Source organism: Gouania willdenowi, chromosome 7 (genome assembly GCF_900634775.1).
Source record: "Gouania willdenowi chromosome 7, fGouWil2.1, whole genome shotgun sequence".
Taxonomy (NCBI): domain Eukaryota; kingdom Metazoa; phylum Chordata; class Actinopteri; order Blenniiformes; family Gobiesocidae; genus Gouania; species Gouania willdenowi.
The window spans coordinates 21,771,855-21,916,033 of NC_041050.1; the positions used below are offsets into that span (position 1 = coordinate 21,771,855).

General features: G+C 39.0%; 3 protein-coding genes across 8 annotated transcripts; all 3 read left to right on the plus strand.

Annotated features, from left to right (window-relative positions):
- Positions 1–23,267: 23,267 nt before the first annotated feature.
- Positions 23,268–114,678, plus strand: ubr4 (ubiquitin protein ligase E3 component n-recognin 4). Of its 6 annotated transcripts, none has more exons than XM_028451926.1 (106): positions 23,268–23,435; positions 24,848–24,945; positions 25,066–25,169; positions 27,349–27,478; positions 28,832–28,977; positions 38,217–38,316; positions 38,565–38,706; positions 38,824–38,948; positions 39,045–39,169; positions 44,470–44,529; positions 44,744–44,934; positions 45,154–45,253; positions 45,481–45,618; positions 46,358–46,475; positions 47,056–47,097; positions 49,076–49,263; positions 49,365–49,521; positions 49,655–49,740; positions 49,863–50,032; positions 50,241–50,520; positions 50,635–50,767; positions 51,043–51,122; positions 51,251–51,379; positions 54,311–54,493; positions 54,984–55,106; positions 55,199–55,428; positions 56,012–56,130; positions 56,220–56,317; positions 56,610–56,767; positions 56,874–57,080; positions 57,162–57,263; positions 57,345–57,445; positions 57,803–58,190; positions 58,409–58,472; positions 58,551–58,742; positions 58,822–58,892; positions 59,295–59,487; positions 60,071–60,304; positions 60,407–60,577; positions 61,833–62,015; positions 62,192–62,350; positions 62,561–62,713; positions 63,375–63,602; positions 65,469–65,626; positions 65,725–65,899; positions 65,994–66,195; positions 67,513–67,676; positions 69,762–69,978; positions 70,176–70,392; positions 70,829–70,861; positions 71,115–71,178; positions 71,253–71,387; positions 72,081–72,255; positions 72,370–72,498; positions 72,640–72,761; positions 74,342–74,453; positions 74,572–74,702; positions 75,073–75,250; positions 75,662–75,766; positions 77,489–77,626; positions 77,851–78,019; positions 78,181–78,385; positions 78,458–78,571; positions 78,692–78,901; positions 78,982–79,131; positions 79,406–79,633; positions 79,891–79,969; positions 80,060–80,293; positions 80,400–80,568; positions 80,682–80,826; positions 82,948–83,033; positions 83,118–83,205; positions 83,458–83,651; positions 83,728–83,967; positions 84,058–84,196; positions 84,378–84,503; positions 89,224–89,352; positions 89,435–89,784; positions 89,877–89,967; positions 90,593–90,677; positions 90,783–90,910; positions 100,171–100,300; positions 100,396–100,556; positions 100,702–100,811; positions 101,052–101,193; positions 101,314–101,395; positions 101,487–101,660; positions 101,776–101,897; positions 102,695–102,892; positions 103,021–103,101; positions 103,251–103,338; positions 103,419–103,546; positions 103,676–103,783; positions 103,912–104,028; positions 105,806–105,996; positions 107,063–107,236; positions 107,305–107,404; positions 109,431–109,649; positions 109,734–109,847; positions 110,103–110,245; positions 110,352–110,477; positions 112,337–112,531; positions 112,668–112,892; positions 113,028–113,118; positions 113,247–113,409; positions 113,492–114,678. In XM_028451926.1, exons 1-106 carry the CDS (start codon positions 23,311–23,313, stop codon positions 113,554–113,556), a joined length of 15,585 nt encoding a protein of 5,194 aa, XP_028307727.1. In that variant the 5' UTR covers positions 23,268–23,310; the 3' UTR covers positions 113,557–114,678. The 6 variants fall into 6 exon arrangements, with proteins under 6 accessions (XP_028307727.1, XP_028307731.1, XP_028307728.1 ...); XM_028451930.1 differs by having other exon boundaries at positions 59,295–59,442; XM_028451927.1 differs by lacking the exon at positions 70,829–70,861.
- An 18,736-nt stretch (positions 114,679–133,414) lies between these two features.
- Positions 133,415–134,353, plus strand: LOC114466480 (transcription factor HES-5-like). The gene is made up of 2 exons (XM_028451947.1): positions 133,415–133,521; positions 133,636–134,353. The coding sequence occupies exons 1-2, from the start codon at positions 133,459–133,461 to the stop codon at positions 134,050–134,052; spliced, it is 480 nt and encodes a 159-aa protein (XP_028307748.1). The 5' UTR covers positions 133,415–133,458; the 3' UTR covers positions 134,053–134,353.
- A 4,938-nt stretch (positions 134,354–139,291) lies between these two features.
- her12 (hairy-related 12) lies at positions 139,292–139,811 on the plus strand. The gene is made up of 2 exons (XM_028452350.1): positions 139,292–139,402; positions 139,488–139,811. Exons 1-2 carry the CDS (start codon positions 139,334–139,336, stop codon positions 139,809–139,811), a joined length of 393 nt encoding a protein of 130 aa, XP_028308151.1. The 5' UTR covers positions 139,292–139,333.
- Positions 139,812–144,179: the final 4,368 nt, after the last annotated feature.

The following is a 144,179-nucleotide window of genomic DNA, read 5'->3' on the forward strand; positions in this document are numbered from 1 at the left end:
AGAAATAAATGAACTGACAAATTCAGCTCTATAAAATAATTAGGTAATGTTATTAGGTGTGGAGTGTGAACATTATTCAGAATAAATAAAGGATAGAATAAGATTTCTCGCTCATAAATAAGAGATAGCAAAGAAAAACAAAACAAACAATTTAAATAAATAATTAACATTATTTATTTATTTGGTTAAACTTATTTGGCTTTCTCACATCTCCTTGTCTCCCAATTGTATGCATTCATCTTGGGAAGACATGTAGTCACGCTCCACACTTTTCCGTCTGACTTGCATGTCCTTCTCTGTCCGACTTGCATGTCCTTGTTAACAGTGGTTCTCAAATTGTTGCTTCTCACCAGGTATCAGCGTACCACTGGTAGTAGACGTACCACAGTTTGAGAATCACTGCAACTCCAGCTATGCTTCTCCTTGCTCCAGGAAAGGAGAATCAAATGAATACTTCCTGCTTTTCTTTCAGCCTCATATTTTCCCACTTACGTGTGAATGGGCTACAGATAACTTTGAGCTAGGCATGGCTAAAAGCTCACTAACCCACTCCTAACCATTGTGTGATTGTGCAGCAGCACCTTTTAGGATCTAGCTAATGCTAGCATTAGCATTGTACTAGCATTAGCATTGTACTAGCATTGTGCTAAAATTACGCTAGCATTGTGCTAGCATTAGCATTGTGTTAGCAATAGTATTGTGTTAGCAATAGTATTGTGTTAGCAATAGTATTGTGTTAGCAATAGTATTGTGCTAGCAAAAGCATTGTGCTAGCATTGCGCTAACATTTGCATTGCGCTAGCATTAGCATTGCGCTAGCATTAGCATTGCGCTAGCATTAGCATTGCGCTAGCATTAGCATTGCGCTAGCAATGAAAAGTTTGAAAAAATTTGAAAAAGGTTGAAAAGTTTGAAAAAGGTTGAAAAGACTAAAAAAAAGTTAAAATGGGTTGAAAAGGTTGAAATGGTTTGAAAAGGTTGAAATGGTTTGAAAAGGTTGAAAAAGTTAAAATGGGTTGAAAAAAGTTAAAATGGGTTGAAAAGGTTGAAAAAATTTAAAATGGGTTGAAAAGGTTGAAATGGGTTGAAAAGGTTGAAAGAAGTGTAAATGGGTTGGAGGTCGTAGCTGAACATGTGAACGGTTGAATGGTTTGGATCAGTTAAAGAATGGCTGGTGAGGAAGGGTTTAAAAGTTTCCAAGGTTGACATTTCCAATGTAAGTGGATGGGAGCAAAAAGTTGCCAGGGCAATAACTCAAAAAGTTGACAAGTTACAAATTATAAAAGCGATAGCATACGAGTCCGGAATTTTCTGAACAGTTTGACATCTTACATGTCAAAATCGGAAAAACTGTACACAATCCACAATATATATGTATATTAGGCTATATGAATGTGTGCTAACCGCACTATTAAAGCATTGCAGTTGTATAAATTAATGTTATTGGTTTAAAGTAGGGATAGACTGATATTGATTTTTTTTTAGGGCCGATGTGGATACAGATTTTTTTTTTTCCATCAACTTTAGCTGATGACCGATACGGACTGCCAATTTTCTGGAGCCGATACTACTTTTGGTCCCTCATTTAACATCACAAATGTTACACAATGATGATAACAAATTGTACACGTCTCAATATAGAAAAAAAAAAGAACATTTATTGAAATTAACAAAGGTGAGGTAGAATGACGGCAAGTAAAAAATATAGAGTAAATATTAAAAACAGGTGATATAGAACAAGTGAAAAATATAGCATAATTAATAAAAACAGGTGATATAGAACAAGTGAAAAATATAGCATAATTAATAAAAACAGGTGATATAGAACAAGTGAAAAATATAGAATAATTAATAAAAACAGGTGATATAGAAAAAGTGAAAAATATAGAATAATTAATAAAAGCAGGTGATATAGAACAAGTGAAAAATATAGAATAATTAATAAAAACAGGTGATATAGAACAAGAACAAGTAAAAAATATAGAATAAATAATAAAAACAGGTGATGTAGAACAAGTGAAAATATAGAATAATTAATAAAAATAGGTGATATAGAACAAGAACAAGTAAAAAATATAGAATAAATAAAAAAACAGGTGATAGAGAACAAGTAAAAAATATAGAATAAATAATAAAAACAGGTGATATAGAACAAGAACAAGTAAAAAATATAGAATAAATAATAAAAACAGGTGATGTAGAACAAGTAAAAAATATAGAATAAATAATAAAAACAGGTGATATAGAACAAGTAAAAAATATAGAATAAATATTAAAAACAGGTGATATAGAAATAGTAAAAAATATAGAATAAATGTTAAAAATTGGTGATATAGAACAAGAACAAGTAAAAAATATAGAATAAATAATAAAAACAGGTGATATAGAACAAGTGAAAAATATAGAATAAATAATAAAAACAGGTGATGTAGAACAAGTAAAAAATATAGAATAATTAATAAAAGCAGGTGATATAGAACAAGAACAAGTAAAAAAATAGAATAAATATTAAAAACAGGTGATGTAGAACAATTAAAAAAAATATAGAATAAATAATAAAAACAGGTGATATAGAACAAGTGAAAAATATAGAATAAATGTTAAAAATAGGTGATGTAGAACAAGAACAAGTAAAAAATATAGAATAAATAATAAAAACAGGTGATATAGAACATGTGAAAAATATAGAATAAATGTTAAAAATAGGTGATATAGAACAAGAACAAGTAAAAAAATATAGAATAAATATTAAAATTAGGTGATGTAGAACAAGTAAAAATATAGAATAAATATTAAAAACAGATGAGTGTGAGGTTGATCAGTGTAACTTGAATACAGATTTAGCATTCAGAAGTTATTGAAGCCCCAGTGGTGGAGTTACCAACAGAAGAGTCCACTTCACATGATGTAAAGTTCATTCCTTTTTTAAGTGTCCTTTAACATGAACAAACTCTGTGATATGTTGGAAATGCTCAGTTATTTTCAATTGTATATTTTTTTCTGCTATCAAAACTTCTAAAATAATGTTTTATTTTATGACTGTGTTGGCCTTGACAGTGTTGAGGAGTATGGAGCAGTGGAGGACTTGGCAGAGGTTTTGGTTGGCCTTAAAGCACATGGTCCTGCTTTGACTGGAGAAGAGAGCGTCCAGATCATCACCCTGTGGCAGGTGTTGGGAGAGTGTGACAGTTTGCTCACCATGTCACCAAACCACCTTAAAGCAGGGATGATACAGGGCCACTAAAAAGATTGTGGCTCAAAATGTGCACTAAGCGCTGCCATGCCGTACGTAAAACTTATTTAACTCTGTTGTTTTTTTATGTTAGTATACAACCATCTTACCTCAAGATGATCTTTGGCTGTTCCTGATTGGATGTTACAGTAGTAAAAACAAACGAAGAAGAACCTGGAGCAGTTGAATGGTCAAGAGACTCACCAAAAGGTGTTGACCTTTAACATCACAGATCACAATGAAGGTCAGGTAGCATTAGCATTTAAGCTAACCCCTTTTTTTAAAGGAGACATGTAATGAAAATTCCACTTTTGCAGTTTTTTTTAACACAAATGAGGTAACATGAGTGTCCACACGGCATACAAAATATGAAATAAATCCATGAAGTCCTTTGTTTGTGGTCTGTGTAAGTCTTACAACTCAGAGAAAAGTTCTCCGTTTCAAATTTTCTATATTTGTGATGTCACAGGTGAAATCAGGAAAGAAAATCGATTCCACTCCCAACCTGATGAATTATTTTACAAAAGTCCACCATTGTTTTTCTCACTAGCAAAGGAGTGATGGCTACAGGTAAAACTAAATCCAAAACTTGCTCGGTTGTAGGTTGTAAAATCCAGCATTTGTCTTTATATCAAACTCCAGCTGCTGTAGAAACAAGAAGGAAGTGGCTGGAATTTATTTTTAATGGTAATGTCTCCTCTGTAGTTAGGAAATACTTGTTTATGTGTGCTAACCACTTCACCCCCGACTGTTTCCATAACCTCAAGCAGTACAGTACAGGACTGGCCACCAAACTCCTCCTGAATGAGGCTCAGTCCCAACTACCCTTATCAAATCAACAGATGAAGGAAATGGAAGTGTTTTAAAATACCTTTGTGTGTGTTTTTATGTGAAGGACATCAACCGTTAGCTTTGGGGCTCAATACAAGTTTTTTTTTATTCAGGTGGCCGTGTTAGCAACAAATAGTTGTAAATACAGTGGTTTCATTCAGGGGATTGGTGATTTGAGAGCCCACTCACCAGGTACAAAGATGTTCCATTTTAACTTGTTTATATTTAATCATTATGTCCATAAATTGTTTCTAGAAAGTTTGGGAGTGACTCCATGATGGACCTGAGGACAAATAAAATAATTGTCCTTCAGCAAGTTCAGGTGAGTGAAAAGATGCAATCAGTAATAGGCTAAACCTAGCTATGTTTAATAACTGATCAAATAAAAACCTTTTCTTGTGTAATCAGAGCAATGAAGTGTGAGGAAGCTATCACATGCAGGAAAAAGAGGGTCTGAAGAGAAGTGTTGCACTCTTGGAGGCCTGTCATGTGACTCTGGACAGCATTGTGAAAGACCATCAGCTGAAGATCCAAACATTTCTCAGGGAGGCTATGATCACACAATACTATGACGTATGGCACATGGAAAAAGGGATTTGTTTTGTTTGTTTGCAGGTGTAAAGCGAATTTTTGGATAATAAAGAAAGACAAAGAAACAGTTGTTGTTGCTGCAATAGAACAAAGACTATGAGGAACTGCAGAAGTGGCTACACCAGGGGTCACCAACATGGTGCCCGCGGGCACCAGGTAGCCCGCATGGACAGTGTGAGGGGCCCTCAGGAGCTCTAGTCACCAATGAGCTCCATCTAAAATCTGATTAACTTTCAAGGATTCAAACTCACAAAGATAAATACATAGAGAGATGTAGTAAGTACTTAACTAGTAAAGTCAAATACAGCTGATAGTTTTCTTATTGAATGAACCATGTTTAAATGTTTATTTTCACAGAAGAATTGTGACGAATATTTTTGTTGCAGATCTGGTGCTGCTCAGTGGTATGTTATATGTTAGTATAATATGATATATACATAAAAAAAAATTTATATATATATATATAAGGTTTTTTTTTTTTAAACGCAAGTTGGATTTTCAATATAATTTAATGAAAATGAAACAAAGCATAAATTAGGAGAAACAGTAAAGTTATTCTTTGCCTGTTTTATTATCTTAACCAAGTAAAACTGTGAACATTTAGTATTTAAGACATTCATTTCTAACACGTTGCCCTTTGGACTATTCAGTAGCTATGACGTAGCTCACAGTTTCAGAAAGGTTGGTGACCCCTGGGCTACACAGTACAAAAAAACATATTTACTAGACAGCAGCTTCATCAGCATCAGTGCTAGAGAGGGTGGCAAAGTGGACCTCCATCTTCAACCACATACAGGACATCCACACCCATGAAGATCCCATTTCCACATCTGTTTACATCCACAAAGAAAGGAACACCAGCCTTCAGCAGACTAGAGAAAGTACTCACCAACAAGAGGGTCCTAAAAGATATGACAAAACTCAGCCCACATGATCAGACCTCTTCACTGGAGTCCTTTCACAGCATCATTCTGCCGTTTGCACCAAACAATGTTGTCTTCCCTTTTATTGGGATGTTGTGCTGGTACTGATGAACTTTTTTTATTATTGCATTTACATGTACAGTTCATATTTGTCTCCTAAACATGTTATTTTTCTCTATCTGTCAGTCCTTCACTTCAATGAGAATTCTGGCCGCCTACAGGCGACTCCATCAGCTGGAGACCTTCAATCAACCAATCAATCAATCAATCTTTTATTTGTATAGCGCCAAATCATAACCAATGGTATCTCAAGACACTTTACAGTAGAGCAGTCTTAAGGACGGACTCTTCATTTTATGGATACACACATATGCATATATACGTATATACACATACATATGTATCCCACACCCAACATGAATTCATCATGGCGGCAAGGAAAACCTTCTGTTAAGCAGCAGGAACCTTGTGTGGATCTCATTCCTATGATGAACAGCCATCCACGTTATGCTGTGTTGGGTGTGTGCAGAGGAAAGGGTGGAGACAGAGTTGTTGAGACTCTGTAACTCCACACTAAGGATCCCACGGACCTGCAAGACAAAAGCCAGAAGGAGTACAGGAGCAAACACACAAGGGAAGAAGCAGACATAGAGGGAGTGTTTGAGAGAGGAATGGGACCCTCTTCGGTCCCTCTCTAAACTAAATGACCTCTCTCTTAACGCCCTCTCCAACCTCTCTCCAACCGAGCATGCCAGACCCCCCCACCGGCAGTCTATGCCTATTGCATCTTAACTATGAGCTATGAGCTGGTTCCTAACTAAAAGCTTTACCAAAGAGGAATGTTTTGAGCCTAACCTTAAAGGTAGAGAGGGGGTCTGCCCCCCGAACCGTGGTTGGTAGATGGTTCCAGAGAAGTGGGGCCTGATAACTGAAAGCTCTTCCTCCTATACTACTTTTAGAGACAAATGGAACAACAAGTAGTCCAGCATTTTGAGAGCGTAGTGTTCTGGGGGGATTGTATGGCACTACAAGCTCCTTGAGATAGACTGGTGCCTGTCCATTTAGGGCTTTATAAGTGAGAAGAAGAATCTTGAATTCTATTCTATATTTTATGGGAAGCCAATGCAGAGAGGCTAATACAGGAGTAATGTGATCTCTTCTCCTAGTTTTGGTCAGTACACGTGCTGCAGCATTTTGAACCAGCTGAAGTGTCTTAAGCGACTTGCTCGGGCAGCCTACTAAAAGAGAATTATAATAATCCAGTCGAGAGGTAACAAAAGCATGGACTAGTTTTTCGGCGTCGCCCTGAGACAGGATACATCTGATTTTAGCAATGTTACAGAGATGAAAAAAGGCAGTTCTTGAAGTTTGTTTTATGTGAGAGTTGAAGGATAAATCCTGATCAAATAGAACCCCAAGGTTTCTAACAGTTGTGCTTCGTACCAGAGTAATGCCATCTAGGGCAGTTAGGCTAGCATAGGTTTCTCGAAGGTGTCGTGGGCCCAGTACAATGACCTCAGTCTTGTCTGAGTTAAGAAGAAGAAAATTTTGGTCCATCCAGGCCCTAATGTCATTTAGACAGGCCTCAAGTTTAGATAGCTGATTTGTCTCACCTGGCTTCATTGATACATACAGTTGGGTATCATCAGCATAGCAATGAAAGTTAACAGAGTATTTTCTCATAACATTACCAAGGGGGAACATATAGATACAGAAGAGGATTGGACCTAGCACAGAGCCCTGAGGAACCCCGTAGCTTACTTTAGTGTACACAGAAGACTTATTATTCACGTGTACAAACTGGTACCTATCAGATAGGTAGGACTTAAACCAGTTTAGGGCAGTCCCTGTGATTCCAAGTAATTTCTTTAATCTCTCTAGTAGAATATAGTGATCTATAGTGTCAAAAGCTGCACTAAGATCTAATAAAACCAGCACTGAGAGTCGTCCTTCATCTGAAGCCCAGAGTAGATCATTAGTTACTTTAACTAAAGCAGTCTCTGTGCTGTGTTGAGCTCTAAAACCTGACTGGAAGTCCTCGAACAGGCTGTTGTTTTGAAGGAAGTCACAGAGCTGAGCCGCCACAACTTTCTCAAGAATCTTTGAAATAAAAGGAAGATTAGATATAGGCCTGTAGTTTGCTAAAGTGCTGGAATCAAGAGTAGGTTTTTTGAGAAGGAGTTTGATTACAGCTACTTTAAAGGACTGTGGCACGTAGCCTATTGATAGGGATATATTTATTGTCTCCAACAAAGATGGGCAGACTAGGGGAACAACTTCTTTAAACAGCTTAGTTGGGATCGGATCTGAAGGGCAGGTCGATGGTTTGGAGGATGAAATAATAGAGTTAAGTTCCTGAAGTCCTATATGTGTGAAACAGTTTAGGTTAGGCCTATTTACATTTAATGGTACAGCAGGCCCAGGTGAAGACAGGGAGTGGCTAATTTTATCTCTAATCTTATGAATTTTATCGTTAAAAAATGTCATAAAGTCCTCACAGCTGAGGGCTAGAGGAATCATGGTCTCAATAGAGCTCTGACTTTGTTTTAGCCTGGCGACAGGCCACAAACCACAAACCACAATGATTCAATTAAATTACAGAAATGTGGTTTATTATATTGTCATTGTCCAGCTCCATTTGTCAGTTTAATCCAGGATAAGTATGTACTTTGCTGTTAAATGTCATCTCTGTGTCTTGTCACTACAGTTTTTTTTTAATATGGGGTAGTGACCTACTATTTTATAGTAAAAGATGGCATATAAACAACAGTCCCCACTACAACATAATCATTTGATTTCCTTTAATATTTATTTAGGTTTCAGTCACAGTTAAGAAGTGGACGTCCTGCGTCTCAACATTTCACCAAAGAGGTGATTCTTCTGCCGGACCATGAAGTTGCACAGGTGCCAAGGCGTGCAAGCAAAGCTTGGCTTTTTGAAAATGGGCACGTGAAGTCAGCCTTGGAATTTTCCTGTGACTGGGACTCAAACAAAGTGATGCATGAAATAAGGACAGCCTTCCAACCAATAGTGGAGGGATGCAGGTATCTTTTATGTCCAAATAGTGTCATAACACATAACGCACAATTATAAAATGGTTAACTCTGTTTTTTATGAATTCACACATTTAGTTACTATTTTGTTACTGCTTGTTTCTAACAGCCTGATTTGGATATTGTTCAGACTTTGGGATACAATTTTATTGTGAATATTTTCACAAATATTCTATGAAGATAAATCAGTGTACTGCAGCTTCAACAGAAGTCTTATAGCATGTGCTTTTCTTTTTTGTTAGGCTACAAATCTTGCTTCCCTGCCACAACAGACTTGTTGAGCCATCTCTTAGCCCAACTCAAACTTTGTGTGGAGCGCTAGTGAAAAAACTGTTTCATCAAAAGTCAATTTTTGTCAGACCTGACAAAGCCATTTTAAAAGAGGACAACGAGGATGAAGATTATGTAAGTATTAAGAAAGAACCGGTGTTTATTTATTTATTACTATGGCAATACTAGATGTTAATCTGTTTTTTATAGAATGCTCTCACAGAATACAAATGTATGTTACAATGATTTCATAGTGATTATCTTATTTATCTGATTCATTTTACAGGTATTTTCCGATGATGTGAGAAGCCATACAAATAGCTCAGATTTTGCAGGTGTATCAGACAATGAGAAATGTGGTAAATATTTATATTTACATGCATCTTTAAAAAAACTCAAAATGATGTTTGTCTTGTGCTTTTGTGTTTACACAAAAGTAGTTATAGCTGAGTCTCCAGAAATTTCAATTTGCTTTCTTATTTTGTACAAGAAACATCAATTTAATTTAAAAACCTTTGCAAGTCCAATATTTATGATATTCACTGTCATATGTTGTCAGTACTTCTAGTTGAATGTAAATGTATTGTTTTTCTTATTCTGACAGGAGTTGGTAGTGCTCCTGACTTTCCTAAAGAAACGGTCTCTACCATGTCCACCGTGGAGGTCCAGTCCCTCTCCACTAATATGTCTTCCTTTCCTGGTGGTGATGAGGTCATCTGGTGTATTGGACCTTCCATTCATGCTGAAAATATTGCAGTGTCCACTAATCCTGCTGTTATCGCTGTTGAAGAGGGTGTGATATTGTCCAGTGAAATATCAGCCATCTCCAGTGACAGCAACCGTATTTCATTGAGTGGTCCAATCGTTGGTGTCAAGGGCGACACACAAGATGTTTCTGCTAATAAGTCCTCAACTCTTTCCCATGGTCCCATCCTCCCTAGTGCATCTGGTACATCCTACAGGTTGGCTGTAAATGCCTTTATGAGTCTTTCTTACTATATTTGTTCTTACTACATGATATTGTATGTTGGCACATTGACTCTGTGCATCATAAGATGTTTCTGTAACTTTTTTTTATAGTACATACCTTGGCCTGTTTGAGGAAGAATACCTCTCTGATGATCCTGATGTCCAGGAAGCCATTTCAAGGTCTTTACAGTCTAGTGCAAGTGACAGGTTTGTAATTACAACAAAACATAAAGTAATAGGTTACTGTGAAGCTGCACACATCTACACATCTTGGACCACACACATCTTCCCAATCTGTTTAAAAGATCATTTTTAACCTTTTCAATGATGTAATATTATGCTGCCTTCCTTTACCGCTCAGCTTATCAAAGTCTTTCTCACTTTAGCTTCAACCTGCAGGGGCTAGTGACTCAACTCTACAATGGATTGTGTCTAAATGGTGAACCTAGGTTTTGAGACTGAATAGTGAAACTTATATGAAAGTCACCTGCATTCAAAGGCCGCTTAATTCAACTTTCAATGCAATTCACATTTATTTATATCGTGCAAATTAAAACAAAAGTCATCTCATCGCGCTATCAAAATATAATTAATTTAATTTCTCATGGTTAGTGTATTTTAAAACAATAACTTTGTAGAATGATGGTCTTGTTTACAGTCAGGAAAGAGATTGTCAGATTGCCACTGTTTGAAAATGCCGTGACTGACCCTCTGTTGTTTTTTTTTTTTATTGTTTTTTTATTTCAGTGACCTGACGATAACTTTGGAAAGTATAATGGAGCAGATTGCTTCTCAATTCAATAATGACAGCACGGTACGCTTCAATATCATGAGAATAAATGTGTGGGATGGAGCAACCAGAGCTCTGGGTAGATCCAATTTTTCACCAGAGAAGAAGGTTGATGTCAAGTTCACTGATGACTATGGAGCATCTGAGGGTGCAGTAGACAATGGAGGACCTACACGGGAGTTTTTCCGCCTCTGTCTTCATGAAATCAAGGTCAAAATTGGCATCTTTGAGGGTCCACCCAATGCCAAAGTTCTCACATGCAAGCCCAAAGGTATTCATAGTCCAAATATTCTTATCATTACACTGATTGACTCTTCAGCAGTGATTTAAGCATTTCATTTTTAAAACAAATAAAAAACAGTTTAGTGGTTTGTAACATAAACATTCATTTGGATTCTTCATGTGATGTCATGTCATTTGATAACAGCAATGAAAGACAATGGATATGTCTATGCTGGCCAGATCATGGCAATGTCAATCGCACATGGAGGACAGAGCCCATGTTTCCTATCTGAACTCTAATTCGAGTGTCTGCAAAAGGGCCCAGACAATGTAAAGGTTAACTGTGATCACATTACTGATAAAGAAATAAGATCTTGGCCCACTCTATTTGGCCCACGATTCTCAATCATAAACCTTGCAACATCAATATTCTCCATACCAGCATCACTCCTAACATGTTGTGGGAGTCCAAAAATAGCAACAGCACCCTGGAAGAGCTGAAAGGTAGTTGATGCTCTGTTGTTGGTGCAGCATCTCAGGTAGGTAATACAGCGACTATAGCCATCAATTCCTCCATGAAATACAAATCCCCATGGATTCAGTTTGTGGTTAGTGTCAATATGCCTGCGAAAAAAAAAAAGAAATATATATATATAAGCAAAGGATGTGAGTAAAAGGTATTTATAGTATTATTGTTATCCTATTCATTCATGTGAAGCTGCCCATTTGGTGATAACAGCTATAGGTTAGTATTAACATAAGAAGTAAACGTGAATTGCAATTCATAATATTGAATCAGACCCACATATTTTATTATTCAACTTAATGTCAAATTTTCATGTTTAAAAAAATAAAATAATAATATATATAAACAGCAATATACAAAATCTTTACATCGGTTCTTATGTCACATTTAACTTGTAATCTATGGAGAAACGATTGTAACAACTTTTTCAACATACCAGACTTGATTTGGGACAGTGACATCATAGATCCTCCGTTGAATGGACCTTTGTCCTCTTAAGGCTCTTCCCACCGGATCAACTATTCTCAAACGTGCTCGCACTCTCCATCACTGAACTCTAATCCCCCTTGCTCTCAGACTACCAGTAACATATGTCTCTCGTCTGTGATTGTACAGTGTTCAAATGTTTACGGATAAAATTTGACTTATAGCTATCCAGCCAAATCCTAAATCCCACATGTGAGTCAACTGAAGGGCCGATATGTACCTGAAGGATCAAAAAAGACAAAAAAAACAAATACAATCATTCATACGTGTGATGAATTTCCTTAACTTGTATGATCTAGAAATAATATATAAAAATTAAATTAAGATTATGCAGTAGTGGTCAGTCCCTCTAGGATTTCACAAGACATTTCTGTGATAATTGAGGATGTCTAAAACGCCTGATTTTGGAGCAGCTTTTTCAAGAAATACTGTAGCTGAAAAAGTAGCAGCATTTTAAAAATAAACTTTCCCTAAACTGGTCATTTGCAAAAAAAAAAACAAAAACAAAAAAAATTCTGACTTCCTTTGAATTATTTCCTGACAATACAGAAAAGAGCTCAATTCACAACCATTTAACAAGATATAGACAATTACATCACATTTTAAATGTTTACAGTGCAAAGAATATTACTTAAAGAATCAGTGGTTGTAATTGTAAAATCAATCAATCAATCAATCTTTATTTGTATAGCACCAAATCATAACCAATGGTATCTCAAGGCACTTTACAGTAGAGCAGTCTTAAGGACGGACTCTTCATTTTATGGATACACACATATGCATATATACGTATATACACATACATATGTATCCCACACCCAACATGAATTCATCATGGCGGCAAGGAAAACCTTCTGTTAAGCAGCAGGAACCTTGTGTGGATCCCATTCCTATGATGAACAGCCATCCACGTTATGCTGTGTTGGGTGTGTGCAGAGGAGAGGGTGGAGACAGAGCCGCTGAGACTCTGTAACTCCACACTCCACACTAGGAATAAAATGTACTATTCCTGTAGGATCTCCTCAATGCAGGATTGCCCCCAACCTCTTGATCAGAAGACGACCCTCTACCACCTGAGCCACGGTGGCCCTCAGGGGCGAGGGTTGGGGTGGGAGGGGTCGGCCACAATCTTTCCTGCACAGAGTCCTGGAGGCGTACAGATCCTGACCACCAGTGTTTTTGCCAAAGGTTTATGATGCTAAAAACAGAAAACGGTTTTAATAAAACGTACCTACAAGCAAATGAAACCATCCAAATAGCTTGGTCATTGCAATTATATAATACAGGGAATAAAGGCTAATGTGAATTCAAGACATGAAGAATCATTCACAGCCAGAGGAAGCCACCGGCAGACCCTGAAAAACAGGAACAAGCAGTGATATGGAATGGATGGGATCATTCACAGATGCTTCAATAAAATCTGAAAAGAAGAAAAATAAAATCCATGAGAAAACTTGACCTAAAATCACGTTCTCAATTAAAAATTAAAGGTGTATTGGTATGTGCAAACATTTTAAAAGGTTTCAAAGTGTGTTTATCTCATATTTTTCATGCATTAAAAGTCCCTGTAGCCTATCATCTATCCTTTTTTCTTTTACTGTTTATCTTTCTCATTTATCTCAGTAGCGCTTATAGATTTAATGATGAACAGTACTTTACTTTTTTACTTTAGTTATTTTTTTTGTTCAGGCTGGACACCAGATGCTGTCTCATCTGTTTCACTGTGCTCAAAAAGGACAAACAAGTAACTATCGTACGGTTGCCGTATCATTATCCTGACATTCTATCCGCACGCAGCGCCCCTATTTGGCCAGTTTAGGTCGCGTGACTAAGACTAAACCTTACCCTAAAAATTCTTGCGATATTGGGTTATAACCTAACCCTAAATCAAAGAGCTATACTTCGGTAATCGTACCAATAACACCACAGGGGTTGTCCGTACGGTAACCGCACAAATAGACACTTTCTATAAAATTAATCAACCTAAATCAATGGAGACACAGAACTACGGAAGCGTAGAGCTGCCACAGTTGAAAATATATTTTTGATCACTATATTGTACGAACAATATACTTATATTGTACGAACAATATAATGATATTATTCGAAAGTGGATTTTGATAAGGAAGATACGGAAGCGTAGACGAAGACGATGAATGTGCAGGATTTGATCACAAATAGACACTTTCTATAAAATTAATCAACCTAAATCAGTGGAGAGACAGAACTACGGAAGCGTAGAGCTGCCACAGTTGAAAATATATTTTTGATCACTATATTGTACGAACAATATACTATATTGTACGAACAATATAGTTATATTGTACGAACAATGTAGTTATATTGTACGAACAATATAATGATATTATTCGAAAGTGGATTTTGATAAGGAAGATACGGAAGCGTAGACGAAGACGATGAATGTGCAGGATTTGATCAAATTCTACTTCATGCTTGGGCTGAGGCATGGAGAAATCCTCATGATGCTTCGCTCAGTGGACGATATTAGTATGCGCACACTGAGGAGAAAGCTTCAAAGTATGAGGCTGTACAGGAGTAAAAACCAGTCGGATCCTCTGGAGGTAGCAGCGTTCCTCATTGATCAACCCGAGAACCACGGTAGGCTTTATGGATACAAGTTTCACCACCTAAAGTGTCTTCAAGCTGGATACGTGGTGACCCAAAATACAGTGAGACATCTGCTTAAATTTATTGACCCCAGTGGTGTGGAACTGAGGCAAGGAAGACGGCTGATGCGACGCATGTATGTGAACCCTGGACCCAATTTTCGTACGATAAACTGAAGCCATTTGGAATATGTATAAATGGAGCAATTGATGGCTTTTCCAGACAAATTATATGGCTTCATGCATTTTCAACAAACAGTGATCCGAAAATCATCGCTGGCTATTTCTTAACTGAAGTTGAAGAGAGAATGGGGACTCCTGCCAGAATCCGAGCAGATTTGGGGACTGAAAATGTCATCATGGCAGAGATGCAGCGATTCCTTCGGTGGAGTGTTGATCGCTCCACCAGTAACTGCTACATCTCTGGATCCAGCAATCACAACCAGCGGATCGAAAGCTGGTGGGCTTTTCTGAGGACGCACCACGCTCAACACTGGATGAATCGTTTTCAGAAACTGAAAGACAATGACTGCTTCTCTGGTGACTTTTTGGATAAGCAGCTTGTTCTCTTTACTTGTTTAAGGATTGTTGAGGTATGTATGTTAACAGTCATACTTAGAACATCAAAACAATCATGCTCATTATCTGTATAAGAATGATTATGCTGCATTGTGTGTGAGAGGCAGAGGGAAAGTGTTAGTAAATGTAAGAAGTAGTGCTGGGCGATATGGACCAAAATATCTCAATATTTTATCCTCAAAATTGTGATATACAATATAAAACTCGATATTTTTACCTCAACAGTCTTACTAGAAATACAATTCTGGGTCAAATTTGCTGATAGAAAATGCCAGTTGCACAAGCCACTTTTGGCTTTTTCTTCCAGGGACAGCATGTGTGAGTGATTCCTGTAGTGTCTCTTTTTTTACGAGTAAGTCTGGGATGCATTAAGCAATCCATCTAACTGTTCTTTTCATGCTTTTCTTTCTTTTTTTTTTTCCAACACTACAACAAGTGCAATCTTTTAACAGCAATGCATGTTTTGTTATTGCAATTAAATAAATGAATTTATTTTATTGCATAATTGTGACCATCACTAGCCCTCCCTAAGGAAGGGTAAGAAATACTTTATTAATGGGAGGATGCAAAAAGACAGGGCAGTGTTACACCAAGGTGAGGGGGTGGGGGTAGTGGGAAAGGAACAGGGAGGAGGGAAGAGTTGATTGTTTTCAAGTGAGAATGAGATGTGGTTATGTATATTGTGCTTATTATGTTGTGTTATCAAGCCAGTCTGGTGACCAGTGTGAGGCTTAGGAATAATGATGGTGGCTGTGGACAGAGGAAGAAGTGAGTGGAAATTCCATAAAACAGGTATTTGGGAACAACGTGTCTATGGTTGAGCCCAGTATGAGTGTTATCCCACAGCCCAAGGCCAGTGCATCCATGACCAATGTATGTGTAAAAACCGCCCCCCACATATACACCCGAGAAAGCCCCAAGGAGCCAAGGACCCAGGGCACCACGCCACCGACCCCAACCCCCAGGCCGCCCCGCCAACATAATTTGACATAAACCTGCTGGAAATAGCTTATTAACAAAACGTTGAACCTCAAAAATTATTTTCTAAAGGAGAGAGATGTTACATTTTTTGCTTATTTGTGAATGTAATTTTTATTGACACTTTCAGACTACAGGGTATGTCCTCTCCCCTAGGTATTTATCCCCTAAGTATCTCTTTTATTTGAGAAATTGTACAAGCCACAAAAAGATTGTAAATAACAAGTAAAAACTATTTCTTCTACAGGAGGAGCTGCAAGAAGTTTCACATCTGTGGAACAGCCACATCATCCGTCACAGCAGAAATGCAGTGGCACCAAGTGGACGTCCACTTCTTCTGTACACCATTCCTCATCTGTTTGGTGGACAAGATCACCTGAAAGCAGTCTCTCCAGGAGCTGTGGAGGCTTGTAAAGAGGAGTGCCAACAGAGACGACATTATACTTGTGATGAAACCGTTTTCAATTTGTGCTGCCATATTATGTCAGAGAACTTCTTGCTCCCACCAACCAATACAGAGGAAGCCATAGAGTTATATCTTTTCCTTAGAACATACATTCTGAAAACCTTACAAGCAGTCTCATGTTCCAAGGTTGTAGGTAAAAATTCCTGCATGTCAATTAATAACGTAATAATAAATGTCAACTTAGAGGCGGACACAGTTAAGCTTTTGGGAACGTAATCTCTATATTAATTAAATTGATATTTAATCACAATTATGACGTAATTCTAATTCTAATCGTAAATTATAAATTTATGGGAACATAAATGTGTGATATATCGTTTCAAAGGTAATTCAACGTAGATTACGATTATGCCTTTCACAATTTGATTGGGGGCCCACTCCCCTTTTTTCGGCAATTTCCATTAAAGTCATTTTCTCATTTATTTGTGAGTCAAATATTGCGACAGTTGGTGGTACCGAATCGTTGACACATTCCAATATATGAATGGGGCCCATTACCCCGTATGTCCCATGGGGGCGCCAGGGGCCCCATTTTTTTTACTCGGTGGAACCGAGTCATTTGACTGAATTCTTGGGAACGTGGTACATGCCATTTGGCACGGAGACGTTCCGCGGGCCCGGTCGTAGTTTATCCGAACATGTTGAATTTGTTTTCCTTTCATAAGCCTAAATCTCATATTGTTAACAACCATTGTATTTACAACTTTTAATGTTTTTCTTTTTGGAATAATGAAGCCAAGTGAAATGATGAAAACCCCAAATAAAAAAATACAGCACCATCAAAACAACAATAATAAATAAACCACATTGTTCAAAAAACAAATATGTTTATCTTTTTTCAGCTGTCAAGAATACAACAACAATTTTGTTCAATTCAAAACTACACGACACTTTTTTCATGGTAACTGGCACAAACATATCCAACAGCCAATGCAATGTTTCTGAATCCAGTTCTAAATTCAGGAGTGAATTTTTAAAGTTTAGAATAGAATAATTATAAACCCCCTTTTAAATACCATCCTACAGAAAACTCAATGGTGTTTGAATGATCAAGAACATGCCTGTTTAGGCAAACCACATACAGTATATCATTAACTCTACATTAACATTTTTCGGCTTTAAGTGAAAATGCTAGTCTTTGCTTTAACATGCTTGTTGCTTGAAAATATAAAACAGTGAAATATCAAGCATTGTGGAAAACATGAAATAAAAAAAAACAAACACTACAGTCAACAGTTTTTGACCTGCATATTTAGCCACACATTCAGTGCAAAAGATCAACACAAGATTTTTTTTCCCCTGGAATTATTTTCCCTTACATTACCACTCCTTTCCCATTTTTTTTTAATTTTTTTTTTTTTTTTGAGATAAAGTTTGAACTTTATTTCCAGGCACAGAAAAACTGAGAGCAGCAGCTGTACAGGGTTCAAAACAGCAAACCCAGCAATGTCATTCATGGCATATTCCATACAAAGACAAATGTCACACATTTATCTATATATAAATGCAGCCAGCAGCAAATGAAATGTGAAAATAAAAACTAAAAACAAACACCCTCATTAACAGTGTACTGTGCTACAAAAGAAAGCTGGTTCTCAGTGAACGGCTCCCATTGGAATAAACTTCCTCCTTTCCAATAGGATAGGAAAAACTGATATTATCATGTTCACAGTTATCATGCATTAATCAGTAAACAAAAAATGCTAATAAAAATAAATAACACAGATTTGAACACATCGGTAAATGCACTAGATTTAACTAGATTTAACTTTCTTTTACAAAATGTAACATCTTGAGAAGTTGTAAACCCCAGCAGGAGTTCCTGATCATTACAACATTAAGGGACATGTGTTAAGGCTTTACTTTCACTCCAAAAGGACAGAAAGTGTTTGTTATTGGAGGATCTTTTAAGCCTTAAGCGACTGTCAGTCATGCTGAAATGAAACAATGAAAATGTCAGTGTCATGAGTACATTTCACTCATCTTCTCTTCCTTGTAGATCATCTACAGCCTATCACCGGGCTCTACGCATCACTGTGAACACAATGCAAACTAACAGGTGTGCTTCTAATATACTGTATATATTCTTAGTTTGAGATCCTGTCCCATTCAAGTCCATTGATCATTGGAAGCAAGAGGGAATGTGGTTAATTAAAGAAGCCTTCTAAAGTCACTTAAGCTATGGCTGAAAACCTGACGAAGCAAATCTGGGGGAAATTAATTAAATAAATAGAAGCGAGTCACTTACATCTATCTAGCAAGTTCGAAAGATAAAGATCATTCTGGAAACAACTGCATTATCCCTAGAACTTGAATAGTGTTGTGTGTGAATATTTTCTGTGCAAATATGAGGCATTATTAATAGCTTTAAACAAACGCAGTGACTAGGAAATGGAGAAAAAGTTACAAACACAGGGACAAAGAACACAGGACAGATTTTAGAAGAAATCTGCAATCTCCTTTCCCATTTTAAATGACACATTCAGTCCTTAGTGGTATACATTTTACTACCTTGTATATCAAAATAAATTATGTCCTGTATTTGACCAAAACACTTTTTTGTTTAGTTCTCTTTTTCTATTTCAAAGTTTGTTGGGTAGTAGGCAGAGTAACCTGATTTAAACGATGCTGAATTCTAAGGAGTTTTGGTTAAGTAGTATACTATCCATATCAGCACGCAGTTCTGGGTAGGAAGCATATGTCATTGGCAGCTCCAGAGTTGGCCCCACAAGTATGAGCAACAGGTCTCCTTGCTAGTCCTTCTACTGGTGTAAACAACACCTCATTTTTTTCAACACAGATAACATCTGATCCTGTGACAAATCTTAACATTCTTCTGAGACCTGCATCGTCCAGTCCTCTGATGTACTGCTGTAAAAAACGAAAGCTCTGATTCTCTGCTTGAGTTGTAGGAGATGCATCCAGTAACTTCAAAAACTTTCTTGTGGTTGGCTTTTTTTCCTCATACATCAGTAGCACATTTTGTGGGCTCAAAAAGGATTCCTTTAAAATGTAGCTGGCAGTGAAGGACATATGTTCTGCAGCATATCTTGGTTTTTGGATCAGGTGTTTGTGGGCTGCACTTACAAGAATTGTTTTTAAATTTTCTCATGTGGGAATAATTGTTACATTCAAGCGATCCAGAAGATCAATTAGTTCATCTCCATCCTCATCTAGAAGGTTCTCTTTTAAGGCAGTGGTCAGAAGATCCCTGTCTGACTGACTAATGTACAGAAGAAGGCTTTCCAACAGCATGTCATCTGAGACGTCATTCTCCCCAAAAATGAGAGCAACTGAGAAAGCAGGGGCAAAGCGACAAGGAAAATATCCGTGGTCCTTAAATCCTTTAAGTACCACGGATATTTTCCACTCCTCTTTCTTCCATTTATTAGTCAATGATGGGACCCTCACTTCTTCTCCTTCAGCTGTGCGGTCCATAAACTCAGTCCAAAATGCAGCATACACATCTCTTGAGACACCATCTGCATCAGCTCCCCTTTCATCTATGAAACTGTATTTCAGAGTTTGTTTTAGAAGTGATGGGTCGTTGAACTGCTTTATCATCTTCTCAAGAAGATTAATCCTGTGTAGTTTTATAGTTACACAAACTATTTCATATGAAGCTGTATTGATGCTTGCTTCATCACCTGCTGCTGAAGTGATGTGTGTTGTGCTTGTAGAAGGAAGATCAAAGGATGTGAAACCTAACCCATTTCCTTCAAATAGCACGTGAGGCTGATATACCAACGTGTCATTGAGTTGACCAGCCATGGCCTCTCCAAGGACTGGACCAAAAGTCACCTCAGATGTAGAAACGAGGTTGGATGTAAAATTATCTGTGTTCAAATTAGGGGACGGATCTGGATAAGCATAATGCTTTTTTCCGTCGCCCTTTCCGGCATGAAAAAGGACAAAAAAAAGGACAAAAGAAAGGACAAAAAAAAAAAAAACAATGATGTGATTTTGCTCTGAATGTCAAATGAATTTCTGTGAATGCAACCATGTCGGAAATGAACTGAATAAATAAAAATAAAATAAATAAATAAAAAATGTACTGGAGAGTGTGTCTGCATCAATCTCATAATCTGATGATAGAATGACAATGGTGTCAGTGACTTGGTCATATATATATATATGTATCTCTCATTTCCATATTATTCTCATCAGATTTCCCCTCATCGCTTTCCTCATTATCTGTTTGGATCTGGCTTTTAGTGCACAAGTAAAATCTTAGCATCCCCAATCTTAGTGCAGTGTACAGTTGCCCAACTGTGATATTATCATCCAACACAGCTTCTTCCTGGAAATCTAATATGTCATGAGTAAATGACTCAAATTTTCCAAATTTACATTTTCCATTTGGGAAGAAAAGGTCTTTGGAAAAATTAATAAGATCCAATTTTTTGGATTCTTTTGGCACATCAAGCATCCTTGTTCCTCCTCCCCTGCGTTTCCTCACTTGTTTGCCTTCATGAATCCACCCCAACTCAATTCTTCTGGTCTTTTTTTCAGCCCATTTGTTGCATTTTGCATATTGTCTTTTTCGCTTTGGTGCCGATGTCTCGTCTCCTTTCAAACATTTATCATCATTATCGATGCCCATCTTCTTCTTTAGTTTTTCAAGCAGTGAATTTTTTTTGGATTCTTTTGTATTTGTATCTTTGCTTTCCAAACAGAAGCGTCTTGCTGCTATTCTATCTCCATAGGTTGGGATGTAACCAGAGAGTGTGCCATCATCCATACAGTCAATAACTGTAGCCTCAATCTGTAGAGAGACAGAAAATTATATGCAAACTAACAAACAAGCTTGATACCTAATGCAACATCCTGCAACAAACAACACAGCACTCTGCTACACAATAAGCTTTTTCACACTCTCGGAACATTCAGTTCTCGTGAATGCGTTCAAAGGTCGAGAGGTATAAACTCACCTTTGCTGACAGCGAGTCTGACAGAGATTTAGATCATTTTAACTGTTGGAGCGTTGATTCATTGAAAGATGTTTTGCGTTTAAAACGTGTATTGGTCTCCAAGGCAGAAAGACAGAGTTAGCTGCCAAAGCTAATGCTGCACACGAGCGAGCTGAAAATTTAGTTTTTCCTGACTTTTCAAACTGTGGACCTGTTCATCTTGTGCACTTCGTCCAAAATTGTAAATTGGATTGAAATAACAGCCTATTAAAAATAATCATGGACCTGGTGTATGTCGTTAAGTTCCATCAATGGGAGAGGAGTGTGGAAACAGAAGATGTCTGTCGCTTTGATAATGAGACCAAGAAGTAGATGGTAATTATAATGGTTTTGTTACATAAATTAATCAAAGTTATTAAAAACAAAGTTAAAATACACAAAAATATAATAAAATTAACAGTGCATAATAAGTAAGTGTTGCCGTTAAATATCAAAAGCACAAGGCTTACATGGCTTGTGGGAACAAAAAGACTTTCATTGATTCTGACCAATTATAGGCACTTAGGTCCTTGCTGTATAGAGTTTGCATGTTCTCCCTGTGCTTACGTTGGTTACCCCAAGAATGTGGTTCCGTCTGACAATACAAAAACATACTGTCAGGATAACTAGAGTCCCTATGTTGCCTGTAATGAATGGGAGTGTGAGTGTTGTCCGTTTCTCTGTGTCTGGTTGGTAGCCATGTGAAGGACTGGCGCTTTGTAAGGTGTACCTACGCCCAGCATAGAGCCCGATGACAGCTGGAGAAACGAGCAAGCTGTTCAGAAAATGGATGGATGATGACCTGAGAAGTATAATACGGGCCGGCGCACACTCGCACTCTACGAGGTCCGAATGCGTGCGCGCGCACCCACCTCCTTCCCTCGTTGCCTTAAAACACTTGACCCGTGGAAAAAGAAGAAAATGAACTTTAAACTTACATGTTCCTCCTCCATGCAGGAAAGGCACTCCTCAGGCACACCTCGTTTGCGCAGGAACCGCAACAGTGGAGAATCCATGTTTTCTTCCTTCGTTTGCTCTTACTTCAGGTTAAATGTCCACCATCTGGACATTATTATATCACGTTCGTACAATATAGTATATTGTTTGTACAATATAGTATATTGTTCATACAATATAAGTATATTGTTCGTACAATATAGTATATTGTTCATACAATATAAGTATGTTGTTCGTACAATATAATATCATGTTCGTACAATATAGTATATTGTTCGTACAATATAGTATATTGTTTGTACAATATAAGTATATTGTTCGTACAATATAATATCATGTTTGTACAATATACGTATATTGTTCGTACAATATAGTATATTGTTTGTACAATATAAGTATATTGTTTGTACAATATAGTATATTGTTCGTACAATATAAGTATATTGTCCGGACAATATAAGTATATTGTTCGTACAATGTAGTGATCAAAAATATATTTTCAACTGTGGCAGCTCTACGCTTCCGTACTACGGAAGTACAGAACAGGATATATTGATAAGTTTAAAGTACAAGATTTAATACAGGAAATTACAAAAGGGTCCATTTTAATACTTTAAAGCAGTCAACAACTCAGGAAGGAGTGCACTCAAGTAATTTCCCATTATGGTGCAAATTTTCTGACTGAGCAGATTTTCTCTATTTACACCGTGTTGTTTTTGGAAATCAAAACATTAATTGAACATGTCTTTACACAAAGTCTTGCCATGTGAAAATGTAGTTTCCTGTCGCTCTTCTATCTGATAGTGTCCCCTGTAAACTCCTCCTGTCAGTACCGCCTGCTTTTCTCTATGGGATGTCAAGATGGCGTCGAGCGGAGGAGATGAGGAACACGAATGGACAGCGGCAGTACGGCCGCTGCTATCAGCTTCCTACACTACTTTTGAAACGAAAGAGCTACCCCAGCTAATCGGGTCTATAATCAACAGGTAACCGACTGCTTGCCAGTCAAATGTTTTTGTTCCCTTTAGCCCGCTGTCGGACCGCGTCCACAGATGGTGCAGCTACAGAGCTAACCCGCTAACCTAGCTTCTGTGCTTGAATTCATTAGGAAACCTTAGCTTCATGGCTAACTTTAGCTCTAGCTGCACTGACAGCTAACGTTAGTGTAGCTAGTATACTCGCCAACTCACTCGATTTGCTACTAGTCAAAGTCGTATGTTTATATTCACGTTAGATTAATATTCACGCCCCGTTTTGTACCATATTGTTTAAAATACAGCTGATGGAAGGTAAATGCTAATACATCGGCAACGTAACAATGATGAAATGTGCTTTATCATTAGCTAGCTAGCTAGCCTGAACATGAGCCAGAGAGCCAACTTAGGGGCCTTTCAGCAAGACTGGTTAACCTGGCCATGAGAATGCCCGGTCAGACAGTATTTGGCAGGTGACATAAGTTGTACCTGGTTTCCGAGTAAAATTCTTTATTATAGGCATTTTGGACATGTTTAAGGAAAGCTGTCACGTTATGGAGATCTAATTGTATTTAAGGAAAAAAAAAATGGTGTTGTTGGGCTAAAAGGAGGCGGGGACCCTGTATCGGCTCATTTCGGATTAGGTTTTCAAGTGGAATTTCAATCTTGACATTGACAGCGTAACTTTGTAAACAAAATTGCTCCCAAACAGTCAATGCAAGAAATGATCATTTGGAGAGAATCTGTTTCAAATTGCTGAGGTTTGAGTAAAGTGATTGGAATGTTGGACACATATGCACACGTCATCTGCCATTTGTTTGCTCGAATTGTATGTTTAAATGTTTGTTTTTACCTCTGCTGCCATTTGTTGTGTATGAAGATGGAAGTATGGAAACTCAAGCCAAAGTGTCACCTGACACCCCCCTGTAGGGAGGTGACAAACTACCTCCTCAGAACATTCAGTCTAGTGTTTCCTACCTGCCGCCTTTATTTTCATACATCTGACTAAAAATTTTCTTTTTTGTTTTTTTTTATCATAAAGAAATTCATTTGATGGGTTCTCCAAACTTTGGGAGGCTTTTTCTTTCAATTAAATGCCATTGCACCCGTTTTGTCAATTATACACACTTTTGATAAAACTGGAATTAAATTTTTTCAAAATGGAACATTAGTATATTGTTAATGATAATTTGCGATATACATTTGCTTTATAACTGAGTTAAAGTTGACAGTACAATTACAGTGTCTTCATGCATGTGTGGAAAATTAGCAACAGGTTGGGGTGTTTTTTGCTGTCTTTATTTAGTTACGCTAATCACTTTGCTTATCCTACTGTTTTAGGTTCATGTGTAACTCTAGAAAGTAGTATGTTTCAGTGAATGTTGATTTTTTTTTTCTTCTACAAATATACTTTCCATTTACAGTGAATCAGATATTCTTCACCATGACAAACAGTATGAGCCTTTCTACTCATCATTCGTGGCACTTTCTGCACATTACATCACCACAGTATGTGGACAGAGTAAGTGTATTTAGTTTTTATCCAGGTACTTGTGCAAGTATTTGCAACTCCGCAGCAAAAACATTTATCTAGACGTGTATTGTTTTCATCCTAAAACCTGTGTTTTGCTCCGTTTCTCAGTACCGAGGAATCAGTTGCTGTCAGTAGCTGCAGCATGCAAAGTACTGATTGAATTTTCATTGCTGCGTTTGGAGAACCCAGATGAGGCATGTGCTGTATCACAGGTGAGAGATAAAAAACTGCATAGAGGGGATTGTTTGACTAAGAATGATTACAGTAATGACAGTATGACAATATTTTTCAGTGCTAATAAATAGGGGTGTGCCATCTAAGGAACCTCACAATTTAATTTGATTACAATTTGATTAATCAATGCCAGGGACTCGTCATCAATGCTACCATCATGCTTAGGATTTTAAGTTGTGTAAGAAAGTAAGCTGGTAAACATATTCTGAATTAAGTATGCTCCGCTATGTCCGTGTTTCAAGACGGATCGGGTAGGTGGCCGACATCGCCTTAGAGCACCGTGTCCAGTGTTCTCACAGCATAGAGGGGTCACGTGGCGCGTCAGTGAGCGCCTTTGGAGTGAAACGTTTTGGCCAAATTTAGTGAAGTAAAGCTAAAGTTATTTTTTTTTTTTTAAATCTTTATTCCTGCCTTACTTTAAAGCTGAAAGTTATTTGTTCAATTGGTGAAGGTGATGACTGTAGTTAGAGAGTCACTCATGTTTGATATAGGTCCTCCACTAATAAATACTCACACACACTGTATAGACAAGAAATAACATTTTATTAAAAGACTGATTCCAAGACGCTCTTTTCAAATTTGAATTAAGTTTTATGTGGGACTTGCAGTAAAATTCGAACACACACACGCTGTTGGGAGCGGGGCAGTGCTGTAAAGTTTGCGGCCCACGAGCCACCACCACCACCGCTGGGCCCTTCCTGGCCAACCCAGAGTTGGTTGCGGCACATTGCTGCAGAGGAAACGCGACTGGCGAGGATATACTTGCACTTGCATACAGACCTCTTGGCCTACTTTGAAATCATAGGATGCAGCGCTTGATTCTTTCAAACGTTAGTTATTAATCCGGATGAGTGAATCTCCCGCTCAGTAATTGTTGGTAAAGTTAGTTGCTGCTCCCGCCTCCTTCACCTGAGGCCTTATGTACAAAGACTTGCGTGAAAATGGTGTGAAAAAAGCGTACGTCTTAATCCAGAGACACATTCGTACGCTCGTAAAAATTCAGATGTTTAAATCTGTACGTAGGACTAGGTCCCTAGTCTTTCAACATTTAAATCAACATGGATGTGAGCGTACTTTTGTCTACGCCCACATTTACATATGCAAATTATATTGAAATGAGATCGGCACTGGGATTCCGCTAAGCCTGATCAGAAAAAGCTGCGTTCTTACCACCAGCAACACAGAAAGAAATCTTTTTTTTTTTTTAACATTATTAGACTGACATGTACATTATAATGGAGATGATTCAACAGTGAAGTTACTTGAATTGATATAAACACACTGTGCTCTGCTGTGTAGTTACACAGCGGTCCGTGTTTCTCGACGGGGCGGGTTGACATCGCAACCGACCCCTTGCGCCAACTGTCGTGATCCGGTCCCCATGTTGGGGCGCACTTAGGACAGTCCATGCCGGGGGTGAGGGGGGTCCGTCCCCGCCCGAGAGGGCTTGGCGAGGTAATTATGTCCACGACCTCGGTAAGCGGTGAGTTTGGGAGCGCGGCGCTGCCTTTGTCGCCAGACCCTTCCAAGCCACGATATATTTGAGCCTTCGCGCACAGCGGAGTCCGGACTGTCCGCACTCATCACAGCTTAGATATGTGGACGGTGAAAACGGTTACATAAGCAAAGGATGCACACAGGCAGCTAAAGGGCTGCAGGGGTCCTTAGGTAAAGACAGGAGCGTCCGAGCCAATCGCCTGTATTGAATAGATGGTGCGGCTGATGAATGTGTTTCTCGGTTATGCAGATTAAAAAGAGAGTTAAAACAACCCGTGCATGCCTGGTAGTCCCTCGTGTCCATGTGTGCAACAATTATTACGATGGGACCGATTAAAAAAGAAAAAAATAACAGAAATCCCCCTACGTTGCTGAAAACTGAACGTAGGGGGCGCCATCGCTTCGTAGGGGAACAAAATTACTACATCGGGGGCCCCTACGCTCAACAGCACTGGTGAGAACCCTGCTTACGAAAAAGAGATAGCTTAAATCAGCCTTTTTGGCTGTATTACATTTTTCATCTTTTAGACATAATTTTGATTAGGTGTTAGGCTTTCTGTTTTTTTTTTTTTTTTGTTTCTTTGTTCATTTCAAGTTGAAAAGTTGTTTTTTTTTTAAAATGCCTCTCCTTCAGTGAGTAACTGTCTACTTTTCTTCCAGAAACACCTAATCCTTCTGATCAAAGGACTTTGCACTGGTTGCAGCAGATTGGACCGCACAGAAATAATTACATTTACTGCTATGATGAAGTCTGCCAAGTTGCCTCAAACAGTCAAGACCCTTTCAGATGGTGAGGTGACCCTGAGTTTTTGACAAAATTCTTATTGGAACATACAGTGTATATAAAAGTCTACACACCTCTGTTCAAATGCCAGGTTTTTGTGATGTAAAAAAACGACACCATGATAAATAATTTCACAACTTTTTCCACCTTTAATGTGACCTATAACCTGTACAATGCAATTGAAAAACAAACTGAAACCTTTCAGGGAGGTTGCAAAAGTATACACACCCTCCTATGCCTTGGGACGAGGCTGTGTTCGGATTTGACCAATTACATTCAAACTCATGTTAAATTGGAGTCAGTACACACCTGTTACCATTTAAAGTCCCTCTGATTAACCCAAAATAAAGTTCAGCTGTTCTAGTGGGCTTTTCCTGACATTTTTGTAGCCACATTTTCCAACACAAGCCATGGTCTGCAGAGAGCTTCCAAAGCATCAGAGGGATCTCATCGTTCAATGATATCAGTCAGATGAAGGGTACAAAAGAATTTCCAAGGAATTAAGTATAACATGGAACACAGTCAAGACAGTCATCAAGTGGATAAAATATGGCACAGCAGTGACTTTATCAAGAACAGGATGTCTGTCCAAAATTGGTGACAAGATAAGAAGAAAACTGGTCAGGGAGGCTGCAGCAACATTGGGCTTAGTCAGGGTGGAGGGAATTATGAACAGTTCCAAATACCAGGCAGTGTTGGCACAAAATCTTCGGGCTTCTATTAGAAAGCTGAAGATGAAGAGGAACTTTATCTTTCAACACGACAATGACCCTAAGTACACAGCCAAATCAACAGAAGAATGTCTTCACCAGATTAAGACTGAGGTTTTTGAATGGCCCAGCCAGAGTCCAGACCTGAATCCGATTGAACAACTGTGGTGTGATCTGAAAAGGGCTGTGTACAGGAGATGCCCTCGCAATCTGTCAGATTTGGTGCAGTTTTGTAAAGGAGAGAGGGCAAATATTGCCTCAAGATATACCACACTGATAGACTCTCACCCAAAAAGTGTTGTAATAAAAGCCAAAGGTGCTGCAACAAAGTATTAGTTTAAGGGTGTGCATATTTATGCAACCAGATTATTTTAAGTTTTTTAATTTTCCCCTTTAAAGGTTTCAGTTTGTTTTTCAATTGCATTGTACAGGTTATAGGTCACATTAAAGGTGGAAAAAGTTGTGGAATTATTTCACATGGTGTCATTTTTTTACATCACAAAAACCTGGTATTTGAATGGGGTGTGTGGACTTTTTATATCCACTGTAAATTCATACCTGAACTTTCCTAAACTCAGTTTTTTTACTCGCCATGATTTCCTTTCATTTTTTTTGCTAATTTTCTCCTGTTTATTTTTTCTCGTATTAGTGGAAGATCAGAAAGAGTTGCCCACTGCAGTAAATCCGGAGCTTCGACAAAAAGAAGTTCAGATGAACTTCTTTAACCAACTAACTTCAGTTTTTAACCCTGACCTTACAACCATCTTGGCCTCACCGTCAGCAGCACACATGCAGGCAAGTGAAATAGGTCCAATAATCTGTGCATAAGAAACTAAAGAAGTTGAGCTGGAATTGTTAAAAACAATTTTTATTTTGTTTTAAAAATGTTACTTCCTACTTTGACTGCTGCAGGCCCGTCCTGTGCCCTATACTATGAAGCTGGATAAACATATATGGACTATCTCCTCATTAGTGGGCTTGACCTAAACATGCATTTGCATTCATTGATCAGCTGTACTACGACGCTATGGCACAGATTTTCAGATTTGCAACATGTTAAAGGTGCCGTCACTTTGTGCAGCTTCTCGTTTGGCTTATACACACACAATTCTTTAGCCATTCCCTCAACGTGCTTCTAAAAACTACTGAATTTCTATCTCTGACACACACTTATTATGATAATCACTGACTATTTTCATCAATCCATTTTTGGACCCACTTGCTCCTTTTCAGAGTTGCGAGGGTCTGTCATCTGTAGGGATGTAACAGTATGAAAATTTCACACCGCGGTTATAGTGACCAAAATTATCACGGTTATAGGTATACCGCGGTATTTTTAAAATGTCTTCAAAATATTGAAAAATCACTGATAAACTGAAATAATTTCACCAAGATTTATATTTAAATAGATTTGTTATATATTAAAGTCTTAACAATAACAAACACTGCAAATTTAACATTAACTAAATATAAAAAACTTTGCAAGATGAACATTAAATACAGTAAATAAAAAAGACATCGAAACTGCAACATTAACAATAACCACAGTTAAATTTTTTTTTTTATAAAAACCGTTCAAAATAAACATAGTAAAAAAACAAACAAACAAAACTCAAAACTGCAACAATGCAACAATGACCACAGTAAAAAAAAAAAAAAACATATCAAAAAAGTACAGGTGTAATTTCACACTAAGTAAACTTGTATAAGTTTACGCCACTAGTACCTTTATTTAAAAAAAGAAAAATACAGCAAGAAAGTGTTAGATACTCAGTGAAGTTGCTGACGGTTAAAAAAAAAAGAAAAAAACATTTCCAACAGGCAGAGACATAACTCTCTACCGAGCATCACTTCTGAACAAACCCACGTATACCAGAACTCTGGTCAATAAGTAAGTACAAAGTAAACCAAATTAAAAACGATGCTGAAGAAACCCTAAACGTTAACAGAAAAGACCTGCACACCTCAGAGACAGAGAGAGAAATAGAGAGCTGTTCTGTGTATGTGTGTGTAGGGGAGAGACGCTGTGAGGATTTTCATTCAATCTTCTTTGAAAGCGGAAAAATGCCTTGAGGGCAGCTAGTATCACGTCCTCCCTCCCCCATGTCTTCTTCACAACATAAGAAGCGCACGCTGCGCATGCGTAGGGAGACTGATAAAGTACTCACGAGTTTTCCACACTGTGGTTATCAGCCGCGGCAGTTACCATGGTAATTAAAATATAAATGGTAACCTTCACCGTTGGAAATTTTACCGTGGTTTATTGTGATACCGTTAACTGTTACATCCATAGTCATTTGATGCTCGATCGGCCATACCCATTGGTGCCAGTCCATCAAAGGGCAACACACACACAAGCACTCATAAATTCATTCACTACTGCGGTCAATTCAAAGACTCCAATCAGCCAAACAGACATGTTTTTGGTTGTTGGAGGAAGCTGGAGTACACAGAAAAAACATGCAAACTCCACACAGAAAGGAACCAAGTGTCTACCTCAGGACTTGAACCCAGGACCTTTCTGCTGTGAGGTGAATGTGCTAACAACTACACCACCGTGCGCCGTCAATGACTATTTCCCTATCAGGTGATTGAACACACCCCACACAGAGCGGAATGGGACTGAATTCGTCCCATACAAAAAATCTGTTCCAGTCTGTGTGCGATGTCAGCAGATAGAATTTATTGGTCGGGGCGCTGTTGAAAGATGGAGGAGTGAGACGTGTTTTTTGTATCCCCGGTAACTTAACCTTTTAATAACACTGAACAATTGTATATACACCTAAGAGTTATACAACGCAATATAGGGAAACAAGAGTAAGTAGAAAGCGACGTTTTAAGGGGAATAAATGGTGTCATTTCCCTTTAATGTAAACAGGTTCCTTACAAACACAAATACATTTTAATACTAACACTAGACTCATTAAAAAAGGATACAATATCCTCATGAGCTGATATTTTATGGAATATATTAGTGCTTGTGGATCATTCTGTAATTAATTTATTTCCTCACTTAAAATAAAATTATTTTCTAAAAAAAAAGCACATGAAAAGCAAACTCCGTCAGTGTTTTTACTGTTGCTGAATCTTGTTTCATTCATCTTATGAGTTACATAAAGTTATGGTTAATAAATAACTCTCTGATTTCCTATAATTAAACCAGATCAAGCTGATGATTTAATCATTCAGTATATTTAGGTGTAATAATCTCAATAGTTACATTAGTCTAATGGGACCAGCTTTGTCTTGTGACCACGTGAAATCTAATTAAAAAATATTGCTTTTCACAAGTTTAGATGGATGCATAGTGACATTTATATTATGCTAACATTTATTTCACACAACATGTGACATGTAAGCTTTTATTCTTCCATACAAGTGTTAAATCTGACCATAAACAAATCGGTGGCTCTCTGTGGTTTTATGACAGTAAGTCGTGTTCTTTTATTCTTTTTACTTGATTAAGGAGTGATTAGCATTAGCTCTTAGTCCAGTCTGTGTGTCAGTGGGTTAGCTTGGCATAGTTAGTTTTAGTTGAGTTTCCAGTTGATAATCGTTGCTACGGGTTCATCTGTCCCCGTGTTTGTGGAACTTTGGGTGGATCTGATGGAGGAACTTGGATTGGTTGACTTTGTTGGATGGTTATCTGATCTTAACCAAGTAGCGATCCATGATGTATCGCAGGTCAGCAGCTTCAGGTAGCTGTGACGAGCACCGCCGTGTGTGGGTGTGGGGGCTGGGGGCGGGAGGGGTGGTGCACACCGCGGCCGCAGAGGCTTTGCTGCGGAGCCCCCGTAAACAGCGTTCCGCTCCAGAGAATGATAAGTTGACAACAAACGGGCAGTTTTGTCCCGTGGAACAAGGTTTTTATGGGCATTCCTGGCTAAATTGAGGGACAAATGGCCCGTGGCCCTCACTAATTTCCGACGGGAATTCATCGTTTATATCGTGGGATGACATATTCTTACCGGTGAGAATGTTTTTGACGATAAATCATTAAAGATAAAATATCGCACATTCCTATTTCCCATTTAACATTTCTTTGGAAAAATTCACCTCTTTGGGAATTGCCGTAACAAAGGAACACTCCTCTCTCTTCCAAGCAAACTTTAATAGACTAATAGAGAAACTACGATCCAGATTGTCATTTTGGGACACCCTACCTATTTCCTTAATAGGAAGAATTAATACAGTGAATACAGTGAAGATGATTTTCCTCCCACAGTTGTTGTATTTATTTTAAAACATTCCAGTTTTCCTCAAAAAATCTTTCTTTAAGATCTTGGACTCATTGATAGTTCCCTTTCTGTGGGGACACAAAGTCCACAGAATAGATAAGAAACATCTCTGTAAGCCAAAGCTTAATAGAGGGTAACACTCCCAAATTTCTTGCTTTACCTCTTGGACATTTACCTTTTGGTTAGATACATCAGTACCATTGTCTGACGGGCTGAAGTTGGAGCGAGAAAACTGTCATCTATATTCCATAGGTGCAATCCTACTAGCTCCAACTAAGACCAATAAAGCACTTTATAGTAACAACCCTGTTATACACAATATGATTCGCACCTGGAAACAAATCAAATCTTGATCTTAGTGTTGTATCCCTTGCTCTTCTTATTGCTAGGAACCCCTCCTTTGCTCCCTCTAGTCTTGATGGAACCTTTCATATGTGGATGGCTGTTCATCATAGGAATGGGATCCACACAAGGTTCCTGCTGCTTAACAGAAGGTTTTCCTTGCCGCCATGATGAATTCATGTTGGGTGTGGGATACATATGTATGTGTATATACGTATATATGCATATGTGTGTATCCATAAAATGAAGAGTCCGTCCTTAAGACTGCTCTACTGTAAAGTGCCTTGAGATACCATTGGTTATGATTTGGCGCTATACAAATAAAGATTGATTGATTGATTGATTGATATGTGGAGCGTAAAGGGCATCCACTGTGCGGGAGACCTTTATATAGGAGGCGTGTTCGCTTCATTTACACAATTATCAGAATCAGAATCAGAATCAACTTTATTGGCCAGGGGTGAATGAATACACACGAGGAATTTCTTTTGGTGACCTGTGCTCTCTCAGGTAGTATAACATTAAATAATAACAATCAACTAGAATAAAGAAAAATAAATAAAATAAAGAAAAATAAAAAGAAAAAAGAAGTATAAACATAAATATAAGTATATATATATATATATAAGTAGTTAGACTAATATGTGCAAACTAAATAAAAATAACAAGATAATAATAATAGTAATAATAATAATAATAATAATAATAATAATAATAATGAATAAAATAAGAATACAATAATAATAATAAGATAATGGTGCAGTAGTGCATTGATGAGTAGTGCAAATAGGTGAACATTTAAATGAAAAAATTATGTCCATGAACATTCACAGTGACAAGGTTGTTCCAGGGTTGATATGCTTAGTTCCAGGTTATATCACAGTAACAGAAACAGGTCCGACACTCTTTGACTGTTTAGTGTTGATCAGAGTGACAGCCTGAGGGAAGAAACTGTTTTTATGGCGGGAAGTTTTGGCGTACAGTGATCTGTAGCGTCTGCCTGAGGGGAGGAGTTTAAACAGATTGTGTGCAGGGTGTGAGGGGTCTGCAGTGATGCTACCTGCCCGTTTCCTGACCCTGGACAGGTATAAGTCTTGGATGGAGGGCAGATCAACACCAATGATCTTTTCTGCAGTCCTGACTATCCTTTGTAGTCTGTGTCTGTCTAGTTTGGTTGTAGATCCAAACCAGACAGTGATGGAGGTGCACAGAACAGACTGAATGATGGAGGTGTAGAACATTATCAGCAGCTCCTGGGGAAGGTTGAACTTCCTCAGCTGACGCAGGAAGTACATCCTCTGCTGTGCCTTTTTCCTGGTTGTGTCTATGTGGGAGGACCACTTCAGGTCCTGTGAGATTGTGGATCCCAGGAACCTGAAGGAGTCCACGGTAGCCACTTTGCTATTCAGAATGGTAAGGGGGGTGAGTGGGGGGGGATTTCTCCTGAAGTCCACTGTCATCTCCACAGTCTTGAGTGGGTTCAGTTCCAGGTGGTTCTGACTGCACCAGAGAGCCAGCTGTTCCACCTCCCGTCTGAAGGCAGACTCGTCCCCATCCCTGATGAGACCGATGATGGTGGTGTCGTCTGCAAACTTCAGGAGTTTCACAGAGGGGTCCCCTGAGGTGCAGTCATTGGTGTAGAGGGAGAATAGCAGTGGGGAGAGAACACACCCCTGAGGGGCGCCAGTGCTGAGTGACCGGGTGCTGGATGTGATGCTTCCCAGCCTTACTTGCTGCTTCCTGTCAGTCAGGAAGTTGGTGATCCACTGACAGGTGGAGGCCGGCACTGTGAGCTGGGTGAGTTTCTGGTGAAGGATGTCCAGGATGATGGTGTTGAACGCAGAGCTGAAATCCACAAACAGGATCCTAGCGTAGGTCCCTGGGGAGTCGAGGTGATGCAGGATGTAGTTCAGTCCCATGTTGACTGCATCCTCGACAGACCTGTTTGCCCGATAGGCAAACTGCAGGGGGTCCAGCAGGGGTCCTGTGATGTCCTTCAGATGGCTCAGTACCAGCCTCTCAAAGGACTTCATGACTACGGACGTCAGGGCAATGGGTCGATAGTCATTAAGTCCTGTGATGGCAGGTTTCTTTGGGACTGGGATGATGCTGGAGCTTTTGAAGCAGGATGGTACTTCACACAGCTCCAGTGATGTATTGAAGATCCGTGTGAAGATGGGGGCCAGCTGCACAGCACAGGCTTTCAGGCAGGAGGGAGATACTCCGTCTGGTCCTGGAGCCTTTTTGATCTTTTGTCTCTTGAATAGCTGGCACACATCTCTTTCATTGATCTTCAGGGTAGGTGGGGGGTCAGAGGGTGAGGTAGGGGGGGAGTGGGGGGAGCAGGAAGGGCAGAGTCCAGGTGATGGGCTGATGCTAATGAGCTGGGGGGTGGGTGAGAAAACCTGCAGTAAAAGCTATTCAGGTCTTCAGCCAGTCTTTTGTTACCTGCAGGGTGGGGGGAGGGTTTCCCGTAGTTGGTGACTTCACGCAGGCCTTTCCACACTTCAGAAGGGACTTTGTTTGAGAAGCTTTGTTTTAGCTTCTCAGTGTAGCACCTCTTGGCTACTTTGATCTCCCTAGATAGAGTGTACTTGGCCTGCTTAAACAGGACCCAGTCCCCACTCCTGTAGGCTTCCTCCTTAGCCTGACGCAGCATCCTGAGTTGAGGTGTGAACCAGGGTTTGTTGTTGTTGTATGTGCAGAAAGTCTTGGTCTGCACACACATGTCCTCACAGAAGCTGATGTAAGATGTCACAGTGTCAGTCAGTTCATCCAGGTTGTCTGATGCAGCTTCAAAAACACTCCAATCAGTGCAGTCAAAGCAGTCCTGTAACTCCTGCTTTGACTCCTCTGTCCATTTCTTTACAGTCCTCACTACAGGTTTAGCAGATTTAAACTTATGCCTGTAGGTGGGGATGAGATGAATCAGACAGTGATCAGAGAGCCCCAAAGCTGCACGGGGAACAGAGTGATATGAATCCTTTATTACAGTGTAGCAGTGGTCCAGTGTGTTAGCCCCCCTAGTGGGGCACTTTATATGCTGTCTGTATTTTGGGAGTTCGTGGGTTAGATTTGCTCTGTTAATATCCCCGAGAATGATTAGCAAAGAGTCTGGGTGTTGTTTCTCCACGTCTGCTATCTGGTCAGCCAGGTGCTGTGACGCCTCTGTTACACAAGCCTGAGGTGGGATGTAAACACCGACCATAACAAACGAGGAGAACTCCCGCGGAGAATAAAACGGTTTACAGTTTATAAAAAAACTCTCCAGATTAGGGCTACACGTCTGCTTCAACACTGTGACATCTGTACACCAACCTTGGTTAATGTAAAAGCATATTCCGCCGCCCCTCGTCTTCCCACAGAGCTCTTTTACGCGGTCCGCTCTGAGGAGCTGAAAGTCCGGTAGATGTAGAGAGCTGTCCGGGATTAGTTTACACAGGGCGGCGGATCTGCAAAAGTCCGAGTTTCTAGTGTTTAGGAGCAGCAGTTCATCCATTTTATTTGCCAGAGAGCGGACATTCGCCAGGTGAATGGATGGGAGCGCAGTGCGTAATCCCCGCTGCCTCAGTTTTACGAGCGCGCCTGCTCGTTTACCCCGTCTGCGTCTGCGGCGTCTCCTGCAAATTCCATAGAGAGCTGCTGCTCCTCCGGTGAGAATCTCCGCATAACTTTCTGGTTCAATGAGAACCGGTGAAAAAAGATCAGCAGAGGACTGTCCAACTTGTAATAGTTCTTCTCTGGTGAAAGAGACCAGAGAAGGGGAGCAATAAACTACAAAAATAAAGAAAAACACAACAACTACGAGAGAGCGCAGTACCGAGGCAACCATCCGCGGCGCCATCTTGGAAGTATGGACTTGAGAATAACAATTTTTTTTCGTTATCTACAAGTTAGAGATTATATATGGAAACACTCAAAAATGTTCGAGACAGTAACATTATCAAAAATAGATGACTGTCTAAAACTGTCTCCATATGAAGCTAAGTTGATACCTCATATCTATAATACTATCAATGAGCTCCCCCTCATCTGAAAGCTGTAGTGTAAGTGTAAGTGGGAAGAAGAGTTTGGTGAATCTATTTCACAAGATTTATGGAAGGAAAGCCTTGAGAGTATACATACTTGTTCAAATAACGCAAGACATTGTCTCATCCAATAATCATACACAAGCTCCACTACTCGAACGAAAAACTACACAAAATATACCCAAAAGCTGTGTAAGTATTTTGTAAAAGTCATTTTTTTTTAACAACTATTATTTGCCGAGCACCAGAAGCACCGTTGATAGCCACCAGTTTATTTGTATAGGTTACCGTGGTGATTAAGAAGTACGCATTCCGCCGATCTGATCAACTATATCAGATCGACAGATATTTTGCGCTTTATGAAATATATGTGATCGGCTGTAATGTCTAATTTTGCTGATCTGATCAATGATGTAATTCTTGTGTTTCAACAGCTAGTTTTTTTTCAGCCCTGTAACTATGTGACATCGTAGCAGAGTTTCTGTTTCCAGTAATGACCAGACTTTGGGAAAACCTGTAGGGTAAATTTTAACACCTCTGCGGGTTTTAGCAACCGAACAGTTCAAATATCACAAACACACCTCGACATCCTCATTATTTATGCAAAACAGTTGTGACTGACAAAACGCAGCTGCAACTTCTCTCTTACCGCTCTGTGGCCGCGCTGAAACCTCCCCGTCTTGGCTTATTTGCATACTAACAGTGATTGGATGTTTACTGTGAGCTGGGGGGAGGTGTGTCTGTGTGCTCACAGCAGAGGGACAGAGAGATGAGAGGAAGCCGATACTAGATAGTCTTTGTGTCCCCTTTCTGGCTGATTTTTCAGCTACCTCTAAAATATTGATTTGAGGGGGCAAGACATTTATTTGAGGGGCCACTGCCCCCTCTTGCCCCTGCATACAGCTGGCCTCGCCCTATAATGTGACCTGTCATTTGCGAAGTGCGTCTAAAAAATGCTAACTACACGTCCGAAGCATAAATTAGGCTTTGAGATTCTGTCAACACGCGTTTCACCAATATCTCTGATCCTCTGCGCTCCATCTGTTATTAAGATCATTACTTGAATGTGGGGATAAAGCAGCGCACACAAGGAATTATGCACAACGTGCAAAGAAGCCTGGAGACACGCACAGAGCAGGAAAAGAACCAGATCTTAACAGGACAGAAAAGCTGCCTGTGGGATAGTTAGGGAGAGACTCATGTGATCAGATCGGTGATTGGTTTCTTTAAACAACCTAATCAGTGATAGGCTCTAAAAATCCTGATCATGTAAAGCCTAGTAAGAAGTTAACTAGCATCGTAGAGGATACACTCAATTATTCTCAAAAGTTTGTGCGATAAGAGGAAAGCCAGCTTCTTAGTATAGGGTTCTAGTGTTAGGTGAAGTGAGGAATTAATAAATATCTCTGTAATTTTTATACAACAGGCTGAGAGTGATGGCGATGACCAAAACTCTGATCAAGCTATTCAGACGAAGATGAAAAATGCATTTGTTTCACAGAATGTGTCAAACTTGCAAGAACTTGGTGAGTTGGTATTTTTGACATATTCCTTTAAGGGCTACTTAATCAATTATTTTGCAAGTGTATGTTTACTAATATTGTCTCCAAAAATAAAAATTTTATAATAATTAAAAAGAGACACCTGTGAGTTGAAAATTCTTTATTCAACCAGAATGTCATTGACCAAAAGAATTTGCTGTTCATATGCATTGTTTCCTCCCAATCTTTAAGAGTTTTGTGTCCGTTAACACTAGTTTCTTACTGCAATTCAGGTGGTTCTGAGAAGTTGCTTCGTGTGTGCCTCAACCTGCCCTACTTCTTACGTTACATCAACCGATTTCAAGATGCCGTATCGGCCAACTCTTTCTTCATCATGCCCGCTACAGTGGCTGATGCCACTGCTGTCCGCAATGGGTATCTATAATTGATGTATTACAATACATTAAAGAAGTTTAACTTGCTAGTTTTTCAGGTGTTAACGGTACAATCAATAAAGGTTTTTTTCTTTCTTTTTTTTTTTTTTTTGCACAGCTTTCATTCACTGGTGATTGATGTGACCATGGCATTGGACACACTTTCCTTGCCTGTACTTGAGCCCTTGACCCCAGGGAGGCTCCTGGACATGACTGTGTTGGCTTTGAGCTGTCTGTATGCTGGTAAGCAAAAACACAACAAATACTAAAACAATCGCATGAATTGCATTTCAATAAAAGGAAATACAGGTAATATTAACACCAACTCTTTTATTAAAGGTGTGAGTGTGGCCACTTGCATGGCCATTCTGCAAGTAGGAAGTGGCCTGCAGCTTCGTTCTGCTTCCACTGGAACTAAAGAGGAAGACTATGAAAATGACGCAGCCACAATCGTCCAGAAATGTGTGAGTACTAGACATGTGAATCTCCATCACTGACAACGATTTGATATGCATGTCCATACACTACCAGCGATACAATACATTAGCGATACACTGACTGCCGTGGTGATACAATGGGTTATGATTCACCCAATTGATTTTTACCAATTTTATATTGATTTAATCCTACACAATGCGATACAATGCGATTTTGTGCGATACGATGCAATTCAGCATGATGCAAAGAAATTATAACAAAAATGTATAGTACTAGAGGCAGATGATTTATTGATTTCCTTATAAGCAGCAAATTTAACAAAAAAAGTGTACATTTTGCTCCACTACTACTATGCATCACTTTACGCAACTTTATTTTGGCTTCTTAAAAAACACAACAAGAAAACAGGCCTTTTAACAAGCAGCGTTGGGATTTGGAACCAGATTCAACATTAAGGAACAGAAATGGGTTCCTCACTAGAACCTGTTCATCATACTGTCTCAACTTAAACAGTAAACAGAGAGATAACATCACTCTCAATGAGTGACTTAAAGTGACACTTTCAATAGTACAATGTTCATATTCCTGTTTGCCACAGATACTAATATGAACTGTTCAGCAGGTATTAGGCTAATACAGTAGTGAGGAGCAGAAAGAAATTAGCATTTAAAACAATAACAAATAATAATAACCTTTCACAATTAGGTCTTTCACAACTGCTTGTGCAAAGAAATATAAAAACTATTATTTAACCGTCACAGCTGCTGTAAACAGACCATTGCTGAGTCATATTTAATGTCCATAAGACAAACAAAAAATTAAATAAAATGCACTTTTCTAAACAGATCTGGTGTCAGTTATGAATTTATCACAGGTAGAGGGTGCTGCCAGAGTACCACCTTGGACAAAGTTATTAGAGGTACATTTTTCACCAGTTTAGCTGGAACTCTGATTCCCAATCTGCTTGGGTGTTGGGGGGTAGATCAGCGGTTCAGCATCGATACGAGTGAGCCCCTCAGTTTGTGTAAGGATTAGCAGCACAGCATTCCTTACCACATGATTCTTGCCAAGTTTACCATTTCTCTATACCTGATTTAGTTATTGTTGTAACTTTGTAGCAGTACCAACGTGCTTCCTGGCTTCAGTCCGTGTTCAAAACAAAACACAAAGCATGTGGTGCATTCAATGTGCCTCGGAAACACAGTCTAGAATGAAATACAACATGAAAAAACTGCCCTGCAACCCTGAAAACAGGAACAAGCGGGTCAGAAAATGGATGGATGAAAAAAATCGATGCAACCATGGATTTATCGATGAAGGCATGCAGTGACTGATTCACACTGAATGAATCGATATTCTCGCATCGCTCACGTTTGTATCTAGACACCGATTTGTGTTGATTAATCTTGACATGCTTAGTGAGTACACTAGAACATCATTGTATCACAAAATAATGTTATCCTTTACTCGTCACTTTAACGGTCACTGCATTCTAACCCATTTTCCCCTGGGGTAGCAGTTGACAGCACTTTGTGCTCGGGGGACAGTTTTTTGGGGTTAAGGCTCTTGCCTTGGTGTCCATAATGGTGGCTATCAGTTTACTATCCCCTGAATTTGAACACAGACCCTCCAGCCCTTTTTTCTGACACACTAGTCCACCTCTAGACCATTTCGTTAGTACGCGCTGGGACTGGTGACGTCAGTGGTCACGGGGTCATTTGTGATAAACACGAACTTGGAGGGCTTTCTGCTAAACTTAGTACACCTATATGTAAGAAGACTATTAGTAGGCTACCAAGACCTCCTGAAAACACCCGTCTGGTGATCTTTGTGTACTCGTGACATGGCAGTGTTACTTTACAAGTGTAGTTTAATGAGGACAGATGGCATTAGCATTAATGAACACTTATTTAAAACTGAAATTGTGTAGGAATTTGTAAATATGAAATCAAAAGTTTTAGTGAATGGTACAGTTGAATGAAATGCTATAGATTTCACACACATACACTGCAAAAAAGATTTGACTGAATAAGACGTTGAACAAGATGAAAAACAGTAATTTCCTGAAATATTGCTCGTGTTTTTATTTCTCAACTCACTCATTGTAAAAAAAAACAGAAGATGCTACATGTCACTCAAACAATGCATGCTCAAACATCTGTTTCAAATTAAACAGATACTATATAGTCTCAAATTTTAGTGATACATTCAACAATGCTGGTCCCAAAATTACTGAAGCAATGCAGACAGTAACAAAAGCATTTATTAAAGGAGGCAAGGATTTTAGAAAACTTGAAAAACTTCGAGTGGTGCGGTGCGCTGGGTCCTCGGATTTCTGGAGCTTTCTTGGGTGTGTATATATGAGGGCGGTTGCTGCCTCTTGGTCTTTTAGGGGGGCTGCTTGGTCGTTGGGTGGTGGCCTAGAGCTCCTGGGTTTCCGTTGTAGCTGCAGCCCTGGCTGCACTTTTGGGCCTGGGGCGGCACTTGGGCTGACAGTGTTGGGTTGGCGACCGATGTGCACACACATCGGTCATGGATGCACTGCAGGGTTCTCATCATAACCCTGCAGTGCATTTTTTTTTTTACTTTGTTACTGCCTTACTTTAAAGCCAAAAGTAATTTGTTCAATTGATGAAGGGTCATGATGAATGGAGTTAGAGTTACTCATGCTTGGTAGGTACTCCACTAATAAATACTCTGTTAACACTGTATAAACAAGAACTGCAATTTTAGTCAAAAGACTGATTCCAAAATGCACTTTCTTAATTTAAATGAGGTATTATGTGGGACCTGCAGTAATATTGGGACTGTTATGGACACGCCACCCAACCCAATTTTGAGATTATGAAGCACACTGTTTATATTGGACGGTAATTATGGTTCACAAAGCAGAGAATGCACACAGTAGAGCTTTAATCGGGCTGAAAAAAAGAGACCTGGCCCTGCCTGAGCCCAACAGAACAAGCCCAAACCTGTCCAACCATAATAAAGCTGATGTCTCTTTAAGCCCGAACCCATTTCAACCCGACAGTTTTCACATTCGTCTACGCGTGTGGAGTGATCTATTGCGAGTTTACGTGACGTGACAAACAGCTTTGTGCGCTACACGTTACTTCTGGCTAAAGCACTCTTTTTTTTATATTGGACTGTCATTACGGTTACTAAGCAGAGGATGCACACAGGCAACATCGGGGGCAGCTAAGTGGCAACAGGGGTCCTTGGGTAAAGATGGGAGCATCCAAACTAATCACCTGTATTAAATAGAGAGTGCAGCTGATGTTTGTTTCTCAGTTATGCAGATAACTTTTTTTTTTTTTGCCTTGTCTGCAAATGCTGTCGAATGTCAACACTACATGAAGTGCAATTTTTACGATAGCAATGCATTTTTTGTTCTTGCAATTAAATAAGAAAATGTATTTTATTATATAATTGTGACCATCACCAGTCCTCCCAAGAAAGGATAAGAAACACTTTATTAAAGGGAGAATATAAAAATAAAAAAGCACAGTGTTACACCTAAGTGAGGGGGAAGGGAAAAAGGAAGAGGGAGTTCGAGTGGGGAAGAGTTGACTGTTTTAAGGTAAGAGTGCAATGTGATGTTATTGTTGTGCCTATTGAGTTGTGTAATCAGTTGAGCCAGTCTGGTGACAAGTGTGGAGAAATTGAAGCAGTGGTGATGGGATCCTAAATCCGGTGGTTCTTGTTTAGAACCGTTTCCCAGTTTTTGAATTGCTTGGTATCGTTTGCCAATTTAGCAAACAATTCCCTTATTGATTCCAGTGTACAAATAATGCCACCCCGCACGTGAGTGGCAGTCCAGCCAGCAGGAAACATGGCGCCTAATCGGCACAAATGCTTAAAAGTTTGGTTACAATTCGCAACAGAGCAGCTAGCAAAGTGTTAATTATTTAATTAAATATGTAATTGTATCTAACAGTTGGTCTTCTAAACTTTAATTCTGAAAAATAAACATCTTTCTGATATGTTGAATGTAACAAGTAAAATGGCACGGACAATGGTTGTGCGCAGAAAGATTTTGTGCCTTGAATACTGTAACTGTTGACAAGGATTATTGTTTTAATCAGTGAAAGTTTGTCAAACATTTGAAACCAGCACATTGTTGATTTATAACAATCTTGGTTTGCATATTTTCTGGATGCAGAAGTAGCTAAAAGAAAAATTTGTTTCATCTAATGATTGTAATTACAAAAAACGTATTTAAATTGTACATGCTAAATAGGGTTAATAGTGAACTACTGTTATTACACCAACAGCTAAACCTGTTTTTGTACGAGTGCCTTTTCAGATTTGAATGTAGTCATAAAATCCAAACCGCTTGTTCATCCCAACACATTCAAAAAACACTTCAGATGAAGCTCTTCATTTATTTTAGTCAGAGGATAACATGGTCACTATTCGATCCATTACCGTTAGACGTAGCGAGAGATTACAAATGGGAATATCAATGAAATAGTAAACGTTTGTTTCTCACACTTTCCAGACATTCAAGCACCCATTTTCCTGTGATATTGTCTCAAAACATGCATGTGACGCATTTCTGTGTCCTGTATTTGAGCCCAATTTTAAGAGACGAAGAGAGAGGAAAAAAAACCAACAGGCAGATTGCTTTTTCCATGTCAGATACCTTTTTCAATTTCAGAATGTGAAATCTGTTTCTTCTGATTGTTTTCTGCAAACAGGAAAATCAGAGGCCCCACTAAACAAAGCTGACTGCTTTTGAACTGGAAAGAAAATGTATCCATTCCAAAGTATGGATTTTAACTGAAATTGAATAATTACATCCCTTGTGAGTGTGAAAGGAAAAATGGCTTTATTGCTTACATTACTTTACTGCCACACAGCACAGGACCGAATACGAAAATACGCAAAAATTCAATGTCCCACCCTGTGTTGGAAACCTGCCTAGTTATGATTGCTATTGAGTTTATAGCAGTAAAATCTGTAATCCTCTTCTTTTCCTTTTATCTCTGACTGCATCCATTCAAAGTCAATGAGAGAAACACTTTGTTTAATACAAATGACCCCGTGACTCATGACGAAGCAAATCGGTGCATGAGCAGATAGCAATCACAAGAGGGTTTGTTGTCAGTCTTTTAGGCTTTCAAAGTAAACTGACAACTTTCCCCATTATGGTCACAGTTAATTTCCAACATATAGAAATCTTTTCTACGTTTCAATACTATTTCATTTTGATATTTTTTAATCTATAACTTTTTTGGCTACAATGTGCAATGTAACACATTGTAAGTACATTTGTGTGAGTAACAAGTGCTGAATTTTTTTTACATTTTTTTTTTTATCAAAGCTGGACATCTATGAAATGATTGGACAAGCAATCAGCAACTCTCGCAGAGCTGGAGGAGAGGTTAGTCCCTAATTTTTAAATTAGTCCTTGACAGGGTTTTCACAGGCCAAAAAACAATCCTGTATTAGATTAATAGTTTAGTTGTAATATCATAAAAAACAATGATTTTGTCTCTTTTAGAAACTCTTGTATGTTAAGTAAAGCTTAATTGCAAAGAAATAAGAGTGGAGAACAAGTTTTAAAATCACTCCTGCTAATCTTTCATGCATTCCAGCATTTTCAGAATTTCCAGCTGCTGGGAGCCTGGTGCCTCTTAAACAGTCTGTACCTGATTCTCAACCTGAGCCCAACTGCTTTGGCAGATAAAGGCAAAGAGAAGGACCCTCTTGCTGCACTGCGTGTGAGAGATATTGCTGCACGCAGCAAGGATGGGGCGGGATCACCCAAACTGAGTCCTGGCAAAGGGTAAGAAATGATTAGGACCCTAACCAATGTGTTTTTTGTTGAGATATTAAAACAAAAAGTAAAACAAGCTAAGTTTGGCGTACTCTGATGAAAAAGTAAACCTATTACTACTAAGATTGCCTGCTTACATTTTGTAATGTTTATTAGTCAATTGAAAATAAAGAGCATGCTTAACTGGCACATTGTGTTTTAATCTTCAATTATGTTTCTACACTAAAGACACCAAGGTTTTGGCGTTCTGTCAGTGATTCTGGCTAACCATGCCATCAAACTTCTGACGTCATTATTCCAGGATTTGCAAGTAGAGGCTTTACATCGAGTAAGTCAAAGTAACAAACAAGGTTTATTCTGCTTTGTTGCTTTTTTGAAACACAACTCACTGTCAAATTATGGCAGTGGGCTATTTGATCATTACATTTCTGAATTTGTTTGCAATAATTTATGACGTTTTCTTTTTATAGGACACATGGTTTTCTGTTCAAGTTTTGTTCTGGCCAACAAAAATACGACCATGGGTTTCAAAATATTTTTTCCTATTGTCTGCAGGGTTGGGCAAGTGATGGACCACCAGCTGAGCTCAACATCATGGCACAGAGCACTTCCATCCAACGGGTCCAAAGACTTATTGATTCTGTGCCCTTGACCAATCTGCTTTTCACTCTTCTCTCCACCTCTTACAGAAAGGTGCCACTACTCTTTAGGAATGGGAATTGATAAGAATTTAGCGATTCCGATTCCACTATCGATACTGCTTATTAATTCCATTCCTTATCGATTCTCATTGGGTGTATCTTTGTCTCTTTAATTTCCTGCAGGGATATCAGCTCTCTTTTAATCCACCAGGTATAGATTGTTTTCACTGGATAATAATATATACAAAAGCACTATATAAAATTGATGAATTATTATCATTATTATTACAACATATTACACATTTGGCTACAAACAGTTGAGAATATTTACAGTGCTCCTTTTGAACTTCAACAACTTGATCCAAAACTAATTCAGACATAAAAAATATAATTATTCTGTAAAAAAGAACATATTAACCAAAAGTACAGCTGCACTTGTTATGTATTTAAACGGTAAAGCTTTAGCTTAACCTTTGTTTACATTTCACTTGGTGCAAGCATAAACACACAATATACAGGACCTGGGGGAGTTTATCGTTACGTATTTGCGACGTAAGAGGAACCGATACGCAGAATTGAAATACAATTAAAACAAATGATTCCTGGGAATTGGATTGCTGGGAACCGGTTCTTTCTTAGAACAGGTTTTTGATTCCCATCCCTACCACTCTTATACAAAAAATTGCATATTTCTAAGCCATGTTTCTTTCTTGTTTTGTTTTCTTTTGTTGACCAAAGAACGAGCAAAAAGTTAATCAGGTAATTGCTGTTTGTGTTTTCACTTTCTTTAGGCTGGTGTTCTACAACGTCAGAGAAAAGGTTCAGTCAGCAGCGATGCCAGTGCTTCTACGGATTCCAATACCTACTATGAGGATGATTTTAGCAGCACAGAAGAGGACAGTAGCCAAGGTACCTAATCTTGCTTTATTATTGACTCACATTTCATCTTATTTTTCATGGTTTATGCATCGACACTTCAGCTCAGATACGCAAAACGAGAAGAAATCTGAATACTACCTGTTGTGTAAAAGAACCTTTTACTTGACATTTGGTGCCAGGTACAAGCAATGTCTTCTTTGGAACTACTAACACAAAAAGTGTCCTCATAAAGAAAGCTTTAGAAAACAATGCAACATAGTTTACAAGATGAAGTAAATGAAGTTCACTGTAGGATACACTGAACTCATTTAAACTTTTGGAGTTCAAGGACCATTTTGAAAAGTACATTTGTCTTTTTATTTTTTTTAAATTTATTTAGACACGATTACGGCAGGTACTGAGATAATGTGGGATGATAATCGAGACCGCAAATTAACAGTAGAAGTGCCTCAGGTGGTCAAATCAAAGTCATATTTCATCAGTGTGTTTTAGTCATAAAACGACAGCAGTCAGAGGGGTAAATGCATACATGGACTCAGTGATGTCATTTAAAATTTTTGACCCATCATCAGCCCCATGACAGTGTAGTTGACAGTGTCTACTATTTCAGCAGAGAGAAGACAGGAGAAGACAAGTGCAGCTTGTGTCTCAGGTCAGCAGTTTTCTGTCCTCGGGTCAGAGATTTGGTGTTCACTGTCCAAAATCCATTTCTGTTATTGTATGTCTCTCACAATTTAGGCTCTGAGCTGTGACCCAAATTGCTAAGAATGTGATAGAGCCAGAGATGAAGGGGCTTTGACAAAATAGCCTATAGTCTTTGTGTCTTTTTATCTTTTGATTGATACAAACCAAATGTGGTTTGTCAAAGTGGTTCATCTGTGGCTCCTGATGATTCAAAGGATGATACCAGTGTTACTGGCATGTTGCTGCACATTGTCTGAAAACATTTGAGAACAAGGTTATTCTAATGTTACATTTAATTTGCTTAACTAAGCGCATGAAGCAGGAAAAGTAGAAAAAGAAAAAAAAAATTCAGTAAAAATTGCCAATTTTTAACAATTTGACAATTTATATTGAAGTTCTTTTTACAAATTATTTAATGATAAGGGGTTACCCAATAGCAGAAATGGGTCATTTTTGTGATGGAAATTTCACAAGAACATTAACGATTCATGGCTTCTGAATTCTAACTAAATTGCTAGTCAACAACTACGAAAGGATTAACTTTTCACCTGTCGCCATTCCTACATGACCCGTCTATTCTATTTGGCCCCTATAAACAATGAGCTACAGTTTAAAAGAAAAATTCTTAGAATCTAAAATGTTATGACCTTCAACTTTCTTTTTTTTTTAAGCTAAGGCTGCACAACTCCCTTTAGTATGATTGTTATAAACCTTGTCTAAACACTGGTATCATTCTTACTTACAATCAATAAAAACTGTGCTAAATGGGCTTAAACATGCTGCTTTGTCTTGCTGTCACCTGAAAAGTTTTGATTTTTGTTTTGTTTGATGCATGTTCATGTGAATCAACTTATTGTATTGTTCTTGTAGAATGAGTGTGTTTTTGTAATTTGAAAAAACAATCTCACTGTAGATGGCGGATGTCGCCCAGAGTGTGTGAAGTTTTTGTGTGTTTACAAAATTTAAGATGAAGTACATTGTTGAAAGGTTTCAATGAAAAAGATGAGAAAAAAGCTAGGGCTCATATTGTTTCATCATTCGAAGAGATTTTCATGGCTTGACACAAAGTGCTTATTCATTAAATACACTCTAATTTGCAGAGGTAAGCAACATCTGTCGCCGACAGATTACCTAATGTTCCGTATTTGCCCAAGTTTGGATCACAGTATAAAAGAGTACACATAGAAAAAAGTCTTCAATCCAAATTTGAAAAAATTGCAACATTCTACTGGCTAACAGCCTTGGGTTCTTGCAATAAAATCAGTGTTTTTTTTGTTTCAGCCTTCACCTTTTTCTGGCTGAGGGACTAAAGAGTGTTCTCATCGGCCTCTTTTAGGTCTTTCTGCCATGTGTCATGTGTTTGACTACTATGCCTGAAGTTGAGTTTTAGATTCCTATAGGTGGCTAGATTTTGGAGATTTCTATACACTGAAAATATAATATGCTCATTATCATTATATTTTCCCAAACCTAAGACTTAAATGACTAAATGCGAGTGGAGGAATTATTAATTCTGCATTTTCAACTTTAGCATACAACCAAGGTTTAACATATACTCGTAAGTTTACAACTATGCATGAAGATATCAAAGCTTCCACTGACACTCTACTTATTCAGTGCTCAAAAGTCTGAACTATAAAAATAAAATAAAATAAGAAATGTAGCATTAAAAATGGGAAATGAAAACAAAAACTATTATTGAATCCTTAAAAACAGCAATTACATTTTTTTTGGATAATTCAAGTTGTGTTCAGGCTGATAACAAAGAGCAAAGTGTATTTATTCTCTATAACCTGCAGATGTTTGGCTTTTAACTTATTGCACTGTGTGGTACTTGTCATACATTTTTTCAAGTTATCTGCTCAGAAGACTTCACTGCCACTAAGTTTAACCTTTTCATCTCAACTGTAAGGACTTCATGTGAACTTGGTGTACTTTATTTTCAGATGACGACAGTGAGCCCATCTTGGGACTTTGGTTCGAAGAGACAATTTCACCAACCAAAGACAAAGTTGCTCCCCCACCCCCTCCTCCACCTCCACCCCTAGATACATCTCCCAGGTTGAAGAGTCCCAGCAAGCAGAACCCAAGCGAGAACGGCAACATTTTAGCTGGCCGAAAAGATCCAGAGCTGGTGAAGATACATTTTTGTTGATCACACATTACCTTAAAAAATATTTCTCCATGCATTTTTTTTTTGACAGCCCTCCAACCTAAAGCTCTCTGTTCATTTAGTTCCTTGGTTTGGCCTCAAGCATCCTGAACCTTATTACCACTTCGATGTTGAAGTCCAGGAACAACTTCATTCGCAACTACCTGAGTGTTTCTCTCACTGAGCAACACATGGCTACACTGGCCAGTATCATCAAAGATGTCGACAAAGATGTTAAAGGTACAGAGGAATGGCTGTTTTGTGTATTATGAAAAGATTTATCCTAGCCTCTCACACAAAACGTATTTTATCTGCTAATGACAGAATGACAGTTTCTGTGCCAGTCAGTACAATGCTTTAAATTTCAATGTAGGTTCCTCAGATGAGGCATTTTCCATGGCTCTTTATCACTTCAACCACACCCTGGTAACTTCAGATCTTCCATCCCCTGCCTTGCAGGTGAAGTAAACTATTTTTTTTTTTGCCTTAAGATAGCATACTCAGTCAACAGCTGTAATTTACACCTTTCTCTTTTTACCCACAACTCTTGGCCAACTATAGTAATTTGTTTTTTTTCACAGAACATGCTCCTTCAGCAGTTGGGTGTGGCACCTTTTTCTGAGGGCCCTTGGCCTTTATACATTCACCCACAGTCATTATCAGTCCTCTGCAGACTTCTTCTCATTTGGCAATACAAAGCCAGTGTCCAAGGTGATCCAGATGTACCCGAATGCTTGAAAGTCTGGGAAAGGTAACAATGTGACATTTTCGTCATTGCTATTTGATATGTTTGAGTTGTTTAAATTTATTAATCTAGTCAAAAACGTCAAGGTAGTTGCTGCCATTTTTAATTTAATTATAAATGGCAGGATTTGGACGAGAAACTTCACTTAAGTTTAGAGTTCCTCTTGATTTCCCCCTTTTCTCCTTATCTGTTTTTATTACTCTGCCATTCTCAGATTTTTGGGAAGCTTGAAACAACAAACCATTCAGAGTTCTATTCAAGGAGAAGATGACCTAAATATAGAACACCTCCAGCTCTTGTTACTCCTTTTCCATAACCTGTCAGAGCGTGGCCGTCGATCTGTGCTGACCCTGGTCACTCAGGCTATCACTGAGGTGGCACAGAGTAGAGACGCCCAGCTGAAGGCTGTTCCCCTTAACCTTGCACGCCTCTTGCTGGTTTTTGATTACCTGCTGCGCCACTATTCCAAGACCCCTTTGTATCTTTTTGAGCAGGTTAGTGCTGCTTTTAAATGGAGCGGACTTGGGCTCCCCTGATTTATTTGTTGGTTTTTAGAAAATACAATACTGCAAGAATATAAATGATTTCTTTATTATTAATCCTTGCAGGTCCAGTACAACCTCCTCACTCCACCATCCTCTGGGCCCACTTTAAGCCATGAAGGTGGCAAACGCTGCAATGTGTCCCTTTACTATGCATTTCGGGAGGTGGAGGAAAACTGGGCCAAGCACTGCTCAGCAGGTAAATGTGTTTTACCTGAGCATTAGAATTGGAAATAAAAGGTGATTCACATGCTTTTTAAATAAGTATAGTTGTCTGTGGCAGAAAAGGGTGGGCTACTTATTATTTTGCACTTTTCCATTTCTGGATTTACAGAAAAAGATATATCCAGTGAGTTGGCAACCTGAGCAAAATAGCCTTGTTAGTACAAGTAGTCAGAGAAGAATTGCGTTATTTGTTTATGACGTTAAAGGGTCCCTAGAAATTTAAACTAAAACACATCTTTCTCTTTTTAGATTCAAATACTCAGCCTAAATTCTACTGCGTTTTTTCCCCTGAGACATCTGAAGATGACATCAGCAGACTTGACAGCAAGGTGGGGTTTTTAAAATGAATAGTTTCCTCTTATCATTAGGCATTGCAATGTTGTCCTTTTGTCTACACACAGAAATTGAATGTTCTGTATTTATGTTTGAATATGCCTCACTGTTCATTGTTCTGTAGGTTTTCCCAAAGCTGTTCAATGGGGCAGTCAAATATGATGAACTTTATGCATGGCTCGTCTCACTTCTGGCTGCTGGCTCTCAGTTTGACTCAGCAAGAAGACTGGACAACAAATCTATCACTCCTATGGTAAGAATGCATTATGTTAAGGTTATTTCTGAACTGAGTTAAAGAGATTCAGCTAACCAGTTCGGCAGAGCAAATGTCTTTGTTCCCAAAAGAAACACAAGATTATTCTGCTTTAGGGTCTTTATATATATTACATAATTAAATAAGGTATTTCTTGAAGCACTAACATTTGCGTCTTAACATATATATGGATTATAATTAGAGATGGGCAATATTATGGGCCCACTTATATTATAGGGTAAAAATTTTCCATAAAATGTCATTTTGGTCAGCATTAATATTGGTTTTTGTGGAAAAGAATAATGTTTGGGTTTGGGTTCCGTTTCAGCTGATTCACTTGGTACAACACATGGGGAAATCACGCCCCCGTGTGCCCAACGGAAGACACCTTTAATCATGTCTTTACGGCAGATGATCTGTAATGATGTATGTGAAACCCCGCCTGCGCATATATACATGCACCCATCAGTCATCCTTCAGCTCTTACGCTCTTCATCTCGATAAGAGCACCTCTACTGAGTCAGGCTAGCTTGCTGCTGTTAGTTAGCTTGGTCTTATTGTGGCTACTGCCAGGCCAAAATTAGCTTAAAGGTATAGTGGACAATGTTTTTTTGGCTTCTAATTCCGGGTGGATCATCTAAACTATTGCTCCTCCTAAGTGTCAATCAATCGAGTTATATGTTTACGTAAGGGCGTCATACGTGCTTTTGCTCTGCTCGGTGCGCACCGGGTCCTTTGAAAATTGATTTTCACTTACCGGTGGCGAGTCTGACATAGTGGGAAAAGTGCAAATCTTCTTTTGCTCCAACTTGTAAACAGATCTGTGCACAAGGAAAACTGCGCTCGCCTTCCCTCTTGGAAGCAGGTAGTGTGTTACATGTGCAAAGGGCGTTTCTTTTCTAAACTTCTGGAAAATTGTCCGCTATACCTTTAACAGTTCTGTTGGTGTTTGCCGCTGGTTACCCGCGGAGCACTAATTACAACTGCTCACCTTGGTTCTGTGTCCTGATATGAGCACTTAGCTTAAGCAAGTGATGGGAAAGTCTTCAGTTCGCCCATGTCCTTAGGAGTACGGCTTTTCACGTCATGATAAAGATTTCCATTTTGTCCCTTCTGCCTGGGGATTGTCCATGGCAGGAGAGCGTTGACAGATCCCGGAACCTGTGAGTTCTGTCTCTAGCTCTGGGGCTCAATCCTTGAGAGACAGGTCAAGTTTGTGGAGAAGGTGCTGGGTGAGACTGCTCTAGTATGGCATGACCCCCTCCTCTTCGAGTCAAGGGACCCGGCTTCTTCCGAATCCGGTGGCAAGGAGCTCTTGGTCAAAGTCCCCGTGGAAAACTGGTCAGACCACACTGAGTGTGCTGAAACACTAGCTGGGTTTGAGCCGACTCCCTCCGTGGTCGCCAGCCAGCCGCTATCTGGGCTAGCCTCTAGCCAGGATGGTGACGGGCTGAACATTGGCCTCGATGTACATGGCTTATTTAAGGATGAACAGGTGCTGCTGTCGTTTGGTCAGTACGCTGCCGCGCCGGTTGACCAGGTTGACACATCCTTCCTCTCAAGCTGGAAGTAAGCTGGCCTTCTCCTCCACCAACTCAGAAGCCGTGGTGGTGGCACAGAGGCACCTGTGGCTTACTCTCTCCAAAGTTCTGGACAGGGACAGAGTTGTTTATCTGGATGAGCCAGTGTCAGCAGAGGGTTTGTTTGGTCAGTCGCTCAACGCCATCCAGTCTAAGTTTGAACTGAAAAATAAACAAACCGAGGCTCTGTGCAGCATCATTTCTAGCCTAAACAGTCCGCCAGTCTACACAAACCAGCACCGCCGCCTCCTCTCAAGAGGACTTTGATGCTCGCAAGGTTGGGCACCGATGGAGAAAGTCCAGCTTACTACAGCAAGGGTCCCTTATAGGGGAGGTGGCATTTTGCCAGGTGGTCTTCACAGATGCAATGCAGGCTCCACATCAGCCACCTGGAGCTATTAGCAATATTTTTGGCTCTGATGCATTTTTGTGGCGTTCTGACAGGCTGTCATATTCTGATCGGGACGGACAACGCAACAGTGGTTTCCTACATAAACCAAAATGACTTTAGTTACAGTGGCTTCAAGCCTAAATAACAAGATGAAAAGAAACATTAACAAAAGATACGTAGTAAAAAAGTATAGGTAGAGACCACGGCAATTTGAATATTGACAGAATAAGGATTACATAATTTAAAAGAAAAATATAAGTGCAAATACACATGCAAATGTTATACAAATATGCAAGTAAACTCAGCCTTATACAAACTACACTGTACAATTAAAGAAAGCTGTTCGGTTAGAGTGAGGAGTTGTTCAGGTGACGGACAAAGCCTTGGCCATGATACCGAAAGTCAACAGAAATGCATGCCAGGGCTTTACATTACTTTTCAAAGGTGACTTGACATGTCATGCAAGTAACGCATCCAATCTACTTGCCACAAGTATTTTTTTTAAAGCAAACTGAACTATATAGTATATCACTGTATAAATAGGCTACTCATGAAACATTTAGCCATTCAGTCGGCATTAATTATGCATGTATTGTGTACAGTTTTTAATTCTAACCACTTTATTTGTCCCCAAGGGTCAATTTCTCACCTTCTTCTAAGCACAGCACGCTTAGAAGAACTTCAAGATTATTTGATTTAAATGATAAAATAATGTAATTAAAAAAAACAATGAAATCTGAATTTTTTTTATTTCAGTTCTCACAAATGAGTACCGTAAAGGCTTCTATGTAGACATTGTCATTTTGGAAATTGGAAATTTTGTGTCTCTTTTTTTTGTCGCTGTCATTGATTGGTTTTAGGAACTTTTACATGCTTTTAGTGAACATACTCTAACTCTTTAAATGATTTTTCAGTTTTATACTACACTGAAAAGTGTTTTTGTGTCATCAACCTGCACAGGAGGCCTGTTCCCTTCAGTACTACTTTTTGGTACTTTGGAGGATTCTGGGAGTTCTACCACCCTCAAAACTCTTCATGGAGCAACTGAAGACTGGTTGCAGTGACCCGAGTGAGAGTGACATCCTTCACACACTGCGATGGTCTTCACGTTTACGTGTGTCTACGTATGTAAACTGGATCAAGGTCTGTTGATAAGCTTACTTTAAAAATAACAAAAAACATACACAATCGATTTAGTGATTATTAATGCTGTGCTTGAAAAAAAAACTGCAGTTAACAATAACAGTGTCTTCAAAAATCATTGTCAACAAAACTCAGAAAACTCGGAAAATATGGGCAGATTCAATGTCGCCAATCAGATTGGTGTGAAGCCTAAAATAAACCTATAGTTTCCTTACATCTGTCTTCATTTTTCCGTAATAGCTACTGCACTACTTGCAAACTTCTCTCTGAAATATAAAAGGTGTGCTTTTCATTTATTTGCATTAGCAGATGTTATTGTGCATTTTATTCTATAAAAATATTCAAGCTCAACTACCATGGCCCAAACATTTAAAAAATGCCCCAATTTTTTAGACTATAGGTGCCAAAATTTCCCTCATAATATTTTCTAAATTTCATTTAATTTCAATTTTGCTGTCCCAACTTTTAAACAAAGATGTCTTGCCTACAGGAACATTTGGTGAAGCAGGGAATGAAAATGGAGCAAGCAGCCTCCCTGGTTGAGATGACTGCTGCTAAATGCAGCACAGTTAAATATGATGTGGAGCTGGCAGAGGAATATATTGCCAGACAGGTAATAGGCTCAAAATAATTATCATTAACTTGTGCATCTCTCATTGTTCAATATTATTTGTTTTTACATATTTTCACCTGACTTTGTTGCAGATTTCTACCTTCTCAAGTGTCGATCCAAATGCAATACTACCACTTCATCAGTTGCCTTCTTTACAAGCTATCTATACCCTGGATGCTGTCATTTCTAAAGTGCAAGTCTCGCTAGATGAGCATTTATCCAAAGTAGCTATTGAGGCTGACACCCAAAAGTCCTCTGAGATCACAAAGAACCTCCTACCAGCCACTCTACAGCTCACTGAAATTTACACAGCCTTCAATCGGTAAGGGAATGTTTTGTTGGTGTGAATGATATTGTTCTCCAGAAGGTACCGTAATTTCCGGACTATAAGCTGCTACTTTTTTCTCACGCTTTGAACCCTGCGGCTTAAACAGTGACGTGGCAAAATTGTTGATTTTCTCCGGTTTTATAAGCTTCATGCCGCAACAAAATTGAGCTCTGTTACATTAGACCAGGTGGAACAATGGCTTCTGTCACTGTCTTTATTTTAATCTGTGTGTTTGTGTGCGTCGATGTGTGGTTATGGGGTTTGTGGTTTTAACCAGCTAACGCACTTTGAGCTACGCTATGTATGAAAAGTGCTATACAAATAAAGTTTGATTGATTCTGTAGAACCACAAGGTCATAAACATGATTAGATTGAATTAATGGACTACAATTTAAAATGATTATGAAGTTGGCCCCCTTTATTATTGCCATTACATTCTGTTATATTTCAATATAATCCTTTCACTTTAGATTATATGAATTTTAATTACATGAAAACTTTTTGTCCACCAAGAATGAATAAAGGCTTCTTGAAATAATGTATTTGTGTAAAGCTTAATCAAATCGGTCTTCATCAGATCTTACTTACTGATGAACATCCCAGAGGAAGGGGAAAACAAGCTGACGGATACCAAACGTCAAGGATATGCTGCAGTTTTGGCGATTGGTTCCACGCGCTGCAAGGCTAACCTGCTGGGTACAAACAGCTGACACCTAAAATATTATCAAACTTATTGTTTCTTGGTTAATTTTTGGCAACCTAACCTCATAAATAAAACTTCACAGGCCAAAGCATCATGCAGAATTTGCCATCAGCCGTGCAGACGATATGTGAGACTTGGAACAGCATCCACACCAATGAATTTCCCAACATTGGCTCATGGGTATGCTTCAATTGAATGATTTGTGTGAAACCTTTGGTAATGAAAAATAAAAGGCTCCATTCCATTTTGGGATTGAATGCCCTCCCACAATTGAATATAATTTTTCTGTGAAAACTCAAAGCAATTGTGTTGAATCCCAGGTCATGTTAATTGTTAGATACACAGTTGAAGAAAGAATTGAGGAATCTCATTTAATGTATTTATAGAATCAAAACAATAGTGTTAAGGTTTTACCTATTTAACCTCATCCCTAAGTATGGTATTAATTATGGTGTGTTATTATTTTTATCAGCGAAATGCCTTTGCCAATGATACCATCCCATCAGAGAGCTACATCAGTGGAATCCAAGCAGCTCACCTGGGGACGTTATGTTGCCAGTCCTTACCTCTGGCTTCTTCACTGAAGCACATTCTGCTGTCATTGGTTCGCCTGACTGGTGATCTCATCGTGTAAGTGCTTTCTTAGATCTTTCAGAATAACACAAACCCACAAAAAAAACCTACAAAAACAAAAAGCTCACTTTTCTTTTTATATTACGCCATTTTTTTTCTTCAGCACGGAGGAGCTGAACCCATCACAGGTAGTGGGGACCCTGCTACCACTCCTCCTTGAGAGCAGCACTGAGAGTGTAGCTGAGATCAGCACCACATCATTAGAACGTATCCTGGGCCCAACAGAGTCAGAGGCCTTCCTAGCTCGCATCTATGAACGCTTGGTGACTGGCTGTTACAACATCATTGCAAGTCACTCTGACCCAAACAGGTTTGTCACAGAGGATTATATATCTAACCCTGAAATTAATACAACATTTTGAGAGTTGACATTTTAACATCTTTTCTTTAGTGGATTAGATGAGTCTGTTCTCGAGGAATGCCTGCAGTACCTTGAAAAACAGCTTGAGAGCAGTCAGGTCCGAAAAGCAATGGAGGAGTTTTTCTCATTTGGGTATGTGGTCTCTCATTCGCAAATGTACGATAGACTACAAGCTGTGCAGATAGTGAACATTTTTATTTACATTTTTTTCAGTGGCGAGCTTGTCCAGATCATGATGGCAACAGCCAATGAAAACCTCTCAGCAAAGTTCTGCAACAGGGTGTTGAAGTTTTTCACCAAGCTTTTTCAGCTGAGTAAGTTTTTCATATAATATTTAAGATAATGAAACTTCTTTAAGCTCTGATATTTGCATTAGATAAGGTTATTAAAAATATTCCTCATATTGATGCAAAAACGTGCTCCCAATATGTTGTTGAAGGCATTTATCATCAAGCCACACACTCATTGATCTTCTGGGCGGTTGAAACAAAGTGACTGGCGAGGATAACTTGTTAATTAAAGATTTGTAGGCAAAATATCCTTTTAAGTGTACACATATTTGGATTTTGTGAATTTTTAACACATTGCTAAAATGTGATGACATTTCCTGTATTCTGAGGTTTTATGATTATAAAATGTAATTGCTGAATACTTGATATTGCTTTTACCAGCGGAGAAGAGCCCAAACCAGAGCCTGTTGTGTCTTTGTGGCTCTCTGGCCCAGCTGGCCTGTGTGGAGCCCTCTCGTCTGCAGTCGTGGTTGACAAGGATGACTGCAGCACCACCAAAGGACTCTGATCAGCTGGAAATAGTGCAGGAAAATCGACAGCTCCTGCACCTTCTCACCTCTCACATTGTACGAGACAATAGCCAAGTGGGCGAAGGAGTGTGCACTGTCCTTCTCAGTACACTAATTCCCATGGCTACAGACATGCTGGCTAATGGTGATGGAGCAGGCTTTCCTGAACTAATGGTCATTATGGCCACACTTGCTAGTGCTGGACAGGGAGCTGGTCACCTGCAACTGCACAGGGCAGCTATTGACTGGCTGACCAGATGGTAAGAATTAGATTTTTACATTTCGGTCAGTCCTTTTCTATCATTGTATTTTGCAGTATATAGCTTTTTTTTTTGCAGTTGGTTTGGGTTTTTCACATGGGAAAAGTGTTAAATTACAAAACGCTTGAAATAAATAATTTTTTAGGCGATTATTGGCTTTAGTATAATCAAACTGAAAAACTTTAAAATGATAATCTTAGACTGTTTTTCATTTGCAGCAACAAGTATTTAACACAGAAGAATGTTGTTGAGAAAGTCAGCTCAAATGTGTCCCAAGGAAAGGTAAGGTTGAAATTTCCAACATTGTGAAAATGAAAATGCCTGCAAAACAGTTAATGTACACCTGCTCTTTGATTTCAGCATGCCAGCATGCTGGAGTGCTCATGCCACATCATCTCTTATCTGGCTGATGTAATGAATGCCTTGCGGCAGAACAGTGGCCAAGGCACATCAGCGCTACTGATTGAAGGAGAAGAGAAGGCCATGGAAGTTGACTCAGACTGGGTGGAGGAGCTGGCAGTAGAGGAAGATGACTCCCAGGCAGAAGACTCTGTACAGTCACAGTTACCTTCAATCACAATCGTGTTCATTTCAAACAAGGCTTAGTAACATGTATGTCGTTGTTCAACAGGACGAAGACTCTCTCTGCAACAAACTCTGTACTTTCACCATTACTCAGAAGGAGTTCATGAATCAACATTGGTAAAGAAAATAGCTGCTTTTAAATCTTTTTTTTTTTTTTTAGTTTATTTTACATGAAATCAGACTTTCTTTCAAGAGCTAATGACATGTTGTACAAACTTAGTATTAGTATATCTTCTGAGGTATAAAGAGAATAAATACAAATTATAATAGTGACTTGCATAAAAACATTGTGCAGGCATTATACATTTTTTTTTTTTACAAACATTACCAAAGCAAAAGCTCTTTAAGGTGCCTGTAAGTATGTTGTGTGATCGCTTCATAAGTGTTAAGTCATGCATCTATTACATTTTCTGTTATCACTTATTTGCTTACAAATGTCACTTGTAATGAATCACATGAAATCATTTTCATACCCCGTAGTACTGGTCTTTTACGTTCTATGTTCATTTCCCTCTGCAGGTACCACTGTCACACCTGTAAAATGGTGGATGGGGTAGGTGTGTGCACAGTGTGCGCCAAGGTCTGTCACAAAGACCATGAGATCTCCTATGCCAAATATGGCTCTTTCTTCTGTGACTGTGGTGCCAAAGAGGATGGCAGCTGCCAGGTGAGACCGAATACCTCAGGTCATCAAGGGAAGAGAACAACAGCGGTAACTTTGGCTTGCAAGTCATTCCCCATTGACTTCCATCCAGTCATTTCATTTGATCAGGTTTATAGCTAGACTAGCTGAGACAATGACATGAGAAAAGTCCCGTTATGAATGCCTGTTATCACCTTCCAGTGTACTAAAAAAGGCCAGCTTTCCTAGTTATACCTATATAATGAATATGCATGTGTGATTAAGACAACCATCAACCTCATCCTCCCCTCTCATATATGCCATTTAATTATTGTAAATGCAAATATTTCTTCCGTATTGGTGTTGTGATATGACTTATTATTATTACAGTTTGGCTGACTTGTAATGGTAATTATTTCAATGTAATTTGCCATATCAAAATTTAATGTGGTATCATAATATACATTTGCATGCACTTACTGTAGATATATTAGAAGAACCATTAAATGTTTAAGCAACATTTTATGCAGCCAAATTTTTCTCTCTGTCTTTTGGTCTCTATTTGAGCCCACTGATTTTAAAACCTAAATTGAGAAAAGGCAATTGCTTAATGTATTCATAATGAATTGCCATTATATTTTTCTGAGTAAACAACTGTTATTGTCATTCACAGGCTTTGGTCAAACGCAGTCCAAGCAGTGGCCTGGGATCAACGCTCAAAGAATCTTCTGCATTCCATAGTGAAGTGCGAATGCCTGAGAGTGCTCTTCGTCACCAAAATGCCTCACCTTCTGACAAGGGCAAAGTCACCATTTGTGATGGCAAATCCAGTGATGATGACAGGCCAAAGAAGAGCAGTGTGTGCAAGAGCATTGATGGCTGCCAGGAGGAGTTGCTACCACAAGTGGTAAATAAATGTTCATCTACATTTATGGGTTTTTGATGCTTCAGGTGTCTTCAGCAACCATTGCACTGTATGTGTGTTTCCTTTGGCTCTTCCCTGTGACAGATGGGCTCATCTACTGCTGCACTCATACTGGAGATGCTCATGTTTCTCATGGAAGCTATCCAGACAAACTTCCAACAGGCATCAGTGGTGGGAAGCAGTAGCAGGGCTCAGCAAGCACTCAATGAACTGCATACTCAGGACAAGAATGTGGAGATGACAGACCAGTTAATGGTAGATAAAACAGAATCGTTACAGATTTCAACATCCTTTAGACTCCTGGGGCCTCATTTATAACTGTTGTGTAAGCACAAAACGGGCCCTTAAAGATACACATGACACTTCACATGCAAAATTTGTGATTTATAAAAATGAATGCGTGAGAATGTGCACATCAGTAAGGTAACTCTGACCCTGGTGCAAAAATGATCTGTAGACAATGACATTAATGGCGTACATTTAATGTTGTCGTATATCAGTGTTATAGATCCATGCAATTAGAAATATCAAGGCCTGCTGTGCTTTAGATGTGAACAGTGAGCCATTAGGATCAGCATTATGTCTGCAAATACGTTCATTTTACGTATCCGAGTGAAAATAGATGCATGTATGTAAACCGTAAAATGTGCATACTATCAGTCTACAATCTAAAAAACTTGGTGCATGGTGGCTTCAACTTACAATTAATTTATCCCGATGCACAGCAGTGTCTGCAACTTACTGCAGAGTGGGCAGCACTTATCCAACCTGTAGAGCACAGAAGTAAGCTCTGCTCGGCCTTTCCCGCTTTTTAGTGGGCATACACATTGTAGATAGGAGTTTTACCTGGGATGGTGTTACGCGTTGTGGGCTCAAGTGTACCCTGTAGCAGACGTGCTCTGACGGTGCCATGCCTCTTTCAAACTGCTTTTTCTTCACCTTTACCACATTTCACACTTTTTTTCATATAGTATTGATGCCACTACTGTGACCACCAAATAAATAGTCCTTGGCCTCCGTCATTCACAAACACCTCTTCCTCATTCTGTAATTGCTTTTCCTTATCTTTTCTGCCATTTATAATCGTAGAATCCCATTAGTTAGCAGGCTCGTTTAGATGCAAAAACCATTCACGAGCTCTGGAAAATTAGATTTTTTTTTTTGGCTTTATCGGGGGCGATACAATATACTCAATGTTATATTAATGAGCCCTGGGGCCTCATTTATAAAACACTAATTAGAATCTAAACTAAAAGTGAACGTATGTAACATACCAATAAATTCCAATTTATAGCTTACCAGTGCGCACATTTTCAGGCTACGTTTATTTTTATAAATCGCAACCTTCGTTTAGGAAGCCGCAGACGACACCTCCAATCCCCGTTTTTAGCGTAAGCAATCCTAATAAGTGAGACCCCTGGTCATTTTTTTATTGATTTTCTAAGACTCTGTTCGATGAAAATATGTATTTCTTTTATATACTCTCTGTTAACAACTCCAATCTACTCAGGTACCCACACTCGGCTCTCAGGAGGGGGCTTTTGAGAATGTAAGGATGAACTACAGTGGTGATCAGGGTCAAACCATACGCCAGCTCATCAGTGCACATGTCCTGCGCCGTGTTGCCATGTGTGTTCTGTCTTCACCTCATGGCCGTCGTCAGCATCTTGCAGTTAGCCATGAAAAGGGAAAGGTAAATTAAATCCATCAAAGCTGATTAGAGCAGAATATTTATTTAGGACAAGACTAATATTCAAATGAAGCCATGGTTAAAATCACTTGCACTATTTGCCTCTAATGCATATTATTTTCCCATTATGTTTTTAAGTATTTCATCATCCTTCTTTTACCCCTATGTTCACATGACAGATAACTGTTCTGCAGTTGTCCACCCTTCTAAAACAAGCTGACTCAAGCAAAAGGAAGCTGACACTTACTCGACTGGCCTCAGCCCCAGTCCCATTTACTGTTCTTAGTCTCACTGGCAACCCTTGTAATGAAGACTATCTGGCTGTTTGTGGCCTTAAGGTAAGGAATTAATAGTCAAACCTTAGACAGCCTGCTTGCTCAAAGTGTTCATTAGTTAATTTAGTTATTAAAGATTGGCAACTTGCTTCTGTTATGTCATTGTTATGTTAATATGACAACTTTGTTTTATATTTTTTGCAAGATGCCAAACACAATTAATGTTTTGTTAAAACTTATGAAAAACTGATTTGTTATTCTTGGTTTTCCCAGGACTGCCATGTACTGACTTTCAGCAGTACAGGCTCTGTTTCAGATCACCTGGTGTTGCATCCACAGCTGGCTACTGGCAACTTCATCATCAAGGCTGTCTGGTTGCCAGGATCACAAACTGAACTCGCCATCATTACTGCTGATTTTGTCAAGGTTGAGAATAATAAGACAGTGGCATGTTCTCAGAAAAACTGGGAGTTTAGACTTTTGGGTGCTTGTATGAATTAATCAATCAGCCATAACATTATGATCAAAGATCATTAATTAGATCATCAGATTTTGACAAGGTAATTAGTAACGATACTGGATCACAGCACAAAATAAGACAAGGTTGCTTTTAGCTGGTGAGTCATATTCTAAATGTTTTCGTGCTGGGTGGATGTGTGATCATAAAAATCTTTGCACTAGGATGCAAAAAAGAAAAAGCTTTACGCATTGTTCTGCTGGGAAACATTATTTCCTGTCATGCAGGTGAACATTAAAGCATTGTTGAAGAGCATGAAAATCATTCATTCTTTTATCAGAAGACACTATTTAAAATTCCTCAAATCTCAAACCAGTGATTTATGTTTTTGATTTGCCGGGTAATCGAGTCGAATCTATATAATTTAAAGCACCTGATAGATTGCCTAATGTTTTGATTTGTGATACATGTGGACAGCATCAAAGCATCTTGAGTAATGGGTCATAATATTATGGCTGATTATTGGATATATTTTTTGTCACAGCTGATTGTTTTAAAAGCCATTAACATTGATGTTTCCTATTGTTTAAATTTTTTTTTTTGTCTGTGTCTTCCCCTTTTGTCTAAAAGATTTATGACCTTTCAGTGGATGCTCTGAGTCCGATGTTCTACTTCCTCCTCCCAAGTTCCAAAATCCGGGATGCTACATTCCTTTTCAATGAAGAGGGGAAAAACATCATTGTAATCATGTCTTCTGCGGGTTACATGTACACCCAGATCATGGATGAATCTAGCAGTGCTCAAAATGGTCCCTTCTATGTTACAAATGTGTTGGAGATAACCCACGATGACTTGAAGGTAAAGAGTTTCATGAGTCTACAAAAACTATATACTTGAGAGAAATATCACTGTACCATAAGTGATCATTGTCTACACTAAATAGACACAAAGAAAATGTTTGTGATGCGCCACAGCAAATCCAGGAATAGAACTGGCTGGCAGAAACTGGGATAATGCACACAATCTTCTGAAAAAAAAAAAAACTTTTTTTGTAAAATATGCTAGTTGAAGTCATGAAGAAACTTCTCCACTCTTCAGTTAACTGTATGGGAAGGTTTAAAACGGTAAACTGTTTGAATTTAGGTTGTTTTTGAAAAAGAAAATCTAGCAAGGCCTCTTTAATGTTTTATGTGTAAAACCACAGCTGATTAACATGGCTATTTACACGCTTTTATTTATTGGTCTTGGCAACTGAGCTGCATGTTGAAGTGGAACACATGGCTACTTAAGCAGTAGTGGTAGATCAATAGGTAATGTTGAATTATCTGCTTTTGATTGTAGTATAAAGGCACAGGGTAGACTCCCGTTTCCTCCTGGGCCAAGGCGGGACACTTCTGGTCAACTCCCTTTGAACGCACTGGGACAATGTTTGTGGGAATATTGCCTTTATTTCCTCTAATTTTCACAGTAAACTTGCTCTGTTCAAACTTCACTTGTCAATTTGCAGCTTTGTTTGCACATACTGGCAGCCTCCGACTCTCTCTCTCCCTCCCTCCCTTCCCCCAACGAGGCAGAGCACACACACCTTTAATTTAAGGGGCCACACATAACCCCATGCTTATGATGTATGAGAGGATCAAAGGATGTCCTCAGCCTTTATCATAAAAGCTGAGTATGATTTCACAAACAGGCCAAGTATGATCTCATAAAAGCTGATATAATAATGATGCATTGGATTTATATAGCACCTTAATGGTCACTCAAAGCGTGACAGTGGTTGTAAGCTACTACTGACGGACGCGATGTTACTATAGTACATGATCTGCCCCTCCGACCATCACCAACACACATGCACACACCACGTTCATAGTAGGAAGTGTGGGTGAAGTGTCTTGCCTAAGGATTCAATAAGCAGGTCTGGGCCTGGTTAGTAGTTGGATGGGAGACCACTGAGAATTCCAGGTGCCACAGTGGGGTGGCAGTCACCCAGTGGGATCTGTCATTGTGCCCTTGGGCAAGGCACTTCACCTACATTGCCTAGTATGAATGTAGTGTGTGAGTGAGTATTGGTGGTGGTCGGAGGGGCCGATGGCGCACTATGGCAGCCTCGCTTCCGTCAGTTTGCCCCAGGGCAGCTGTGGCTACAATAGTAGTTTACCACCACTAAGTGTGGAGTGAAAGAATAATGCCTTAATTCTGTAAAGCGACTTTGAGTGTCTATGATAAAGCGCTATATAAAACTGATGCATTATTATTATTATTATTAATGACAGATACCACTAGAGCAAGTGAAACTGGAATTCTTCGTGGTGTCTCATCCAACTTTTATGATCAGACGGGATTAAATTGTAAAATGATTTAAAAACCAAACAAATTTTTTTCATTAGAAAATAAGGCAATATTTTTAATTTTATAATATGGCATGATCAATGCAAGTTATAGCCTCTGTTTTTCTCCCTTTTCAGTCCACTAAAGTTAAGGGCTTAACTAAACCATATTATTTTCAAATATTTTTGGATTTCCACTGTGTGACACCATTGGAAAGTTGAAAAACCACACATTCAGAATTTATAAATGACTTTATACACGCGGGAGACCTGTTCCTGTTTTTGTTGTGGACAGTCATATTTCTTTTTCGTATAATATCTGGCTGATATATTTTTTTCACTTTTTGGAAATGTTTAAAATTGTAGTGCTAAGGTATGTTTTTGTCTGTTATTCCAGGATAGTAACGGGCAAGTAGCAGGTGGTGGTGTGTCAGTCTATTACTCCCACGTACTTCAGATGCTTTTCTTCAGCTACAGCCAAGGAAAGTCTTTCGCTGCTACAGTGAGTCGTAGCACCACTGAAGTTCATAGGCTTTTTCACATCAACATCAAAGGGTAATGCTATCTGTGAATCTAAAATAATTTATCTACTCATCTCTGTGCTGTGAATTTAAAATAAAATCACATGCTCCTATCATCTTGTTGTTTTTCAGCTCTAATGGAGGCAGCAGCAAAATGTCTCCTGCTCTGTGCCAGTGGTCTGAGGTCATGAACCACCCAGGCTTGGTGTGCTGTGTGCAACAGACCACAGGTATACCACTGGTGATTATGGTCAAGCCTGATACCTTCCTCATCCAAGAGATTAAAACCCTGCCTGCAAAAGCTAAGGTAAAGGTTTCTTTTAGAACAGACAAAAAAAGATTGCATGTATAAGTCTGTCACTCTTTAAATTATTTATTCAAAATATGTTTTTTCCCACCAGATTCAAGATATGGTGGCGATTCGACACACTGCAAGCAATGAGCAGCAGCGCACCACCATGATTCTCCTTTGTGAGGATGGAAGCCTCCGCATCTACATGGCTAATGTGGACAACACCTCATACTGGCTGCAGCCTTCCCTGCAACCTATCTGCGGTATCAGTATAATGAAACCAATTCGCAAGCGGAAAGCAGCAGCTGCTAGTGAGTTTATTTTCTTTTTTTTACAAAAGGGTCCTGCTAGTCAAGTTTTGAAACTGCATACTTTAGAAATTTATAGTGTTGGTAAGTGAATGGCAGACAAAAGTTTAATCCCAGCTTTCCAAAGGCTCACCTTCTTTATGAATGAAAGTTCATCATTGAGATTACCTCCCTGCTGTTATTTTTTTTTTCTTCACTTTTTCATTAGCTACATTTGCAGAAAAGTGATAGCTATTAAGGTTGATTATCAGAGCTACACAGATGACATACAACTATATTTATTACTGAATCCAGATGACTATGGTCCCATTGAGGTGTTGTGTGACTGCTTAGAAAACTGCTGGATGAGTGAAAACTTCCTTCAACTAAACCATGACAAGATGGAGGTGATTGTCTGGTAACAAGGAAAAGAGGACAGCTGTCAGCAAGTATCATGAGTCTCGATCTTTAAAAGTTAAAGACCAATTCAAAAACCTTGGTGTTCTGAATGACTCAGATCTGACATTCAGCCGTCAGATCAAATCTATCACAAAAACATCTTCAACCACCTAAAGAACATCTCCAGAGTGAAAGGTTTAATGACTTAGAAAGATCAGGAGAAACTGGTCCATGCTTTTATCTCCAGCAGACTGGACTATTGTAATGGTCTTCTAACAGGAATCCCCCGAAAGAGCATCAAACAGCTACAGCTGGTTGAGAACGCTGCAGCTCGGGTCTTAACCAGAACAAAGATGTCAGAACACATTACTCCAGTTTTAAAATCTTTACACTGGCTCCCAGTCAGCCTCAGAATAGACTTCAAAGTTCTGCTGCTGGTGTATAAATCTGTGAATGGGTTTGGTCCAGAATACATCAGTGAGTTAGTCAGATATGAGCCCAGGAGGTCTCTCAGATCTATGGACACAGGTCAGATAGTAGAGCCCAGAGCTCAGAGTAAACATGGTGATGCTGCGTTTAGTTGTTATGCTGCAAAGAAGTGGAACAAACTGCAGCAGAGCTGAAGTCAGCATCCAATGTGAACATTTTTAAATCAAAGTTAAAGGCACTTTTTTTTCTCTACTGCGTATGATTGAGAGAGAGATTTTTGGTCAAGTTGTTGATGTCATGTGTTTGTTGATTACTTTAATTGATTTTACTGATGATTTTAAATTATTATTAATAATCAATTATTATTGATTTTAAGCTGTTAAATGTTTTATCATGTAAAGCACATTGAGTTGCCTTGTGTATGAAGTGTGCTATACAAATAAATTTGCCTTGCCTATTGCATCAGAATGTTTACCAAGTCTGTTTTAATCTTAATTATATTTATACTTAAAGCTACTCGGACCTCCAATCAAGTTTCATTTCCGGTGGATTTCTTTGAACACAACCAGCAACTGACAGAAGTGGAGTTTGGCGGTAACGATCTGCTGCAGGTCTACAATGGACAACAAATAAAACACAGGCTCAACTCCACAGGGATGTATGTGGCCAACACAAAGGTAGGTATTTTTTAACTACTGTAATCAGACCTTTGTAATACTTGTAGAAATTTTGAGTATCAAGTCATTTTAGCATTACTGATCAACAATCACTCTCAACTCAACTTCATTAATATAGCACTTTAAATACAACTACAGCTGGATTAAAGTACTATACATAAATAGGCGAGAAAAGGAAAACAATACAATTGGCTAAGTAAAACAAGAATAAACATTAAAATCATTGTTTTGCAAAACAGTAATTAAAAAGAAGTAATAGAAGACTAAAACAAGAGCAAGAGCAGAGTCTCATGCAGGGTTTAAAGCCAAGGAATAAAAATGGGTCTTAAGACTAGTTTTAAAGGGGACATATAATGCAATTTTTCACCCATTTTCATTTGTTCTAAGAACCCCAAAAACATAGTATTTGAGGTTTATTTTCCCAAACTCGCATGTTTACCAGAGTTTTAGCCCTCTGAAAAGTCACTTTCTGAGCAGTTCTGAAATCGGACTCCTTTGGGGGAGACTTACAGTATGCATATTGTTATTGTTTTCAGCCAAAAAACTGCACATTACAGTAAAACACTAAGTGAGCCCGTCTCAGCGCTTAGGTCTCGCAGCAGCAGCAGTCATTCTAACTCTCACCGGAGTGTTAACTCTTTCAGTGCCAGCCATTTTCAGAATTTCTACCCCCCTCAGTGCCAGCCATTTTTGAGCATTTTGAGTGATTTTAAAGACCCACAGAATATTTTACTCTGACTATCTGAAATCTGACACCAGATTCTGAAAGATTGAAGCCTCTACTTTTATCAGAAAAAAATTGTTTCTGGCTTGTTTCATTCTTTTGTAATCAGCTGTTGAATAGAGCAAGTTTTACACAAATTTTCAGTTTCAGAGCAAAAAGCTGAGAAAACAGCCTTTTTCTAAAAAAAAAAAACCCTGTCAGTGACTTTGAAGCTATTTTATTTTTTTGCTTTAGTGACAACTCTAACATCTGAACATTGTTTCCTGATATAAAACAAGAAAAAAAACACAGAGAAAATTATTATTTTTGCTATTTGGTCAGAATTGAATGGATTTCTTATTGTATGTCCTCTAAGGTTCTCTACCTTCAGTCTACACACACGCAACTTCCTCTTCCTCCCGGACTTGCAGAGTGTCACCACTTGCCCCCTTTTTTTTATCATTTTATCTCACGATTGCCACACTCCAATAATCCACTAAAGTTCCAAACATGCTCTGGTCGGCTGTGCGCTGCAGCGTGCTGGTGGGAACATCGACATCATCTCCCGTAGCGCCATTTTCTGTCTCAACTTTTTCCTGTCCCTCTGAGCTCTGCATTCAAAGGTGCGCTGCTACCACCTACATGTCACCTACTATTTTGCTATCTGGCTCACAGTTGAGGCCCACCCACCCCCCGTCAATCACACAGACTTTACTTCCTCCTGACACGCAGAGGTGACCCGTTTGGCCCGGTTAGTTGATGATTACTACATCACATTACAGCTTAGATATTGACGAGGGACCTTTTCTAGTTATCTTCTTGAAAAAACGCAAATGAAGCGTTTTCACGTCAATGGCACTGAGCGTTTGGATTTTAAATGACGAGTTATCTCATCAATGGCACTGAGTGAGTTAAGCTGCTAAGTCACCTTCTCCTCCTCCTCTGCTCTTTTATCTACAGGAATAGTGCATTTAATGTGATAGTCATTTGTTTTCTCCAACCGTCATATTGTGTCACAAACATGTCAGACCAGCGATACGAGGCGATAGACCAGTTTCGTCAATGCGCCGAACCTCAAGAGCGGAGTACACCTCCACATGAACAAATAGTGCTTACACTACAGTGTACGTTCATTGTGGAGACGCGGCACCGGCACCAGGCAAGTTCTGTATTTAGTTTTATAGGTAGCCATTACTCCTCTGCTAGCGAGAAAAACAATGGCGGACTTTCGCTGAAGTTTTCATCAGGTTGGGGTTGGAGTCCATGGATGGAGATACCAAACTGACCAACACCTATTCCTAGTAAAGGTGTTACTTGCTGCTCATTATTGTCTTTGATTCTCATGCTGTGTTGATTTTGCCTTTTCCCCCTTTCTTCTCTAGCCTGGTGGATTCACAGTAGAAGCAGTGAACAACAACAGTTCTATGGTGATGACAGGCATGCGAGTGCAGGTGGGGACACAAGCAATTGAGAGGGCTCCTTCCTACGTGGAGGTCTTTGGTCGGACGATGCAGATAAACCTGACTAGAGCCCGCTGGTTTGACTTTCCATTCACCAGAGAAGAGGCTTTACTGGCTGACAAGAAGCTCTGCATCTTCAGTAAGAGAATTAGTGCCCCAAAAATTATTATAATTGTCTGTTTAGTAAAAAATAACAGCATGATATGATGAATGGCAAATGCATTACAAAACGGTGATGGTAAGGAATTACAGATTTTCATTGTCTAGTTCATCCCACGGTTTCAGCAAAAATGCTTGAAAAAATGGAATCTTATTTGATTTTTGTTTGTTTTCAAGTTGGAGCATCTGTGGACCCTGCCGGAGTCACGATGCTTGATTCAGTAAAGATCTATGGTAAAACGAAGGAACAATTTGGCTGGCCTGAAGACCCTCCAGAAGACTTTACATCTGCTTCAGTGAACAATGTCTGCAGTCCGAGCCTAAACCAGGGCAATGGCAATTCTGATGGAGATTTAGCTACGCCAACGACAGCCAGTGGCACAGTACTGGAGAGGTATGAACTTCTAGTTGTTGTCAAATGAGGTGAACAAAGATTGTTGGCCTTGCCTTACCTGAGCAACTATTTTATATTTATTAAATGTTTTTGAAATTAAAGTTGTTTTACGCAGTGAATACCCGAATAACTGTTCAATAAGAATTTTGACTGACAAGAGATTGGGCCAAACCAGTTAGATTTTGGTTTTGCTTATAATCGCCTGTTTATCTTCATAAGTCCAGTTAGAGAGTCAAAGTAGTTGGTAAAACAGATGAGTTTTTTTTACCAATCAATTAATTTCTTTTCAGATGGTATACTGCATGGCTCTTGTGATCATCATCTTATGCATGCTTTTCTTTAGTTTATCTGATTTATTCTACTTCACTTGTTTCTTTCTGTGATCCTCACTCTTAATTTTGTTCTTTTTCTTTTGCTCCCTAAAATTCAATTAAAGTTGTGAAACTGAGTCCTTATCAACCTTGGACCGGTTAGTAACCCTTTCTCTGCTTGTTTGTATGATTTGTGCATGGTCTGCCAGTAAGTGTGTCTGTGCCTGGAACTGATCATGCCATGCGTTATCTTCACACATGTGCAACAACAGTTGTTTTTTTCTTGGAATTTGTTTTTGCATTTTGTGTTTGATATTTAGATTAGCGCAGACTGCACTAGCTTGAGAATGGTTTTGCTTGTTAAAGGTGAACTAATAAGATAAATGTATTAATCTTTACTCTTAATTACAGGCTGGTGGCCAGCTCTCTTGAGGCTTTGGAAAACTGCTTTGCTGTAGGTTCATCTCATGAAAAGGTAGACCTTGGGTTTAGCATTGTTATTGAAAAGGTTTTTGTGGGAGTCTTTTTGATTTGTGTTTAAATGTGTAGGAGAAAAACAAAGCTGCTGCACTGGAGTTGGCCACTTTGCTGTTGTCCATGCCAACCCCTGCTGGAGTGCAGCAGCAGACCAAAGGACTTCTTGCTAGTCTGCACACCAGCCGTACTGCCTACCATAACCACAAGGTAAAGAGAAATCCCATGAGAAGTCAATCAAGACCTTATAATATTTTATTTGCTGATGGTGCTATTGTAACTTTTTGCCTTATTACAAATCTATACAAATATCATTATTATTACTGTCACCTCACTTTTATAATGCTTTATCTAATTAACCACCTGAGTTATGGCTGCCCAAATATTGCATATTTTAAAAAAAAATCATTTAAATCATTAACTTGTACTGAACAAGTACCACAAATTATTTGTGGTACTTGTTCAGGATTTGTCTCTTAAAATTATCAAACTTTTTTCCAACTATATATATAATAAACAAACAAGCAAGATGCAGTCCCAAGTACAATCAGTCTCAAGAGTCCTTACTATGATCCTCGGAAAAAATTGCTGTCTCTTGCCTTTATTTTTCCTCTCTCTGTTTGTCCTTATAAACTTAAGATAAAATGTTTTAAGACCAGTTGAAAAATTGCTAAAATCTACATTTTGCACTCATGGATCTTAAGAAAGTTCTAAGTCGAGCTTCAAAATGCAAAAAGAAGAAATGGGAATGAGACAAAATAATTGAGTAAGCTATTTTTTGTAAACAAACTGAAATAGACTGTTGAGCAACTGATCAGGAGTGTATTTGCTATCTCTTGCCTTTATTTCTCCTCTGTTGCTCTCTCTTTGTAATTAATGTCATATTTTTCATCTCTTCATCAGGATCAGTCATTGCTGTGTAACGCTGTGCAATGCCTGAATAGTAGCAGCCGTGAGGGAAAGGAACTGGACCCTGATGTCTTTCAGAGACTTGTGATCACTGCTCGTTCCATTGCAATCATTAGACCTAACAACTTGGTCCATTTCACTGAAACAAAAGCAATGCACCAGGATTCTGGTAAGAAACAAGAAAGCTGCAGTGTTATCTTAAATATTCAGTGTCTTTATATGGAATTTGTACATTTAATTTTTTTGTATAAAAGATTTCCTATTTGCTTTTTCATTAACACAGAAATAACAGAAAGTAAACAAAAACAGGCTGAAAGTGACAACAATTTTATTGCTCAGCTGATGAATAACTTCTGGACGCTTCATGCTCTCAAACCAAAAAATGCCTTTCTGGCTCCTGCTTGTCTGCCAGGTTTGTTTGATTGTGCCTTTTTCATATTGAGTTTAATGCCCTAACCAATTACCGCATTGTTTTTCTTTTGTTAATGCTGTGCAAGTTGTTTAATCATTGTGAAATATCAAAACTTGAGCATGTTTCTCTTCTCTATTTAAGGCCTAACTCACGTGGAAGCAACTGTGAATGCCTTGGTTGATATCATTCATGCTTACTGCACATGTGAACTGGAATACATCAATGTCGCCTCAAAAATCTACATGCAAATGCTTCTATGCCCCGTGAGTGCTGTCTGTTTTTGATATCACTTGGCACAAACTTTTAGTGGATACTCAAGAAAAGAAATCACTGTCAACATATCAGATGAAAAGTCATGACAACTAAATCGCTGATCAATAGCACTATTTTTCAACTCATAATTGTGCTACTTTGGTTTCACATTTTCCCTTTCACCAGTGAATAATTTAGTGTTAACTAAGAAGTGGCCTCTCTTTCTGAGAGTTTAAAACTTGAAATTCGCTTTAAACCGAAAAATCAGCCACCAAAATTTTTGGAAATGCATTTTCAGTTTTCAGCCGAAAGATTTTTATCACCAAAATAATCTGCCCAAATCAGGATGTTGTAATGACGCAAGCAAACACCGCGGCCAGCACATACTTGTCTGGATACGGGCCAATGTGTTTGTGTTGTGGACGTATTTCACTATATCTGAGCCTTAAGCGTCTTATAAGCAGAGCTTGAGACAGACCATGTAGTAAAAACAAATGAAAATGAAAAGTTCACTCTCGAGTTCTTTTTAGGCTTCTTTAATGCCTTAGCTACACATAGCCCTCTGTGTTGACGTGGACCCCTATGCCGTAGTTTGATGCGTCAGAAGCATAAATTAGGCGGACTCTTTTCTGGTGCCCGCCTGAGTATGTTTGAGCCTTAAGTCATCTCATATCACTCATCATAAAATATAAAGTTAAGATGAAAAAAAACAACATTTTCACAAGACTGTTCGGTGCTGCAGCTCATGGTGTCAATGAGAAAAGGAACAGACTTCACTGCGTTAAAGCAGAGAAGCTGCTCTTCATCAATAACCCAAATTGACTTTGTTTTTATGAGAGAGTATATTTAACAGCCCAGTCAGTTGTAGACCTGCACATTAAAGGTATTGTGGACGATGTTTAGCTTCCGGGTGGATCATCAAGACTTTTGGTCCTCCTAATTGTCAATCATGTTTACGAAAGGCCGTCGTACGTGCTCGTGCTCGGTGCGCACCGGGTCCTTTGAAAATGGATTTTCACTTACCGGTGGCGAGTCTGACGTAGTGAGAAAAGTGCAAATCTTCTTTTGGTAGGTAAGCTTGTATGACCGATGCCGACTCCAACTTGTAAACAGAGCTGTGCACAAGGAAAACGGGGCTCGTCCACGCTCTCCCGAACACGTAGGCGTGTTGCGCATGAGCATTTTTTTTCAAAATGTGGAGGGGGCATTTCTTTTTTTAAACATCGTCCACAATACCTTTAAATAAAAATATACACACTAGTGGTGTCAAGTCAAACATTTTATTTTGTATTTGATTTTATAATATGCATTGTTGGAATGTCAGTGCTAAATGAATATTTTCATATGTTTTTAAATTAATTTATTCTTTGAAGCCTTAATATTAATTTGGTAAATTGCAATGCCTTGATTTTTGTGAGGTTGGTACACAATCATTGAGCCATAAATTCAATGGTACTAATAAATGTCAATATAATGTATTTTAGTATGTATTTTCATCACCTGGCCTTGGTTTCCTCATTTTTAGTTTTCGTTTTCGGCCAAGAATTTTCATTTCAGTGCATCCATAATTTTTTGCTCTGTAATTTTCCAGGACACTGCTGTTAGCTTTTCTTGCAAGCAGGCCCTGATTCGAGTGCTCAGGCCAAGAAACAAACGTCGCCATGTGACACTCCCATCACCTCAACGATCCAACACACCTATTGGTACATTTGACCCAATGTTATTAAACATTTGAGGCTTTACGTTTACTAAAATGTGTGTATTTAAATGTGTGTTTGAATTATCATGTGTGTCAATCAAATTGCTGGATCTTCTTACCAGGTGACAAAGATGATGATGAAGACGACTACGCAGATGATAAAATGCAGTCATCAGTGCTGACAGGGGGAGAAGAGGGGCGACAGGAGAGTCAAGAGCAAAACGAAGTTGATCACAGTGACTTTGAGATGGTGGTAAGCCAAATATAAACATTGTACAGGTTTTATACCAGGGGTGGCAAATCCAGTCCCCGACGGCCAGATTTCTGAGACTTTTAGATGTGTCCCTGCTCCAAAACACCTGAATCAAATGACCAGCTCGTTATCATGCCTTTGCAGAGCTTGATAACAACACATTGGTTTCAACCAGGTGTGTTGGAGCAGGGACACATCTAAAAGTCTCTGGCCTTCAAGGACTGGAGTTGTTTACCCCTGCCTATACCCTTGCATTATATACGTAGTTGGAGCAAAACACTTAAATGTGTATTTTATAGTGATTAAGTTAATAAATGCATGAAATATTCATGTTGAGAATTGATTTTTTATTGTTTGTTTTGGACTTCAGTCAGAATCAATGGTTCTGGAAACAGCAGAGAATGTAAACAATGGAAACCCATCACCTCTGGAGGCTCTGCTGGTTGGAGCTGAAGGTTTCCCGCCAATGCTGGACATTCCTCCTGATGCAGATGATGAAACAATGGTTGAATTGGCTATCGCTCTCAGCCTTCAGCAGGATCAACAGGGTCAGTCGCCAGCAATCCCAAATTCTTTTCATAGTAAATCTGATTTTCTTCATTCTTTCTCTCAGAATAATGGTGATAGATAGAGCAAAGGTACGGTTGGTCCGTATACACAACCTAAAATTTTAGTATGGGTGGGAGTCACTGGGGTCCTATGCTTTCATTTTCTACACTTGTCTTTTTTTAACTAAAGCCTGGTTTTTAACCAAAAGTCTTTTTCAACTTCTGTTGTTTTTTAACAGATAGTACAGTATCTCAAAAATATATTTGCAACACTGCCAACACAAAATTTTGTGTAAATTTTACATGCAACACAATCAATGCAAGATCAGCTAAGAGGGCTGCAGGTTAAGGTTTAGGTAATTGGAAATGTAAATAAAAAATAAAAAAAAAACCTGCTGTCTCTTTTTACAGGAAGCAGCAGCAGTGCACTTGGTCTTCAAAGCCTAGGCCTCTCTGGCCAGGCCCCAAGCTCATCATCACTTGATGCTGGCACCCTTTCAGACACCACTGCGTCTGGTAAGCATTTAATGCAAGTTACTAATTATCATTAGTGTATTTTTCTTTTTCTGTTTAATCATTTATTAGATTGAGTAGATAATTAAGAACAAAAGTCAGATTAAACCAAAGAACAAATGGTCTTGTTCAGCTTGTCTTATTCTTAGAGAACCAAAATGTCTACATTCAACTGTAGCTATGCTGGCCCAATGAGCACTGCATATTCTATTTTCCTTTTTTTTAATACAGCTGTACAGTTTTGCATCATATCTCTTCAGGTACCCACTACAATATGGACCTTTTGGTTCATGCAGGGCTAGCTAAAATGCTACTACTCCCACATTCTGCCTGATGCAAAAATTGGGATGTTTCTAGTAAGCTATTGTATCACTCAGGACTTACTTTTGTTGAATGCTAATGCTGTTTGCATTTCATAAACTTTACCTTATTTTCTGTTTAGCTAGTTGTAGTCTTTTATTTTGGACATACACTGGAAGCTTGTTGAACACTGAATAAATGCTCGGCTTTTGATAAAGGCTATTCCTAGGATATGAAGCCTTGACTTAAATCATTTGCAGGACAATTTTTACCTATTGATTTGTTTTTTTCCGGCTCTTCTTAAATGTATACAAAATTATTTTTGACTACAGAAGACTCTGGAATAGTTTGACTAAAGGATCAATTATTTATGGTTCATTGGTGCTGTGAGTCTTTGAATTGTTGGTCCCTTAAGCCTGATATTTGCTTCTGTATCAGGACCTACTCTGTCGATGTGACGCAGAGGTTGGCTAACTGTATCGCTATGCGATTTGCCCCTAAGGGCTTGTGTGTGAGCTTAGTTTCAGAGGAGCATTAAAAAGCCCGTGTTTATTTTCTGGTCACAAAAAACAACGTTTCGTATTTTTTAAGCATTTTAAAATGTAATTTATTTCTTGATTATTACTTACCAAACTAACCATGTGGTTATTGTTGGACGAAAACATGAAAAAAAGGTTTCAAAACATGTGCTTTATTTGCAATATAAACATATGCAACATGCAAACAAAGCAGAAAAGTCTATCGGGCTTACTGTTGACCGGACGAGGGGCCCCCGACCCTGCCGTACAGTGGAGAGGTAGCGGCGAGGTAACCTAGTCCACGGGCCTGCGAGTTGGGAGCGGGGCAGCGCTTTATAGCTCATTTTAAAGATAACATAATATCCGCTCCTCTGGCAGCCTCCGCAGCATGTTGGTCATTGTTTACGAAACACATACACAAACACACTGTAGGTACAGAGATGAGACAGAGTGACGATATTAACAGTAAACACACACTTTTTGTCTGTGATTGGCGCCATATGGCGGTGCTTCACGTGCTGCAGCCATAATAATAATCAAACACTGGCACTTTCTGTCTCTCAGTTCTCTTTTTGACTCAATCCACTGTAGAAACAACTCTTGTATCACACCGCAAAAAGTTGAAACATGGCGGTGTTGACTGGAAAAGACAGTGACCAAGGCTGAGGTTCGGGGTGTACCAATCACAGCCCTTACGTTTCACGTCACCTGAACGTGCATTCAGGATCTTTGGGAGGCGCCTGTTGTCTTACGGCTTGGGGGTCTACGTTGACGTAGAGAGCTACATGCAGCTATGGCGTCAACTTGATGCAAAACTATATATCAGGCTTTAGTGTGACTTAAATTTCTTTATCCTGGCCAGATGAACATTTGGTATTTGCTGTTAAAGCTATTGCTATCATTTCAGCCCCGGCATCAGATGATGAAGGTAGCACAGCTGCTACTGATGGCTCCACATTGCGGACCTCCCCAGCTGAGCACGGAGGCAGCGTTGGTTCAGAAAGTGGAGGCTCTGCTATTGACTCTGTAGCAGGGGAACACAGTGGTGGGTGGTTTTTAGAAAAACATGGCAGTCAAATACTGTACAATTTATGTGCCTGGACTTCTAGCCTGTCTTTTCTTTTTCTCTTTTGCTGTACCATTAATATCAGTTGTATGATTAAGTCCTTATGGAGAAACAATCATTCTATTACTCTAGTTGTTGTGTTTTTCTTTTAAGTTAAAAGCACAAAGCTCTCTTGTTTGATATAACCTTGTTTCCATGCTTAGTGTCAGGGCGCAGCAGTGCATATGGAGACACTACAGTGGAGGGCCACCCTGCTGGTCCAGGCAGTGTAAGTTCCAGCACTGGAGCAATCAGTACCACTACAGCTCAGCAGGAAGGCGAAGGTTCAGAAGGAGAAGGAGAGACGGAAGGAGACATCCACACAAGCAACAGGTAGATTCTCAACAAAATCCTGCAGCCTGCTGTCCTGCGGTGTTAAAACATTGTTTCTTCTTTATAAACCTTATCCATAACAAAATTAAAATGTTATTAATATATCATTTTGTAATGCCAAAAACGGTCATTCAATATATTAATCAGATGTTTTTTGTTAGGTTGCACATGGTTCGCCTCATGCTACTGGAGCGATTGCTTCAGCATCTTTCCCAGCTCCACCATGTAGGTGGAGTCCAAGCAATTCCTTACATGCAGGTTATCCTAATGCTGACCTCTGATCTCGACGGTGAGGATGAAAAAGACAAAGCGGCCTTGGATGATCTGCTTGCACAGCTCATTGCTGAACTTGGCATGCACAAAAAGGTCAACTTCTATTGGATTTGTGATTGTACAGACTTTATTACTTTGTACTGAACCAAGATTTCTCCTCCACAGGATGTGTCTAAAAAAAATGAACGTTGCTCCATGAATGAGGTTCACCTTGTCATTATGCGTCTTCTTAGCGTTTTCATGTCTCGAACTAAGTCTGGCACTAAATCATCCTCAGAGGTAAATTCTCTTCTTCTTCCTGTTAAATAATCTACAGGTCAGAATAGGGCTTGTTAAGATCACTTTTCACAGCAACATGTGTGAAGGATACCAAGGGCTATCTGTCTTATTCTCTTGCAGTCGTCCTCTCTGATATCAAATGCAACAGCATCTGCACTTCTCAGCCTGGGTGCAATTGACCACTGTCTTCATGTTCTCAAGTCGCTCCTTGAGTTCTGGAAGAGCCAACAGAGTGAAGAAGAACCTGTGAGCACAAGCCAGCTCCTCCGGACACACACCGCCTCTTCTCCCCCTGACATGAGCCCTTTCTTTCTGCGCCAATATGTAAAGGTATTATTTCCCAAAACAACTACATAATACATTTACTGTATTTCCATGTTGTTTACTCACTGTTGTGGTTTTGCAACCAGGGACACGCAGCAGATGTGTTTGAAGCCTACTCTCAGCTGCTGACTGAAATGGTCCTGAGGCTGCCCTACCAGATAAAGAAGATAGCTGACACTAACCAACGCATCCCACCTCCTGTGTTTGACCATTCCTGGTTCTACTATCTGTCTGAGGTATGTTATTGAGTTAATTTGTCAGATTGATTTCATTTGGATTTTTTTCAACTTTTTTTCTCAAGGTTTTTTATTGTTTCCTTTGCAACCATACATACAAGCAAAAACATGAACATCATTTATGCCTCAACCGAGAACAGTGAAACATCCTCCCACCCCCACCTCTCCGCCTCAACAGAGCCACTTCCCCCAATGTACCACAATTGACAACAGAAGTTCAAACACTGGATTCTTTCAATTTTAGTGCAATCCTTCTTTTTGCTGTCATCCTCAGTATCTGATGATCCAACAGACGCCATTTGTCAGAAGGCAGGTCCGAAAGCTGTTGCTGTTTATCTGTGGCTCAAAGGAGAAATATCGTCAGCTGCGAGACTTGCATACTCTTGATTCCCACGTGCGCAGTATCAAAAAGCTTCTTGAGGAGCAGGGTATCTTCCTTCGGGCAGGTGTGGTCACTGCTACATCTGGCTCTGCTCTACAGTATGATACGCTCATCAGTCTGGTGAGTTTACATTAAAATATGAAATCAAAGATTTTGTGTGAAGTTATTGATGAAATAGCTTGACGATGTTGGTTTCTACTTATGAAATTAGACGAGGATTGTTTTTTGATTTTGGATATTAAGGTGTTTTTAGTTTCTAATCATGTGTTTCTTGGCCAATGTTTTCTTTGGTCTATAATTGTATTTGTGATCAGAGTCACTGCTTGTTCCTTTATCAGTGATATTGTAATTAAATGTGATTTGTTTTTTTTTACCAGATGGAACATCTGAAAGCCTGTGCAGAGATTGCCACCCAGCGAACCATTAACTGGCAAAAATTCTGCTTAAAGGATGACTGTAAGTTGGTTTTTTCCCCCCAACACTGACACTGCTCGTTGTAAGTGGTGTTTTTATATTGATCATTAAATCATTCAACTTTTTTTCCAGCTGTGTTGTACTTCCTGCTCCAGGTCAGCTTCCTGGTAGATGAAGGTGTTTCCCCAGTTTTACTGCAGCTCCTTTCTTGTGCCCTGTGTGGCAGCAAAGTACTGTCCAATTCCTCTTCGTTGTTGTCTGGAGGCAGCTCCGGTAGTGTTGGGCAGGCTGGAGCCTCTCAGTCAACTCAGAGCAAGTCATCCAGCAAGAAAAGCAAAAAAGAAGACAAAGAAAAAGACAAAGAGGGTAAATTTCCTGAGCAGAGTCGTGAAAATATATCTATTTAGAATATTATTCTAAGTAAATGCAAGATTTCTGATTTGATTTGTTTGTTGTGATTTGATGACCACAGGAGATGGAGTTGGCAGCCAGGAGGATCAACTGTGTATGGCACTAGTCGGCCAACTTAACAAGTTTGCTGACAAGGAAACTCTGATTCAATTCCTTCGCTGCTTTTTGCTTGAGTCAAACTCTTCTTCTGTTCGCTGGCAAGCCCATTGCTTGGCACTTCATATCTACAGGTACTCCTACAACGCTTCTTTGGTGGATTACATCTACGTTCAGACACATGGCTCTTATTAAACAGTTCAATATTTTTTTTATTTTAAAAGCCTGGTATTTCAATGTCTTGCAGGAACTCTAACAAATCTCAGCAGGAGCTGCTGCTTGAACTAACTTGGGCCATCTGGCCAGAGCTTCCTGCATATGGACGCAAAGCTGCCCAGTTTGTTGACTTACTTGGATACTTCTCTCTAAAAACGCCTCAAACAGAGAAAAAGGTTTAAACTGACCCCCTTTTCTTTTTACTACCATCTGTGTTTAACATTCACTGCAGATTGAATGGTTGATTTATGTTATAATTACCACATTTATAGTGTTTCTATTTTTAAATGTTGCTGGTTATATATTGTTGTTCTTTCCTTGTGACTTTTTATCTTTTTGATGTACTAATTTCTCTCAATATTACATTAGTGACATTCCAATAACCAAAAGGCTCTCTTCTCCACAGTCAACAAACTCCTCAAACCCTGTGACAACATTTCCCACTCATTTAACACAGACAAATGCAACTCCTTCCTATCATTCTTCTAATCAAAAATGAACACCCTCTACAGTTCCTTAAATATCTCTCTCACTCCCGCTGACTCCCCACCTGCCTCCGCCACTCTTACCACTCGTTCTCTTTCCAAATTCACACCTGTCCACGCAACTGTTAAAAATCCTCTCCACCATGAAAACCTCCACCTGCATACTTGACCCTGTCCCATCCACCTTTGTTAAGCACTGTTTCCCCACCATCTCCCATCTCATCTCAAAAATCATCAACTCCCCCCTCATCTTTCCCTCCGTTCCTTCATCACTGAAACTGGCTGCCGTAACCCCCGTCATCAAAAAACCTGGTCTCAACCCCCGACATCATGAGCAACTTCCGACCCATCTCCAACCCCACTTCCTGTCAAAAGTTCTGGAACGCGTTGTTGCCTCACAAATCACATCCCATCTCAACAATAATCACCTTTTCGAACAATTTCAATCTGGATTCCGCACCAAACACAGCACTGAAACAACCCTCCTCAAAGTCACCAACGACCTCCTCCTCTCATCTGACTCCGGCCTACTCTCAATTCTCGTTCTTCTTGATCTCACTGCTGCTTTTGACACCATCAACCACTCCATCCTACTTTCCCGCTTAAAATCCTTCCTTAATATCACTGGCGATGCCCTCACCTGGTTACAGTCCTACCTCACTAACAGAAAAGAATTTATCTTCATCAGCAACTGCCCCTCCTCCACTGCCCCCCCCAGTCCCAAGGAGTCCCCCAGGGCTCTGTGCTTGGTCCTCTCCTCTTCACCATCTACCCCCCCCTCTCGGTCAAATTATTCGTCGTCATGGTCTCCGTTTTCACTGTTACGCCGACGACGTCCAATTATACATCTCCACCAAGTCTATCACCCATGAAACCCACTCCACACTCTCAAACTTTCTTTCTCATATAAAAACATGGCTCCAAGAAAACTTCCTGATCTTAAACAGTAACAAATCAGACATACTCCTCATTGGTCGAAACTCCCTCACCCAAACAGCCTCTGACTTTCACCTTACCATTGATAACTCTACCCTGTGTCCTGCCTCTTAGTGCCGTAACCTTGGTGTCATTTTTGATAATAACCTTTCCTTCAACCACCACATGAAAACCGCTTTTTTCCACCTCAAAAACATCTCTCGTCTCCACCCTTCACTTTTCTTCCCCGCCGCTGAAACTCTAATTCAGGCCTTTATCACATTCCGCCTTGACTACTGCAATAGCATCCTCTTTGGTACAACCTCCACACTCCTAAATGAACTCCAATACATCCAAAACGCAGCTGCCCACCTCCTCACCCACACCTGCTCCCGTGACCACATCACCCCGTCCTCCAAAACCTCCATTGGCTCCCAGTTCCTCAGCGCATCAATTTCGAACTCCTCCTTCTCACCTATAAAGCCCTCAATAATCAGGCCCCCTCCTACCTCACAGATCTGCTCCACCCCTACACTCCCTCCCGCAGCCTCCGCTCCTCAGATGCAAACCTCCTCACTGTCCCCAGGACCAAGCACAGAACCTGGGGGGACAGAGCTTTCTCTGTAGCTGCCCCCACCCTATGGAATTCCCTACCAAGCCCCATCCACAACTGCACCGACCTCCCATCCTTCAAATCATTTCTCAAAACTCACCTGTTTCACTCAGCTTTTAATGTTTAAACAACCCACACACCCACTCATTTCTTTTCTCTGTCATATTTTCTTGTTGTTTTTATGCAGTAAAGTGTCTGAGTGTCTTGAAAAGTGCTTTAAATAAAATGTATTATTATTATTATTATTATTATTATATTAATAATAAAAACTTCTACTCTTTTAGCTGAAGGAGTATTCTCAGAAAGCTGTTGAAATACTGAGGGCACAGAACCACATTCTGACAAATCATCCGAACTCCAACATCTACAAGTACATTCAAACACACTTCTTTTTAAAGCATACCAGTATGAAATACTCAGGTCATTAATTTAAGTATTTGATTTTTTTCTGCAGTACTCTCTCTGGTTTAGTGGAGTTTGATGGCTTTTACCTGGAAAGTGATCCCTGCTTGGTGTGCAACAATCCGGAAGTTCCCTTCTCAGTAAGTTTATCGAATTTCTGATGTCTACCTATAAGGATCATATTGACAGATATGTACACATTTGTTATATTTACTTGAGTGTTATGAGGGTTAGACTCACAAAAATCAATCCTTAGATTTAGATAGTTTTTTTCTATGCAACAGTCCATCTTTAAGAAAAATTCAAAGCAAGTCCAGTTGCCCTTTACTTGGTTAACCAAAAAAATTATCAAGGCCAAATTTCAATTTCATAAGCCTAATTTTCTCTTCCAGAACATTAAACTGTCATCCATCAAAGTGGACACCCGCTACACCACCACACAGCAAGTTGTAAAGCTCATCGGCAGCCACACAATCAGCAAAGTCACAGTTAAGATCGGGGACCTCAAACGCACCAAGATGGTCCGCACCATCAACCTGTACTACAATAACAGGACTGTGCAAGCTATTGTTGAACTGAAAAATAAGTAAGTTTTCTTCTTTTTTGTTCGTAATTATATTCTGTATTTACAAAATTATGAAACTATTTCATGTTGTTTTCAGACCTGCACGCTGGCACAAAGCCAAGAAAGTTCAGCTCACTCCTGGACAAACAGAAGTGAAGATTGACCTTCCTTTACCAATTGTTGCATCCAACCTAATGATAGAGTTTTCTGACTTCTACGAGAACTACCAAGCATCCACCGAGACTCTGCAGTGTCCACGTTGCAGTGCCTCAGTACCCGCCAACCCTGGTGTGTGCGGCAACTGTGGCGAAAATGTCTATCAGTGCCACAAGTGCAGGTGAGCTGCAGATTGTTTTTGTAGTTCTAAAAGACTTTGACATGGGTTCATATTTCGTGTTTTTGTGTGTTGATTGTTGCTTCCTATCAGGTCTATAAACTACGATGAAAAAGACCCATTCCTATGCAATGCCTGTGGATTCTGCAAATATGCTCGATTCGACTTCATGCTGTATGCTAAACCTTGCTGTGCTGTGGATCCCATTGAGAATGAGGAAGACAGGAAAAAGGTAAGAATCTACTCTGCATAGGAGTACACTGAAATATAGATTTTTTTTGGAAGGAATACAATCCTTCTACAAGACTACTAAACCCTTCTACTAAAGATAAAAAAGTAGACTTTTCTACTGAAACATAAAACAGGATTATTTTTTTCCTTGACAAGCATCTTTAAGATTTCTTATTTTGCAGGCAGTGACTAACATTAACGCCCTCCTGGATAAAGCTGACCGGGTCTACCATCAACTGATGGGCCATCGTCCTCAACTGGAGAGCCTCTTGTCCAAAGTCAACGAGGCAGCCCCAGAGAAACCCCAGGTCTGTCAACTTGGATATCTTTTCATATATTAAAAATTAAGGAAATCAGAGATGCTTATTTAAAAAAATAAAAAATAAAATTACAACTGATACTGATGCTCATTAACTGATGAATAACCGTTACCGTTAAGATTTAAATGTTCTATTGAGAATATGTGAGTGGGGGTGTGTATGTGGTGGCGGAGGGAGGGTGGAGCGGGTACATAGCCCTCTTCTTTGACAATGCGCAGTCACAAATGAATAAGTCACACGGACACAGCTTTTCAAGTTCTACGGCATAAATTCACTGCAATACATTTTTATCAAAAAGAATAATACTCACATCCAGCAGGCACAAGGCCTGCAACCACAAACTGTCAGTGACAGTCACAGATTGTGAATGACCCATTCAAAAGTACTGTGATGAAAAATGGTTTACCCTATCGCAGACACAAGCGTGAACAGTTACAGAATATTAGGATTTTTCAAATCACACACCTTTAGTGTTGCTAAAAGAACCAACACCTGCAGCGATGCAGAATGGCACTAAACAAGGATAGTACAGTTGTTGTGACGTCTCATAAGATGGCCACTTGAAGTTTTTCTCCACTCCAGACCTTAAGCTTTTCTTTAAATTTCTTCATTTTGAGAGGCCTGGCGGGTGTGACTTTTGCTGAAAATGCCCACAAAGAATCGGGATTAAAAAAAAAACCAGAGCCTCAATGCCTCAGACCCTCATGGTTGGAAGAAAAGTGCGGTTCAAAGACAGACACGCTCGTCCAAGGAAGATATGCTGGATGCTAACGAGCCGGAGGCAGCTAGCGCAGTCGCCAACGCCGGAGTTAGCCTAGCCTCTAACCCGGCGGCTACTAATATGGATATCCTTGCCGAAATCAGAGAGCTGGCTAAAACATGAACACTATGAATGAGTTCTGTTTAAGTTGACTAAAGAAACCAGTTTAACAGACGTCTGGCGGTTTTTAAACCCAACTGTAAAGGACTATACTTTTTACTCACATCCACATCACTCTTACTCGAGACTAGATTATGTTTTTATCTCTCAACAATCACTACAAGCCGTCCAAGCATGCCAGATACAGTAGATCCAATTGTTTGATCTGATCATGCCTTATTGCATTTAAAATTTTTTATTACTTTTAAATATTTCAAAAACTCCAAGATGGAGATGTAATATTTCGTTGCTACATTGTGAGGCATTTGCTTCCTTTTTTGCGAAGTAGAATAACAGATTTTTAGGAGGATAATAAGAATTGTCGAGTCTCACCTTCCATTATTTGGGATGCCGCGAAGGCTACTATCCATGGCAATATTATTTCTTACTCTTCACATAAAAAAAAAAACCTTACATGCATATAGAGAGGGTCTTGAAAAAGAGGTCTATCGTTTGGAACAAGAACATGAACGGGCTCCCACATTTTTTAACTTTAAGGCTTTGTCAGCCGCAAAATTTTTATTAAATCTGGATCATACCAAAATTCAAAAGCAATTACTTTTAACAAAACAAAAACATTATGAACTTGGCAATAAGGCAAGTTGCCTTCTTTCCCATCAACTAAAAAGGCAAATTAATGATTAGTTTATTAATAAGATTGATACAGCTGGTTCAAAGATTTCTCATGATTTCAAAACTATTAATGATATCTTTAAACTGTTTTATAAGTCCCTATACTTATCAACAATGACAAATACTGACGTTATAAATCATCTGAAAAATATAGATTTGCCCGCACTTTCAGAGGAAGATGTCTCCATGCTTAATGCTGATTTCACTCCAATCAATGCATTACCCAATGGAAAAAGCCCTGGTTTGGACGGCTTTCCCATCGATTTTTACAAAAAAATTTGCTCTGAGATTAAACCTATATTCATGGGTGCGGTTAGCAATATATGGTCAGAAAAGGTTCCACAGTCATGGAATGGTACATCTATTTCTTTTTTATTAAAGAAAGGAAAAGACCCTCTTGAATGCACCTCTTATAGGCCTATCAGTGGATATAGTCAAGGGTGTCCCCTTTCGCCGCTATTTCTTTTTTTTTTTTTTTTTTGAACCTTTAGCTCAAATATTAAGATGTAACACCAAAATTAAGGGGATTTCTGCAGGGGGGAATACCCACACCATTTCTTTATTTGCAAATTACATTCTTTTATATTTTTCAAACCCACAGGAATCAGTTGAAGCAGTATTGGCTTCTATTACTGAATTTAGTAGTTTATCAGGATATAATTTTAATAATATATATTTTAATAAATATGCTGTCCTGCCTTTTAACATCGCACCTGTGGAATTGCAAAATTTAACGTTATTAAAATGCATATTCTTCCTCGATTAAAATACTTGTTTCAAAATCTACCAAGTTATTTATCAATGCATTTTTAGAAAGCTAAATAAGAATATTTCCCAATATCTTTGGAAAAATAAACATCAACGAATCAAGTATAACACTTACAAAGCCCAAACATTTAGGGGGTGTAAACTTGCCAAGTTTTCAGGTTATTATTGGTCGGCCCAATTAAGAATGATGACCAATTGGTTTTTAAAAAGTGACAAGTCTATCTGGGTTGAACTGGAATCCTCTATATGCAGTCCTTTGAAACTGGAACACATTCATTTTATTAATAATATAACAAAAGTGGAAAAAATAAGGAAAAATATGGTAATTTATAACACATGGCTAGTGTGGAAGGATGTGAAGAAACATTTAAATATCCCTTCAACTCTATCTCTACAATCCCCTTATGTTCAAATCCGGATATCCCTGAGCAAATAATAAGTATTGGTCTTTTATACTGGGCATCAAGTGGTATAGCTAACTTTGCAGGCTTGTTTTCAATAAATGTAAAATCATTTGATCAATTGAGGAATTAATTCAATATTCCAACTAGAGACTTTTATAAGTATTTCCAAATCCGAAATTACACAAATTCCTTGTTGAAAGAAGAAAAGCTTAGACTATGTCTGTCCAAGTTGGAACATGCAATGATCTCAGCTAGTTTTATAAAATTTTGTCACAACAAAGTTTAAACAATTTGGACTCACTAAAGCAGTCATGGGAGCACGATTTGGGGATGACCTTTAGTCCTAAAGAATGGTCCGAAATTTGTAAGAAAGTATTCCCAAGATGCACTTCGCTATCAATTCAAGAACAACATTTTAAAAATATTCATACATTTTATTATACACCGGTGCGTCTCCAGATCCCTATCAAAAACAAAAAGGTACGTTGATCCATCTGTTATGGGAATATGAACATATCAACCATTTTTTGGAAAGACATACACCATGTAATCCAAGAGATCACAAGAATTTAATTTGTTATGTGACCATCATTATATTTGTTAAATCTGTGCCCTGATAATCTGTTTGATAGGGCTACTGAGTCTTTGTTAATAATTATTTTGTCACTGGCAAGGAAATGTGTTCTTCTAAAATGGTCATCTTCTCAGGTACCTACAATAGAAATGTGGTTAACTCAGATATCTTCGATTTTCCCTTTAGAAAAATTTACTTTTGCGATTAATGAGAAACAAGATATGTTTTGGCAAATATGAACACCGATACAATCCTATTTACAAATTTGATCTAATTGTTGTTTTTTTGGGTTAGGTCCTTTTTTCTGTTGTTTTAGTTTATTTATTTTTGTCTTGCTTTTTGCAGCATTTGCAGGGAGGGGAGCGGTAGGGGTGGGGGGAGGTAGTGAGCTCTGTGTTTTGCACTTTATTGTGTTTGTGTGTGACTTTTGTGATGCCTTTATTGTATTTTGAACTTATTGTCATACAAATATAAAATAAAATCTTAATAAAATATAAATTACAAACAAGGATAATATTTCTCTTAATTTCTTATTTTTACTGGTTTTTATTAACAAAAAGCAACAATTTTACATGTTCTGGGGTCAGCCTGATTCACAGTCTGTTGACCATTAGACCCACCTTTCTGCTTCAGCTAATGTCGGCTGGGATGAAGGTAGAGACTAAATGTGCATTCATCATTCAGATGTCGGTCTATCCTTCACCCCTCCTCCTTGCTATTCCTCTGAGACTCTCACACAGGATAGATATCATACCTGACTTGAGCTCGATGTAATCAGATGGGTCGGTCCGGGTTCGGATACATATTTCGGTCACGTCAGATGCACGCTCGCTCGTGACCCTGTGTGTGTCGGCACACGGGGCACACACAATCTATCTGACTCTCAGCAGCAAGACGATGTCCTAATAGGACTCCACTAAAGTGGAAGTAAGTTGTAGTCTAGAAAACTGGTGAGGTTTTTTACGAGGGGTGGAGGGCGCTTTTGCACCACCATGTAGATTGCACCCTGGGCAGTGCCCACATTTCCTTGGCTATACCACTTATTTTGCAAATTACCTCATCATTTTGGGTAATATTGTCCCATACAGAGCTCCCTTTGGCTCCAAAGTTGGCCACCTGTTTGTTGCACGTTTTGCTACACTTGGGATGTTTTGGTATGTGTTGCACTTGTCGACATGTCCCCATGAGTTGATTGACATGATTACCTAATTATTAACAAAAATAACGATTAGTATTAATCGGTTTAAGTTATTGGTTAGCGGTTAAATGGTCACCCATGAGCATCCCTACTCTTGGACAATTTCCTATGAAAATGTCCATAATGTACAGTTCAAAATTGTTTATTTATTTTGTAAAGGTTGGCAATTTTCCTCTGACAGTTTTTTCAAGTTGTCCTCTGCTCTCTGTTAGGATGACACAGGTGCAGGTACGGGACTTGGCACATCCTCTGCTAATGTCAACAGATACATTCAGCAGCTGGCTCAAGAGTACAGTGGAGACTGCAAAACATCTTTTGATGACCTCTCAAAGATTATTCAGGTAAAATATTAACATTGCATTTGTGCTCTTGGGTAAAATGTTTTAAGACAAACTTTTTAATTTGATATTTTTTCTTTTGCAGAAAGTTTTGGCATCTCGTAAGGAGCTATTGGAGTATGATCTACAGCAGAGAGAAGCTGCAACCAAATCATCACGGAGCAGCAGCAGCCACCAGCCCACCATCACTGCGAGTCAGTACCGAGCCTTGTCTGTGCTGGGCTGTGGTCACACCTCTTCAAACAAGTGTTACGGATGTGCCTCAGCAGTCACGGGCCACTGTATCACTCTGCTCCGTGCACTGGCCACCAATCCTGCTCTTAGGCAGATCTTGGTCCTTCAAGGCCTCATCCGTGAATTGTTTGAGTATAACTTGAGGCGAGGCACTGCAGCAATGCGAGAGGAGGTGCGCCAGCTGGTCTGTCTACTCACAAGGTGTGGCCTTTTTCATTCTGCTCAGTGTATGTGCTTCATCAACATTGTTTTATTGCAGTGAGTATTTTACATTTTCAACTTCTGTCTGCCAGAGATCACCCAGAGGCCACTCAGCAGATGAACAACCTCATCATTGCCAAGGTGTCTAATGCCCTCAAAGGCCATTGGGCTAATCCAGACCTGGTATGTTCAACGTGTCCTGCCAATTATTTTACATGACAATCAGAGATGCCTAATCAAGTAATTTTGTAAGTCAATGGTGTTTTAAGATTAACTAAAACCCAAACCCACTTTTTTTTTTGGGTATTAAGTGGCGCTGTTGATTGATCATAGTCTAACATTTTAGTTAATTTAGCCTATTTAGTTATGAAATGCCAGTCAATGCGCTCGTTGGGTTGGAAGCTGGCTAATACAATTGCATTTTGCTATTGGCTGAGACAGATTTTTGTGAACACCATGCGCCACCAACTTTTACTGTTGGCCCCACCCCTCTTCCAATCACAATCCTCAGTAAGCATTGATTGACAGTTTTAATGCGGAAGTCTAATGATCCGTACAAAGCAGCTGCGTGCTGCTGCGTGATGTTTTTGACTTTGTGCTTCTATAAAGAGTAGATTCTGCTCTAATCAGATTGTTCATCAGATACATTGTGTATGTGTCTTCCTGCCTGACTGGGCATGTCTTACTGCTACAAAAGTAACGCCCATAATCAAGGAATTTTTTTGAATTTCTCTCCTAGTAGCAGGTCAGCAGAAAGCAGGGCTTTAGTTACTTTTTAAATAAATATATATTTGTTTCTGTCTGTTAGGTGAGCAACTTGCAATATGAGATGTTGCTGCTGACAGACTCCATTTCAAAAGGAGGAGGATGCTGGGAGCTACGTTTACGCTGTGGTAGGTCCTTTAGACTTTAAAAATGTTAAAAAGATATTGTTGTTTATAACACAAAAAGAAAAGAAGGCTTGTGTCCAATGTAAAACATTTTTTGTTTTTCTAAAGCAATGAGCCTCTTCTTGATGTCTGTGAACATTAAGACACCTGTCGTGGTGGAGAACATCACTCTAATGTGCCTCAGAATCCTGCAAAAACTGATTAAACCCCCAGCTCCTACAAGCAAGAAGAACAAGGTGCGAGGCCCTGCTTTTTGACATAATATGCATGCAATGAATAACAGTCACACAGACTTTATTCTAGACTTTATTTCTTATTTATACTAATTATTTATTCGTTTATACTTTATTTCTAGACTTTCTTTCTTCCTTTATTTATTCTAGTTCTATGGCATAATTCCACTGGAATATGTTTTTAACATATTGCATTTTAAGTAAATTGAGACAGTTTTATAATACTGCAATTCTGCAGGCATGAGGCCTTCAATCACAAACTGTCAGACAGTGACAGTCACAGATTGTGAATGACCCATTCAAAAAAAAAAAAATCCCCAAGGCTTTATTTCTGCACTTGCAAACACAAGCATAAACGATAACAGAATATTAAGATTTTTCAAATCACAAACCTGCAGCACAGCTCAACGGACCAATAGTAATGTCCAATATTTGCTCGTTTATGATTTATCGTCAAAAACATCACACAAGAATGCCCCCCCCCCAAAAAAAAATGCGTTCCACGGGCCAAAACTGCCCCGTTTGTTGTCAACTTAATATTCTCTAGAGCGGAGCGTTGTTTACGGAAGCTCTGCATGGTGTGCACCGCCACCGCCCCCCGCACACGCCGCCGTCTGTGTGTGTGTGAGGTGTTCGTCACGGCTACCAGAAGCTACTATGCTAAGATACAACACAGACTGCTACTTGGTTCAGACCAGATAACCATCCAACAAAGGGAACCGATTCAAGTTCCTTTATCAGATCCACTCAAAGTTCCACAAACACGGGGAGAGAGATGAACCCGTAGCAACTTTTATGAACTGGAAACTCAACTAAAGCTAACTATGCTAAGCTAACACACCGACACACAGACTGAGCTAAGTGCTAACGCTAACTACTCCATATATGGAATAATAGACCAAGTAAAAAGAACACATCTTACTGTCATCAAACCACAGAGAGCCACCAATTTGTTTATGGTCAGATTTAACACTTGTATGGAAGAATAAAAGCTAAATATGTCACAAGTTGTGTAAAATAAATATTAACATGATAACTAATGTCACTATTCGTTCATCTCAATTTGTGAAACGCAATATTTTTTAATTATATTTCATCAGCAGTAAAAACACTATTGAAGTTATTTGTGCTTTTAATGTGCTTTTTTATTTTTATTTTTTAATAATTTTATTTTAAGTGAGGAAATAAATGAATTACATACAATAACACTAATCATCATCCACATGCACAAATATATTCCATAAAATATCAGCTCATGAGCTGTTTAAGTCAGCAGCTATTGTAGCCTTTTTAAATGTCTACTGTTGATGTATTCAGATTTATTTGTGTTTGTAAGGAACCTGTTTATACTAAGTTGTGAATTTATTTATAGTTTTTATTTATCGTGATTTTTATCATTATTGTGATAAATACTAGAAATTATCGGGATACATTTTTTTTGTCAATATTGCCCATCCCTAACCAACACCTGCAGCGCTGCAGAATGGCATTAAACAAGGATAGAATTTCTCTTAAATTATTTTTTTACTTATTTTTATTAACAAAAAGCAACAATTTGACATGCTCTGGGGTCAGCCTCGTTCACCGTCTGTTGACCATTAGACCCACCTTTCTGCTTCAGCTAATGTCAGCTGGGATGAAGGTAGACACAAAGCGTGGATCCATCATCCAGATGTCAGTCTATCCCTCACTCCTCCTCCTTGCTTATTTTTTGAGACTCTCACACAGGATAGTTATTATACCTGACCCAAGTATGACGGGACCCAGCAGAACCAGACGGGTCGGGCTTTGTTGGGACACATATTGCGTTCCCGCTTTTTTTCCCATGTGTGTTGGCAGATGCTGCACACACACAATATATATGATTCTCGGCAGCAAGTTGGCGTGATAATACTCCACTAACTTAAAGTGGAAGAAAGCAGTAGTCTAGAAAAATGGTTAGGTTTTTTTGAGTGGAGGGTAGCTTGCACACCCCTACAAATAAGCGACCACAAAATTAGAGGTGCATAGACTCCATCTTAAAGAAAAGATTATGCAGCTAAATGGAAAAAATAAAACGCGCCCGCTCTGCTTATTTCTCAAATCTTGTTTTACGAAATAAGAGAAACCCCAAAGTCTTGTTGGATACTATTGAAAATCTTGTTGCACCCTCACCTCCCCATGTGCCTGTGCACACACAGGATGACTGCAACAATTTTTTGAACTTATTTGTAAACACATCACTCTTCCCTTGGTTAGCTTGTGCACTGCATTAGCCCCTGTGTGCTCATGGTCCTCCTTCACTCCTGTCAGCCTACAGGATCAGGTTCAGGTTTTAGTGGGCAAGATGAAACCTTCGAGCCCTATGGACATTGTTCCTTCTCCCCTGTTCTTAAATGTTTTTGATGTTGTTGGTCCTTTGGTGGTAAAGTTGATAAACCTTTCACTTCTATCTGGATCGGTCCCCATCTTCTTTTAACATGCTGTAGTGAATCCCATTCTTAAAAAGCCTCATCTTGATTCGGGGGAGCCCATAAACTACCGGCCATATCTAAGCTTCTCTTCATGGCAAAACTCATGGAGGAAGTGTAGGCTAAGCAGCTAACCTCATTCTTGGAGCAGCATGATTTTTATGATAAATATCAATCTGGCTTTAGATCAATCCACTCCATTGAAACTGCTCTTGTGAAAGTTTTTATTGACATGATGATGGCCGCTGACTCTGGTCGATACACAATTTTGGTTTTACTTGATTTAACATCTGCTTTCGACACTGTAGATCAGTGCTTCCCAAACTTTTTGTGCACAAGGCACACCAAAGGACAAGTAAAAATCTGAAGGCACGCCCATCGTGCAAAATAGCCTTTATAACCCTTGTTATCACTCATATCATGTACAATATCTGTAAATGTGCATAAATATTTACTAATGTTAAATAAATTACGACAAAGATTATTTTTGTTAAAAATATTAAAAAAATATTTAAAAAGAAAATTATGTATTGGAACCTGTATTATGAAATGAGTGCATTACAAAGTGGTAAATTAAAAAATAATTAGTTTTGTGTAGTTGTATATTGCAATGAAATAATGTATGATTGTCACAAAATCCCACGGCACACCCGGAAAAAAAGCTAAAATGGGTGTAGCCACAGCTATAACCCATGTGGTAAGACGTGCAGCTTCCTCCACGGTGCACGAGGGATCGATCCAGGCAAAGTTGTCCATGTGATGTACTGTGGGAGACAAAAAAAACTCACTCTTAAGTAAATCTAATCACAATGAACACATTTACATAGGTCAGTGCTGGCCCACAAATTTTTTGTCAGAATTAGGGCTGAACAATTTTGGAAAATAATCTAATTGCGATTTTTTTTTTTTTTTTCCTAATATTGCGATTTAATATGCCATTGTTTTTTCAAGGGCCTCTGGTCATGTATTTTTCAATGAACACAAGCAATAAATCATTCTGTTTCATAATTAACCATTTCATATTTATTTAAACTTTAAATAAATAAAAAATATACATTTTAAAGCACAGATTACAACAATAAAGCAAACAAATCTGTGGCTTTATCTTTTCAACATATCTAACTAACTTCACGTTTCATGAAACATGTAAACATGTGGACTGCACTTCTTAAACACTCTGAACTTAACAACGATTAGAAAATTGCATTTTATTATATCGCAATAATATCGCAAATGCAATTAATCGTTCAGCTCTAGTCAGAATGCTCTCATTTGATTTAATTTGAGCTGCCTCAAGAAGTCCTACATTAAAGATATGAAGAATAAATTCTAAACCCAGTTGGCAATATATTAGCTTGCACAACATTCAATTCAACCTTGAAAAGTTTCTGTATATCGATTTCTGGTGTCAAGCTATGGAACAATCTAAGCTAGAAACTCAAGAAGTCAAAGTCAAAACATCAACCAGATGTACAAAAACAGGTTATTTAGTGAGTATAATTTATAATGGTCATTAATGATTATTGGTGATTATTATTTATTGATTGATGGCATGGTGATGAGAGGTAGAGAATGTGTATGTGTGTGTATGTATATATATATATGTATGTATGTATATGTATGTATGTATATATATGTATGTATGTATATATATGTATGTATGTATGTGTATATATATATATATATATATGTATGTGTATATATATATATACACATATTGTATATTAATTTTATTTAGACAAAAGGGTGAGAGCTAACAAGCTATGCTTCTTCTCACTCCTTTTTGAATATGTCATACATTTACATTTTTCTATGCTTCATTATTATTTTGCTTCCTCAAAATCTTCATTTCTATATTATGTTGTGCTATTAATTTGTTAAAAAGCAATCAGGAAGCCTTGTACTATTTGCATGTTCGGAATAAATAAATAAAAGTGAATAAACATAGGCAGAACGTGCTGGTGAAACCGCTTCAGAGCCTTCAACAGGGGTTACAAGTCTTTTCAACCGTTCTGTTTTATCTTGACACTTAAGTGCACAAGTCAATCATTTTTGTCTATAAAACGCTGATAGTAGGCCGGGTGAAACCCATAGTTTGTTGGACTGTCAGAGACCGGTTTGTCCAACATGTTGATTAGCAATAGCTAGCGCTGTAGTGGCGGACGTTTTGAGCCATTCTTTCTCACACTGCTTGATTTTTTTTTTCATCGGACTTTGGTGAAGGGCTCCAGACCTTCCCTACCATTTTTTTCCAACATGAAGAATGCACTTCATGGGTGTTAATCGAGCTTGATCGCCGCTATCAGGTGAAGCTGAGCTGCTAACTTTGCTCCATGTTTACATGTGCATAGTGATATTGCCTTGATTTTTAGCTGTTTCCCACTAACGTTCTCGATGCTGATTGGTTGAAAATCATATGTATTTGTACATGTGTTTTCGTCTCAATGCCCAGTCAATATAGTGTACCAATAAATTACACTTTTCTCATTAAATGCAGGATAATCCGTGGAGAACTTTTTGCTTGGATACCTTTTTATTAACGGTGAACATATTGAGCAAAAGAAAAAGTAGTACCCCGTTTGGTGGAACGAAACTGAACGATACAGCTTACGTACAGCAGCCTACCACGTGTCATATCATCTCGCATTGACTATTGTATATCGGTTTTCGCTTGTTTTAATAAGTCAACCCTAAACAGACTGCAGCTCGCACAGAATACTGCTGCTAGACTTTTGACTGGTGCCCCTAGAACAGGAGTTCTCAACTGGTCTCACACACATATATATATATATATATATATATACTTCAACATCAGGAAAAAGGAACACGAGAACCTAGAGAAATACCAGGGGCTCAGAGAAGAGTTGGACAAAACCTGGAGGGTGAAGGCATCAGTGGTGCCCGTGGTCATTGGGGCACTCGGGGCAGTGACCCCCAAACTGGAGGAGTGGCTCCAGCAGATCCCAGGAAATACATCAGACATCTCGGTCCAGAAAAGTGCAGTTCTAGGAACAGCAAAGATACTGCGCCGAACCCTCAAGCTCTGGTAGAGGACCCGAGCTTGGAGGAAAAAAAGAGAGACCGCCCGCGGAGGGTGTGGAAGAGATTTATTATATTTTAAACATAAATCTATACATTTTTCCTTGCAACTTATATTTTACAGCATGCTTGTCATTTGAGACATTAAGTATTTATTTATTTTTGACCAGCTGTCCATAACCCACTCAGTACAGGTCTGCGACCCACTAGTTGAGAACTACTACCCTAGAACATCCCACGTTACCCCCATTCTTCCTACTCTGCACTGGCTTCCGGTCAAATTTCGCAGAGAGTCTAAAATTTTATTTCTGACTTTCTGAGCGTTACATGGTCAGGGCGCATCCTTCGGTCTTCAGGCCACGATCTCCTAAAGATCCCAAAAACTAATTTTGAAACCCGAGGAGACCTGGTGTTCCAGGCTGTGGCGCCCAGACTCTAGAATAACCTGCATCAGTGTGGACTCTTTTAAGAAACATTTGAAGACTTTGCTCTTCAGAAAAGCTTTTAGTTAAATGGATTTAAATTTTTATTATTCTTTTATGATGCTGCTCCTGTTGATGTAAATGCACCTTTGTTTTATTATTCCTTTTATGATGTTGCTCCTGTTGTTTTAATTTCTCCTCTGTTCTGTACAGCACTTTGTCATTTTATCTGAAAACAGGTCTTTATTATTAAATTACTTACTTAATCACCTATAGATTGCTCCCTGGGCTGTTGCCCACATTGCCCATAGCACAACCTGTCCCTTGTTGTACCACATATTTTGTAAATTTCATCAATCCCTCAACTTTGGGATGTCCCATATAGAGCTCAGTTCTGCTTGCTTCATTGCTGCAAAGTGGCCAACTGTTGCACGTTTAAGCCTCCATAAGTTAATTGATATAAAAACTTAACTTAAAAAATCTATCATTAGTATTATGTTTTTGTTATCCGGTTTTCTGAAAACAAGCAGTGTTCGCGCAGAGCTTGAGTGGGAGCACAAAGTGGAAAGAATGAAAATGTTTCTCTCAAGTGAGATTCATTTTTCAAGTTCCAAAGTGTCTGCATGTTTTGTCATATGGAGAATAAAATCAAATCAAATTAATAAATAAAATGTGGGCGTTGAAAAGAAAATCAAGTAATTAAACAGCGAACTGATGTTAAATGGAAGATCAGTAATCTAATCGTGAGTCGTAAATAATCGCAAACCGATTTGTAATCAAAACGAGATTTCAATTATCGGAATCAAAGTGGGAGTATGGGCTGATTAACCATCCCTGCCTCCAAGTGCAAAAAAAGTATTGATAAATTACTAAACGAAAGAAAGGACCACTTAAACACATCTCAATGATGTAATATTCCAGTTGAAAACTACATCTGATCGTAATAATGTTAACTTTGACAGCTACGTATATTCATTATTGAGACCTATTCGGGTGACTGATGTTATGTTCTGTGTTTGACGCACTGAGAGACTGTTGATATTAAAAGGAACAAAATTAGTGAAGCACTATAAATTCAGTCACCAAGAAATGCACAAGAAACCCTTTTCTTGCCAAAACAGGATGTTTGACTTGTCCGCAAAGTAGCTGTATTTTATTACATGTGAGCACTTAAGCGTCTTCTAAGCAGAGGTTGAAATGGAGCACGGAGTGAAATAAAAGATTCACTCTCAAGTGTGATTTATATTTCCGTGTCATGTCGACACTATAGCTATGTGTAGCCCTGTGTGTTGAGACGCACTCCTACGTGTGTCTCCAAAATATCCAAACTACGCATCACCAGCATGAATTTGGCTTTAGAATCTATCGGCACACGTTCCACTGAGATTCTTTGCTCTTCATCGTGACTGTACTTGGTCCACATTATAAAGATCATTACTTGCACATGGGATTAAAGCAGCAAGTTCACCTCTGTCCAATCTAAGCACAAGAAACGTTCCATGCCACAATGGATGTGAAACGGACATTAGAGCAGACAGTGAGAGACTGTCAGGAAGAGACTTCACAGTGATAACTCAGATAAACTGCTCCTCAAGAACCTAAATTAACTTTGTGTTTTTATTTAATTTGACCATCTTTTTGGCTCCCCCTTTCACTTATTTCTGAATCCAAATACCCCCTTTGTCCAGCCATATTTTACTCAGAATACTATAAAAAAAAAAAACAACTATAAAGAATAATGTTGGTATGAATGATTGATAACACACATTTTAAAGAAACCCTTTTTCTAAGTAAGTGGAATGAAACAATATTTAGTGCCTCCTGAATAGATTTATTACCTCTGCCAAGGAGGTAATATTTTCACTGGCGTCTGTCTGTTCATCTGTTAAAGTGCATGTTTGTTAGGAGGATATCTCAAAAATTTCTGAATGGATTTAAATTAAATCTGTTCAGATATATAGATAAATAAATAGACAATGTCAAAAGGGAGAACGAGTTGGATTCTGGAGATGATGCGGCAGGTATTGTGAATACAGTATTCAGAACAAGTTTTGGAGCATAATGTGGATGTTGCTGATGATTTTGCACTTCTAAACTTGGCAGAGGTTTGCGCTCTTAGTGTTTCTATAGGTTTTATCATTTCCGGTCATCTCCCCCCCTTGTGTGGGACCAAGACTGGCGCTTTTATAGGTTGCTGTCACATTGCTGCATTGCAAGAACGTGAAATTTAGATGAAGGGCAAGAAGTGAAGTAGCTTGAGGATCTGCCATTTGAAATAATCAAAATGCCCATGTTTTGTGTAGTTTACGGCTGCTCCAATCATTCTAACCGAGAAAAGGAAAAATTATTGTTCACAAAGTTGAGAAATGTAAAAAGCTCGCAGGACATTGCCGTAAAAAGTGGATTTTAAACCTACGTCTGCGGTCGGGTCACATGATATAATATCATATGTCTCACAATATAAGAACACTCACCCAGGCGAAGACCAAATGATAATCATTGTGCAGCCATTTCGTGCAGAGGTTGTGGACCCACCTGCTGTTTGGTGTAGTAGGATGTCTGAAGGACCCGATAGTTTGTGATATCAACAGCCTCAATGGTCGGTAAATTCTGTCAAAAACTCACTCATCTTCATGAGATACGGGTCACGCCCAACATATTTGTTCATTAATTGTTCGTATTTTTGTCTTGAAACTGGATCTATATCAGTGCAATAGGACTGTTTCCTCCATAGGCGTATTCTCCATCACACGTCATCATAATCACGTGACTGAAATCCAGATATTCTCAGTTCATGTTCTAATCAAGATAATTTCCATGATCATTATTATTATGATTTTTAACTAAAAATAAACATGATACCCTATATTTCTCTCTCTCTCTCTCTCTCTCTCTCTCTCTCTCTCTCTTTCTTTCTACCCCGTACTGTACCCTACCTCATCTGAGAAACATTGTATTTTGTATTTTAATTTTGTTTTATTTTGTGTATTGGAATGTCAGTGCTAAATAAATATTTTCAAGCACTGGCATTTCATGCCACTTTAATGCTTAGATTTTAGTGAGGTTAGTACACAAGCATAGCCATAAATGGTGCTAATAATTGGCATAATTATTTATTTCGTTCTTCATCCTTGGTTTTGTCATTTTTGGTTTTGGCCAATTATTTAAATTGGGTACATCCCTACTTTTCACATTTATTATATCTAACATTCATAAAACTTCCTTGTTGTTCATACGTTTCTATTTCATTTCATTTTAGATGGTGTGGTACATGTGGTACTATGCTTTTATGTGATCTTTTTAATGTCACATTTTCTTATGCAGATATGTGTGCTCATTTTTTTGTCTAAAGGATGCTGCTATTGAATGCTTGACCACTGTCAGGCCCTACAGTAATGAAATCCATGCCCAGGCCCAACTATGGCTCAAGAAGGACCCGAAAGCGTCTTATGATGCCTGGAAAAAGTGTCTTCCTGCCAGATGTAAGAATCTTTTCATTTAGTTTGTGTATTTTGTTTTGCAGTGCTCTTTACAGTGATTGAATGCAAGTTGTTTTTTGTTCTTTTTATGATGTCAGGCCAGGAGACTGTTTCAAAGCCTCAAGGGAAAGCAGAGTTGCGGAAGCAGTATCTGCTAGAAAAGTATGTGTGGAAGTGGAAGCAGTCGATGAGGTCAAGGAAAGGTGAAAGCCTTTTTCCCCGCCTTCTCAAACTGAGCCACAACAACTGGCTGAGACAGGTGAGGGATCACAATTAAAAAATAATTATTAGAAACATACTCCTCAGCAGTGTTGTCAATTCAGTACTCAAAAGGTAGTCATGTTATTTTACTTTTTAACTATTTTATTTCCTGATAATAAATACATGAGGTGTATTTGTTGCAGGTACTTTTCACACCTGCCACCCAGGCTGCAAGGCAGGCTGCTTGCACCATTGTGGAGGCACTTACCACAATCCCAAGCCGGAAACAGCAAGTCCTGGACCTGCTCACCAGGTATAATTAATAATAAACTTTTTTTTTCTACTAAATGTATACAGCAGTGCAGCCACTTTACGGTTCATATCTTGTTGATAATGTATTTGTAATGATTTTTTTTAAGTTGCCTTTCTCCTGTTACTTATACCACTCCATTATGTAAATTCCTTGTAGCTTTAATCAAGGGTGTAAACATTTCAAACAGAATATTGGAGAAAAGCATTATTTCAGTTTTTATTGAAACCATGTCTGTTTTAGTTACCTGGATGAACTGAGTGTGGCCGGAGAGTGTGCTGTGGAGTATCTGGGCTTGTACCAGAAGCTGATCAAGCCAACACACTGGAAAGTTTACCTGGCTGCCCGTGGAGTCCTGCCCTACATTGGTAACCTGATTACCAAGGTTTGTATTTTAGTTCAAAAGCATTATTTATTATAATTATATTCAATTTTTTTTATTTTACTATCAGTATGAGATGCTTGTTTTTCAATGTCCAAAATTCCACATTTGATATCTGCTCAGGAAATTGCAAATCTGCTGGCTCTTGAGGAGGCTACACTAAGTACAGACTTGCAACAAGGATATGCCCTTAAAAGTTTAACTGGTAAGCAGTAGAATATAACATTTGTCAAATTGGCATTGGTCCTTTTCTTTGATGTGAATATAATTCTTTTTATTGTTTGTCACTATTCTAGGGTTGCTCTCTTCTTTTGTTGAGGTTGAGTCCATTAAACGGCACTTTAAAAGCAGGTTGGTCGGCACAGTGCTCAATGGTTACCTCTGTCTGAGGAAACTTGTGGTTCAACGTACAAAACTGATTGATGAGACTCAAGACATGCTCCTGGAGATGCTAGAAGACATGACGACAGGTCTGTGCTCACTCAAATTAAACAGATAAGACATTCATGGAACACAACACATGGAGGTTTTTTTTCAATTCAACAGTTATGTGTAATAAACAAATTAAATGTACTTTGTTTGTAGGGACTGAATCTGAGACTAAAGCCTTCATGGCAGTGTGCATTGAGACTGCCAAGCGGTATAACTTGGATGACTACAGGACACCAGTGTTCATATTTGAGAGGCTCTGCAGCATCATTTATCCCGTGAGTTATAATTTCCTAGAATTTGATATTTTCAGGTTGACAGATACGAAAACAAATATTACTAAATATTTTACTGCTTTCTCAGCTGTAAGTTTACCAACATCATAATACATCTTTAAAGTTTTTACACTGGCTCCCAATCAGTCTCAGAATATACTTTAAAGTTCTACTGCTGATGTATAAATATCTAAATGGCTTTGGGCCAGAATACATCAGTGAGATGTTAGTCAGGTATGAACCCAGCAGGTCTTCCAGATCTATGAACACAGGCCAGATAGTGAAGGCCAGAGTTCACAGGAAACTGTTAACATCTTGTTTTCCTGCTGTACCTTTAACAGTTTCTGTATATACTGGGTTCACGCATGCGCAGTATGTGGTACGTGTTGTGTTATTGGAAGGAACTCTGGTTCCTGGTGTTCCTCTGTGTTGGTCTAAATGAAAGATCTATAACAAACATGGTGATGCAGCTTTTAGTTGTTATGCAGCAAAGCAGTGGAACAAACTGCCAGCAGAAATGAAGTCAGCATCCAATGTGAACATTGAAGTTAAAGGCACACTTTTTCTTTACTGCTTATGACTGAGAAGGATATTTTACAATCATTTTATTGTTAATTTAATGTATCAAATTTTAATTTTGAACCCTGTTTAATATTTCAATGTTCTTATTGGTTTTTAAACTGTTTAGTGTTTTCGGTTGCACTTTTTTTAACCATGTAAAGCACATTCCATTGTCGTGTGTAATACGCTATACAAAAGAATTGCCTTGCCTTTCCTTAAAATGTGTCTTCTGTGTATAGGAGGAAAATGAGGTGACGGAGTTCTTTGTGACTCTGGAGAAGGATCCTCAGCAGGAGGACTTCCTCCAGGGCCGTATGCCAGGAAACCCTTACAGCAGTAATGAGCCTGGTATCGGCCCACTGATGAGGGACATCAAGAATAAAATCTGCCAAGACTGTGACCTGGTGGCACTGCTTGAAGATGACAGTGGCATGGAGGTATAAAAAGCAGTGTTTTACTTTTTTAACTGGTGTACAGTTGCTTTAGCCATGCTAGTGTTATTCTGTTCATTTTCAAACATATCAATTTAAAAAACATTTATAAATTAATTTTGGCTTTTCTTCAGCTTCTGGTCAACAACAAGATCATTAGTTTAGATCTTTCAGTGGCAGAGGTCTACAAGAAGGTGTGGTGTCCCACTAACGAGGTAAGAGCCCAAACCTTTTTTCTGTTAAAACAAATCAAATAAACATAAAAACAGACTGGAAGCTGCATGCAGATTGGTATGAGAACTATATAACACTGCTGTACTCAAGTGGGTCTCAGACTCTGTTTGCCATTTAAAAAACTACCCAGGGTGAGCCGATGAGAATCATCTATCGAATGAGGGGTCTACTTGGAGATGCCACTGAGGAGTTCATAGAGTCACTGGACTCCACCACTGGTTTGTGTTAATTAGATTTGCCTCTCTATAAAATACATGTTCAATTATGCACAACTGGAAATAATGTTCTTCCTTTATAGATGAGGAAGAAGATGATGAGGAGGTTTACAAGATGGCAGGAGTCATGGCTCAGTGTGGAGGACTGGAGTGTATGCTCAACCGGCTCTCTGGAATCAAGGATTTCAAACAAGGAAGACATCTGCTTACTGTAAGCAATACTTTTTCTGTACAATTTTTTTTGATGTGATGGTTTTACTCAATTATTCTCAATCAATTAATAATTTATGGGTTTTTTTTTTATTTGGACTTTACTCATCAGTGTACACATTTTTCACAGGTTTTGCTTAAGTTGTTTAGTTATTGTGTAAAGGTGAAGATCAACAGACAGCAGCTCGTCAAGCCAGAGATGAACACACTCAATGTCATGCTGGGAACTCTAAATCTGGTAAGTGCTCCACTAACTGTATTGTAAGCGTGAATGGACGAGTGATAACTGGGTCAGTGCTGTGAAAATCTGCTAAATGTAAGAGGATTATAAAGATGGTGATTGGGATATCTTATATTTTCCCCAAGGCTTTGGTGGCAGAACAGGAGAGTAAGGACAGCGGAGGAGCCTCAATAGCAGAACAAGTTCTGAGCATAATGGAGATCATTCTGGATGAAGCCAATGCTGAGATTTCTGAGGACAAGGTAAGACCTAGTAATTGCATCTCGTCTCAGAGCGAAATAAACTGACATAGGAGTTATTCAATTCACAAAGCAAATCAAATATCCACTGGGATCTCTGGTCTTTGGAGAGAGCAGACGTGTTTTCATTTGCTCCGATAACACGACCTTGGCTACAGCTGAACAGCCTGAACAGCCTGAAAAACTGGGCCCAAGACTGAAGGAAAATGGTGAAAAAACAGCAGGGAGGCCCTTCAGAACCCAATTCGGGTTTGGAAGAGGTCAAGGAGATGATACGCGAGGGTCTACAAAACCTATCTGCCGAGATAAAGTCGTTGGAAAAGACGCTGGAAAACTCACTGGAAAAATTACAAAGCGAAACAAAGGTACTGAAAGAAAAGAATGAAAGAAATGCTGAAGAGATAAAATTGTTGAACGCGAGGGTTGAACAGCTGGAACAAAAGGAAAGAGAGAAAGATGTCATCATCACAGGCCTAAAGATAAAACCCAGGAGCTATGCGAGTGACGAAGAAACAAAATCGATTGAACAACAGGTCATTGACTACCTGAAGTCAAAGGACATTGTCCTGAACCCTGACAACATCAACTCCTGCCATCTCCTGCCAAAGAAAAATGATAACAGAGCTGTAAAAATAACCTTCACGAATATCAAATTCAAAGGAGAAATACTCAAGCAAGGAAATAAACTCAAGGGAACGAAGGTGTACATCAATGAAAACCTGACGAAACAAAATGCAAGCATTGCATGGAAGGTACGCCAAATAAAAAAAGGAGGAAAGATTGTGAAGACGTGGTCAAAAAACTGCAGGATTTACATCCTGGAAGAAGAAGACGGAAAACCAGTTCTCATCAAAACGATGGACAACTTGGGAAAATACGAAGGATCCACCTAAACAACAACATTACTGATGGTAATCATGGATATGGACCCAGATCTATATAAACACTGGAAACAAAACTCAGACTGTGATTATTTTACGGAGACTGAATTAAATGTGGAAACCAAGAGTAAAAAAGGTCTGTCATTTATTCATTTCAATTGCTAGGTGGTGGGGTGATTAAGGATTACATTAAATTTAAATTCAAAGTGTTTATTGTCATATGTGCAGTTAGAAACACGTTTTCTTGTACAATGAAATTACTACCTTGCTTATGAACTAAGATATAATAATGTGTTTATACAAGTTAAATCTAACAGTGGAAAATACAACACTGCCAATAAAACTAACAACAGCAGTTAGAAACACGTTTATGAACTAAGATATATTACATTAAAATACTACCTTGCTTGTGAACTAGGATATAATAATGTGTTTATACAAGTTGGATCTGATCCCATCATCAGACAGTGGAAAATACAACACTGCCAATAGAACTAACAACAGCTGGATTACCCTTGATGTAGAGACAAAACAAGGTGACATTATGGATGAAAAGGGAAAAAACTTCCAAACACCTTCGAAAGAGGAACTGTTCTTGAACTGGAGGAATGCTAACAACGTCTGGCAGGGAACAAGGCCAACACGAACAAAGATAGAGGAGGAGGACAACACTGACTACAGATGAAGAAATCAAGAATGTTTTGACCAGAGAGACATGTAAACCCATGTAAATTTGCGATGGTAAAACAGGGGACGGGACCCGGATAAGCAAACTGCTTCTCTCGTCTCCTTTTTCGGCATGTACAAAAAAGAAAAAAAAAAAAAAAAGTGAATGTAACCATGTCGGAAATAAACTGAATAAATAAATAAATAAAATAAATCTGGTTTGTTTCTTGCAGGGGAACCTTCTGCTCACAGGTGATAAAGACCAGCTGGTCATGTTGTTGGACCAGATCAACACCCCGTTTGTGCGCTCAAACCCCAGTGTGCTGCAGGGCCTGCTGCGCATTATCCCGTACTTATCATTCGGTGAACTGGAGAAAATGAGAATTTTGGTTGAGCGCTTCAAACCTTTTTGTAGTTTTGACAAGTAAGTGACGTTCAGCTTTTACTGACAGATGACCTCCAAAATAAAAAGTTTGGTCTTTTAAACAGTGTAGGGCAGTGGTTCCAAAACATTTTCTCCTCGCTTTAAAGGTCCAGTACTATGCTATATTTCACCCATCTCCAGTTTTAGCCTTCTGAAAAGTCACTTTCAGACAGTTTCTAAAAACAGGCCGTTTTTGGACCGTCATGCATATGCATGAGTAGGTGTAAACACAATTTACAGTAAAGGCTCAAACATACTCGGGTGGACATCTGTGAGGAGATTGCCAGGCCAATTAAGTGCAACGCTCAGATTTTACAACCGTGCTGAGTCTGCAGTGTCACACAAAACACTGCTCAGCATGTATTTTTCACATCGACCTGCATTAAATGTAACTCTGACCTGCATTTCACCTGCCTGGTGTAACAGAGATGAAGACCAGCTTCGAGGAGAGACTGGCAGACGAGCTACAAAAGTACCAACACCTTTAAATCTCGTCCCAAAAAGAGCACAAGGACTACTAAAGATTGTGGATAATGTAGGATTTTATTTAAGGCTGTGCAAGTAATCAAAATTGTATTACGATTTCAATTATTATACTCAACGATTACAAAATTAACATAATTGAGAAAAACAATTCGAAAAAAAAAGTATATTTTTTTTAGTTATATATATATATATATATATATATGTTTTATTTGCTAAATAAAACAAACTTCCATGATTTAGGATCTCTACAAAGAATAAAGCTTGGCACACACAAGATTATTAATACTAACTTGGAGTTTTCTAATACAAGCTCTACTCTCAAAGCTAAAGCCAGCCTGCAGGCCAACACTAGGAAAGATGTTCCTAGTGGTCTTGAAATATGGCAGCAAAAACGCTTGGTAAACAAGCAGGGAAAGTCTAATTCTGTATGAGTATGAAAGCTCTGAGGAGTGTGGACAGTTCGCCAGAGTTCGCTTTGCGTATGTTTGAGCCTTAGCACATCAATTTATTGTTGTCCCTGTGCTAATGTAGAGTTTGGATACACAACATCCGAAACATTATTTTTTTAATTTCTTTTAAGGTATGATGAAGAGCACAGTGCAGACGACAAAGTGTTTTTGGATTGCTTCTGTAAAATCACAGCTGGAATTAAAAATAACAGCAACGGCCATCAGCTGAAAGATCTGATTCTACAGAAAGGAATCACTCAGAGTGCACTGGACTATATGAAGAAACACATCCCCAATGCCAAAAAGTAAGATATAGTAAAAATCATTTAACTTAGGTGTTGTGGTGGTGTTAATTATTTTCTCTCTTTTTCAGTCTGGATGCAGATGTGTGGAAGAAATTCCTTTCCAGACCCGCTCTACCTTTCATTCTCAGACTGCTTCGTGGTTTGGCTACACAGCATCCCCTCTCACAGGTACTATATGTCTTGGATGAAGACCTCTCTGCAGTCATTTGTCCAATCTGGACTCTTATTTCAGTATGGGTTTGTATAGAGCGCTACATGAACTTTCAAATCACTTGGTAGAGCAAGTAATGCATCCAATCTACTTGCCACATGGCAAGCTACGATTTTGTTTAGAAAACCGAACTATTGAAAAACTATAAATAAAGTTGCTAGCGAGTTTTTTTTTTTTTTGCTATCCGCACACTTGTTATTGATATTAGCCAAAAAACTGCACATTACAGTAAAACACATGGCTTTTTAAGTGGCTATTGTGATTGTGAGTCAGACAAACAGTTTTTCAGGGTATGTGTGCAGCAGCGGAGTCAGTCAGCTGCTTCAAACATTCTCCGGAGCTGCTACGTCATGTTCTTGTAGTCCATTCAAGGTGATAGTCCAGTGTTTTGTCAACCGCTGCATCACATTGGGTCACAAACACATAAGATCATGTCAAAGGAAATACAAGGCGATATAACTGGTACTTAAAATGGAACTGCTCCGGGTGCTACACCGTTGCTGCCCACTTCTCCTCAGGGAGGGGTTAAATGCAGAGCACACATTTTGTATATGTAGCTTTACATATGACAATAAAGAATATTATATATTCTACATTAAACCGCAGTGTTTGTTTCAGCTGTGTGGTAGTTTGAGAGGGAGGAGCTCACATTCTTATTGGGTAGGAGGAGCCAGGATTGTCAGGAGGAGGACTTTCCACGATGTGACGTCAAGTAGCGATAAAAATCCAACTCGCCCGTTTGGGAATTACAATATGCAATATATTTACAATATGTGGAATAACAACTTTGACCCTCTGAATGAGGCTAGAGGGATGTGTGACGATTTGCTCTCCCCAAAACAGGATGTATATTACTGTAGCAAAACCATTATGAATTTTTCATAATACTGCCCCTTTACAAACAAATACATTCTAAAAGTATAAAAACAATGGCTCACGATGCTCTCAGTGGAAGAAGTGGGCAAGACACGAGCCAAGCAGTCACAGTTGGCCGCGCATCCACACCTATACAACTTGACGCGCGCGTTCCCTGAGAGATATGCATGAAAAATGCATCACAGAGAATTAATTGACGCAGAGGACAACTGTAACCGTCAGGAATTCTCTTTGCTCAGCTGACAGTAGGACAGCCAACAGACTAGCATGTTCTCCCAGCTCATTATCTCTGCAGAGGCAGACTCCATCCTCAGCTCCTCTGTACTCTTCCGTAATGAGCAGCATTAACAACACTAATTTCACAATTCAATTACACTATTTCAACCCGTGTGCTTTTTTTGTTTGCATGTCGTTAGGTTTGTATTTAATACAATTCTTTTTCTAACTGTTTGTACATCTACTCATTTATGTATAATTAATTATCTCTGCACATCATATGTATAATTATTTCTGCACATCATTGTCCTGTTGCACATGCAGGATGATGTGTAACAATAATTTATCAGTAAAATTAGCCGTAAACACATTTTTAAGAACTAAATATACGATTATGGTGTGGACAGAAACAAAGAGGATTATTATTACTTTTTCTCTAATGACTGACATATGTATCATTATTCTGAATTTATATCTAATAGTTTCGGTTTTGTATCAAATATGTCTCAAAACTTTTTATTTTACAATTGATAATTATGAACTTATCATTATCATAAATATGACTCATCTCAAAATAATGACTTTTAAGTCTCTTTATTGTCACAGTATTTCAATGTCAGCTTCAGTGAACAGTTTTTTTGGTCACATTACAGATTTGCAAAATGTGCACTCTTGTGGTGTGCACAGTGGTTGTAGTATGGGGACATTAGTCAAGTTAGGGGTATTGACAGCTTGCCACACTAACTTTTGCTCGTCAGTGGTGGAACGTTAATCTCTCGCCCTATTATGCAAAAAACAGTTTGACGCAAAATTGATTCTATCCACTCTGCAAATACACCAGATTAACCTTTTACTACTCAACATAACTGTTGTTTTTTACATTTTGCTCAGATCCTGATTGGCACAGATTCTATTACCAACTTACACAAACTGGAGCAGGTATCCAGTGACGAAGGCATTGGGACTCTGGCTGAAAACCTTTTGGAAGCCCTGAGGGAGCACAGTGATGTCAACTTGAAGATTGAAGCAGCTCGCAGGGAGACGAGAGCAGAGAAGAAGCGGATGGCAATGGCTATGAGACAGAAGGCTCTGGGAACTCTGGGCATGACGGTACTCATAAAAAAAGTTATATTTTTAATACTCTGAGTTTTTCATTTATTTACCTAATGTCTGATCTGTGTATTTACCTTTCAGACCAATGAGAAAGGTCAGGTGGTAACAAAGACTTTGTTGCTAAAGCAAATGGAGGAGCTCATCGAAGAGCCGGGATTGACCTGTTGTATCTGTAGAGAGGGTTACAAGTTTCAGGTATCCCAACACACCTAACAACAAAATACATGTTTGTCAAAATGACTTGCATTTATCTACATACAGTACTGAGAATATTTGTAACATTGTTTTGACATTCATGTTGACTTAGACGTTTTACCATAAATGTTCAGGACAGAGTTACTGCCTAGGTCATAATGGTCACCATTCAGAGAATCTGAGTACATGTGGCTCTAACATTCTCCTTCAAAATATTTCTGAAAGTAAGGTTTTACTTTGTATGTTTTCTTCTAGCCATCCAAAGTTCTGGGTATTTACACATTCACAAAGCGCATTTCTTTGGAGGAGTTTGAGAACAAGCCTCGTAAGCAGCAGGGCTACAGCACTGTGTCGCACTTTAACATTGTCCACTATGACTGCCATCTGGCAGCTGTCAGGTAACAGCCACATTTATGTGAACACCTCGCATCCTGTGTTAGTTATATTACTATTTTTTTTAATAACAAGCTTTCAGTAAAAATGTTTTTTATGTTCTTTGTTCAGGTTGGCCCGTGGGCGAGAGGAGTGGGACAGTGCGGCTCTTCAGAATGCTAACACCAAGTGCAATGGACTGCTTCCTGTTTGGGGGCCACATGTGCCAGAATCGGCCTTTGCCACATGCTTAGCCAGGTGGGAGGAGGAGACTGAATCAGGCCATTAGGATCTTTGTTATACATTGTTGGCATTATAACAAGTGTATATTTTTTAACTTTTGTGTCTACCGCATACAAACTTGATACCGGGGGGACAATACATCTGCGCAATCAAGCACTCGCACTTGTGGGCCACAATACTTAATAAATTAATGAAAATGACGCAGTCAAGTAGAAATTAAATCTAACAATTCCGTTTCTGACCTCACTGTGAGGGGGCGATAGTGTGCCAGTGTGTTCGTTTACAACTTCCAATAAAAAGTAGAAGAGGATGCTAAGCCAGCCCAGAATTGCCCTGACATGAGTGAGTAGAGCAAAGGCTAAAGCTGCTCCTTTTATTGTATAAATGGACTGTCAGCTTTTTTTCCTCCACCAGCTGAAGAGGCAGGAGACCTGTTTGTTTATGGCTGTTAGAGGTCAGCTATTTGCCCTGATAGCTTAGTTCAGCTGCTGGTTTGTTTGTCTCAAAGATTGAGCCATGGAAGTCCAAGTACAGACGGCCGGTTAAGTAAAACTGCTCATTAAGGGTATATTCACACCTGTGGCTCGTCTGCTTTGTTCGGATTCAGAAGCTATATGGATATGATTGATGCATATTTGTGTTCACATGGCAACGAGATGTAGCGGTACAAAGTTGCAAACCGTCATTTGCGGAGCTGCTGTTCTCTCTTTGGTCAGAAAAAACGGCAAGTAAAACAGCAATTCAGCATTCTCCAGAGTAGGATGACGAAAAGTCAAATAGTTTTATATGTCTGGATACTTTAGATCTGTAACTTTGTCCTCCGTTATGGCTGACTCGATAGACATAAAAGCATGCCAGCTGCATTACAAAGGTTGAAGCAGACATCATTCATTTGAGTTGCTGCTTCTGCCAACATGGCGGTGTAAACAAAACTAGTCATGAGACGTCTGGAGCACTATGGAGCAGCAACAACATGTGTACCTAGTTTGTTTTTGCGTGTTTCTATCAGTTTTACATGAATGGGAATCCAGACTACACATGGAAATACTCCATCTGCACATCAGGTATTCAGACTGCTCATTTCCCCAGATTTTGATGAGCATCTGACCTAGGGACCAAAATATTAGACCCAGCCTGACAAAATACTGCCCAAACCCTAATGAAGTAGATCTCTCTTAGCCCTAACCTGTTACAGCTGACGTTATTCAAAACATGTAGAATGATCCAAGGCGAGTTTCTTTAATACTTGACAATTTACAAAATTAGCCACTCGCTCTGCATGCAACTATAAACATGGCAAGCAGCTTCAAGCACTGCTAAATGGTCGTTCCACTGCTGTAACACACAACTCAGCTACCTGCTCTCTACATATGTACATAATTGACAGCACACATGTGCCAGAGGCTAGCCTTCGATTTACCTTCTCAGCATCTGCACAAACGAATTGATCTTTGGAAAAAACACTGTCAGAACAAACAGGCAGGTGTGAATACGCCCTAAATCACTCAATACCAGTTTTTCTTTGCCCTTGTTTAAGTGTGCATGTTGCAGGCCATGTTATGGTTGTTTACAGACCAATATCATGTGACGGCACACAATGGGGAATATATATATACATATATATAATGTGGGGTGATGGTGGAATAATGGTTTAGGAAGCAAGTTTGTAATCGGAGGGTTAGAATCCAACATGGACATCACTGAGCAAGGCCCTTAACCCAAGCTGCTCATGTGATACGTTCCTTTGGCTAAAAGCATTTGCTAAATGAAATTGTAATCTAGTCCCAATGAATCCAAATATATCCATTTGTTAAAGCGTTTCACTTCCCCTTTAAGGCATATATTTTCCAACCATTTGTGTCTCTGTCACACAGGCACAACACATATCTTCAGGAGTGCACAGGTCAGCGGGAGCCGACCTACCAGCTCAACATCCATGACACCAAACTGCTGTTCCTCCGCTTTGCTACAGAACAGTCATTCAGCGTGGACACAGGGGGTGGAGGCCGGGAGAGCAACATCCACCTAATCGCTTACATCATCCACACTGTGCTCTACGTCCTCAACACGTACGACCGGCATGCCAATACAAAAAAAACAAAAAAGTCATACATACATGCTTCCTGCTACTTGACCCATTTGGTGGTTTTCGCTGGTCTTTTTGAAATCCAACTTGTATGTATTTAGCAAAATTTGTCATTGCAGTACAAGGGCTACGTCCCGGGAGGAGAAAAACCTGCAAAGTTTCCAGGAGCAGCCCTCTGAAAAATGGGTGGAGAGTTCATATGATGTGGAAGGACCACATTATTTCACCATCCTAGCCATGCACATTATACCGCCAGAGAGATGGAAGACCTCACGTCTGTACTTTCTTCGGAGGCTCCTAGTCACCACACATGCTCGCAAAGTATCAGCAACCACAGCGAACAAGTGCGACACTTCTGCCTTTTTTTTAGGCTTTTCTATGTCTGTGACTTTAGTGAAAAACCTTTGAATGCGGATGAGTTTAAACAAGTATAACTTTTTAATCTTTGAAAACTTCCATTTTTCCCCTCATGTTTCCAGACTCACAGATAAAGCACCAAAGGAATATGCAGTCTATCGCTCAACTCTACTCTTTTGGGGCCTGGTGGATCTTGTCTACGACATGTTCAGGGTAACTTTCAGTGTTTAGGGGCCAACATCTGTGAAAGTTTCATCATTGAGAAATGTTTTTTATTGCATAATTTTGTTTATGTATAGAAAAAGAGTTGATATATTAAAACATTGATCATGTCTCTTTAGAAAGTACCCACTAGCAACACGGAGGGCGGTTGGTCCTTTTCTCTGGCAGAATACGTCCGTCACAATGACATGCCCATCTACGAGGCCACAGAGCGTGTCCTCAGAGCCTTCCAAGATGAACTCATGCCCGCTGAGTCCCTGTCAGAGTTCTTTGATGTTGTGGGTCAGTGTGCAAAAATAATTCACTGGCAGCTTATTTCTAACTTTTGTTTCACTTAATTCTAATGTTATGTTTATTCCTTCAGGTCTCCTCTCTGAAGTGCCAGACCCAGACCTCTTCCTAAAAGATCTGTTGAACTCTTTGCCCTGAGAGCCAAACTCCAAACACACCCACTCCAACAAACTCACAGCCCAGCAAACGGCATTGGACACATGTCGACTAAAGATTATAAATGCTTTTTACATACAAAGACAGACACACAGTGTAAACACTGCTTTTTTCTCAACCAACCCTCCCCCCACCATAAAAAATATTTAAAATATACATTTAAGCAGAAATTGTATAATCTAGTAATATCATTAAGGTTTGGCAAAACCATTAATCAAACGATGACAAGTTCACATTCGAACAGTCAATGCTTTACCATAGGCACAACATTGCATTTAATCCATGAGGAAATGTGCGTGATGTCGGAGTATTGACAGTTGAACCAGCGGCTTAGTGTATTCTGTAGTTACTGTGGCTGAGAAAAACATGTAGCTTATGTAACATCATACTATCCAACCTACTGTCTGGTTCATCAGTTCAACTAGAAGTTAAGTTTTTTGGCATATTTAACTTTTAATTCTCTCCTATTATTACTAAGGAGCTACATTTGCATCACACACCAAGAGTGGAATTTGATTTTATCCTTTTTCTTTTGTTTGTGGTCAGGGGATTTTTAACGTGACAGAAGGTTATTCTGTCACACAGTTGCAGGATAAAAATGCTCCTTTTCTGCCAGACTTCTGTTGTTCATCTAAATCTAGGTTCTTACTAGACTTTTGAGTAAATGGGGTAAAAGCGTTTATTTGTGATTTTGTAAGAATTATTTTATTAACCTAAAAAAAGAAACATTTGGGAAAATAATAATGATCTATGTTTTATTTTCCATCATAACTTTCTGCCCTGTTGCAATTGAGTATGACACTTCCATAGTATAATGCCAAAACCGACCTACATTGTTTCCTTAAACACCCCTTTGACAAATGTCAAATCCAGACAGGTTTGTATTGCCGGAGCAGAAAGCAAAGCGTTTTTGAGAGGAATACATCGATACATTTTTCCCATTCACTTGACAGGTCAGACTCCTTGTTGCTGGAGAGCTAAATGCATGGTGTGGACTTGACCCTGTTTGTTAAACTGCCTTTCCCTGCCGCTACCATGTTTAAATGTTGCCGAATGTCTGCTTTTTGAACCTAGTCTGATTAATAAAGCCGTGATAATTTCAAACCGACTCTGATCCTTTGTTCCGTTAGGACTTCTAATTTCATCATAAAATAGATAAAGGCAGTGGGTAGAGAATGCAGTCAGTTTCAGCTCTCCTGTGTTTGGGACACATTCTGAGACCCACTTTTGGGTCCCACCCCACACGATGAGGACCTTTGCACAGCAACACGGTCTGATCAATAAATCATTCATCAAATGTTTGGCTAATTGACAAATAGTCCATCTTTAAGCGGCTCACATTATAATGCTGAGTAATGATTGTAATTTTTTATTTAGTTTGTCAGTCAAAAATGTTTCAAGTTTTGTCATCAGATGAAATGTGAATGAAATATTATAGCTGAAAGTCTTTCATTAATGCTTAAAAAACCACAAAAAAGGATTTGAGCAGAGAATGATTTTCTGCCTATCAAGTGCTTGAATTGGAAATGAACCAATGCACAAAATCCATTGTATTTTCTAATATTGTAATGTTTCAAGATGTATATTATAATTGTTGTTCAGACAATCTACATGCAATGCAAAAACTCAGGTTATGTTTTACCCTCTGTTTAACCTAATGTAACTGTTTTTAAAATCAGTATAACCCAGTACGGGTACATCTCAGTGCGTAGCAGTCACGTACTGAGATTTTAAGAAGAACTAAGTACAATGTGAACTCAGACCATGACACCTGTCGACGGGGCTGATGTGTTCACGGCATATATGACGGTGGGAAACTACCACACTTTAACCGCCTGGTTACATTAATAATGGTATCAATGTTTTAGAATTACAGTATATATGCTCATTTACTGACCTTTTCAGGTCAGCCAGTGAAAGTATAAACTGAAGTACAGCTCTCAATTATTAAAGCAAACGATACTCAGACACCTGAAACAGAAACACAGCGGTGTCACGTACTAGGATGTCCTGATACAACTTTTTCACTTCCGATACAATACCAATAATGCAGCCTTGCACGTCGGCCGATTCCGACATCGATCCGATACGATATCAGTACGAATCATACATACTTTTATGACTTATTTTGTCGTGTGGAATGTTATAAAAGGCTTGATCAAGTGATGTCACTCAAACAGAGAATAATAGGCAGCAACAGTAGGGTACTTTGTTGGAGTGTGAACCACAGTCACCGATGGATAGAAGTGCTGGAGCAGAACATTTTATCGGAGAGCTTATATCGGTGATTTTAGATGCAGTCTGATAAAATCCGATATTCATTTTCTGGCTTATATGGGTTCGATATCGGATCGGGACACCTCTATCACATACTGAGTTTACCTTTGTACTGAGATTATAACCCTAATCCAATAAACAAATACAACACATGTCCATTCACTTTGAAAACAAAAATTAACTATCATTTTTTAGCAAAAATGTATTTTCTGGTAGTGCTCAGATATGGGCATTTACAATTTCAGTACGATGTGAACTCAGTACATGTCACCGGACCATGGTCCACAGAGGAGTGAGATCACTGTTTTTTCTAATCACATGCTAATGTATTTGTTAGGGATGGGCGAAAATATCCCAATAATTTCTGGTATTTCACAACATTAGACACATTTAAAAAGGCTACAATAGCTGCTGACTCAAGAGTTCATGAGCTGATATGTCATGGAATATATTAGTGCATGTGGATTACTATTTTATTGTTTGTAATTCATTTATTTCCTCACTTGAAATAAAATTATAAAAAAAAAAAAAAAAAAAAAAAGCACATGAAAAGCACAAATAACTCCAATAGTGTTTTTACTGCTGATGAATCTTGTTTATTTCACATTTGATAATGAGTTACATAAAGTTATGATTGATAAATATTTCTCTGATTTCCTATAATTAAACCAGATCAAGCTGATGATTTAATCATTCAGTATATTTAGGTGAAATAATCTCAATAGTTACATTAGTCTAATGGGACCAGCTTTGTCTGTGAACACGTGAAATATCATTTTTTTTAAAAAAGTTGGAATGAATGAATAGTGACATTAGTATTTATGCTAACATTTATTTCACACATGTGACATGTTTAGCTTTTATCCTTTCATAAAAGTGTTAAATCTGACCATAAACAAATCGGTGGCTCATGTGGTTTTTTGACAGTAAGACGTGTTGTTTTAATCTTTTTACTTGGTCTATTATTCCTTATATGGAATGGTTAGCTTTAGCTTTTAGCCCAGTCTGCGTGTCGGTGGGTTAGCTTAGCATAGTTAGCTTTAATTGAGTTTCTAATTCATAATCATTGCTGTGGGTTCATCTGTCCCCGTGTTTGTGGAACTTTGGGTGGATCTGATGAAGGAACTTGAATCTGTTCCCTTTGTTGGATGGTTGTCTGGTCTGAACCAAGTAGTGGTCCATGATGTATCGCAGCATGGCGGCTTCAGGTAGCTGTGACGAACACACTGCTGTCTGTGTGTGAGGGGCGCGGTGGCAGTGCACACCGTGGAGGCTCCGTAAACAACGTTCCGCTCCAGAGAATAATACGTTGTTGACAACAAACGGGCAGTTTTGGCCCATGGAACACGGTTTTTTTTGGGGCATCCTTGGCTAAATTGAGGGACAAATGGCCCGTGGCCCTTGTTAATTTCTGACATGGGAATTTATCATTTATATCATGGGATGACATATTCTTACCGGTGAGAATGTTTTTGACGATAAATCGTAAACAACAAAATACTGCATAATCCAAAGCGCAGCGTGAGCGCGTACAATCAGTTTCATTTTTAGCAGCAGTCATATTGCCTTGTATCTTCTTTTATTGGATGATCCAATGCAATGCAGCACTAGGATAAAACAATAGACTATTGTCTTAAATTGACTATTCCTGTGATCAGAAGAGGTGAGGAGGACAAGAAAGCAACATAGCAGCTCGTGTGAGTTTTTGAAACTGCTGACTGTTGAAAGTTTACTTCTCTGCGCCGCATCGTAACAGCTCACAATCATTTTCAATTTTAGCAGCCGTCAAACCGCCTCATATTGCCTTTGACATGATCTGATGTGTTTTTGACCCAATGCAACACAGCGGTAGGACAAAACAATGGACTATCATCTTAAATGAACTATTTCTGTAGTCAGAAGAGGTGAGGAGGCGAAGTAAGTGAATGTTTACTCTCCTGCTGCTGTGATAAACACACATTGAAGCAGTGTGCGTGTGTGTGTGTTTACGCCTACTTGCATATGTATAAAGGCCCAAAAAACAGCCTGTTTTTCGGAGCGGTCTGAAAGTGGCTTTTCAGAGGGCTGAAACTCCAGGTGAGTTTGGGAAAATCAACCTCAAATACTATGTAGTTGGGATTTTTTAGAACAACTGGAGATGGGTGAAAAATAGCATAAAACTGGACCTTTAAGTCAAAGGAACTCTGTGATTGGTTTAAAGCTCTTTACCTTCACAACCTGCAGACAGGTTGGCTCCAGCTTTTTAAAGTTACTTATTTAAACTCAGTCAGGTCTTCATCAGGGCGATGACAAAATAGCTGCCAAACTTCTTCCTTTAAAGATTTTCAACATGTCACATGACCAAGTGAAAGGTTACACTACACAATTATAATTAAAATCTAAAGAGCAGTTTATTCAGTGATGTTTAAGAACATATACAGAATTGATACATAAAGATTTTCAAAACATGTTAAATTAGAGCCCAGAAAACTTCAAGTCTTTGTGTACTATTACTCTTTGTTCAGGACAACTTACACTTTAAATATTTGTATTATTTAATCTATTCATAATTTTATTGTGATCACAATGATGTTTGTTTTAAACATACCAACTACGCTACGAATACACATTTTATGTCATTATTTTATTTCATTTCTGAGAAACATGTGTCAGAGAACAGGGTTACTTTCACAGGTGTGAGGATTTAAGCAAGTGGGACCTGAGGAGAACCAAGAGTCTCCATCCAGGGGGTCAGTGTGGACATTGTGGAGGAGTACAAATACCTGGGAGTGGTGAATGACAATAAAACTGGACTGGAGGAAGAACACTGACTCCTTCAACAGGAAGGGCCAAATCCGCCTCTATTTTCTAAGACAGCTGAGGTCCTTCAACATCTGCAGAAAAATGCTGAGGATGTTATACAAGTCTGTGGTGGCGAGTGCGATCCCCTACACTGCTGGGGTCGTAGATGCTCACAGACTCATCTGCAAGACGATGTGGACTCTCTGACAGTGGTAACAGAGAGGAGGAGCCTGTCCAATGTGAAGGCCATCTTGGTCAATGAGTTCCACCCACTCCATGATGTGCTGGTCAGTCACAGAAGCACCTTCAGCACCAGGCTAATCCCACCATGGTGCTCCACAGAACACCACAGGAAATCATTCCTGCCTGTGGCGATCAAACTTTCCAATTCATCTCTGTAACCTCACAGCTTTGATTGTTGTAAATATCTGTATTATATTTGCATATTTGTATTATATTGTATTATTTGTCTTATTTTACTTTTTACTACTGTAATGTGTGTGTACTTCATCTTTATCTATTTTTTCTGTCTTTTTGTTCAACGTTTCTTTTTATTCGTACATTTCTTGAGCAGCTGTAATGCAAGTCATTTCTCCCTGGGATAAATAAAGGACTTCTGATTCTGATTTAAAATAACAGTCCAAAATATGTGCATCAAAACAGAAAAAGTAATAATAATACTAGTCGACTAACTAAAAAAATAATCAATAGATTAGTCAACTACAAAAATAATCATTAGTTGCAGCTCTAAATTATGGATGACGAGGATTGCCACAATTAAGTAAATAATTACATCATTCATTATTAATTAAATGTGTCAATTATTAATTAAATGTGCCAATAATTAATTAAATTCATTTTACATTTAATTTTTATTCTGAAATGTACAAAGTATAAATGTTTCACTTTTTATTTATTTCATGGCTTGGTTTTGCAACAATTCATGAATTAATTGTATCTGTCAAACTTGCTCATCAAAGTCTTTGGGGGCGGGGTTTAACATCAATCCAGCCAAATCCATTGCTTTCGTCTTCACTCTTTCCAATCCTGGCGGCTACGACAATGGAGGATATACATTAACTTTCCAGGGAGTTGGTAAGAGAGATTTTAGCATAGACACTATATACGTAGACGCTGCATTGACTGTGGAGGGACACGTCAACAGCGCCGCCATCTTGGACCGGTGGTGGTGGAGGCAGTAGTGCATGGACATTACGACAGAAAGAGGTATTTCTCAATCTTTAAGTAGAATTATTCGTTGAACCGATTTCCAAACTGTTTAATTTTTTAAAAACATTACACATGTAGCTATGATACAAGGTGCTTGGATATATTTAAAATGCTGGTTTTACTCAACTCAACTTTATTTATATAGTGCATATTACAACAAAGTAATCTCAGTGCACTTTAAGAAAATATAAAGTCCATGGCAAGAAAAAGAACCCAACTACCACATTTTGCTCAGAATACTGTAAAAAAAAAAATAATAATAAATAAAATGATGGAATGAATGAGTAATAACACACATTTTAAAGAATCTCATTTTGTAAATAAGTAAGTAAGTAATTTATTTATAAAGCACTTTTTGCAGATAAAATCACAAAGTGCTTTACAGAGTTGTGGTAAAAATACAAATGCAACATCATAACAGAATAACAAAACATGGGTGCATAAACCTCTGAAGAGCAGCAACATTAAAGGATAACAAATTTAAAATCCAGTTAACTAAAAGCTTTTCTGAAAAGTCTTCAACAGTTATTTTTAAAGTGTCCACACAGTTGAGCTCCCTGAAAGACTGGTGCAGGTTATTCCAGAGTCTGGGGGCCACAGCCTGGAATGCCAGGTCTCCTAGGGTTTTAAATTTCATTTTTGGGGTCTTTAGGAGACCCTGACCTGAAGACCGAAGGCTTCGCCCTGATGTGTGGGTGCACAACAAATCCGTGATATATTTAGGGGCCTGATCATGTAACACTCAGAACGTGAGAACTAATATTTTATATTCTATTCGAAACTTAACTGGAAGCCAGTGCAGAGTAGAAAGAATGGGGGTGATGTGGGATGTTCTAGAAGCACCAGTTAAAAGTCTGGCAGCAGCGTTCTGAACGATCTGGAGTCTGTTTAGGGTCGACTTATTAAAACAAGTAAAAACAGAATTACAGTAGTCAATGCGTGTTGATATAAATGCGTGTATGACCAGTTTGAGATCTGATTTTGATAAAAGATGCCTCACTTTAGAGATATTTCTCAGGTGGTAAAAACAGTTTTTAGTCAGTTGACAACAATGTCCCTCCAAAGACATGGACTGATCAAAAACAACCCCAAGGTTTCTGAGGCTGGTTTTAACAGATGAGCCCAGATCACCAAGGCAGTTTTTAATCAGAGGGATCTTTTTGATCATAAAACCCCATCTCAGATTTGAGTTGATCAACCAGTATACTGTGATCAACAGTATCAAAGGCAGCTGTCAGATCAAGTAAAACTAAAACTGTGTATCGACCAGAGTCAGCGGCCATCATCATGTCACTAGAAACTTTCAGAAGAGCAGTTTCAGTGGAGTGGATAAATCTAAAGTCCGATTGATATTTATCATAAAAATCATGCTGTTCCATGTATGAGGTTTGCTGCTTAGCAACCATTTTCTCTATGATTTTAGACATGAAGGGAAGCTTAGATATGGGCCGGTAGTTTATAGGCTTCCCCGGATCAAGATTGGGTTTTTTAAGAATGGGGTTTACTACAGCCTGTTTAAAGAAGCTGGGGACCGAGCCAGATAAAAGTGAGAGGTTTATCAATTTTACCACCCAAGGACCAACAACATCAAAAACATTTAAGAGCAGGGAAGGAGGAACAATGTGAACATCCTGTAGGCTGACAAGGTTGCCAGTTGAGTAATTGAGAAAATAAAGAAATACAAGAGGTCAGTGACTTTGAGGCCCTGTTTACACAAGAACCATTTCTGGTGAAAACGCCAAAGTTTTGTTGCGTTTTTGCATTTACATGGCAACTGCGTTTTGGTGCCTGAAAATGGAACTTCGTGCAGCGTCTGAACGGAGTCCAACCTGAGCCCATGTTAAAAAGATAGAAATTAAGCCCAACCTTCGGTCAATTGGTTTGGTCAAATAGCTCTCAGTAGGAGTGCAGCACTGTGACTGTGGTCAGAAACTGGTCCAGACATGAATGATGTTATGAGATGTGCCGAGGCTACGAAGCTTGTGTTGAGTAATGGAGACGGTGTTTTCCGCAAAGCACGGATCGAGGCTTGCTGTATTTGGGGGGAGGAGCCAAAATGATGACGAGCGAAGCTTCGCTGCTGGCTGTACCACATGATGTCGGGTGGTTTGACAGCATCAAAAGCCTCAGGGTCTGTTTAACCTGCAGGTTTTATTTATTTATCTAGAGTTGCGGTTAGTTTAGAGTTTTGTTAGAGTTTATATAGATTGCATACCACACTCTGGATAGTGTTTTTATAATCTAGATACATTTTAGAGGGAGAGAAAGTTGTAAGATTTATGAGTGATGAGAGAGCATGAGTTTGGATGTATGCAAGAAACGAGAGATTACTTTATGTCTAACAATTCACTTATTTATGTGTATTTATATTGTTATTTATGAATAAAAATACATCATCTCCTCTGTCAAACACATATAACTGAAGTGAGGGAACACCAAGTCATGTTAAGGTGGCCTAGTGGTTAGAGAACAGGGCTGAAAGACTGTTGGAGAACCACAGGGGCTAGGTTCAAATCTCATGTAGGAGCCATAATGTATGTGTGACACTGTGTTTGGTTGCTGTGGTAATGCATGGGAGGCGGGGTCACATGACAGGTGGTAGAGGGTGGCTATCTCAAAAGGCTTGTATTCCCGGCTGTCAAGAGGAGAACTGGGTAGCCATATTTTTTGTTGACCGCTTGCTGCTACATGTTGTAAAGTATACACGTATCCATGCAGTCTGTGTCAACTGTGAAAGACGCATTTCAAGACTGGCTTCATCGCCACAACAGCAGCAGTGCGTCTGAGAAGTACAAAACCCATTCATTTCCTCTCAAGCGACAAGGCTACTTTGGAGTCGTAACATCTCATTTGAACCATTTTTGTGAAAATTTACACACAGATACCTGTGATTATTTATGTGGGGAAATAATAATACATTTTTGCGATTCATAGTCATTCACAAGACTTACAAAACTTCCCAACAGACACACACAAAAAATCCAATGTATCACAATTCATGTGGTGAAGATACAGCTGCCTGTGATTACAAACACTTTCTCGAACTATTTGGCTCAAGTGTTATGGTGCCTCGTGAGGCTTCATCTCACCATCACTACATGTAATATGTCTCCTCTGATCCAAGTGATGGTGAAGTAAATCAACACTTTGTTGGAGAATTTCAGCTTATATCCAAAGAGTGATGTGTAGAACCCTCTTATTTGTGTTTGCTCATTTTGGTTCATTGCAAAATCATACCGCCATCTGTTGGCCGGGCATGTTTGCTACATTGTTCTTTATGCTTCCAGCAGTCTCAATTAAACTGAGATCGTTTTGAAAACAATGCCGTGTGAATGCGGAAACCAAAACGGAAACAGAAGCAAAACGTTGTAATGTAAACAGGGCCTAAGGGTGCACTCACATAAGGCTTTTCCACCAAAAGCACTGAGTTTTCATTTGGAGCTATTGTTGGAGCTGGAGCTAAGTTAGAGCTACTCTTGTTTAGCTGAAGAACCGGCTTGGTCCTTGCGTCACCGTAAAACGTTACTGATTATGTAGCAGTTTACCCATGAGCACTTGCGCCATAATGAAGCCCATGCATTGATGTTTTGTTGACAGTATGAATGCTGACCTATCCTAAAGATTCAGCCGAACACCTTTACCCTTCTTCATTGGAGTCACAGGAATCTCAACTCTCAACTCAACTCAACTTTATTTATTACAACAAAGTCAATCTGCAACAACGTTTGGGAGAACAGGTAATAATCAAAATTGTTTTATTTCTTAACAATGACTGTGTTAGTGTTAGCATTTGCTAGGTGTCCCCGTGCTAGTTTTTAACTGAACATTTGTAATGTCCAGGGCTTTCCACCATGCAGTCAGGGTGGAGGCAATCAGTGGGTTTTTAAAGCAGTTATGACGTTTGAGGGTCTCAGTGATAAAAGGGAGATCAGAGAGTTTAATATGTTTGCAGTCTAGCTGTTCTATTTCTAGCCAGGTGTTGTTTTAGCTATTCTGTTAAATACTGTATAATATTTGGTTTGCTAAGTAATAATGCGTGAAATTAGGGGATTCTAAACCTCCCTCGCTTTTATTTTTTGAAGAGTTGAAAGGCTTATTTTGGGTTTTTTATTCCTAGCATAGAATTTTGTAATTGCAGAATCTAATCTTTTGAACCATTGTGTTGGTGGTTTCAGTGGGATCATAGAGAACAGATACAGAACAGTTCATTTTAGGTGAGATTTTCTTTTTTTACTGGGGCTTTTCTGCCTTGGAGTGAGATGGGGAGATTGATCTTCTGTGACTTTATACAATAGCGGATCTAGGTTCAGCTTAATTAATTCATTTAAGTTTGGTAATATACTTAAGCCTAGATATTTAATTGTATTTGTGGGGGAGGGGTATTGTGGGTTTTGGCTTGCCGGGTTCCAGGAATTTTTTGTTAATGGAAGGATTGATGATTTTGACCAGTTAATGGAATAGTCTGATAATTTAGAGAAGCTGTTTATTAGTTTAAATACTTCTTATAATGAGGATTGGGGTTCTTCCAAATAAAGTAAAATATAATCCGCATAAAGATTACTTTTGTGTTCTGAAATGGATGAATGGATTCCTTTTATAACGAACAGCTGCTGCGAGAGGTTCAACAAATATTGCAAAAAGCAAAGGTGAGAGTGGGCAGCCTTGTCTGGTTCCCCTCTGCAGTGTGAAGCTTTGGGATGTTATTTTGTTTGTGGTTACTGAGGCCATAGGTTTAGTGTATAAGGTGGAGATCCATTGTATGAATGATTGTTCAAAGCCAAATTTGCCAAGGACAGCAAGGAGGAATGACCAGTTTACTCTATCGAATGCTTTTTCTGCGTCGAGTGAAGAATTTTTGTTTCCTTTGTTAGAATTCTGTGCCATGTTGATCAAATTAAACAGTCTTCTCACATTGTCTGTGGAGTGTTTATTTTTAACAAATCCTGTCTGGTCTTGGTCTATAATTGACTGTACGACTTTCTCTAACCTGGAAGTGAGTGCTTTGGAAATCATTTTTATGTCTGTGTTAATAAGTGAGATGGGACGGTAGCTTGAGGGTAACATGGGGTTTTTGTCTGGTTTAAGTAGTAATTTAATGTTTGCTGTATTCTTGTGGCCTCCTACATAACCTTTAGTTTTAATATCTGTTACTACTCTGAAAAAGCGGAGCAGCATTGACCAGAAATGTTTTAGGAATTCAGCAATGACATGCTATCCAAAGCATTTTGTAGTTCTTGTAAGGTTAATGGTGGTTTTCTGATCTATGGTGAGCTGTGGTAGGTTTAAGTTATTGAGGAAGGTTTTAATATCTTCAGGTTTTGATAATAATCATGAAAAATCTTATTAATGTCCTGAGGTAAGTTTAAAGTTTGACATGAATTATCAGAAATTACCAGAAATTTTCGTTGTTGTGTTTAAGCTGATTTGCTAAGTATTTGCCTGATTTATTATTGTAGTCAAAGTTATATATATACACATTTTAAATTATTATTGTTTTATTTAATTTTAACATACAAATACACACATATATCGATATACATGTCTCTCTCGATGACATGTATATCTCTCGATGTCTCTCTGGTCATGTTTGACCAGAGAGACATGTAAACCCATGTAAATTTGCGATGGTAAAACAGGGGACGGGACCCGGATAAGCAAACTGCTTCTCTCGTCTCCTTTTTTGGCATGTACAAAAAAAGAAAAAAAAAAAAAAAAAGTGAATGTAACCATGTCGGAAATAAACTGAATAAATAAATAAATAAATACATACACATACATATATATATACACATACTGTATATATACTCATATTTATTTTACCTTTCAAATAGTGCTACCTTAATTACACCATGAGTGGAGAATTATCCTTTCAATATTAACTCATATATCACCTGTTTTTTTTTTCCTTTGTTTAAAAAAAAAAAAAAAAAAAAAAAAAAATTATTTTTAATTTTATTTTTCTTAGTAGAGCCAGGGGGTGATGTTAGAATCCCTAAACAGTTGTCCTTCTATGTAAAGCTTGTCTATGACCAGTTTGTCGGTTTTCTTTAAAAAATAGGATACAGAGTTTTTCGACGTTCATTTATTTCTCGAGGGAATTGATCATTCATGCTGAGTAGCGTACCTTTAAGTTCCCGACCTTTACTTTTAACCTGGATTTTCTGTTGAAAGTGTTCAAATTTGGCAATGATAGGGCGTGAGTCATTACCTCTGCGTTGACTGAGATGGTCCACGCATTGGATATCCAGGACTGTCTCTTTAAGAAGCTTGTTTTCATTTTTCAGCTCTTTTACCTCCGAGGTAACCGTAGATAAAGCCGAATGGATATCTTGATTGACTTTTTGTTAGTCCTGAATTTATTGGTAGGCAAATTCCAGGCTGACCTTCAATTCCTGAAAGTCTTGGTGCAGTAAATCAACCACACCCAGCCTCTTATTGATGGATTTTATGATCTCTGTCTGAGACTCTGCCCACAGATCTGACTTATCCATCAATGATGAATTCTTTCGGCGTTTTGCAGACTTACCTGATGATTTGCGGCTTTCGGTCCAGTTTCCATCACGTACTCGGCGTAATATCGGTCAATGAACTCTTTGAGGTCCTCCACTCTGGCTGGTGAGAGGGCGTGTGATTGGCTCTCGTTTGTGGCGTGGATTTAACAGTAAGAAGCGTTAATATGTGCAAGTAAACAGAGTTGGTAGACTAGTCAAGGCAGCGAGCCGCCATGTTGAATTTTCACCGACTGTCACGTGACTCTCAGAACATCTCGTGTGACTTGCCTCTCTCCCGCGTGACTTCCACAACTTATCCTCATGCTGCCATCTTGGAATCTCTGAGAATTGGAGTTTACACTCGTGTAGCTTTTTGAAACTAATGTGACGCCATATGCAACGCCATACATTCGAGTGCGCAGGGAGTTACTGAGAGGGTGCAGAAAGTGATGGCGCGTAAGAGTAACCACTGAATTCACCTCAAAGAGGGCCCTTGAGCACATGCCTGCTCACTAACTATACGGGTTTTATGCATGTTAGTTGTTTACCCACATTTGGCTTTTTGAAACTAATGTGATTAAATAAATTGTGGTTTCACACATGCACAGAGCTGGTTTGGAACGGTTGGAGCCGGCAGAAAGAGTATACTCTGAGTGTGAACCTGACCACCTGTGAGCGCTTTGGGACAGGGGAGGGGCTTTCAATCTCTAAAACATCAGAATACTCAATGACACAAGAAACAGTTGGTAGATTTGTTGATAGTTGCTATGGTAGAGGGTTGTCTTCTGATCGAGAGGTGCGGGGTTTGATCCCAGTACCTGACTATGTGTCGAAGTGTCCTTGGGCAAGACACTGAACCCTAAGTTGCTCTCAGTGGTTGACTAGCGCCTTGCATGGCAGTCCTGTCCCACTGGTGTGTGAATGTGAGAGTGATTGGGTGAATGAGCTGATATGTAAAGCGCTTTGAGACTGCTTCAGTGTGGTGATAAAGCGCTATATAAAATCTAGTCCATTTACATTTACAATTCTACATACTGCAGCCTTAAGTCTTAAAAATAATCTGAATGTATGATATTTACAGGGATGATTAATTAATGTATAGAAATGTGCCTTTTGATTAAATGTGAAATTCTAATCTCTTAATCCTTACTTTTTTTAATTGTTTTTAATTAATATTAATAATTATCAGTATATATATTTTGATTTTAAACTTGTCATTTAATTTATATACATAACTTGTCAGTTAAGTCTCAGTGTCACCAGATTTGTATACCTTCAAGGCCAACTTCTCTTTATAGAAAGTTTCCCACTCTCACTTTACTCACTCTCTCTCTCCTTCTTTCTGTTTATTTCAGCACTTCCAATCTTGACGATGAGAATCTTCCATGCTTGAACAACTGACAATAGCAAACAATCTATCCAGATGGCGTATGTGTGTGTGTGTGTGTGTGTGTGTGTGTGGGGAGGGTGGGTGGCTGGCCACTCATGGGGCACACTTCCTTTGAGTCATTAACAGTGAAGTGTGGGAAACGTGGGACCGCAGCGGCTCCCACGTTCCACACAAGCAAGCGTGTGACTGAGATGTGGCCAGAGGCAGGCGGGTCAGCCAGCTGTGTGTGTGTGTGTGTGTGTGTGTGTGTGTGTGTGTGTGTTTGTGTGTGTGTGTGTGGGAAGCTGGGCGCCAGGGATCGTGAATGAGAGCGTGGCTGTCTGCATGTCTGCATGACTATAGGCTCTTGTATCTTGATGTGCCTACATGTGTTGTTCATGTGAACAACATGCAGTAAGTGGTTTTCTATGCCAGACCAACTCTGCCATAATCAAAGACAGATAAATAAATAAATACCTACAGATATATGCTATTATTAATTGAATAAATCACTCAGCACCTAAATATGTATGCCATAAATAAATCACTTAAAGGTATTGTGGACGATGTTTAGAAAAGACACGTTCTCTACACTTTTTGAAAAAAAATGCGTATGTGCAACACGCCTACGTGTGCGGGAAAGTGTGCACGAGCCCAGTCTTCCTCGTGCACACTTCTGTTTACAAATCTCAAACTTTGCTTATATGTGGCGTATGCTTTCTTTTGTATGTACACTGTGTTTATAAATGAGGCCCCTGGTGCGCCTTACATGAACATGATTGACAATTAGCAGGACCAATAGTCTTGATGATCCACCCGGAAGTTAAACATCGTCCACATTACCTTTAATAATACCTTAATATATGCCCTAAATGCTATTTATTTACTTAACTTTTTGCCTAATTGTTGATCTGTAATCTGAGGGTGAACTGTTCTTTCGCCAACCCCAAACACTCTGAATGTTTAACCCGCAAGCAGGTAGTTTTCTAGCAATTCCGCTGGCAACAAATGAGCTTGGCATCCAACAAAGGCCACGATTACATGATGTTTTTTGATTAGGAAATAATTATTCCGAATTAAACTATTCAGAATGAAAATGTTCTGCTTTATGTTTACATGGAAATAGTCATTCCAAATTGAGGTTTACATGGAAAACAGATTTATTCAGCTTTATTCAATTTCGCTTTAGGTCTGAGGATTGGGAATTGTTCTGATTGGACAGGGGGCGAATGTGACGTATTCATGTCTATTAGGAAAAAACACACACAAACCTTGTATTTTTGGCTACAACATAGAAGACCACAGAATAAGAACTTTGGTCCGCTAAGCAGGAGAAGGGAGATAGGAAATAATCGGCCGTAAATAAAACCAAGTACAACTCTGGAAAGCAATAACTAGGAAAAAAATATTTGCTCCCTGGTAAAGTTAGTAGCTCTAACAACCGGTACAATGATAAAGTTGGTGATATTACAGCCTATGCATTCAGTACAGGGTCGCATTTACTTCATCTCCGGTACGTCTCCGAAATGGTAAAATTGTAAATGGACTTGATTTATATTGTGCTTCATCCCCACACTGAAGTAGTCCCAAAGCGATTTACATATCAGCTCATTCACCCATTCACACTCACATTCACACACCAAAGGGACAGAGCTGCCATGCAAGGCGCTAGTCGACCACTGGGAGCAACTTAGGGTTCAGTGTCTTGCACAAGGACACAGGTATAGACTGAGATAGCAAGCGGAATTAAATAAAGCCGAATAAACCTGTTTTTCATGTAAACCTGAATTTGGAATTACTATTTCCATGTAAACACAAAGCAGAACACTTTAATTCCGAATGATTTAAATCAGAATAACTAATTCTGAATTAAAAAACATTAGGTAACCGTAGCCATTTACATGGGAGCTTTAACACTAGAAGTCCCACAGAGGTGTCAAATGAACTTTTTACCTATAAAACCCAGAGAGGTGTCATTTGACCCAAAGAGAACACAAAAATTATTTATTTTTAATGACAGTGTGGTGTGAGAAATGTGCAAAAGAACAACTGTGATTTGTTTTCAATGGTTTTTATTTGTGTAAAAAAAAACCAAACAAAATAAATAAAAATAACGATAATAACAAAGCAACTGTGCACATATTTAGAAGAATCTCCTTCATCCTCTTATTGAGACTCGTGACATACTTGGCACTGCCACGGTATCTCTCTCCTACATTTGCCACATGTGTATTTGTGGCAATGAACACATCGCACAGTTGCGCGATTGCTCTTGCAGCAATGGTTGATCTGACACTTAGCCCTTTTCCCAGGGCCAGGTGTAGGCGGTTGTTGTTGGCGCAGTTGCTCTTTGAGTGCCTTCTTTTCACTCACATGAGAGTTAGCCAACTCTCTTGCTAGCTGAACCAGGAAGTCCACCCGTCTCTCCTGCACCCCGGTGCATGCTTGATAAAGCAGATGTGCATTGAGTGCCGCCATGTCGATCATGTTGTAGAACACGGCGACTGGCCATCGCCGTGTTCCTGTGCGCACACTGTACTCCCGCACCATCTGGTCCATCACATCCACTCCGCACTTTGTGGTGTTGTATTGGGTGATGGTGTTTGGCTTCCTTTTGATGGTTTCCTCAGTCTCAACCACGCTGTGCATGCTGCTGAGAATGTAGACGGTCTTTTTTCGTTTGGGCGCATACACCGTCAGCGTGGCACCAGTGGTGGAAAACACCTAAAAAAGAAGAATTGTTGTTATTATAGCGGTTTTAAACACAATGACACACTCAGAGGTGTTGATGGAATAAAAAAGACCAACAACATACCTGAGTGGTGAATTCCTTGCGGTCCATCTTTCTAGTTGACTGAGGAATTTCCCGGCGAATCTTGTTGACTGTCCCGAGGATGGTGGTTTTCCGGCTGAGCAGTCGTCGTGCAAGTGTCAGTGATGTAAAGAAATTGTCCGTGGTGACCGTCCTGCCTTTGTCCATAAATGGTTCCATCAGCTTCATCACCACACTCTCAGAAAGTCTCTCCTCACTGGGACGACTGGGGTCCTTTCCAAGATATGGGAGGACATTGCAGATGTACTTTGTTTTCAAATCACAAGCCACCCAAAACTTTATGCCAAATTTGTCGGGTTTTGTTGCAATGTACTGCAGGAAACAGCAGCGAGTCTTCGATGGGAAAAGCTGTTCATCAATTGTGATGTGTCGACCAGGGTTGTAGCATGTGATGCAGTTGGTAACAAACGATCCCCACACATCCGAAATTGCAGCAAACTTATCTGTCTGCACTCGCTCACTGCGCGTAAACATGTCATCAAATCGTAGGTGACGCATGATGTCTTGGAAACGGTTTCGTGACATAATTCCAGTGATAAGTGGGTTTCCCAGGCATGCTGACCAGCTGTCACGCAGAGATGGAACCTTGGTCACCCCCCTCAAAATAATAACAGAAATAAATGCCATTAGTTCATGGAGGATCATGAACCAGTCCGTCTGCTCCGTTTGCCGTGCATGCTGAATAGTCCATTCTTGAATGGGACGGAGCATGCCAACAGTAATGAAACAGAGGAAGCTCTGAAGGCGACTCCTGATTCTTCTTCTGGCCTTTGCTGTTGGCTCTCCATCTGCAGCGTACGGTTCCATTGGAGTGAAACGGAGAATTGTACCCACATGTTCTTCATGCCACACTGTGCCCTCTTTCGCCGTCTCTGTGGGCTCACTCTCCAACCGAGCTCTCTTTTCCAGATGAGGAGCAGTCTCGTCATCTGCAATGTGAACAAATTCAAATTATTCTTTTCTTCGGTTTTAAATAAAAATAAAGTCAGGAAATGAAAATAGGATGTTTGGGAAATCTAACCTGAAGACAGCTCAGAGTCCGAATCCGAATTTGGCTGAAGGTTTATGTCCTCCCCATCTGAGTCACAAGGGTTTGCCTTGTTCAGGATCAATTCCAACGCTTCTTGAGTGGTAAACCTTCTCTGCATTTTGAGTAGAATAAGTGTGGAGTGTCAGCAGGTGGAAGCAGCCAGCTATTTATTCCCCACAGCACAAAAGGCTGCATGACAACATGGTATTCCAGGGGTGTCCAATTCCGGTCCTCGAGGGCCACTAATCAGCACACCTTATTCAAATGATCATCCAGCTCTGCAGAAGCCTGATAATCATTTGAATCAGGTGTGTTGGAAGAGGTGACTCTGTTTCTTTCAATGTTTGTAGTCTGTGTTTGTTCTCCCCCAGCATCAAGCAGAACGAGTTAATAAACGGGGCATTGTGACTTTAGCTTCCAGGGCACTTCCCCCTAACATTCCAGACTTCCATTGTTAGAGTCAGGCTCTCCCCCCTGCTGATTTCTCAGGTGATTCATTTACAAATGAATAGATGCAAATTGTAGCCATCAGAGTCGTCAGTTTGGTCCTAGAGTTCATTTGACCCTGCTCTGGGACTTCTGGGGGGATATAGAAATCCCTGGGACTTCTAGTGTTAATTCCTCTTTAAATCAGAATAAAAGTTAAACTTACCTTGTAAATACTTAATTTCTAATGCAAATGTAATTCCAAATTGAACTTAAATCCAAAATAGGTGGCTGGTTTATTCTGATTTTAATTCTGATTTAAATAATTCTATAACTAACTCTAACTGTCCTTACTTGGAGTGGGGTCACCTGCATTGGCTCTTGCTTGCCATTGCTGCACTTGCCGATCAACCAATAGGTGAAAAGTTCAGCTAGTTTGGGCAACTCCCTCATCTGTATGACATTTCATGGTGCGTGCATAAATAAAATAATAAATAAATAATATTTGTGGCACAAATTTGGGTATTAAGTTATTAATTTATATCTTTATGGCATATATATTCAGGTATTGAATTATTTATTTATTCATGGCATATATCTGTAGGTATTTATTATTTATTTATTTTTGATTATGGCAGAGTTGGTACTCCATAACAAAGGAGCTAACCTCTACTCCACAGAGCTGGTTCATGATCTGCACATTGACAATGTCAGGCATGAGGCTCTGTCAGATCCTTGTGAGCAGTTGAATATACTTTTGTACATCCTTGCTGCTTTTGTGTACGTGTTTTTTTCCATTTTTTGATTTAATATATTTATTTATTAAGAGCAATAGGGAATCAGGTTTGTACTTCAATTTCATTCTGTAAATGAAATTAAAATCCTTGAATCCTTTGGTTCTGTGAACAGCTCCTCTTTTCTCTACATCTTTTTGTGTCCCAACTGTTGCACTGAAGGCGTTTTTTCATGCTAGTGGAAGTGTGTTTTCTGGCCCCTCTGTGACACCCACGTGTGGCTGACAGAGGCACGTTGTCTTTCATTTTGGGGTGGAGATGAAATAAGAGATCGGCGTGCTTCCCTCTGGGGTCACTACTTTCCCATATCAGTGCAAGCACAGGGTCATTCTTCAGCTACCCACACTCCCACCCGCTCCCCCCTGGCCCTCTCCACCTCAGGCTCTTTCTCTAGCAGTCTATTCCTCCACCTGTTCCCCGGAGACACAGTCATTGTCTCTGTAGCTTTAAACACTTCATTGAGCATGTGGCAGCCCTGCCTTTCTCAAAGTCCTTCCCAGTTCTCCCATTGGTCAGGGAACTGTGAGAAACTACAACAAGCCTTAGACTCACACATTCATATGGAGATTTGCGTGTATAAATACAGGGCAGATCCAGAGGAGAGATCACATCACATTGAACTGGCTCTTCAGAACCAACAGGGAGGATCTGCCATGGCACCCAGTGTTTTTGGACAAACATGTTTTACCAAGGAACACCTGACTACTGCTCACAAGGTAATTATTTATGGACAATATTCACTTCTAGAAATTCACAAAATGTCTGCTTAAGTAGTTGTTGTGAAAATATGTATATAATGTATGTTGACAAGTTTTTCTTTGTTTTTCCAGCTACGAAAGCCATTGGTTGAAAAACTGCGCAGAGACCGCATTAACACAAGCATTGAGCAGCTGAAATCCTTGCTGGGACCCGAGTTCCTCAGGCAGCAGCCCGACTCCAAGCAGGAGAAGGCTGATATCCTGGAGATGGCTGTGGCCTATCTGAAAGGCTGGCAGCAGCTGCAGACCAGTTTAACTCCTAACCCAATGACCACCAGCGATGGCTACGCCCACTGTGTGCAGGAGGCAGTGAGCTTCCTGTCCCACTGTGAAGTCCGGAATCAGGCCCATAAGCTGCTTCTCAGCTACTTCCAGGGCATGCAGGAGTCCAACACCCACAGCCCTTCCCCTCCTGGCTCTCCAGTCTGTCAGATCAGCTCCAGCAAAGGTGTGAGCCAGGCCAGTTGTGCTCTGTGGAGACCCTGGTAGGAGGATGGAGACAGATTCACCTAGAGGCTCAAACAGACATCCACAGAGTGGACTCCTGGTGGACTGTCCGCAATCCTCAGAGTACATACTTGATCGCATCGCTGCGTAGTAGTTTCCGGTAAAATCATAGATTTCCCACAATCCTTACTACTACTCTGTAGTCTTTGTACTCCTTTTGGGATGTATTTTAAAGGTGTCTGTACTTTTGTAGCTTGTCTGCCAGTCTCTCCTCTAAGCTCATCTTCATCTCTCCTGCTGTGTTTCACCAGGCAGGTGAAATGCAGTTCGGTGTTACATTTAATGCAGGTCGATACAATGCCGTGCAGTGTTTTATGTGTCACCAGGTACACTCAATTACACTTAATTATCGCGGCTGTCCGCCTGAGTATGTTTGAATCTTGAAACTAAGCCTATGTCTGATGTCTCCTCCCTTTTGCTTTTGTCGGAGATCCAGTAGTGTTTTACTTCCTGATAAAATTTGCACTATGTGCTGGTATTCTTTTAGAAGGATTGGAATTATTCTTTTTTAATGTATCACACTCATTTACAAGATGTGTGCTTTATAATTAGGAGCATTTGCTCTGTGACTAAACTCCTTTTCCAAAGATAAATGTCCCCTACGTTTGTTTTACAAATGTCTTATAGCTTGTGAACCACACTGGTTTATTTATAGTTTATTAAAATAGGATCCCCATTAGTTTACACTATTCTTCTTGGGGTCACTGTGGAAAATTCAAACCACATTGATTTGAATTTACTGAAGTGTCTTATTGTTTGATTGTTGTGTTTACTGTCCACCGATAAGTAATACCTTCATCAGGTCACTGGTGAACCTAAAAGAAGCCAAGAGTGGATCCTGTGGATCCGTTTTACTGTAAATCTGTTTCAGATTATACTCTATGATGATGTTATGTAACCACTATTTGGCTTAAGCTTGAGGAAGTGTGTCTACAGATGTCATTGTTACCTGTCTACTTGTGATGTTCCTAAATATTTTTGTGTTTACCTTTTATAAAGGTTTCTAATAATGACTTCAATCTTTAGTGAAAGATTGTGTTGTATTGCTGTTGTTGTATTTTATCAGAAGTTTGTCTATTTGAAAAAAATAATAAAACAGAACATTTCTCACAAAATGTGTTAAACTTGAAGCAATTGTTGTGGTTTGGATTTTTACACATTGTGCTGATATTCCAATGATTAAATAAACAAATAATGACTTTGTTCCAAGTTTAAACAAATTAAGTTTGTTGGTAGTAAGAAGTATTAGTTGTGGGACCTTTTGGGTTTGCTCTGTGTGAAGGTAAGTTTTAGATTTGTTATCTCGGGTGAACTCTGCAGAATAAAAACAAAACTACCAATAAGGCACTGACAGACTAAGCAGACCCAGACAGTATACTCAAGTATGAGTTCAACATCATTAGTTCTTCTGCAGTGTCTCATACAAACACACTGGTACATGTTTCATAGACATAATACATTTATTTTATTTTAGAAGAATTTAATGGAACCCTTTGTGAATACCTACAGGATTTGTTGTTGGTTCATATAGACGATATGATAGCGTTACAGTATGACTATAGTACCTTTTTACAAAAGACAAATCTCTAAAAATCTTGTTTTATTTTCCTGATTTCTTGTTGGTTGTGTATGCCAGGTGATTAGCTTTATTATGCAACCTCACATGCATAAGTGTAGTGTTATCAAATTTAAAACAATAATAAGCTAAGTTTTAGATTTGCTATCTTGGGCTAGCAAATCTAAAACTTAGATTTGCTAGCCAGCGTGCTTGCAGCATATAACAGCTAGCACTGTCCGAGTGTCCTGCTAGCTGTCTGTGCTAGCCGCTACATGTTTAGCATTGAAATGGTTTGCACACAACTGGGCTTTTGTTTTCCATCTGGTGTTTTCATAAGCCAGAATTAACACCAACAAAAGAACTGCAGTCTCCCATCTTGTATGGTAGTCTGTGTATCAGTATTGTGTTTTTTTGTAATTAATAAATTGAAATTAATGCATTAAAGTGACAGTCCTAGTATTATTATAGTCAAAGCAAAGAGCTTTATATGCAAGAGTTAAATTGATCTAACGTGGTTGTTGTCTCTGTTGGTAGCTACAGTATACTGTATGTTCTCCTGTATCTTTATATTCATCCTTACATTCCATCAGAAATTGGGATATTTTGACCCCTCATCAGATATGTGAACAGATATTTCATATAGAATATAAAGCTTGTTATGAGCCGCCCTTGCAGCTCACATGTCCCACTTTCAAGTGATGTGGTGGTTGTCGTATGCTGTCTAATGCTTGAATTATTTCTCGAGTGGCACAAAAGTCTTTCAAAACTATTTCTGTATGCAGAAGTTGTAGAGAATGTGGCATGCCTGGGACTTTCTCAGGGTCTAGTTTGCCAGGCCAGATGGTCTGCCTTCCCCATCCCTCTGCCCCTCCCGTCAACAGGAGATCAAACACCATAGCTAATGTGATGTGTAACAAGACACACTTCTATTGTTCCCATCTTGAGACCAGTGAATAGGCACAGAGTGTGGGAAAAGGGAGATACCAAACTCACAGAGAGATGTCTGACGGGAAGCAGCTCTTGCTCCACCACAAATTTGAGTGATGGCTAAGACTTTATGGCAGGAATTCAGGGTTCTTGGGCTTCTGGTAAAAGGAGAACTGATCTTCCCACACACTTTTAGACAAAGACCCCCAGCAGCAATGTGGCACACACTAACTTTTGTGGATTCACAAACATATGAACAATGAAGAGTAGAGATGTAAGGCATATCATATTATATCAACAGAAAAACAGGTGATCTGCAAAAACAGCCAAAGTCAGAAGTGTTACACAGGTTACACAGGTTATGGTTATGTCATGATGCTTGAGCTAAGTGCATCAAGCATCTGACCGGGCAACTTCAGATACCCCGGAGCTTCAGAGGGGACTTTAGGATCATAAAGAGAAGTGTGTGTCTTACACCAATAAGGAAACAAGAAATGACTTGACGTCTGACAACTACAGTGTATGAATAGTTAGAGGCACTTTGGCCCAGATTACCCTTTTTTTGTATTTTATTTTAATTCATTTTTTAATGTGAAATTATCAATACCCTCGGAGGTACACTGCCGGACACTACTCATCATACCATTAACTTGTTCTCGTATCAAATCAGTGACAAGTGATCACAGCTGCCAGCAAACCCGCAGGACTCATAAACAGGTCTGTATTGGTTGTTTAGTGATGGCTGTTTAAAAAGATCACAAGCAAAACTCACAAAAATGAACATTTTAATACAGATTGTTACAGCACTGCTAACTTTACAAAGACATGAGGAGACTTTTAATTCACAAATATGTTTTTTTTAAAATAATATGCTTTATATGTGAATTCTTATTCAGTTTGTTTGACTTTATAACAATATAATTATTTTGTTGTAATTTGTGATGTAGTTAATGTTTCATAAGTAAACTAATAATACAATTATAAAACAGACAATGGCCATGTTTACATGGGAGCTTTAATTCTTCTTTAATTCATAATAAAATTAGGTTCCTCTTTAAACTTACCTTGTAAACACTTCATTCCGAATGCAATCGCAATTCAAGATTAAACTTAAATCCTGATTATGTGGCTGGCTTATTACAATTTTAATTCCGAAATAGATAATTCCTTCATCTTGTAAACATTTAAGTTACCGGTCGTTCTGTGCATGCTCGACTTCTTCTGACGCACTGGTTATGACATAGTCCAAGATGGCCGCCCGGACTGGAGCTGAAACTATACAATGAAATGAGTAGATTGACAGAAGCATACATAGGCGGACATCGACAAACATAACAGGCTTCATCGGGACATGAATCAACAGACCCACAGAGCTTTGGTAATGTGAAGTTCATTTTTCACTCAACATTCTGTAGCGTGGAGATAGAGCAGCTGTAGCATTAAACGCTAGCTTTGATTGACCAAAGTACAATCTTCTGCCTCCCTTCTCCTGCTATGTGGACCAGAGTGAAAACGTGCATTATTGTTAAGCTGCTGCTTAAAAACGACAATGAAAATAAAAGTGAAAACAGTTCTTATTAAGTAGTCTTCCATGTTGTAGCCAAAAAGAAAAGGTTTGTTTTTTCCGCTAGACGTGAATTTGTCATGTTCACCCCTGTCTATTCAGAACCCTTCCCAACCCCCAGACCTAAAGCAGAATTGAATAAAGCCGAACAAACCTGTTTTCCATGTAAACCTCAATTCGGACACTTAATTCCGAATATTTGAATTCACAAAAATGAATTTGAAATTAAAAAACATCATGTAACTGTGGCCAATATCTGACTCGATGCTGCTAGCAAGCTAATGTTTTTTTTTTTTTAACCTTATTCAGCTATTTTAACAGAAAATCGAAGTATAAATTAGTATGATGTGCTATAATATGTCGTGAAGACTATTTGATGAATAAACAAACAAATACAAATAAATAACTAAATGCGTAAATAAACATTTATTTTGAAGCACAAAAAAGTATGTTCAAACTATCACTTAATGTTTGGCATTGTAATCAATACGATGGCTGTTAGAACATGCTCTTTTACATTATTTTGTCATATATTACTTTACCAATTGTGAATCATTTAATTCTGCATTACAAATATATACTGTAGTTCTGCATCTTAATTAGAACTCATGAGCTTTAGTGTCCCTCTTGGTGGAAGTCATTGATATTCAGGATCCCAAGGAGAAATGGTGATTCTGCAGCAGGTGCAACCTGAACAGTATTACCTGATGTTGCCTGATAACATCTGCCAGGATGTATTGAATATGTAACCACAAACAGCCATAAAATCTTACAAAAACAACATGTAGGTGTGTCCAATGATTCTGTCTGTGCAGGAAGCCTTTAATTACTGCTCAGCTTATATTGCTTTATGGCCGTCTCTGCTTCTTAATGACACTTGTCCCCTTCTGGGAAATGCCCAAATTTGATCTTAATATGTATTAAAAACATTCATTTCTGACCTGTATCCACTGATAACCACTTGATAATTAATTATGATTAAATTAATTTTCTGTTTCTTATCTTGGGAAACATGTAGGGCAGAGATGCCCCCTGTCTGAAATATTGACATGCTCTTCATTGTTGTTCATGGAATCCCACTGCTCGGAGTGTGGGAACCCCAGCCCTGCCTGAGCCTCATTGCTTTGTTATGCTAATGTCTGAGTATAAAATGAGGAGCAGTCAGAGCCTCCCCAGCCTGTACAGCAGAAGCTGTTCTCTCCTCCTGCACAGACATGGCACCTTGTTCAACTAGCTTCACTTCTCATCAGCAAATGAGGATATCCGATAGAGACAACATCAAAGTGAGTACAACACATGCTTTATATGTAAAAAAAAAAAAAAAACTTGAACAACAGTCTCATTACCTGTCAATCTTTTCTTCCTCAGCTGAGAAAACCCATTGTAGAAAAAAAGCGCAGAGATCGCATTAACAGCTGTATCGAGCAGCTGAAAGTCATCCTGGAGAAGGAGTTTCACAAGCAGGAGCCAAACTCCAAGCTGGAAAAAGCTGATATCTTGGAAATGACAGTGAGCTTTCTAAGGCAGCAGCTTCAAATGAGGCTCTGTCACAGTAACTTGAAGCCAGGGTACCTCTCCTGCTGGAAGGACTCTGTGCAGCAGCAGCAGGAGCTGAAGCTCCATCAGCCTTCCATCCAGGGATCAATGAGCATTCAGGACAGCAGCAAAGGACCTGTGTGGAGGCCTTGGTAGAGATACTGGGACCTGAGGGTACCGTGCTCTCCTCACTGTGTAGGAAACATGTTTCCAGTCTGCTCATACACCATGAGCTTTCAAACTGTCACATCACATTGATGGACAAGTAAAAGCAAAGCCTCTCACTTACTGACTTAAGATTGAAATTCTGTGACTGACATTTCAAGCTGATGATAGTTTAGTCAGATTTTGTAAAGTGATTGTTTACTCCAGTGGAGTTAATCTTTGGACTGCTTGTTGGAACGCTATTCACTGTACTGTGATTTACTGACAGCTTCTGTTGAGAATATTTCTCTTTTCTTTTGATGCAAAATGTTTCCTACATAATGATGATGATTATGATAATGCATCTGCATTTGCATTTGTTACTGTTTCACCATGTCTTAAAACTACTTTCTGATGTTTGTACGACAATTACAAATAAATAGGATACAATCATTCAAACAACTTGTTGGCTTCTTGCAGTAAGAATGAAAGTGCATTTATACTTCATTAAAAATAATGTTCAGCTCAGCTTCTTTCAAACACCTCAGACGTCCAAATAATGTAGGATGGAGGATTTGAGGTTAAATGTCTAAGGAACAATGGGGTCAGTATGACGTTTGACGTTTGTGAGGTGTTAGAGAACCCAGAATTAAAGGACATTTTGGCTTTGAAACTTTTGAAAAATGAACCTTCTCGTTGTCAGTTTTCTGTTATATATTCATCATTAATAGGTACTAGACTACGAAAAGCTTGATTGGCTCATCTCAGGCATTTTTATTACATGTTTTATTTGTTATTTGTTGTCCTTGGTGCAACTCTGTTACCAACATTTAGATACCGGGAAAGGTACATTAATTATTTTTAAAAATATAATTCCCATTAGGCACATAAAGTAACATCCTAACTGAACAACCACTTGATTTCAGAAAAAAAAAAAAAAAATTAAATAATATTAAGTAATTTTTCAAATCTAACTTTCCCAACTTTTCAATATTGACATGTTTCACTTTACTTATTCCAGTATTTATTTTCAAATAATTGCTCTAATACATTATGCTCATGATTATTTAAACTCTTTTAAGGTCAATAGATCTAATCCTTGAGAGCTAAGAAATACATTTTTGATTATTTTTCTCTTAAAATGATGTGGTAACAGGGTTGAAACAAGAGTATTAGGGTTGCTTAAAGTCACAGGGTTGAATAGTTGCACTACTTTTGATCATTACATACATGTGTAAAATAAAAGCTCCACACCACATAAATGTCATTTGACTTTTATTTGGCATTAACAACCTCACCACAATGCCTTTCACACTCCCGTGTGGAATTACTGCCTTAAGCAAGCAGAGCGGTCAGCATGACCCTCAAAAACGCCATAATACCAGATAGGGTCTTTCATGTGCTTGCATGGAAGACCCAGTAAAAACATAACTGAAAATGAATATATAGATAATAAATAGATAAATTAATGATTAATAACTAAAAAACGAGACTTAAAATTGCATCAAAACTACACATTCATTTTTTCATCGAACTGTACCGTCCTGCCAAATTGAATGAAATTGCACTCCCGTGAAAGTTTAAATAGTATCCAGATAATCTGGAGACTGTTGCTTCTTTTCCAGACATAAAAAGAAGCAACGCATAAGTCACATTACTGGTGAATTGAAAATGAATTATTTATACATAAATAAATCAAAACCAAAGAATGGATGTTAAGTAAAACATGCACATATGTGGTGTAATAAATCGGTGTAATAAATCTACTGGTGCGTCTCATTTCTTATGATCAACTTCTGTGTGTGCTGACAGCTGCTGTTCGCGGTATTTATAACGTGCAAGACATTTTATTTACTACCCTAAAAAAAGCTGTATTTTTTTGTTGCTAAACTGTCAAATGGTAGAAATTCTAACGCCTATTGTTCCTCACACCAGCCTCACAGTTACAGTTACAGTCGCTCTAATTTCTCCATAAATATCACGCAAACAGAACACGTAAAAACAAACAAAAAAAAAAACAGAAAAACACTGTTTATCTGGTTTTTGTTTTTTCTCTATTTCTGTTTTGGTTTTAAATCAGAAAAACAAAACAACCACACTGTTTATTTGTTATTTTGATTTAATTTTAAAACGGAATAACCAAAGAACAAAGGGTAAACGGATGCTATATAAAAACAGCCACAAATGGTAAAAATGGTGAATGGATTTGATTTATATAGAGCTTTATCACCACACTGAAGTAGTCTCAAAGCGCTTTACATATCAGCTCATTCACCCAATCACTCTCACACCAATGGGACAGGACTGCCATGCAAGGCGCTAGGCGACCACTGGGAGCAACTTAGGGTTCAGTGTCTTGCCAAAGGACACTTCGACACATAGTCAGGTACTGGGATCAAACCCCCAACCTAGCGATCAGAAGACGACCCACTACCACCTGAGCCATGGTTAGCTCGCTAACATACCTCATGAAGTGGTCGCTACAGCATCAGCAGACTCACACACACACACACACACACACACACACTCACATACACGCACACACAGGTAAATAGTGTAGTAAATAAATATTGTCAAATTTTTGGTTGTAATGTTGTTTGTTTTGTGCAAAAATGCCGCATTCAATAAATATTATTTCACAGAGCACTGATAACCTGCCATTTCTGTTCAGTTGTATCGGGATGGTTAGTGAAATTGACTTTTTACTTGATATGGCAAAGCCCCCCCTAGAATATTTTTCACCAGCCGCCACTGCTCCTCTCCATGTTTTGACCGTGAAACTCTCGTGTTGCTTTGATGGCAAGAGCGTCAGACCAGTATCAGCTGAACAGCTGCGTAATTGACGCAGCAATGGCACAAGGATCCCATGCATCTTAGCTCAACTCAGGAGCTCAGACCTGGATGATGGTCAGTAGATCATCATCAAGTGCTGCACACTGATTTCTCTGTTGCTACAATAACTCAGATCAGTGGCATCAACAGATCAATAGGACAATTTCTGTCCAAAGCTGCTCCTGTTTTCCATGCACTGACTGATATGAGCAAAGTTACAGGAACTGATGGAGCAGCCAAACTAAATTAGGGGGAAAAATAAAATTAGGTTTTAAAGTTTATTAAAAAGTACTTTTATTTGTTTATTTTGTTTCGTACATTATTGAATGTTTGTGCAGCAGAGAAATCCACCTGCCTCCAATTTAACTTCAATTGTAATTTTCTGCTTCTTTGCACTCATCTCTCCACGTTGAATGAGCAAAATGTTCATTTAAATAGGGCAGTTTCAACCACGTCTACACAATCTTAGTGAATTCCCCACAGCAGGTGAGGAAACAGCACCACTAAAGCATTTAGGGACTCACCTGGTTTACTACCCTTTATTTCAGATCTTTGTGAATCCGCCTCAAAGGCTATCTGGTCAAAGGGTATACCCCCTTACACCAAATGTGAGCTGGGGCAGTTCCCACCAGACCTTTCCCCCAATCTTTTGCAGGAAAACACAAGTAAAGAGATGATGAGTTTGTTACTTGATTGTAGAGCGTAAAATTGACTCCAGTACCATGACCATAATTGTGATTGATTTAAATGAAAGCCAAGAAGCTCTCAAAATAAACTGACTTGATAAAACAACCCCTTCAATTCCACATGAATAAAAACATGTAGCATCTCATTGTGACAGTTTTTCTGTTTTATTTCATTATTTATATTAATAATTCATTAGAGTCATTAAATCTTCTAAAAACATGCAGAAAAAGATTAAATGTTCCACATTTTTCTCCAGCTATCTAGATTCTTAAGGATTGGGAGTCTTTCCAACAAACAGAAATCCTGAACTAAATGTAAAAATGAACAACGACCGTATAATTCAAAACCTAAAAAGTTTGTCATAATAAGAAAGGCATTTGATAATATGTATTGTATGTTCAAAACAAATCTTAAAGGTGCAGTCTGCAACTCTTATAAAAGTAACTTTTTGTAACATTTGCTAAAACTGTCACTATGTAAGGACAGCTTTACATCAAACGAATAGTTGTGTGAAAAAAACAGGCTCATTGAGCCCCCCCTGCTGCTCCTGCTGCCTTTGGCAGATTGCCAGAAAGCAAAAAGAACCAATCAGAGCCAGGATTGTGTTTGATGGGTTGTCTGACAGCTGTTGCTCACAGTCCCCGCCCCTTTCCCGGAGCTAGAGCACCGTCTTTTTTTACAGTGTATGGTCTGGAGGAGTAGAATATGGAATTGGTAACTTTTCTGCTTGAAAAGTAATTACTTGCTGCTTGATTTACATTATGTTTGATTTGTAATTGATACAGTAGAACTCTGTGGTGCATGTGTTGTTCATGTGTGCACAGCAGCCTCTGTTTGGGCTGCTGTAAGTGACACGGTGTT

What these genes read in the sequence shown, in the direction of transcription:
- ubr4 (XM_028451926.1), top strand. Translation starts at nt 23,311, where the DNA reads ATGGCGTCGAGCGGAGGAGATGAGGAACACGAATGGACAGCGGCAGTA. An exon ending in ATGATACGCTCATCAGTCTG is followed by an intron (nt 79,634 to 79,890) that starts GTGAGTTTACAT and finishes TTTTTTTACCAG; the next exon opens with ATGGAACATCTGAAAGCCTG. An exon ending in ATTGTTGAACTGAAAAATAA is followed by an intron (nt 83,652 to 83,727) that starts GTAAGTTTTCTT and finishes TGTTGTTTTCAG; the next exon opens with ACCTGCACGCTGGCACAAAG.
- LOC114466480 (XM_028451947.1), top strand. Translation starts at nt 133,459, where the DNA reads ATGGCACCCAGTGTTTTTGGACAAACATGTTTTACCAAGGAACACCTG. An exon ending in ACCTGACTACTGCTCACAAG is followed by an intron (nt 133,522 to 133,635) that starts GTAATTATTTAT and finishes TTGTTTTTCCAG; the next exon opens with CTACGAAAGCCATTGGTTGA.
- her12 (XM_028452350.1), top strand. Translation starts at nt 139,334, where the DNA reads ATGGCACCTTGTTCAACTAGCTTCACTTCTCATCAGCAAATGAGGATA. An exon ending in CCGATAGAGACAACATCAAA is followed by an intron (nt 139,403 to 139,487) that starts GTGAGTACAACA and finishes TTTCTTCCTCAG; the next exon opens with CTGAGAAAACCCATTGTAGA.